Genomic DNA, 144,179 nt, shown 5'->3' with positions numbered 1-144,179 from the left:
GCACTATATAACAGATAGATAGATAGATAGATAGATAGATAGATAGATAGATAGATAGATAGATAGATAGATAGATAGATAGATAGAGTGAAAGGCATGATAGATAGATAGATAGATAGATAGATAGATAGATAGATAGATAGATAGATAGATGAAAGGCACTATATAACAGATAGATAGATAGATAGATAGATAGATAGATAGATAGATAGATAGATAGATAGATAGATAGATAGATAGATGAAAGGCACTATATAACAGATAGATAGATAGATAGATAGATAGATAGATAGATAGATAGATAGATAGATAGATAGATAGATAGATAGATAGATAGATAGGACAGACTGAAAGGCACTATATAACAGATAGATAGATAGATAGATAGATAGATAGATAGATAGATAGATAGATAGATAGATAGATAGATGAAAGGCACTATATAACAGATAGATAGATAGATAGATAGATAGATAGATAGATAGATAGATAGATAGATAGATAGATAGATAGATAGATAGATAGATAGATGAAAGGCACTATATAACAGATAGATAGATAGATAGATAGATAGATAGATAGATAGATAGATAGATAGATAGATAGATAGATAGATAGATAGACTGAAAGGCACTATATAACAGATAGATAGATAGATAGATAGATAGATAGATAGATAGATAGATAGATAGATAGATAGATAGATAGATGAAAGGCACTATATAACAGATAGATAGATAGATAGATAGATAGATAGATAGATAGATAGATAGATAGATAGATAGATGAAAGGCACTATATAACAGATAGATAGATAGATAGATAGATAGATAGATAGATAGATAGATAGATAGATAGATAGATAGATAGATAGATGAAAGGCACTATATAACAGATAGATAGATAGATAGATAGATAGATAGATAGATAGATAGATAGATAGATGAAAGGCACTATATAACAGATAGATAGATAGATAGATAGATAGATAGATAGATAGATAGATAGAAGGCACTATATAACAGATAGATAGATAGATAGATAGATAGATAGATAGATAGATAGATAGATGGATAGATAGATGAAAGGCACTATATAACAGATAGATAGATAGATAGATAGATAGATAGATAGATAGATAGATAGATAGATAGACAGACTGAAAGGCACTATATAACAGATAGATAGATAGATAGATAGATAGATAGATAGATAGATAGATAGATAGATAGATAGATAGATGAAAGGCACTATATAACAGATAGATAGATAGATAGATAGATAGATAGATAGATAGATAGATAGATAGATAGATAGATAGAAGATGAAAGGCACTATATAACAGATAGATAGATAGATAGATAGATAGCTAGATAGATAGATAGATAGATAGATAGATAGATAGATAGATAGATAGATAGATAGATAGATGAAAGGCACTATATAACAGATAGATAGATAGATAGATAGATAGATAGATAGATAGATAGATAGATAGATAGATAGATAGATAGATAGATAGCCTTGTAGTTGTTAAACAGGAACTCCCCTGAAGACCCCAACACATCATCCCGGTTGGCCCCTTTAGCCCTCACACTGCGCCCGGCCGGGTTGCCCACCTCACTTTTAACTTCTCGATCGATTTGAATGAACAAAGAGCCCTCCACTGGTCACATGAAAGCCAACTGCTGCCCGCCCACCCGCCTGGCAGTTCCCCTCTACCTGAGACGGTCGTCCCTGTGGCACACAGTGTATGTATTAAGGTTACGCAGCATATCAGTACTGGAAAAATACAGAAAAAGTCAAATGTATTAACGTGTGGGACGACAAAGTAGGGAGGTGCTGGGAAATGAAGCAGCTGTGAGTCGGGGGCTGCGGGGGGGGCATCAGCTATTTGCTCAAAAGCCAGTAAGGGTACCAAAGTCTAAAGTGTAGTTATGTGTTGATCATATAACAGATGCCCACTCACACACACACACACACCCCCCCATATCCCCCCAAACGCACACACAGCTATCCCCCCCCCCCCCCCCAGAACTGCAGCTCTCTGAAAACTTGAATCAAATCAGCAGGTGATGCCAGCCAGACCAGAGAAAGTCCCCTCTACACCTCAAGTGTGACCTTTAGGTAGTGACAGGACCCTCGTCTTCGACACAAACAGGGGATGGTGCCCACATGCCAGTGCTCAACGGGCTTTAAAAGACCTGCAACTCTGTGCTTCATTTTGAAACTACGCGCACATCCTCATGGAGTGCAAAGGCCCACCAAACCTGTAGGCTCAAGTTCTACTCTGCTGTCTCACATCTCCACAAAGTCAAGACCGCCACGAATGCCGAGGTTCAAGACCCTCAACAGTACACCACTGACTCCCCCTCAGACCACTTTGGCCCCATCCATCCCCTCCTCTGTCCGATGTCCTTTAGATGATGGAGGACAAGTGACCACGATTGGCCACCTCAGGTCAGCTGTTGTTTGGAGGCCCAAAGTCAGGTTTGACAGGAAGCCTCAAGATCAGGTCACATGTCCAGGGATTGGTGGCTACACGTAAGACACGCCCACACGGTTGCACATGAACCAATCTGGCGGCTGAACAGCTCCATTAGATCTTACTGGACACCCCCACACGTCATGTCGTGCCCTGCCTTGTGCCCGGGGTGGCCCAGAGAGGCCTTAACGCTCTGAAGTGGACAAGAGTGTCAGAAGGTGGGCATTCATTTACAAAGCATCAGGTAATTGTATGGACGATGAAGCAAGGGAGCGACTCTGCAGCCCCATCAGCGAGAAGACCTCCGAGAATGGCTACCACCGGACATGGCTGCACACTGTCCCCCCCCCCTTCACAAGCCATAGCATCTCATGGAAAATGAGCTCCTGGCATACGTGTGCAGATGCCTGCTGCTTGGGGTGCCCACGACGCAAGTCCTCTGCGGTAAACTAACAACAGCGGTCAACCAGAACACCTCACCGACCTCCGAGTTAAGGGGCTTTCCTGTGACCGCCAGGATTATCGATCCCTGAACTCGGGATTTTTCCAGGCGTAGGCACTTTTAACCCAGGAATGTCCAAGTGTGTGTGAACAAATCACAGGCAGTTCCTGGGAATGTCCCTGGCTGTCCTGTTAAAAAGGCCACCGACCAGCAGAACAGGGGGCATCTCGTAAACCGTAGTGTCCCACCGGATGGCCGCCCCTGCTGCCTTTCCTGCTTACGTCAAGGGCTCCTCGGGGAACGTGTGGGCTTTTCTGATACTCAAATCGGCAGCTGAGTCACTGCAAATTACAAGGCGAGCAGCATGAGAAGAGCCCCAGGAGGACCACCCGGTGGGAGTTTGTGAAGACAAAACTGTTCATCCAGACAGCCAGAGGGGGCACAAGTGCACACACTCACCAAGGGACAGTTCACCTCACGAAGAAAGTAAAGGAGGGGCGAGGACCACCACACCAACGACACGCTCGACATCACGGGACGCACTCACAGAGGACCACCATGGAGACGCCAGTTGAAGGGATGGCAGTGAAGATCAGAAGCACACTGACACAGAGACAACACGCAAAAAAGTGAACCCGCTGCGGCCCGGGCACCACCGTGGAGCACTTACAGGACATGGGCTGGGGGGGCTGTTAGAGACACAAGATAACCAGTTGGCACACATAATGGGGGGGTGGGAGAAAAACCAGGAACACCTGGACAAACAGCCACACTGACACGGAGACAACATACAAACTCCAGAGAACTTGAAGCTAGGAGTCACGAGGTGGGCTCAAGTTCACATTAGGGGGTCCCGCACTTCAGCTGACGGCAGCAATGAAGCAAGAAGGTCACCAAGTATGAGTGCCAAATGAGAGGTGTCCTCAAAACACAAAGTGGACACACATTTCTCACCAACTTCTCTCCATGGCACTCAGAGGTGACGCACACATGTGAATGGCACACGACTCGACTATGCCACCCCACACCGGGCCACCAAGTGGCAGAACGTGCAAGCTGGGCCAGGACTGAAACCCAGGACTGAGGAGCGCTAGGACAGCACTGCCACGATGCCCCGGAGACTGACAAGCAGCCGAAAGGTCACTCACGTAAGCCAGCTTCTGTTTCAAGGCGTCGTTCTCGTCCTGTAGTCGCTGGACCGCCACCTGCAGCTGTCGGGAGTCACACATCTCGGAGCTGGGAAGCTGTGGGAGAAGAGAACAAGTGTGAGCGGTATGGTGACCACCCTATTTGAGAACTGAGACCCCAATGCGTGTCCTCCGGCAGGGGGAAGTCCGTCAGAGCCGAGTTACGTGGGAATGACTTAAGGGTTAAAACAATGGAGTTGACTCAGAGTTTCCGGCTCCTCATAATCCAACCATCCAGGGAGTTTCCTTGGTTTTTCTTTCGGTTTTACTCTCAACATCACAGTCTGAGTTGTGCGAGATGCCCCTTGAATGACCTCGCCACAGCCACAGCCCACCCACCACACTGCCCGCTTCTCTCCCAATGACCCATCAAGGAGACCCATCTCCTTTCTGACACTGGACTAGAATCACCAGCCGCCATCCTGCTGTGCCCGGAGGAGCAGACGGACATTGGCCATCACTTCACACCCAACTCACACCTCAGCAACCAAAGTCGGTGAAAAGCCAAAACAGAATGTGGAGTGACGAGGATCTGAAGACCCCAAAAATAGAAATGAAATGAAAACAGCAGCTGACAAGTGAGGCTGAACTACAAGCATCTGGGCTGCTCAGCAGAACATCCATAACGTTGTTGTCTGTCATCTCTTCTGTGAAATTTCCAGCACAGGATTGAGAGAGAAAGGCACTGGACTAAGACGTCACATCAATGGGGAAACCAGGATGACAACGTGAGGAGACCTCTTACAGGGCAGATGGCTGCCGTAGGCTGCTGCCCCCAAGCCAAATGGGTTCAAATCCCACGCCTGGCCACTCCTGGGGTGAAGCTTGCAGGTTTGCCCTCCTGTCACGGTCCCAGCACCAGCTGTTATGTGAAAGTGTGACGGACTGGTGCCCCCCGTCTACGGTGGAGTCCTACCACGTGCCCGGTGACAATGCGGGATGGAGACTTTTACGTCATATAATGTTCTATTGGAAAAGACAGCAGAATGTCCTCCTCCTTCTTTAATCTTCTTCATCTGCTCATCTGATAAAGAGGGGACAATAACAAAGATGTCCTACAGACGAGGATGCCAACGATAGACCACAAGAGTTTATGGAACAGAGACCCAGCCGTAGTGACCGGGGTCCCTGCCACCCCCCCAAGACGTACCTTCTTACATGGCTCCATGTCATCCTCTCGTGGCGCACAGTAATTCCGGTTCTTCCCCTCCAACTTGTGGGCAAGCTGCTGGCACACTTGCACGGTGGCTGCCAGCTGAGTCCTTAGCTGCTCCTTCTCCTCAGTGAGGGAATGGCAGAGCACCTCGCGGGTGGCCTGAACGCGGTCCTTCTCCAGGAGTATCTTCTGCAGTTCGCTGATCTGCAGATCTTTCTCATGCTGGGGTCTTCTGATCATCTTCTGGATCTCGTGCTCCTTCTCTTCGACTTGCTTTTGCAGGGTCTGAAGCTCCTAAAATGAGACACAAAAGCAAAGCCACGTGTGAAACCTTCAGTAGCGCCTCTCCAATGAAGCACCTTACACGATCACTCATGGAGATGGTGCTGGCGCCTCCCCCACCAAGCCCACCCAACTGTCCCATTTCCCCAGTCACTATTTCTGGCTGCCCACAAGTCCCGAGGGGATATTCTCTGTGACAGCCTATCGATGAAAGTGAAAGAAAACCTCGGAAAACATCTCAACGCCAAAACCCTCCACAGATGATTCACAAATGGCTGGAAAGTTCAAAAGTTCACCATAAAAGGTTTCATTGACGCCTCAGAAGGTCCCACAGTCTGCTTGGAAGACACAAAATTATCTCACACTTTGGTGACTCAAACCAGATACGGTCCATTAGCTGGCCAATGCCATCCTGCACTGGGCAGTGGACAAGGCCTGGTAGACACAGTCATGCCATGGAGTTACCAACCTGAAGAGCAGAAGGTCACAGCGGCTCTTGGATGACGCGTCTAACGGACCACCTACATTCAGTGTCACGCTCTATGAAATGACCCAAAGGCCATCTGTCACTGATGAGCCAGCGGAGCTGTAAAGCAGCAGACCCGTCCAGGGGTCACAAACCTCCGTCATTTATGTCCACTTCATATATTGGAGTGCAGGATAATCAAACAGTCAGGCCTCATCTTATATAGCACCTTACACCGAGGGCACAAGTAGACAAAGACTTAAACACACTGGTCAGTCTGAGGGTCTGAACTTGGGAACCCTCTTCAGTAGCTGACTTTACAACATGCTGGCCAGCTGATGAAGTCCTGTGAAGGAGTGAAGTGATGTGCCCGCTCTTGAAGTGAAGCGACAAAGACGTCCAGCTAAGCAAAAAACACCTGAAAAGACCCTCAGCCTGGCATCTCAATAGAGTGGCTGTGTGACAACAGGGTGTGACAAGTGACACCAAGTACAGAGCCCCCCATCAGCGACACCACGGTCACTCATCGCTAATGAGGAGAACTGACCAGGAGCAAGCGACTCGGCGAGAACGTGGAAATGTCGAGAGACACGTGGCACAAACGGGGCACCGGCTTAAAATGCTTCAAAGCAAATCCGACCCTACAACATTACAAAGTGGGGGTCTTGGGGGGGGAGTGGGGGGGGGGGGTTTATCATATAACACCGTTGAAATGACTCTGGAGTCTCTACTTGGACAATGGCAGGGAGCTTGTGAGCCTCACCTCAGCTTGACACACAGCACAGTTACTCATGAAGGACAGCAGAGCAACGGACGACTTGGTCAGCATGGAGGGTCTTGTGGAGCGAATTGGAATTCTGGAGATTATGGAGGCCTGAAAAGGCATTTTAAATTTACATAAAAATGATAGATACATACTGAAGAAAGGCACTATATAATGGATAGATATTAATTTTAGTATAGTCGGCAGGATCATAAAATGAAAAGATAGATGGATATGAAAGGCACTATATAATGGATAGATAGACTGAAAGGCACTATATGATAGATTGAAAGGCGCTATATAATAGATAGATAGATAGATAGATAGATAGATAGATAGATAGATAGAAAGGCACTATATGATAGATAGATAGAAAGGTGCTATATAATGGATAGATAGATAGATAGATAGATAGATAGATAGATAGATAGATAGATAGATAGATAGACTGAAAGGCACTATATGATAGATAGATAGAAAGGCGCTATATAGCTCACATCTAGATAAGACAGTCATGTGTGGGATTCTTTTTGTATTTCAGGTCTTAACTGCTGATATCTGCGGGTATTCAAAGCACCACAAAGTATTGAATGACATTTGTTTTGTATTCTGAGTTATTATTATTATTATTATGAGTTATTATTGTGTGTATTATTGTGTATGTTTGACTACTGTATATATTTTCTAGGTTTGAGCTGCCATTTTATATATGTATATTACTGACATTAATAAGCATCCCAGGGTATTCGATGCAGGAGTGGCACAGATGGCAGCCTTTACCAGAAGCTGTGCCCTTCTTGAGGGTCTCCCCTCGGTGCACAGCCTGCCTTACAGGTTTTATAGTTCATGTGTTATTGTCAGTATTAATATATGCTGTAGATCGCGCAGTATTACACTATTATTTCTTATTTATTTTGTATTACAGATGTTTAAGGAGGGCGGCACGGTGGCGCAGTGGGTAGTGCTGCTGCCTCGCAGTTGGGAGACCTGGGGACCTGGGTTCGATTCCCGGGTCCTCCCTGCGTGGAGTTTGCATGTTCTCCCCGTGTCTGCGTGGGTTTCCTCCCACATTCCAAAGACATGCAGGTTAGGTTGATTGGCGATTCTAAATTGGCCCTAGTGTGTGCTTGGTGAGTGGGTGTGTTTGTGTGTGTCCTGCGGTGGGTTGGCACCCTGCCCGGGATTGTTTCCTGCCTTGTGCCCTGTGTTGGCTGGGATTGGCTCCGGCAGACCCCCGTGACGCTGTGTTCGGATTCAGCGGGTTGGAAAATGGATGAATGGATGGATGTTTAAGGAATGCCATGTATTATACTAGTGGCAGCTGGCACTTTATGTGCCATTGATTTTACTAAATATTACCTGCAGTTCCAGTATCAATAGTATTCTATTTATTATACAGCAGGTTTTGTATGATACTGCAGGTGTAATTATCAAGTAGTAATTATCATTGTGTGTTCCGAATGAACAGAAATGTTAAAGTATGAACGAGTATTTAAAGCATCCCATTTGTGTCGTTGGCATTAGCAGGTATGCCGAGTGCCACGCTGTATGTTTTCTAGGTGTGAACTGGCATCACGTTTATCACTGTTTTATAAACTGTTGGCACTATGGTGGGCTCATTCGGCTTGCACTTTAGTTCACGTATTACAGGTACTAACGAGTATTGCATGTTTTTGATTCTGCTTTTTGACTATTTCATGTACTCTCAGTAGTAACTGGCATTTTGCTTGGCACATATTATATAATAAGAGCACGTGTGCCGATTACGATATGCAGTGACAGATTTGAGCAGGCCGGGCCTTAGCTGACCTTATCGATGTGTTTTGTATTTTAGGTGTCAACTGCTATTAGTGTGATGGGACTTTCAGGTCTGAACTGGCATTGGCGCTCATCGAGTATCACACGTGCCAACATTACAAGGCCTACAATAAACAGCACACTCGGCTTACCAGACCCACATTAGATTTCACACTTCAGACGTAGTAATTGTCTTTTTTTATTGGGAATTGATTTTACCAGACGCGTATTACTGAACGGAGCACTAAGTGCGGTTCAGAGGCAGTGCTGCTGTACATTTTTGTATTCCACGTCATTTATTGTGGGCGCCCCACGTATGACAGCCATTGAGGCTCATTACGTTTGTTCTCCGGTTTGTGTTTCACGGCTGATCGGAGGTCACATTTGAATGTTCTGTGCGTCGTCGGCAGTAATTTGTCCTCCGGCACCTTACAGGTTTGTCTCAGGTGCTGCACAGTTACGGGTGTCGGTGTTTATTTTGTGCGTTAGAGGCGTTAACTGGCATCCTCACATATCCCGTAGATTATGGGCTGTTGGCATTAATGGCTGCTTCTCAGCCCACCGGAGCACAGACCTGTTATTTGTTTTATAGGTTTGCTTCTTTAACTGTCACCTGTGTAAAAACTCTGCAGCCATTGTGACATATGGGACACAAGTGACACCCCCCCCCCCAAACTAACCAGTCAGTGGCACCCAACACCATTTTCAGGTGTTTTTTTCCACGATGTGCCCCTGCATCATCCCAGCACCTAGAGTGTGACAGTGGAGTGTGACACTGTGGTCACTCAGGTTGTGTCACAAACTTTAAACAGACATATACAGTACATATATATATATATATATATATATAAAATAAAAACAAACACTAAAGTTTCAAGTGCTGCAGCAAAACGGAAAAACACAAGGAGACAGAAGAGCGAATTCCCAGTCATCCGAACGCATGGCAGTGCCAACAGTGCAGGTGTGGCGGCTCCGGGCAGGAGGCCAGTCCTTCACAGGACACCCTGCTGCCCTTACTGTGTGCCCAGCGGTAAATGTGGTCTGCAGTGAAAGCCCACCCAGCCAGGACTCCAAGCGGAGGAGGCCACGTTCTCCATGGCGGCTACAGACCGAGAATGGACCCCCTAGTCAGGCGTTTCTTTCAAGCTGACCCTCAAGTAAAGGCTGCACTTGGGTTTCCATTTCAGAAACCTGAGACCACGAAGGTTCCCCCGGGTGCCAGTCTGAGGGAAACTCCATAATGACCCGGGGGTCGAAGGCCACGGCGCTACCCCGCCAACCCCAAAGGAGTAAAAGGAATAATCGAAAATCAGGTGGGCATCTGCGCGCACCCCCCCGAGCCCCCAAAGAAGCATCGGAGACACAACGTTAGAAACGCGGCACCTACCGGCTGGACCCCCGGGATCGGGACGGCTTCTTGTCGAGGCGGGCGCGCCGAAATGCCACTACGCAAGCTGTCTGCAAGGCGCTATAGCCGCGTGTCGTAATTCCCCCACTCGCGGGATGACTGGTGCGTGCGTCACTACAAAACTCCGGCGACATCTGCCTCTCCGAGTGACATGTCGGCTTCCTTTTCTTTCACTGCTTTACGACTCCGGCCGCTCGTCTCACAAGTTTCCACCGGGGAAGGGAGGGACAGGATACGCCATTTGTCGAACCGACGGCGCAGCATTTCGCGAGCAACGCCAAACCCGAACCCCCCCCCATGCCCGGACGGGACGCCCCACACCCCGAGAGCTCACCCGCTTCAGGGTCTCGACGAGCTGCTCCGACTGCCTGTCGTTGTCCTTGAGCTGCTGCTTCAGCCGGCTGATCTCCTTGCACAGCCCCTCCAGCAGACTCTGCGAGGGGCCGAACAGCAGCGGCGGCTCGTCGTGCGCGCCCAGGTGGACGGCGGTGCTCTCGTGTCGGGCCAGCCGCGCCTTCAGCTCGCCGATCACGTTGTCTTTCAGGCGGCTCTGATGGGCCATCGCGGCCAGCTCGCGCCGGGCTTCGTGGTAGAAGGTGGCCACCGTCGCGTAGCTCTGCACTTTGCTCTGAAGTTTCTCATTTTCCAGCCTGAGCTTGTCTGTGTCGTCCGGTGGTGGCGGTGGCGGCGGCGGCTCTGCGCCCCCGAGGCTGCTCTGCGCGGCGGACATGGCACACCGGGCAGCACGGCTCGCCTTCGCCGCGCTCGCTAAAATGCCGTCATGTTTTGGCTTTGCTTTTGTTTTTTCGACTTTGCCACTAAAGTCCACGCAACGCGCGCCTCATGTCTCCCGTCCAAATGATCAGTGCTGTGAAAGAGAGACGCGCATTACGAAATTTGGTAATATTCCAGTGATGGGGGGATTTCCTCTCGGGACTTCCCCGCCGTTCCGCCGGACTTTTCTTGTACTTTTCGAGCTCACGGTGCCGCGATGCGCTTGTGACTGCTGCTTTCCGTACGGGTCTGATTAAGCCCTGTTGGGAAGAGGACAATGGGAGCCCCGCTGACGACAAGACAAGGACTTTTTTTTTTCTTTCTGTTTATCCCTTAAAGTTAACTTAACAGTTTACGGGAGCCGCGAAGACTCCGCCTCGGACTACGCATGCGCGCGACGGCTTCCTGCACTTACTGGCTGCGCGCTGCCGCCTGTCGGCGATTGAGATGCTCGAGGCTCCCGCGACACGCCAAACGAGAAGTGTTTACCACTGTGGAGTGCCATCGGAAATGCCAGTCGTTCCTTATCGTATATAGTGCCTTTACAAGAAAAAAGTTCAGCTCACTGCACACCCTGCTGTTTTGCGCGGCTTACCGAGTTTCTCCGTTATTTCTACACACGTTTAAGTGTTACAGTAATTAAGAGCTGGTGCTGACCCCCCTCTACTCGGACTGTCACTTGGTGCCACCGTGGGAAAGACACCAGGGATACTGGGAGCAGTGGAATCCATGGATGAAAGGATTCTGTTAACTCATCAGATGTGGCAGTGCTTGCAACAAGGAGACCAGGGTTCAAGTCCAGCGTGGAGTTTGCGTGTTCTCCCAGTGTGCGTGCGTTCGTGTTTGTGTGTGTGTGTGTGTGGACTGCCGCCGGGTGCTCCAGCTTAAGTGGAAATGCTAAGTTGACCCCTGATTTGTGTGTGCGTGTGTTCAGCCTGTCATGGACTGGCATCCCGTCCAGTAATTGTTCCTGCCTTGCCATTGATAACCTCCTTGCAACTCTGGAATGGATATGTGGGTTTAGAAAATGGATGGGTGGACCAGAGTGCTCCGCACAAACATATGTAATACTGCAAAATGGCCAGCGGGGGTGGGGGGCAAGTGGCCAGGACTCTGAGTGTGTCCTAACTAAGCAAGGACCCCCAGGGGGTCTTTGTTCGCCTGACTGCTGACGGCTACTGGCCGTACACTGTAGAGAGGCCGTTTGATGTTGCGCAGTCATTCCCGCTGGCTGTTGATGGCACACTCAGTTGTGTCATGTAGTGGGGAGAGTGTGTGTGTGTGTGTTGGGGGGGGGGGTCCCCTATTTGATGATTTCAGCTTGAAACGATGCATAAAAGTTTCAAAGACAATCATCCGTGTATCATGCCCTCTGATGGTGTTACCCGGTGCCACACGCTGGACCCTCTACTGAATGCCAGGTGAAACCCCAACACCATCAATTAAACAATGAGGTCCACTGCTCTGCCTCTGAAGGTCACTGCAGTTCTTGCATTTCACCGTCCATTCTGGAATTTTGTGGAGTTTTCTTCTGCTGAGAAGCCCCCTTGCTGATGCCCCTGATCAGACACCACCTTAAGCTGCCCTGCGCCATTCAGACTTTACTTGTGCCCTGTTGGCCCACATCCTTATGGTACTAAGCCTGGCTTGCACTGGCAGAGCCCACCCACCTCCATGGACTCCTGCATATCCCAGTCCTTCTTTGTTCCTTCCGTGTGAATTGCCAGGAATCGGGACTCGCTCTGTCGCCACTCACTGTGGGTGGGCTAAGCAACATCTTTCCAACCATCTGCTGGCACCTTCAGACCTCAGCTCCCTACCTGCAGTGACAATATGGAGGCTTTGTGTGTTGTGATGGCCATCTGGAACTCGGAGAAGTTGTGTCAGCTGCTGCTGTCCGCCGACCACTTTCATGAACGGTCACTTTTTGGCCCGATGCCCCATCACATTGTCCTACTTATGTCTGCCGGGTTACACTCCATGTTGAAAGGCTGGCAAAGTCCAGAAAGCTTCAAGGAGCACAACAATGGAATGAAACTCCTGGATACCCCCCTGCATCAGGACATCGCAGGCCAAGGTGACGGCCTTTGGGTGTCATTGGAGCCATCAGCTGGGTGGCCTGCTCACCACCGGCCAGGTGGACTTGCTGAAGTGGACACTCAGAAGGTCACCTTTAATAAACAAGTGAGTGCCCCACAGTGACCAGGCATCCCATCCAGGGCTGGTCCCCATCTTGTCCCCAGTGCTGCTCGGAGTCTCTGGCTCCCTGGGACCTTGAAGAGAATGAGTGGAGTGAGAAGAACGGCAGACAGAAGGAAAGTCAAATCTTTAATATCTAGACAGCACGTGAAAGGACACGGCTGTGGCCCTCGGTCTGATGGCAGTCTGCTCGTTATCAAGGGTGACATCAATAAAACCTTTCACTGAGCACACCACTGCTGCCACAGGTACATCTGAACACTGACTTCTCACTGCGCTGCGCTGTCTTAGGCTATATAGCGCCTCTCTGTGAGCACATCATTAGAATGGAACGTCCAACATGGAGTCCTGCTTTCTCTTACTTTATATAGCGCCTTTCATTGAGCGCACTACCCTAAGATGAACTGCCACCCTAGGGCTTTGTCTTTTCTTCCCGGTGTCTTTATGCCTTTCTGTTCTGTTGCATTGTGGGTGACACACAATGCCACAAGACAGGCCTCACCTGCCTCAGGTGTGGCAAGAAAAAGGCGGCATCTGCCAGGCCAAAGTAAGGCCCGCCCTGACATTCCTGGGTGGCATTCCCTGAAGCGGGTGGCGACCTGAGCAAGAAATGAGAGCAGCGTGAGTGTGACAGGTGGCTTCTAAGAAAATCCTGAGCTGAACACGCCATTGAAGAAGCCCTTGAACTAAACCAGGAGAAGCGACACGCAGCTCATCGGCAGCTCGGTAGTCGAAGTGAAGGGCCTGAAAGAGAAAGCGACAGGGCAGGCTGCCAGCCAGCCAGGCAGGCTCCTTTTTATACAGTGCCAGTCACGGAAGGCGCCATCACAGGCCACCTACACGGGCAAAAGGGGCACACAGGGAGGGAGGACGTGTGACATTTCAAATTGGACTCTGATATGGGGGGGGTGTCACTTGGGGGTCATTTCTGAGCTGAGGACTCACAGTGGTCAGCAGGGGGCGCCAGCTGGTTTTACACCATGTAGGTCTGAACTGTGGCCTGTCACCTTTGGGGGGCTCCTCCTGACCATTTTCGTGGTGGTGGTGCTGGTGAGCCGTTCAGTTCGATTCCATTCAGGTTTGTTTTTGTATAGCGCCTTTCAGTGAGTGCGGGCACAGAGTGATTCTCTGGTGAAACACAAATACAAACTTTGAAAATGTCTCGTTAGATGAGGAGCGCACGGCACGACACCGATTTGTCTGCGGAGACGTGAAGTAAAGCACTTTGAGACCGATTAACACCAAAGGAGCCCAGCAATGCCCGTCAGTCCTGGACGGTCACATCGAAGCAGAGTTTTTTCCCGTTTATTTATACCCGGGCACCGTGCTGCGCTTTGCCCGTTTATCTATCTAAATAAAACCATAAGCCGCTTCTCAGGGAAAAACAACTCAACTGATGGTCCTGAAATTGTGCATGCGCTAAGCCATTGGTCCAACTTAAAATTTAGAGGATATGTTGATGAAGACCCTGCAAAGGCCCCTGGCTGACTTAATGAACAGCGCTGGACGCACTTTTAACAATGCAGCACCCCCTCGACACTCACTGGGTGAGGGATGGTGACAAGACCCCTGGCCATCACAGACCCACAGCCTCGCACCCAGAACGTCCTGATGGTAGATTCAGAACAATAGGAAGGGGGCAACCCAAAAAGCAGCACCAATACAGAGGACTACAATTCCCATCAGGCAGCAGGAGCGCACTATGGCTGCTGTGAGTGGGCATTGAGTTTTCTGCCGGCCAGAGGACGATCTTAAAGATCACAGGGACTTCGGCCATCGGGGCTCACAGGCTCTCTGTCTCGCTGGACTTCAGGTTTGGTCCAGCAGTTTGTCTTTTTTGTGTTTTCGCTGTTTATTTTTACAGATGCCAGCAGTGACGGGTACTTCAGGCAGTTTCTTGATTCATGATCTGAGGTCAGGCTCATATTCACAGATCCCTCTCTGCCTGCACCTCTGAGGAGGATTTCAAATGTTATGGAAAGTCAGATGGAAGGCTTTAGCCTCCACTCCCGATGTTCAAATACCGACGTCACCACCATTTACCGATTTCATGAGGTTTCTCAGTTCACCGTCCTTCTTTCCATTGTCTGGTTGGCTTTACGATTTTGACAAGTTTCTCGATGGAAAAACCCAAATGCTGGAACTTTATTGGCACTGCAAGCCTTCATTTTAGACCAGAATCTTAGGGTTGTGTGTGTGTGTGTGTGTGGTGAGGGGGGCTCACACTGTAGCCCACTGATGGGGAGCATTTGTACAGAATGGAAAAGACAACAAGAATTCTGAGAATTGAAAAGTTTCAAAAACAACAACAAGAATAAGAAAAGAACAGGAAACTGAAAAACTCGGTAAATACGAGGACCTGGAAACCAAAATCAGGAAGACGTGGAGCTGGGAAACGAGAAGTGGCTTCAGGTACACTGAAGAGAGGATTTGATCAGAGCCCACCTGCTGCACTCGGGTACCAGTGGTCCATTGTGTGGTGGGTGTGGTGGCACAGGCTGTCCATCAGCTAACAAAGTGCAGAAGATCACACTTATGGACTCAGCACACGGCCTACAGAAGGGGTTTGGGTGAATTGCTTGTTGAGATCTGGACATACCAGCCAATTGCCAAAAGGCAAGAAGAAAGAGAATAACAAGAAGAAGAAAGAGAATAACAAGAAGAAAAAGAAAGAAAAGAAGAAGAAGAAAGAGAATAACAATAATATTATTATTATTATTATTATTATTAAGTATGTAAGGGAAATCCCAGACGGCCATAAAGACCTGAGGTGCCCACATAACACAGGAGACCAAACGCAGCTTATCAGCGCATCAAAAATGTAAAGAAACGTCTGATTCAAGATGGCGGTGCTTCAGGTGATGAGGTCTTCTGACATGAAGAAGGGGGTCCAGGTGGGTGACGTCGAGGGTGTCCTGTGTTCCATCGGGACATTTCCCTAAGGTGTCCCCAACACAGAGGACTGTGACACACGGGAGACGCTGACCCAGGATTAACCAGTTGGGCACTTGAAGTCGACGCTTTGAACGCACTGCCGAAGTCTGCCGTTTACATCAAGAATGAGAATCTGAGCCGACATTAAAACCTGAGTAAGAGCCTGATGAAGGTCACTACCATCTGGGTGGGCTCCTCGTTTTGACAGACCCCTCGATGTCACGTGATGTCGTGTTTCCCGCAGGAGGCTGCAGTGGAGTCCCATAGTCAGCGTTTCCAGACGACTGTCAGATTTCGATGGCACCGAGTGCTGTGATTCTATAAGACAGGTGGGGGTCTTATAGTTTAAGGGGCTGCTGTGACAACATTCCATTCTTGAACATTCGCGGACCGGAGCTGACAGTTGGATGAGCCCCCCCACAACCCAAAGGGTAACCGGGTGGCGCTCTGGGGGGGGGCTGCAGCTGGAGGGTGGAGTCGGATTTTGCTGCCACCTCCTCAATTGGTCACCTGCAGTGACTCACAAACTCAAACGCCCAACTTTCATCTATCAGTGTGCCCGGTTTGGGGTTGTCCACCCCACAGCACCCCGTAAGGATTCTCTCATTTAGAAGGGAGACATGCAGGTGGGCTTAAAGGGGGCTCCTCAAAACTGGCTCTGTATGTGCGTGAGAGCCTCCTGCCTTGAAGTCAGTGCTGCTGGGACATGCTGTGCCCACTCTGTGACTTCATAATCAGACAATGAGTGGAGGGATGGCCGGTCAGTTCAGGGTGTCTTTAGGACTAAAGAGTCCAGCGGGCTTTACGGTATTTACAAATCTGAACAACAAATAAAAGTGCAACTTAAATACAAATCCAGCAATAGAGAGACACCACGGGATAAAGACACAAATATCCTGGAGAGCAGGGGTCTGGGGGGCTTTGCTTGAAGTTGAGAGTGCCATACCAACCCACCACCCGCACTCTGTGGGCAGATGATGACAAAATCAGGAGGGAAAAAAAGACGTCTGAAAATGGTGCCATGATAGGCTTTGTGACTCGCGCCCCCTACAGGACTGGTTCAGGGCTGCCAGATCTCACTCGGTGGTCCTCAATGATGGATTTATAGGGTCACTCTTGTCATGTATTCCTGCCTTAGAAAACTGATGGATGGACTGACAGATGGATGAGGGTCAAACGTCGGACCAGCACCCCCTACAGGACTCATTGTGCATTGTGCCCCGAGCCTGTCAGAGTAGACTTTGCAGTCTCCCCCAAGATGGCCGGATGAATGGACAGGTGGGTTAGGACTTGTGCCCTCTTATAGCACTTGTTCATAACTTGTGCCCGAGTGAGCCAGAGGAGGCTCTGTGCTTCTGCTGTCCCTGTTTTGGAATACGAGTCCAATGAAAACAAATACACGAAGGTGAGGGTCTTGTGCCCCCCCCCCCCGACCCCCATAGGGGCTACTTCTTGGCAGGTGTCCTCTGCAGCCCCTGTGGTCCTGTAATAGCCTAAGTGGTCTCGGGTAACGGATGACTGAATGGCATGGTAGGTGGTTGGACTGGCGCCTCCTACAGGGCTGATGCTGCTCTTGGGTCCTGTTAGAAAGGGGACGGGCACACAGTCGAGATGACGTGCCTCGCTCGGTCACTCCTGCCAGCCCTCAGGTAGCATGAGGAGGTGACAGGTCAGCACTAGCAGGTTTGTGCCCACCACATCAGACACGTTAAGGTTTTTGGACTCTTCTCATCAGAACTTTCCCAGATGTTCTCCGTTTCTGTCTGCGTCACCCTGAGCGGACTTGATGGCCGCTGTCCGTAAGTGATAAGGAAGTGCAGAGAGTTGCAGTGACATTTCTGGAAGCTCCACTAACAACAAAACAAAGGTTTTACATTAAGGAAGTGTGGAGTGATAAAAAAAACGTGCGATTCCTGTCAGTGAGCACAGAGGCGGCGCGGGGCGGAGGGCACCACAGTGACTAAGCGGTTAGGTGACAGGCCACTCGCTCATCACCAGGACTCTGCTGGCCTTCCAATTCCTCATTTGGAACTCAATTCTGAAAATGACATTTCTTGGGAAGTTGGAGTAAAGGAGGTCCCAGCAGGGACAGTAAACCGCAGGACAAGTCGGGCTCAACACTGGACGGGACACTCGTCTATGAGAGCGTGCAAACATGGCAGGCCAATTTAGGGTAACCAATTAATGCGGACAATGGGACGCGGATAGGGGTCTGAGCCCGTATTCCTCAAATGTCTCAGAAAAGTCACACAAGGATTTGTCCTTCCTCAGAGCAGGACGTGACAAGTGGCCATGAAGTGAGGAGTACAAGGCCACGTCACCCTGAGCTGCAAAATGGCACTCATGAAGGCGCAGTGCAGTTTCAATGGAAATCAGGATGGCACTTTGGAATTTTCTGATTCTAACGCTAAGGCTAAAAATAATAATTATAATCAAAGTAGTAGCAGGAGAAGAAATCCATAATAACGCAGGATGTCACACTGAGCTGCATGTAATGTCACTTTGTGACACCATCAGGCACACTGGAGTGACGAGCACCGCGATGGGAAGACCGAGCCGCACTCCCCGCTTCGGAACAATGGATGGTCCAGAGGAGTCACCTACCCGCTGTTATGGCCACCGGAACTCACCATGGCACTGTTTCTGAAGTCACATTCACTCTTCCAGTACCTCGTGTGCCATGTCCCACTCCATGAGCCCCCCTTACCTTCTACAATGCCCTGAGAGTCGACGCCTGCCTTCTCGGGCCTGTAAGGTGTAAAGCGAATGGTGAGGAGTTTGGGGAACGCAGAGCTCAGTGTACCCAGGGGGTGCTTTAGGCGTGTGCCCAGAGGTCCATGCTGGCAGGGAGGCTTTTTCACAGAATCTGAAATGATTTCGTTGAAATCCAAAGTGAGAGGTGCTGCATGAAATGACCAACTCTCGGTTAAGGAGCAAAGTCTCCCATGGGCCTGTGGATGGGGGGTCAGGGGTCTTTCACCGTCAATCATCCATCTGGCCCCGCCTACTTCCAGGTAATCTGCTGGCCAATACAGGACAGTTTGTGTGCTGACCAGGGTGGTCCTCCACACTCTTCATGCGGATGCCATCAACCACAGCGACAAGTCCTTGCAGTTTGTCTCTAATGACCCCATGTGGAGTGGCGGGGAGGCGTAGAGATCTGCGTGTTACCTCACATGTCGTACGGACGTTTAAAATTCGGTTCAAAATCTGTGAAACTCCAAATCAATTGTACTGCAAAGCTGCTAATGTAACGTTACTAACATTTTCATCTCGGGTGACAGTGTGTGGCCCCTTGACATACCTGGCGTGAGAAGGTGACCATCCAAGATCAGATAGATAGATAGATAGATAGATAGATAGATAGATAGATAGATAGATAGATAAGTCACTATATGATAGATAGATAGATAGGAAGATAGATAGATACATAGATAGATAGATAGATAGATAGATAGATAGATAGATAGATAGATACTTTATTAATCCCAATGGGAAATTCACTTTCTCCAGCAGCAGCATACTGATACAATAAACAATATTTAAATTTGTGAATTTCCCATTGGGATTAATAAAGTATCTATCTATCTATCTATCTATCTATCTATCTATCTAAATTAAAGATTGATAATATTGCAGGTACAAAACAGACAATAACTTTGTATAATGTTAAATGTTAACGTTTACCCCCCCCCCCCCCCGGGTGGAATTGAAGAGTCGCATAGTTTGGGGGAGGAACGATCTTCTCAATCTGTCACTGAAGCTGCTCCTCTGTCTGGAGATGATCCTGTTCAGTGGATGCGGTGGATTCTCCATGATTGACAGGAGTCTGCTCAGCGCCCGTCACTCTGCCACAGATGTCAAACAGTCCAGCTCCGTGCCCACAATAGAGCCTGTTTTCCTCACCAGTTTGTCCAGGCGTGAAGCGTCCCTCTTCTTTATGCTGCCTCCCCAGCACACCACTGCGTAGAAGAGGGCACTCGTCACAACCATCTGATAGAACATCTGCAGCATCTTATTGCAGATGTTGAAGGATGCCAGCCTTCTAAGGAAGTATAACCGGCTCTGTCCTCTCTTGCACAGAGCATCAGTATTGGAGGTCCAGTCTAATTTATCATCCAGCTGCACTCCCAGGTATTTATAGGTCTGCACCCTCTGCACACAGTCACCTCTGATGATCACGGGGTCTATGAAGGGTCTGGTCCTCCTAAAATCCACCACCAGCTCCTTGGTTTTGCTGGTGTTCAGGTGTAGGTGGTTTGAGTCGCACCATTTAACAAAGTCCTTGATGAGGTCCCTATACTCCTCCTCCTGCCCACTCCTGATGCAGCCCACCATTGCAGTGTCATCAGCGAACTTTTGCACGTGGCAGGACTCCGAGTTGTATTGGAAGACCAATGGCTGAACAGGACCAGAGAAAGTCCAGTCCCCTGCGGCGCTCCTGTGTTGCTGACCACCATGTCAGACGTGCAGTTCCCAAGACGCACATACGGAGGTCTGTCTTTAAGATAGTCCATGATCCATGCCACTAGGTATGAGTCTACTCCCATCTCTGCCAGCTTGTCCCTAAGGAGCAGAGGTTGGATTGTGTTGAAGGCGCTAGAGATGTCCAGAAACATAATTCTTACAGCACCACTGCCTCTGTCCAAGTGAGAGAGGGATCGGTGTAGCATATAGATGATGGCATCCTCCGCTCCCACCTTCTCCTGATATGCAAACTACAGAGGGTCGAGGGCGTGATGGACCTGTGGACTCAGGTGGTGAAGCAGCAGCCTCTCCATGGTCTTCATCACATGTGACGTCAGGGCGACAGGCCGAAAGTCATTCAGCTCACTAGGATGTGATACCTTTGGGACTGGGGTGATGCAAGATGTTTTCCAAAGCCTCGGGACTCTCCCCTGTTCCAGGCTCAGGTTGAAGATGCGCTGTAGAGGACTCCCCGGCTCCAATGCACAGACCTTCAGCAGTCGTGGCGATACTCCATCTGGACCCGCTGCTTTGCTGGCACGAAGTCTACTCAGCTCTCTGCTTACCTGGGCTGCTGTAATTATGGGTGGGGATGTCTCTCCTATGCTGGTATCAGCAGAAGGATGTGTGGAGAGTGCAGTACTCTGAGGTGAAAGTGAGAGTGGATTAGGGTGGTCAAACCTGTTAAAGAAGTTGTTCATTTGGTTTGCTCTCTTCACGTCTCTCTCGATGGTGGTACCTCGCTTCGAGCTGCAGCCAGTGATGATCTTCATCCCATCCTACACTTCCTTCATGCTGTTATTCTGCAACTTCTGCTCCAGCTTTCTCCTGTACTGCTCCTTCGCCGCCCTGAGCTGGACTCGGAGTTCCTTCTGCACGCGCTTGAGCTCATGCTGATCACCGTCTTTAAAAGCCCTTTTCTTCTGGTTCAGACGGCCCTCGATGTCACTTGTAATCCATGGCTTGTTGTCAGCATAGCAGCGTACAGTTCGTACTGGAACTACAATGTCCATACAGAAGTTGATGGAGTCAGTAGTGCAGTCAACAACCTCCTCAATGTTCTCACTATGTGATCCCTGCAGGATATCCCAGTCTGTAGTTCCAGTCTCTCAGAGTATTCTCAGCCTCCGGGGTCCACTTCCTGAATGATCGTGTGGTTACAGGTAGGACCCTCACTCTTGGTGTGTAGTGAGGCTGAAGCAGAACCAGGTTATGATCTGCTTTCCCAAGCGCAGGCAGCGGGGTGGCGCTGTATGCGTCTTTAACGTTTGCATACAGTAAGTCAATAGTCTTATTTCCCCGGGTGTTACAGTCCACATACTGGGAGAAGGCAGGTAATGTTCTGTCCAGCGTCACATGGTTAAAGTCTCCAGCGATTAGCACAAGCGCCTCAGGGTGCTGCGTTTGATCTGTTATTCCATCCCGGTCTTCCTATGAGTTCCCAGGATGTGCACGTCGTCTCTGTCTGAACGCCATCTTCTGGCAGCTCCTAGCGGGTGAGGACAAGTCAGAAATCCTGCTGAGGTTAGGAGGAGACCCCTGATAAGTCCCAAGAGGAGGACCATGTTGGCGTCGCTTCTCAGCCACTTAAGACCCTTCTGCTACACGGAGACGCCTGACCAGGACTTGAACTCCGGTCAGTGGAGCGGTGAAGGAGCACCAACTGCTGTGCCATTCCACCCAGAAGGGGTGAACAATAAACCAGCTGAGCCAGTAGCTCAAATGAAACTCATAAGGGAGGGGGGCGGGGGCAGGGGGGGGAGGGTCGGTGGTTAGAATTTCATTATTATATAGCACCTTTCAGTGGGGACAGCTGTAAAATAAAAACGACAAACTTTAGAAAATGCATAATGGACACCCATTAAAACTGCAGACTTGGGTAAACCACGGCCCACCAAAGTAGTCAAAACCAATGCACCAGAAAGCCCCCCAGTCTGGCCAAGCAGCTGAGGCGCCAAACCTCAACCCACAAAGCCACCTCATAACGTCACAAGGCCACACGTCAGTCAGACATCTTGAGCACTTGGGGGACCACAGCCCACGAGGACGCAGGTTCAGTTCTCACCTCTGCTTTACTGGTGGGCACCGACGGTGAAAACAAAACTAAAAGAGTCGTCCTGTGGATCTGAGAAAGACGCCCTCTGGCAGGATGCGTGGGCGCGTTGCCTTATATAATAATAATTCATTACATTTCTATGGCGCTTTTCTCAGTACTCAAAGCGCTGTCCACACAGGGAGGAACCGAACCCACAATCTTCCACAGTCTCCTTAGTGCAAAGCAGCAGCTCTACCACCGCGCCACCTGTGCCTTTTATCCCAAGTCTCTGTAAAGTAACGAGTGCACACGACTATTACGATGCTCTGGTGGACCCTCACAACCGAAAAGGCGACTTGGAGTGTAAAACACCGTGAGCTCCAGCAGAAAACCAAAGGGCAGCCACGATCTCCTGATGCCATCGCTTGTTTCATTTTGGGACTCCACGACACTCCCACCACTTCAGAGGTGGTGCTGGCACTCGTGACACTTTGGTGGAGTCAGAAGCACCGCCTGGTCACTGAGACGTGGACTTCGGTGACCTGGCTGCCCACTGCACTCTCACGTCTGTCTGCTCCTCCTGGCGTCACCCTGCTCTGTTCTGGACTCCTAAGTCATTTATGAGTGCCCCTGGTGTCCTTTGTGGGGTCGGACTCATGGAATTCCTTTGGCTATGGAAAGTGGCATGGGGCAAGCACAGTTAGCAACAGAGTAACAAAAACAGGCACAGCCTAGTTCAGACTTGGGTAGGGGTATGGGTGGCATGTGGCACTAGGCCAAACAAAAAAAAAAAACCTTACATGGGCATGTGATAATTATGGACATGAGAAGAACTCTGTGCTAACTCTACATACTCAGTGGCCAGGCATTGAAATCAAACCCAGGATCTACGTGGCATCACTGCTAACTATGGGACCACCAAACTGTCCCTTATAGAGCGCATTTGATCGAGCCCAGCAGATAAGATGGCAGTTCTCAGGTGAGTGTGGAAACAGCACTGAGAGGGACCACAAGCACAGATCCCTGCCATCCTGCCCAACTGCCCACCTCAGCTCTATTCTTGTGGGCTCTGGCAGAAGACCCGTTTACCTCAAATTCACGTCTCTGGTCTCCAGCCTCTTGTCCTTTTCTTCACCACTTCCTGCATGGACCCCTGGTGCCATGATGGACTGGACAGTCCTGCCACCGCTGCCTGTGTGGCCTCCAGTGAGTCAGTTATATAAGAAAACATTGGCAAGGCTCTATATACATCTGTCATAGGTTCAATTCTTGCAGGTGGGACCCTTTTCTGGCCGGTACTCAAACTGTTAATATGCTGGGTGACATTGTGACAGTGTGTCAATGTTCAGATATGAGGTATTGGCAAGGCGCTATATAATTCTAGCCCAGGTTTAATTCTTGTGTGCCCTCAGGTGAGTCACCTTGCCTGCCACTACTGTGAATATGCAGCATGACACGATGACAAGGCACTACAAGAGTCTGCCCCAGTAAGGGTCACTTCAGTACTCCAACTGTTGAAATGTGACACTGAGCCAAGGCACTATATAAACTGTCCCTGTGTTGAATTCTTGTGTGACCTCAGACGAGTCCCTTTGCTGGCCGGTACTCAAACTCCAGGTATATGACGCTATGATGAGCCACCATAAAAACCTGCCCAGCAAGAGTCTGTGTGTGACCTCAAGCGGGTCACGTCACTGGTCAGCCATCAAAGTGGTGAAATGTGACACTGGGCCAAGGCACTATAAAGATCGGCCTCAGGTTTAACTCCTGAGTGGTCATGTAGCGGTCATGTGTCATGTAGCTGACCACTACTCAAACTCTGGATATCCGACACTAAGGGTCATGGGATCATCTGCCCAAACGCAGGTGTGCCAAACTTTAGAAGTTTACCAAGAAGACCTGAGGCTGGCATGGCTGCCAACGGGGCTTCTCCAGAGTGCTGAATGAAGGACCTGAAGGCTTCTAGGAGTGACAGACATTATGGGATGGTGAGTGGAGATTGATTGGCTTAAATGGCAAAGTGTAAAGTGTGCAGAAAGTGGGGGGTCTTAACACTGCAGAAAGTGGGGGTCTCAAGACTACAGAGTGTGGGGGTCTCAAGACTTTCTGAACACACTGCAGTTTCTTTTTTTTTCTTTTCAGCTGCCCCCTTTTTTATTTCACATTTTTGATTTAATAAAAAGTGAATCCCCAAACAAAACCAAATTGTATAACTAGTGAGTCCCATGTCCGTGTTCTGAGTCCACATAACTAGAGGCACTGAGACGCTGGCAGGCTGAATTAGGGATGGGGGGATTTTGGGGGGGGGTGCATCTGTGGACAGTTTTATTTGCTTTGTAAATGAAGGGTCCTCTCTGACAGACAGAGGGCGCTGCCCCTGCTTTTGTTCCTGTTATTTCTACCCGATGTTTCCCAGAGGTGGCACTCCAGGTGGGCTGCCAGTCTACAGGGCACACACACCCACTCAGTGCCACAATCGGCCCCCAGGTGCACACCTTCAGGATGTGATAGGAAACCCCCATGAATCTGGTGGGCACTGCCATACCATCTCCATATGGTCAGCGCCAGGGCTGGGATCTAAACACGTGACACCGTTTGGACACACCGTCTGCATTTGACTAAGGACTGACAGGGGGGCACTTCTAGGAGGTGTCAGACCTCAGCCCCCTCTGTGACTGTCACCTGTTGATCACCTTGCACACGTCTTATGGTGTAACATTCATCAGGGGGGCTTTGTTGTATGTAATGGAGATAAAGACCTGGGCACAATACATCAGGAATTTAAGCCTCTGAAGACCCCCCCCCCCCCAACAACAACAACAACAAGGGTGCCCAAAACCCAAGCCTAACGACCCACTTTACATAACATTATCTAGGATTGGCACAGATTGAGGGTCCCAGCACCCTCTTTAATTAAGTCATGTGGTTTTATAACATAAGAGGAGGGGTCCCTTTGGGGTTTCAAGCTTGGCATTACATTATTAGTGGGCTTAGCGCTTTTAAATATGTGCACCCAAGGTCTTAAGTGACCCCCAAACCCAAGGTCGCCACTGGACTGGCCTTATTATTATAAGTAACAATAAACAGCTGGACGGCGTCAAGACCTGGAGATGCCGCTGACCGGCAAGCCAGTGGGGGCGGAGCCACGGCGGGTTCGGGTGTGACGTCACCGCGGCGCTGGTCGCACACACTTGAGGGCTCAGAGGTTAACGCGGTGACCGCAGCAGCGCCGAGCGGAGCTCCGAATGACGCAGCGCTGACTCAACTCGCCGTCCTGCCCGTAAAGCGCACGACAATGGCGCGCAGTCAGCAGCTCGGCGGTGGGCTTCACAGTTCACACGCCGCCAGGAAGGACACTGAGGTAACACGCAACTGGTGAATGAATACGCACGACTGCCAGGACAAACGCCCACCGGACAGGAAGGGCAGCCCGGTGGCGTCCGGCCGCTCATTCCCCGCCCACCGGGTCGACTTTACCGGCAGCGACTTCTCACTCGGCCGCTTCCGGGACGTGCGCGCGGTGCGGGGGGGGGGGGGGGGTGTGTTGGTGGGATCGGTGATTGAAATCAGAGGCGTAGAGGGGCGTGGCGCGGCGCGGCTTACGTAACGCCTACCGTGGGAAAAAAAAAGCTGACGTCAGACCTCGGACTTTACCAAAGAATTCAAAAGCCATCAGAGACCCGGGAAGCGGCGGCCTTCGGGGGTCTCAGTGTGGCGGAGCGCTTCGGTTTGCACCGTTCAGTAATTCGTGAAGTCATCAGTGTTGGAGCGACGTATCGTACAATGCAGGGGCTCTCACACTCGGTCCTGGGGGTCCACTGTGGCTTCAGGCTTTTGTTCCAAACAGTTTCATAATCGGTGACAACAGCTGATAACTTGGCGGGTATTTTTTTCCATTCTCTTATTGTACATTCAGAAAAGCACAGCAGCAGGACTTTGACATTTTTAAGAAACATTTCTCTTTTTGCTGTGGATGTAAGTGCTTGTCTCTCCCTTCGTTCTGTTTTGTCCTTTATCTGTGCGGTTTGCGCCCTTCATTGTATCTCAATAATGACATTAAAAACGAGCAGACAGACAGACACTGATGGGGGGGTGACGCATGGCAACATTAAGATGGCACGCCTCACCCCTTATAGGTCAGCCAAGCAAACAACACTGAATCACGAAAGGCTGCAACTACTTTAGCGTCAGACCCACTAATTGGAAAATAACGGAGTCGTTAAACAATAGAATTGTTAAAAAGGAAAAAAAAAAACACTACCCCCTATAAAGTGCTTAGTACATTAATATATATATATATATATACTAGACAAAGAGCCCGTTTCGACAACGTAAGATGAAACGGGCACGAGTGGAATAGTAATAAGTATAAGCACCACAAACCTGATGTCGGTGTATTGAATGAATGCGTAATTAGGCCTCGAGCTGCAGTCGAAATCGCCTTTCAGGCCTCTAGAGCTTTAATCGAAGTCGCCTTTCTCTTTGAATTTTCGCAGCCGTAAATCCGCCGCCTGCCACGATGTCGGTCTCGTAAGGTTTCTCAGGCAGCTGCGCAGAAGGCGACTGCGCATTCGGCTTCAGACAGACCTGAGTGACTGAGTGAGTAGGCTGGCGAATTATGTATTAAGATTGTTTTTTTTTTAACCAGCTAGTTTTCTAATTTCTAGATTGTTCCCAAAACACACAACTTGGGAAATAACAATTCACTTAATTAGCCCAGGGGTCCAATTAAACACAGAAGCTGATTGCCGCCGCAGGGGGTCCCCAGGACTGAGTTTGAGACCTCAGAGCACAGGCATTGAACTCCAGTCCTGGAGGGCCGCAGTGGCTGCAGGTTTTCATTCTAACCATCTTCTTCATTAGGGACCAATTTGTGTTGCTAATTAACTTCATTTGCCTTCATTTTAATTCACTTGACTCGGGCTCCTTAGTTGTCTCTTTTTCCTTAATGAGCAGCCAAACAATAACGAGACACAAAACAAGCCGCCACATGACCAGCTCACCTGTGCCCATCACACAATATCTGAAAATAAAGAAAAGTGAAGGCCTCACTAAGGTTGATCTTCTCAGGTCACCAAAACATCTTGACGGTGTTGTTAGGAAAAGCAGAGAAAAACGGACAGATTTGGAAATGTCTGCTGTGGCAGAACGAGAGCAGCAACAAGCCATGGAATTAAATAACGGGTTTAATTAACAGCAAGAATTAACTTCTCATTAAGAGATTGGTTGGAATGAAATTGGTTGGAGTTTGAAATCCCAGTTTAGCTGCTCATCTGTTGGCTCGTTTCATGTCTCATTTCTGTTTGGCTGCCATTTAATGAAGAAACAAATCAATTCAGAGGACTGAATCCTTAAAAACAGGGCTATGAAAATGAATGGAAAAGAAGTTAATTAGCAGCGAAAACTAATCACTGATTAATTAGGAAAAGGGTCCGAATGAAAACCTGCAGCCACTGCGGCCCACCAGGCCTGGAGTTCGACACCCCTGCCTTAGAGTCTGTCGGCCTTCTGTTTACGTTTTAATAAAGCGCCTTTGTCATCGTTCAGTAATCGACGTATACAGCGCCTTTTATCCAAATGCCTTCCCTATCCATTCCCATTATACAATACTCTTTATTTTAGTCACTTAGTAGTAGGGTGTTGTGCCGTGTTTGCCATTATGGCTGCGATAAGAAGCCAAGCAAAGTGACCCCCTTTTGTTGGCTAACTGGACCTGATTACAATCTGCAAGCCTTCTTCAGGCCAGACTGGAATTGCCAGTGTTTATACAGGGACACCAGGACAGATACAGCATTGGAAAAGTGGGCCAACTTAAAGACCCTCGTTCTTTCAGCACCCTGTTATCTATTCCCATCATATAGCGCCTTATCATCCGTGTAACAATCCGCCATGCAGTGCCTTTCATTGTAATGCCTTCCCCGTCCGTTCCTGTTAATGTGGTGTCTTTTCTCTTTCTCAGTCTTTCACAGACAGCGTTTTAAGGTATCTATTTCTAATTTAAATATATAGCGCCTCTTCTGATTTGTGAACCACTCTGCCTGGATGTGCCTCTTCCTTTAATATAGCGCCTTAACCATCCACCAGTCTGTCAGGCAGTGCCCTTCATCCCAATGCCTGTCTCACGTCTTCCTCTTGTTTAGTTCCCTCAGTCAGTGACTTCCATCCATCTTCTCCTCTTATACGGCGCCTTTTCTGTTTATCAGGACGTCCTGAATCAGCCTTCCATGCTGTGCCTCTTTCACTGTGTCTGTCTCTATTATATGATGCCTTTTCCATCCATTATCTAACCCGCTATATCCCAATGACAGGGTCACAGGGGTCTGCTGGAGCCAATCCCAGCCAGCACAGGGTGCCAGGCAGGAAACAAACCCCGGGCAGGGCGCCAGTCCACCGCAGGGCACACACACACTAGGGCCAATTTAGAATGGCCAATGCACCTCACCTGCATGTTTTTGGACTGTGGGAGGAAACCCACGCAGACACGGGGAGAACATGCAAACTCCACACAGGGAGGACCTGGGAAGTGAACCCAGGTATCCTAAATGTGAGGCAGCAACGCTACCCACGGCGCCACTGTGCCGCCCTAGTGCCTTTTCCAACTATTAATTTTTAAAGCACAGTGTCTTTCATCTGTCCTGACTGTGTGTCTGTTCCTTTAACGGAGGGCCATCAATTTGTGAATCCTTCTGTCAGTGACGTTCGTCACAATGCCTTGCCTGTGCCTTATCCATCAACAGTCTGTCATAGAGGGGCTTCCATCACCAGGCCTCCTTTGATATAGCGCCTCCTTCAGCCCCAAGTAACTTGTGAGGCAGTCTGTCATAAAGCGACTTTCATCCACCTTAATGTCTCGTGTCTTGTGCTGGTTAAGCCCTGAGGTTGTGGGTTCGAATCCTGACACTGACACTGTGTGACCCTGAGCGAGTCACCTCACCTGCCGGGGCTCCAATTGGACAGAAACAAAAAAGAAAGAAAGAAAGAAAGAAAGAAAGAAAGAAAGAAAGAAAGAAATGTGCCCAGTTGTATGTCAAATTGCACAAAAGTCAGTCAGTCAGTCAGTCAGTCTTTGTCTATCCTGCTATATCCTAACACAGGGTCACGGGGGTCTGCTGGAGCCAATCCCAGCCAACACAGGGCACAAGGCAGGAAACAAAACTGTGCAGGGCGCCAGCCCACCATATTTGGACAAAAGTGTCAGCCAAATCCATAAACAAAGGTAAATGTCTTCCATCTCTTCCTACTTTTCTGTCTATCAGTACGTTTCCAGTCGCTGTTTCTTGCAGCATCATTCCATTGTGCCTTTTTGTACTGTATAGATAAAGGCACTATAGATAGATAGATAGAGTGAAAGGCACTATATAATAGATAGATAGAGTGAAAGGCACTATATAATAGATAGATAGATATGTGAAAGGCACTATATAATAGATAGATATGTGAAAGGCACTATATGATAGATAGATAGATAGATAGATAGATAGATATGTGAAAGGCACTATATAATAGATAGATAGATATGTGAAAGGCACTATATGATAGATAGAGAGATAGATAGATATGTGAAAGGCACTATATAATAGATAGATATGCAAAAGGCACTATATAATAGATAGATAGATAGATAGATATGTGAAAGGCACTATAGATAGATAGATAGAGTGAAAGGCACTATATAATAGATAGATAGATATGCAAAAGGCACTATATAATAGATAGATAGATAGATATGTGAAAGGCACTATAGATAGATAGATAGAGTGAAAGGCACTATATAATAGATAGATAGATAGATACTTTATTAATCTCAAGGGGAAATTCACACATATAGCGCCTTTTTGGAATGTGAGTCCCTCTACCGTAAGGCGCCTTTCACCTCTCGTAATCTTTTTGCTCTTCCTATTTTCCAGGTCTCTCACTCTCTCATACAGCATTTTCCGTCATAATGCCTTTGGTGTCAAGTCCTATCATATAGCGACTTCACTTGCTGGTAAAGGCGCTATATAAATTAAATGTATTATTATTATTATCAACACTTGGAGAACACATCGGTGCCGTGTGTCCATTGCAATGCGTTTCTTGTCCGTTTTACAGTTTCTGTCCCAGTGAGTGTCGTTTGGTGCTCAGGTGACAAGGCACATCACGTTTTTCTCCCCACTTTATTTTCAAATGTCCCCAATCTCAGCACTGTCCTCGTCCAAACAAAGGCCACAACTCTCTGGCCAGTTGACCCCACACCATGACAGTCCTGTGTGCTCTTTGTACCTCCGCGGACCACCTCAAAGGAAGGGGGTGTGTGTACATTGTGGAGGTGGTAAGTGAAGGACCAAAGAAATTTTGGGGTATCATCTGGGCCACCTTGTTTAGTGCAGTCATCCATAAAATTGAACAGAAATGAGAGAGCGTTGTCGCCATCGGTCTGCTCTTCCTCAGTGGTCTTTCTCGAGGGGGTCTGCTTTATGAAGCTCATGCATGTCGGATTAGGCTCCATCTCACATGATGTCCTCCATGATACCGTCCCGGCCGTGAGGGGTGTGGCCTGCGTGGGTGAGGGCGTGGCCGAGTTGGGTGGGTTCTTTGAGCGAGGGAGGGAAGAGAAAAGAGGAGATACGGTTAGCTCTGGCGCCCCCTCCTGTCCCCACAGGTTATTGCTCACCTTATCTGAGCCTAGAAGGTGGTCGTCAGGCGTCCGCACGTGATTGTCATCGACTGAAGGAACACACTGGTCACAAAGGAAATGCTGGGGCGCCCAAAAATAAACAGGCGCTCAATGGGGCAAACAGAAAGCAGCGTGAACTACAGAAGAAAGACGAGGACCGCGACATCCTCTGAGGGGCGTCATGTTCAGGTGGGGGCTCCGCTCTTCGGCCTGCTCTCTCTGGATTGAGGCAAGCCACTTCACTTGTGCCAACGCCATTTTGATTTGCGTCACTCATCAAATGACACGCCGTACCCCAGAATGACAACTGGAGAACTCAATGAGGTTTAGAATTTGTTTTGTTTCAAATGTATAAAAATGGAAACAAGTGACACAACTTTTCAGACCCTTCACTCCACAAACGGCCATTCCAGTCTTCTGGGGTCTCACCAGCCCACCTTTGTAATCCTGGATTGGGGCATTTTCTGCTCTCCTTGTCTGCAGACCCTCTCAAGCTCTGCCAGCCTGGATGAATTGAGCTGAACGTCTTTGTGGAGGCCATCCTGTCAGTGCAAACCAGCAAGAGGCTGTGACTTTACAAAAACATACAAATGTGAAGACTTCTGAAAGTGGAGAAGCAGAACAAACCTCAGACGTCCCGCCGAGACCCTTCTCACGTTCTGCTGGCATTCATGGCATCATTTGAAAGTTGCACCGTGTGAGCACAGATTTCAAAAATCACAGAACTTCTGTGTGGTGTTCAGAGTGTGTGTGAGGAGCTCATCGGAGCATCGTGTGTCACACTGTGACCTGCGGATTGACACCAATCGAGCTTCATGGTGACCACGTTGAAAAGTCATAAATTCATGAGCTTTTGGTGTCTGAAAAACTTCAGGACTTTCTGAATACGCCTCCTAAACACACACACACCACTCAATACACTGTATATATACTTTATAGCAAGTCTGTCTGTTTCAATGACGATGCATCTTCTTCTCTTTGTTCATCGGACATTGTAGCCCTCTTGTGGATGCCAGACATGTTGTTGTTTTATATCCACGCTGGCTGTGCTACTCGTCCAAGACAGGCTGAAATCTAACATTGAAATCAACATTCTACTGGAATGTACATGGCAATGCATGTCGCAATAAAATGCTTTGCATTTCCCATTCCAACAGATGGCGCATCACAAACATCTGTATAATAAATTGCATTACTAGACATGTTTGTGATGCGCCATCTGTTGGAATGAGAAATGCAATGCATTTTATTATTTTAAATGTTTGTGGTTCATCATCTTTTGGAATGACAGAGACATAGAAAACCAGATGGGCACACAGAGAGACACACAGACACATATCCTTTTATTTAGGTGGACTAAGACAGGTAGACATCGAAGTAATCAACATACACTTCAGTGCTAACATTTGCAGTGCACCATCTATTGGAATGTGCTCTGTAATGCATGTAGTAATAAAACACATTGCATTTTTCATTCCAACAGGCATATAACAGAGACATGTGCATTGCATTTGTTATTCCAACAGATGGCGCATCACAAACATTTGCAGTGGTAAAATGCATTCCATTTGCCATTCCAACAGATGATGCAATACAAACATTTTGCTACTACAAATGTTTGTGATGCTCCATCTGTTGGAAAAACAAATGCAATGCACATGTCTCTGTTATATGCCATTTGGTATGGGATTTGTGAAAGTGGATATGACACACCATCTGTTGGAATGACAGAAATAGAGCAAAAACTCAACAATTCCACAGCAAAATATTTGCAAATATTAAACGTTAAAATATTAGTATAATTATCATATACTGTATATAATAAATATGTACATTTGTCTAACAACTACATGCATACAAATATGTCACAATAATGTAAAACAATGTCTTTAAATTACAAAGACAGGACGCTATTATTAAGTTAAACTGTACTTACATAGCAGCAGGTTTTCTAGATAATCCAAATAAAATGAATTTTACAATAAATGTGACACATAAAATATCTGTTTATAATTGTATATTTAATTATCTCGTGGATCTTTTGTTAGGTCACAGTTGTGTATGTATGTAGTTGTTATAAAGTTAAACACGTTTATGGTAATACTGTCTTTATATAATGACACATTTCAAACCTAACCATGTGAGGCGTCATTTTAAACTCTCTGACGGTCTGTGATTAAGACTAGGATGTGATTTGGGATTTCTGATCCTTTACTGTCCCACTATCAGAGGGTGACAAGTGACACATTTCTGTAACAACTGAAAATATTTCAAGTTTTCAATTGAAACAAACTTTTAGCAATTTCAATATCTGACACAAGTACTCTTGGCTATCGTGTACTTCTACCTCACATTTCTTATGGGAACGCCTTGAATTCGAGCCGCTTACACCAATTCAGACTTTTTTAACACATAAATTAAAAGCCGTATTCTATTGGATTAAAAATTAGAAAATAAATAAAACGAGTAAGGCAAAAGGCAGCAACGGAGGATTGTTCTGAATTTGGTGGGTTTACATATCAAACTAAGTAAATAAATACGTAACAAATAATCTGGAAAATGTACACATTGGTCTGTCGCTGATTCGCAGAGAGACGGGCTGTGATTGGCCTAAACGTTCAATTCTTAGGGATGCGAGCTGTGATTGGCCTGCTGTTTCATTTCCCGGTGGAAGGCGGGTAACGGGATGTGATTTGATTGGCTCTCACTCCCACATACTGTATTACCTGGGCAGCCTGGCAGGGTGTTTTTTATTAGTTGTAGTACAGCAGATGATAATTTACCAGGCGCTGTGACGATGATATGCCATTTCGAATCCCGCCATGGGCGTTGTGACGTTTTTGGTGAAATACTGTTGCATCAAAACAAACAACATTTGGGAAAATAACCCACATAAATGTTGATCAGAAACAGTGCCGCTACGAGCGGACATCCCACAATGTGGAACTAAAGACAACGGAGCAGAAGTTTACGTTAAGAAGCTGCGCGCGACTTAAAAATCCTCTGCTTGGCTAACACTGCCCTCTAGTGGCTGAGCGGTATAAAATATCTTTCACTCTGTTGGGACTCGTGCAGGTCTCCCTTCCACGCGACCCTGCTCAGGGTAAAAGCGGCTCCAGAAGATGGCAGGGTGGCTGCCCACCTCCACGTTAGAAGGTTCATTTCTGTTGCGGAGGGGTCTGATCATTACGCACAAACCCGTGGCCGACTGATACCTTAGCTGAAGTTCTTTATTGCCCTTGCGAACAGCCGGGACTCCCCGAGATAAATCAAGACATAGGAGATCACATTTGTTTGTTGTTTTTCTGGATTCTGCCGCTGGACTGGCCGATCCATTCCTCCTGGACCCTTCAACGGCTGTCATCTCTCGAGAGCTGGGGGGCTGTATATCGTGACGGGAGAGCGCAAAGCGCGTGAAGGAATGGCGGCTTGTCGTGTTCTAGTAGTGACAGCTCTTCAGCGATGACCACTGATCCATCCATTCCATATTACTAAACGAAAATGGTAAACCAGATATGGACGCAGGGACCTGCCCGTGGACGCAAAAGACACAAAAAGCCCCCCTACACTAACAGAAATAAGAAATGAGGCAACGCGCCCATAGCACACAAAAAAGAGGAGTCAGACCCACGCCCCAGAGTGAAACGGGACAGACTACGGAGTCCACAAAGGGTCACACATCAACCCCGAGATATTACGGAAAGCGAATTGTGGAACGGAAAACGACAGATACTACGATAGGAGCATTCGCCTACAACGCGCATCTGAAATCAACGTACAGACTACACAGCAGAATCCACGCACTTCTAAAAAACCGCACGCGGACACCCGACGTCATACATATGATGCTAGACCATCAATTATGTTGTCTGTTTTTTTCTCAGAATTTACTGTCTTAATCTTCTTTATTTATTTATCTGGTTTGTACAATGCTATATACTGTATATTCTGCCGTTCTTTATTTATTCTGTAAGTGCCTTGAGCATGGGAAAGGCGCTATATAAATAAAATGTATTATTATTATTATTATTATTATAAACAACAAGAATCCGGACTACAGTACATATTGGAATCACATTACAGTGATGCAATATTAACAGGACAACCGCAGATAACACAGGCGCAACACCTGATGGGTAATAATAAGAAGAAACGAACGGACGTATTAAACATACGTCATCTGAACACGTACAAACTATACAGCAAGGGTGAATCTCATTACAGTGATGCACTATTAACCGTACAACCACAGAAAACGCTCCCTATTAACAGTAAGTGTGATCATCCTTATTACTTATTACTTACCCATTTTACTAACGATAAAGAACAGACAAGTCATGAATTCACGATCACGGGTGCAAAACGATACGGCTCGAGTAACGGGACCACAAAGACGAGCCCGCATGAAAAAAAAACAATAAAGGTGGGCGCCTACAACGCACTTCTGAAACCGCGGAGGAAAAACTGTCTCGGCTCCAAAAACGAAAAGCTTGACTAACACAGGTACAGAAACGAGCCCAAATGGACAGATACAATGAACGTAGACGCATGCAGCGCGCATCTCAAACTGCGGAAGCGAAGCAAGCACGGGTTCAAAAGGAAAGAGCTCGAGTGACAGACATACAACAACGGGACCGACGGTAAAAAACCAATGAACGCAAACGTCTACAACGCGCATCTGAAAACATATGAACTGCATTAGATCCTACAATAGTTCATTTGCTTTTGCATCTACTTGAGTAAATATCAGGCCACCAGTTGGCACTGGCCCATACTGCTTTCGCATATGTGGACAAATATTACATCGCATTGGAACAGTGCACCCTGAAACAAATCACAAACGCAAATTTGCAGAAATAGACATCTTAGATCCAGATGACGCAATCTATCAACGAATGAACCTTCCTGAAAACAAACAATGCACGGAGCTTATAATGAGAAACGTCACTAAGGTCATAAACAATCACCCATTAGCTAAGTCTATAAACATGCTACATTAGGTTGAAAGAGAGGCCAATACAAAAGCAACCTACGGCTGCCCGGCGGGCACGGGTTCAAAACGCTGGGGGTAGGCGAGCGAAGTGAGCAGGGGGCGAAGCCCCCTTGTGGGTTTATAGATTGGACTTGTAGTCCCAGTGAAGCACACCAAGACGGCTGTTTCGAATAGACGATGACACCCCTTCTGGATGGTGCCAGCAGATCTTCAGGTGGCTCTCAAAGCTGCTGACGTCCAGGACTCGAGGCGGATTCTCCCTGGCAGGACTTCAGTGTGTTCATCTGTGAGGACACCTTAGCTGTCACTGCACTGAGAACCGCAGTGACGGGGGGGCTCAAGCCCGTGTGACGAGCCGCTGGCGTTCTTCGCCCATACTGTGAAAATTGAAAGGTCCGCCCAGTGACACTTTTATTTGAACCACCGTCCTCTGCGCGGACATTTTGTATTCACTGAGGAGAACAACAGTAAATATTGGGGGGTGTCTTCTCACAATGATGACATAGAATCTCATAAGTAGAAAATAAGACTACAATTCCCAGCCTACCCTGTGGTCTGGAAAGTGAGAGCAGCTACCCTCTAGTGTACTGGGGGGCACACGCAGACTCCCCCCGGTCCTTCCATTTCTCCGGTCTCCCATCCTGGCAAGGGTCCAATTCCCAATCTGGTCATCCTTTCCTGGTTAAGGGGTCACAAACAACAAGCCCCCCCAAACACAGAAAACCTTCTGGCTGGGATACCAACGGGCAGCTGCTGTCTATGCCAGCCTTGGAGGTGACACTCAGTGCTGCCCAGATGACCTGCAGGCTTACATTTCAGGTCGTCAACATTTGAGGCTGGCAGTGCCAGCTTGCGTGGTCCACAATAAAACTTTCCGTTAGACCCAAAGTGAAGACTCCAGCGTGCAGAACGACTCACCACCAGAACGGTTTTACACCCGAGTGAATCATTCCTGTTACCGAGTTTAGAAAGAGAGCAGAAGAGAGTGTTGTACAGCAGTTCATGGGGCACACGACTAGAAGTGACCGGGACTTGATGAACACCAGACTCGCCCTTTAAGACGAGAGCCCACCGTGTTCATCTTACCCAGCACGGTGGGGTCCGTCTGTGGAGCGAGATCACGGTCTGAAATCCATCCATCCATTGTCTCCCGCTTATCCGAGGTCGGGTCGCGGGGGCAGCAGCTTGAGCAGAGATGCCCAGACTTCCCTCTCCCCGGCCACTTCTTCTAGCTCTTCCGGGAGAATCCCAAGGCGTTCCCAGGCCAGTCGAGAGACATAGTCCCTCCAGCGTGTCCTGGGTCTTCCCCGGGGCCTCCTCCCGGTTGGACGCCCGGAACACCTCACCAGGGAGGCGTCCAGGAGGCATCCTGATCAGATGCCCGAGCCACCTCATCTGACTCCTCTCGATGCGGAGGAGCAGCGGCTCTACTCTCTCCCGGATGACTGAGCTCTCACCCTCTCTTTAAGGGAAAGCCCAGACACCCTGCGGAAACTCATTTCAGCCGCTTGTATTCGCGATCTCGTTCTTTCGGTCACTACCCATAGCTCATGACCATAGGTGAGGGTAGGAACATAGATCGACTGGTAAATTGAGAGCTTCGCCTTGCGGCTCAGCTCCTTTTTCACCACGACAGACCGATGCAGCGCCCGCATTACTGCGGATGCCGCACCGATCCGCCTGTCAATCTCACGCTCCATTCTTCCCTCACTCGTGAACAAGACCCCCGAGATACTTGACCTCCTCCACTTGGGGCAGGATCTCGCTACCAACCCTGAGAGGGCACTCCACCCTTTTCCGGTTGAGGACCATGGTCTCGGATTTGGAGGTGCTGATTCTCATCCCAGCCGCTTCACACTCAGCTGTGAACCGATCCAGAGAGAGCTGAAGATCACGGCCTGATGAAGCAAAACAGGACAACATCATCTGCAAAAAAGCAGTGACCCAATCCTGAGCCCACCAAACCGGACCCCCTCAACGCCCCTGGCTGCGCCTAGAAAATTCTGTCCATAAAAGTTATGAACAGAATCGGTGACAAAGGGCAGCCCTGGCGGAGTCCAACTCTCACTTGGAAACGGGTTCGACTTACTGCCGGCAATGCGGACCAAGCTCTGGCAACGGTTGTACAGGGACTGCACAGCCCTTCGCAGGGGGGCCGGTACCCCCATACTCTCGGAGTACCCCCCCACAGGATTCCCCGAGGGACACGGTCGAATGCCTTTTCTAAGTCCACAAAACACATGTAGACTGGTTGGGCAAACTCCCCATGCACCCTCCAGGACCCCGCTAAGGGTATAGAGCTGGTCCACTGTTCCGCGACCAGGACGAACACCACACTGTCCTCCTGAATCCGAGGCTCGACTATCCGACGGACCCTCCTCTCCAGGACCCCTGAATAGACTTTTCCAGGGAGGCTGAGGAGTGTGATCCCTCTGTAGTTGGAACACACCCTCCGATCCCCCTTCTTAAGAGGGGGACCACCACCCCAGTCTGCCAATCCAGAGGCACTGTCCCTGATGTCCATGCGATGTTGCAGAGGCGTGTCAGCCAAGACAGTCCTACAACATCCAGAGCCTTGAGGAACTTCCGGGCGTATCTCATCCACCCCTGGGGCCCTACCACCAAGGAGTTTTTTGACCACCTCGGTGACCTCAGTCCCAGAGATGGGGGAGCCCACCTCTGAGTCCCCAGGCTCTGCTTCCTCATTGGAAGGCATGTTAGTGGGATTGAGGAGGTCTTCGAAGTACTCCCCCCACCAACCCACAACGTCCCGAGTCGAGGTCAGCAGCGCAACATCCCCACCATATACAGTGTTGACACTGCACTGCTTCCCCTTCCTGAGACGCCGGATGGTGGACCAGAATCTCCTCGAAGCCGTCCGAAAGTCATTCTCCATGGCCTCCCCAAACTCCTCCCACGCCCGAGTTTTTGCCTCAGCAACCACCAAAGCCGCATTCCGCTTGGCCTGCCGGTACCTATCAGCTGCCTCCGGGGTCCCACAGGACAAAAGGGTCCTGTAGGACTCCTTCTTCAGCTTGACGGCATCCTTCACCGCCGGTGTCCACCAACGGGTTCGGGGATTGCCGCCACGACAGGCACCGACCACCTTACGGCCACAGCTCCGGTCAGCTGCCTCAACAATAGAGGCACGGAACATGGCCCATTCGGACTCAATGTCCCCCACCTCCCTCGGGATGTGGTCGAAGTTCTGCCGGAGGTGGGAGTTGAAGCTACTTCTGACAGGGGGCTCTGCCAGACGTTCCCAGCAGACCCTCACAACACGTTTGGGCCTACCAGGCCTGACCGGCATCCTCCCTCACCATCGAAGCCAACTCACCACCAGGTGGTGATCAGTTGACAGCTCCGCCCCTCTCTTCACCCGAGTGTTCAAGACATGTGGCCGCAAGTCCGACGACACGACCACAAAGTCGATCATCGAACTGAGGCCTAGGGTGTCCTGGTGCCAAGTTCACATATGAACACCCCTATGCTTGAACATGGTGTTCGTTATGGACAATCAGTGACGGGCACAGAAGTCCAATAACAAAACACCACTCGGGTTCAGATCAGGGGGGCCATTCCTCCCAATCACGCCCCTTCCAGGTCTCACTGTCATTGCCCACGTGAGCATTGAAGTCTCCCAGCAGAACGAGGGAGTCCCCAGAAGGTATGCCCTCTAGCACCCCCCTCCAGGGACTCCAAAAAAGGGTGGGTACTCCAAACTGCTGTTCGGTGCATACGCACAAACAACAGTTAGGACCCGTCCCCCCACCCAAAGGCGAAGGGAGGCTACCCTCTCGTCCACCGGGGTAAACCCCAATGTACAGGCTCCAAGTTGGGGGGCAATAAGTATACCCACACCTGCTCGGCGCCTCTCACCCGGGGGCAACTCCAGAGTGGTAGAGAGTCCAGCCCCTCTCAAGGAGATTGGTTCCAGAGTCCAAGCTGTGCGTCGAGGTGAGTCCGACTATATCTAGCTGGAACCTCTCAACTTCGTGCACAAGCTCAGGCTCCTTCCCCTTCAGAGAGGTGACATTCCACGTCCCAAGAGCCAGCTTCTGTAGCCGAGGATCGGACCGCCAAGGTCCCCGCCTTCGGCCACCACCCAACTCACACTGCACCCGACCTCCTTGGCCCCTCCCATAGGTGGTGAGCCCATGGGAAGCGGTCTGAAATAACTCGCAATAATTTACATTTCACACGTGTGAATTACACTTGCATGTCTGACAATTACGAGTACGATTCTCAAGTGTCAGAAGTGCAAAGCACGAGGTGTTGTCTGTTAATCGGTTTGTTTCTTCACGTGTGCCACGAAGGTGCAAAGATGGAGAACCAGCCCAACGCCCAAATTCACTGGTCTTTCTAGTTGAGTTCACTGGTTGTTGCGCAGCATTGTGTTACACTTTATTCATACTAATTAGAGTCGGTTATTATGCCAAGGTGTGTCATGGCGGCTACCTCGTAACGTGTCAGGTCAAGTGTGACATACGCAAGACGGCCATTGAAGTACACGCTGTTATCATCGGACTGTACTGCAGTTTCTCCTAACGGCCGAGTTTGTTTTCAGAAGAATACGATTTTAACAAACGAGCACAAACCACAGGAGGGGCATTGTGTATCTGAACAGACACCGGGGGGTCGGAAAATCCAGAGTCCATCATCTGAGAAGGACTTGGGAGTCACAGTGGACTCTAAGCTATCGACTGCCAGACAGTGTGCAGGTTATATAGCGCCTTGATGTGTGGAGTACAAGTCCCCAGAGGGTCTGCTCAGGCTTTATAACACACTGGTGAGGCCTCATCTGGAGTTCTGGGTGTAGTGAGGGTCTCCATAAAGACATAACAGCACTAGAGAAGGTCCTGAGAAGAGCAACTGGGCTGATTCAGGGCTACAGGGGATGAGTGATGAGGAAAAATTAAAAGAGCTGAGTCTTTATAGGAGATGAAGAGGAGACCTGACCTGACCTGTGGTAAATTCAGTTGACTGGACCTGATTTGGAAAGGCACACACCTGTCTATATAAGGTCCCACAGTTGACAGTTCATGTCAGAGCACAAACCAAGCATGAAGTCAAAGGAATTGTCTGTAGACCTCCGAGACAGGATTGTCTCGAGGCACAAATCTGGGGAAGGTTACAGAAACATTTCTGCTGCTTTGAAGGTCCCAATGAGCACAGAGGCCTCCATCATCCGTAAGTGGAAGAAGTTCGAAACCACCAGGACTCTTCCTAGAGCTGGCCGGCCATCTAAACTGAGCGATCGGGGGAGAAGGGCCTTAGTCAGGGAGGTGACCAAGAACCCCATGGTCACTCTGTCAGAGCTCCATAGGTCCTCTGTGGAGAAGGGAGAACCTTCCAGTAGGACAACCATCTCTACAGCAATCCACCAATCAGGCCTGTATGGTAGAGTGGCCAGTAAAAGGCACATGGCAGCCCGCCTGGAGTTTGCCAAAAGGCATCTGAAGGACTCTCAGACCATGAGAAAGAAAATTCTCTGGTCTGATGAGACAAAGATTGAACTCTTTGGTGGGAATGCCAGGCGTCACGTTTGGAGGAAACCAGGCACCATCCCTACAGTGAAGCATGGTGGTGGCAGCATCATGCTGTAGGGACTGGCAGACTAGTCAGGATAAAGGGAAAGATGACTGCAGCAATGTACAGAGACATCCTGGATGAAAACCTGCTCCAGAGCGCTCTTGACCTCAGACTGGGGCGACGGTTCATCTTTCAGCAAGACAACGACCCTAGCACACAGCCAAGATATCAAAGAGTGGCTTCAGGACAACTCTGTGAATGTCCTTGAGTGGCCCAGCCAGAGCCCAGACTTGAATCTGATTGAACATCTCTGGAGAGATCTTAAAATGGCTGTGCACCGACGCTTCCCATCCAACCTGATGGAGCTTGAGAGGTGCTGCAAAGAGGAATGGGCCAAACTGGCCAAGGATAGGTGTGCCAAGCTTGTGGCATCATATTCAACAAGACTTGAGGCTAGAATTGCTGCCAAAGGGGCATCGACAAAGTATTGAGCAAAGGCTGTGAATACTTATGGACATGGGATTTCTCAGTTTTTTTACTTTTAATAAATTTGCAAAAACCTCAAGTAAACTTTTTTCACGTTGTCATTATGGGGTGTTGTGTGTAGAATTCCGAGGAAAAAATGAATTGAATCCATTTTGGAATAAGGCTGTAAGATAACAAAATGTGGAAAAAGTGATGAAGTGCTGGGAATACTTTCTGGATGCCCTGTAAGTCTGCTGAACGATCTCTCGGCCTCAGAAGACCTCGCTGGTATTGTATACGTGACTTGCAGTAGTCGTTTTGATTCACAGAAAGCATCTTCATATTTTTCAACAAATTGCAACGTGTCCAGCAAAGAACAAATTCACAATTCTCCTTCTTTCGTGCAACTAAACGCTGTAGTCGCTTCATTTCAATGTCTAAATCGCTGGTGTTTGTCTTGTTTGGCTCAAATTCTGAACGTCTACGAACTTCTCACTGTGAGGTACGAAAGAATCCATTGCTGAGATGAGGCGATTCACTCCATGTCTGTGAGAAGCTGATGGCACTCGTTGACTTAATGCCAGCCTCTTGGCTACTGCTGGGCTACTGAGTGACCGAGGAAGGAGCGGCAGCTCGGAGTAGTCGATATGTACGTGTGGCACATTGTTCACCGTTTTTGATTGTTATAAATCTAGAAAGTGAAAGAGCAGTAACAAGAAATCTCATCAAATGTTTCACTCAGTCACCAAATTTTTTACCAGGTCCTTTAACAGGTCCCTAGAATTTTTACCAGGTCCTGGGACTTTGCTGGAGCTGGTGTGGTGCCACCAGTGGTACCAAGGGAGATAAAAATGGGCATCGGCTGATGTTAGTGATTGCATACAATGACAAAATACATATTGTGTGCAATATCTATGAACTCAGCACTCCATGGAGAGAAGATTGAGGATGTCATGAAAGATTTCATACATGTATAGCCATCAGCAAACATTACAATTGGAGGTGATCTGAATGAAGTTATGGATAATCCTATGGACGGGTATCCACCAAGACCTCATGTTACCAGTCAGAAGTCAACAACAACATTTATTTCTATAGCACATTTTCATACAAAAAGTAGCTCAAAGTGCTTTACATAATGAAGAGAAGAAAAATAAAAGACAAAATAAGTAATTAAAATAAGACAACATTAGTTAACAAGTCTGGAGTTAATTGACATTTGGGGACATTGCAGCCCATAAAACAAAACTGTGCCTAATCTCCAGGGACCCTGATGTCTCCTGCTAGGGAGGTCCAAGTTTTCCCAGCTCCTTGAACAGACCACACAATGATTACAATCAAATGAAACCAAAGGAACAAACACGAGAGATCTGGAAAGATCTAAAGAACACGATTGGTAAGCTTATCGAAAAGTACTAGGAATTGACTAACAGTGATGGGGGCTTCTAAAATATAATATCCGCTGCTCAATTGTCACTTTTGGAAAGGCTTCAGAATAAAAAGCTCGGGCGCTAAAACTAAGACAGAAAATTCCAGAATTAACTGACAATGAGAGCAAAATCACAGAAAACAAAATGAAATGAAATGTCCTGCAAAACCAGTTTGATAAAATTCATGAGGCAAAGACAAAGGGGGCTTTTGTGAGATGAAGAAGACAAAAAAAAACCAAAACAGTGAATTAAAAAAAGGGGGGGGGGGGGGGGGTCCACACGCTTCAAAGACTCGGTGTCCTTTGTGAGAGTCCTAACTTAACAGATTTAAGAACGTTATACATGAGATACCAGTCTTGATGAAGCCATTGAGATATTTGGGGTTACTACAAAGAGGAAAAAAGCTCCAGATGACCTAAAACAGAAGATAAGCCTAAAGGGAATAGAAGAGGCCATCAGAAGAGTACAAGACCTGGGAATGACGGCCTCCAATTTCAGGTTTTTTGCTTTGCTTGAAAAGGCCGAATGACCAAATTCAGTGAAACAAGGCGCCATCACCTTAATTCCTCAGCCTAATAAAGATGGTGTCCTGTAGCGCTCTTGAACAATGATTACAAGACTGAATTCACTACAAGCCTGAAATGAGGGCTCAGTGAGTGTCCGTCAGTCATTGGTGCGTATCTAATAACATTTTAGACTTGACTGAATGTAATGAATGGCTTTCTAAAGACCCAGTGATTCCATTTCTGGATTTTCAAAAGGCGTTTGACACAATAAGACACAAATGTATCTGGAAAACCCTAAAATTCTCAACATTTAATTATTATTTTGTTTTTTGTAAAAGCAGTGATGACACTTGACAAGGGAAGTAACTGCTCAGTTCAACTTTCTCATGGACCTTCTCCACGATTTGAAATTCCCAGAGGAATTTGTTGAGGTTGCCCCTTATCATTATTATTATTATTAGCACGGGGGCTCTTTCTCCTTACCTCTCAAATTCTTAACTGGTTGGTCACTCAAAGTCAGCTTAAAGGAACTAAACTCAATAAAAAAGAAATAAAGATCTCACAGCCAGCAGATGGCACTCCTGATTTTTGGAAAAGGCCGGTGATGTGCACAAAGCACTTGATGTTATTAACAAAAAGGGATGAAATGAAATATCAGCAAATGTGACACAACAAAGTCTTCCGTCTAAAATCGGTGCCATTCCTGATGAAAACACGGTGACTCACCTGGGAATTAAACTGAACTTCAGGCCAAGTGAGGACAGCGCGCTAAACCTCAGGGCAATGGCCGGAGAGCTGACCGCTCAACAAGAGCCAACGAGGCTCAGCCCGGGTTTCCACTTGTGCACCACGCACAACTCCATAAAAGGTGTCATTTTGCTTGGCTTTTCTCTATTATTATTATTATTTAATGTATTCAGGCACCACAGAAACCATTAGGTAGTGTGACACACAGACGAATATTTAAAGCCGCAGCACGAAAACAGAGCTGTCAGGAGTGGGATTTGAACCCACGCCTCCATTCGGAGACCAGAAGACCCGCCTTGCAGCGAAGGAGTGCAGTCCTTGAGTCTGGCGCCTTAGACCACTCGGCCATCCTGACACGGGGAACGATGTCATGTGAGTGACACAAACAGGCGGAACGCCATCAGCAGTGACACGTCAGGTGCGCTTCTGTGCATATTGAGCCTCCGCTCGCCATTCTCGGTCGCGGGACGCGGTTTCTATAGCAACTCCACTACCCGAATGAGGACGCCGGTCTCATATTGTCCCCCGCCCCCCCATCGCTACCACAATCACACACTTAGACCCCCGTCTTAAGATGCAAGTAGATGTTGCTGCAGTAAAATGGATGGGCGTGACAAATGCTTTCCGACTTCGGCCGATCGTATATTACATTTGTGTACGTCAGGCACTTATCGGCCCTTAAGATGGGACGTCTACGTTAAGTGCAGGCGCAGGCTGCCCGCGTCACCAGCGGCCGTGACTGTAAGCAGTAGGCCGATGGCAGCATTCGCGGAAAATTCAACCCGGAAAATGGACGTCACTGGCCGAAAGTAAAGCAGCAGCGCGTAAGACGTGGAGCGAAAGAAATGAATGTAACAGCAACGTTCACGTTCGAAATCGACACGAAATGAAAACTACAGACGACATAAACGGCACCTCCGTGAACGACTACGCCAGGACTCGTAGATAGAAAGACACGGAAACTTTACTGAGCCCGAGAAGTCCTAGAGTGTTGGACCGTGTTAGCCATTATGAATGTAATGAAAAGCCAAGCAAAATGACACCTTTTATGGGCTAACTAAAAAGATTACACTATGCAAGCCTCGAAAGCTTATTATTATTATTATTATTATTAGCCAATAAAAGGTGTCATTTTGTTTGGCTTTTCTGATCCCGAGAAAAATTCGTGTCATTTCTGTGTGACCTTTTTCTACTGTTATTGTTTTCATGGCCTCTCCAGCATGTATGTATGTGACTTATTTAAGTACAATAAATGTTTTATTAAAATACGTATAATATACCACATAGTCTAATCATAATCTTTAATGGAAATAAAAATTAAAAGCGTAAAGATAGGTAAAATCTGAACTGTTTACAGGATTTTCGCGGCGGCCGGTTAGCTCAGTTGGTTAGAGCGTGGTGCTAATAACGCCAAGGTCGCGGGTTCGATCCCCGTACGGGCCACATGGTTATTTTTTATATTTTCTTACTTTACTTTTATATTTTCACATAAATTCTTTTTTATGACACGTTTACTTGCCCTCCCCACCTCACAGTACCGGACTGCAACAAATGTGATATTCAGCCTTGGCTCCTACCTTGCGTAGTCACAGGCAGGGTAGCTCCAAAACACTTTGCCATCTTACTCAATAAAGTGCAGTGGATCGATCATAGATTATTTAAACACACCGTCGTCCATCATAATGTTAACTGACTTTAATTTTGGAAAAAGCCGAATTAAAAAAAATCCTATTGTCAGGAGTGGGATTTGAACCCACGCCTCCATTCGGAGACCAGAACACCCCGCACAGAGTGAAAGACTGCAGTCCTTGAGTCTGGCGCCTTAGACCACTCGGCCATCCTGACTTGTGAATTCCGCAGCTTTAAATCGTTTGTCATGACATTCACAACTTATTAAGTTAAAGAAGATTAAGGTGGTGTTCAATTTTCTTCATCATTCTCTCGTCTGCCTGAGTTTCCTCGTGTCACCCATTCTTCGCATTTTTTAGAATTTCATATTTTCTTCAGGTACTAAAAACATTAAAATCGCCTGGTCAAAAGAAGTCAGGTTAAAGAAATACCCCGAAATAAATGACAGCTTAGCGCTCCTCTGGCTCACTCGGTGCGCAGTTTAGCACGAATGAAGTTTAAAAGAATCCCAGCAGCCATATTTATAAATGGCGATCAACGGCCTCACTGCAGTGGAAACTGGGAACACACGCTCGGTGCGGCCATCTTTGATTTGGGAAAATTGCGACGACCGTCCTTTCTTTTTCATTTCGCCGCACATGTTGAACATGCACAGTGTAAGGGTTATCTGGTGAATTGTCTTTAAAACAGACTGCTTCATGTTCTCTAAAATCGCCATCCGTATGCATTCACGCCCGCTCACTACGGTTCAAATGTCTTTGTTGTCTGCGTTTCAAGTAAGCATGTGGAAAAGTTTGAGAAATATTCATCATAGCAAAATAGACACACGTGTTCTAAAGTTGACCTAAAAATCGACTGCATTTCCAGAGTATTAAAATATTTTACATTCAAATGCACCCGACCTCCTTGGCCCCTCCCATAGGTGGTGAGTTGGGTGGTGGCCGAAGGCGGGGACCTTGGCGGTCCGATCCTCGGCTACAGAAACTGGCTCTTGGGACGTGGAATGTCACCTCTCTGAAGGGGAAGGAGCCTGAGCTAGTGCGCGAAGTTGAGAGGTTCCGGCTAGATATAGTCGGGCTCACCTCGACGCACAGCTTGGACTCTGGAACCAATCTCCTTGAGAGGGGCTGGACTCTCTACCACTCTGGAGTTGCCCCCGGTGAGAGGCGCCGAGCAGGTGTGGGTATACTTATTGCCCCCCAACTTGGAGCCTGTACATTGGGGTTTACCCCGGTGGACGAGAGGGTAGCCTCCCTTCGCCTTCGGGTGGGGGGACGGGTCCTAACTGTTGTTTGTGCGTATGCGCTGAACAGCAGTTTGGAGTACCCACCCTTTTTGGAGTCCCTGGAGGGGGGTGCTAGAGGGCATTACCTTCTGGGGACTCCCTCGTACTGCTGGGAGACTTCAATGCTCACGTGGGCAATGACAGTGAGACCTGGAAGGGCGTGATTGGGAGGAATGGCCCCCCTGATCTGAACCCGAGTGATGTTTTGTTATTGGACTTCTGTGCCCGTCACTGATTGTCCATAACGAACACCATGTTCAAGCATAGGGGTGTTCATATGTGCACTTGGCACCAGGACACCCTAGGCCTCAGTTCGATGATCGACTTTGTGGTCGTGTCGTCGGACTTGCGGCCACATGTCTTGGACACTCGGGTGAAGAGAGGGGCGGAGCTGTCAACTGATCACCACCTGGTGGTGAGTTGGCTTCGATGGTGGGGGAGGATGCCGGTCAGGCGTGGTAGGCCCAAACGTGTTGTGAGGGTCTGCTGGGAACGTCTGGCAGAGCCCCCTGTCAGAAGTAGCTTCAACTCCCACCTCCGGCAGAACTTCGACCACATCCTGAGGGAGGTGGGGGACATTGAGTCCGAATGGGCCATGTTCCGTGCCTCTATTGTTGAGGCAGCTGACCGGAGCTGTGGCCGCAAGGTGGTCGGTGCCTGTCGTGGCGGCAATCCCCAAACCCGTTGGTGGACACCGGCGGTGAAGGATGCCATCAAGCTGAAGAAGGAGTCCTACAGGACCCTTTTGTCCTGTGGGACCCTGGAGGCAGCTGATAGGTACCGGCAGGCCAAGCGGAATGCGGCTTTGGTGGTTGCTGAGGCAAAAACTCGGGCGTGGGAGGAGTTTGGGGAGGCCATGGAGAATGACTTTCGGATGGCTTCGAGGAGATTCTGGTCCACCATCCGGCGTCTCAGGAAGGGAAGCAGTGCAGTGTCAACACTGTATATGGTGGGGATGGTGCGCTGCTGACCTCGACTCGGGACGTTGTGGGTCGGTGGGGGGAGTACTTCGAAGACCTCCTCAATCCCATTAACATGCCTTCCAATGAGGAAGCAGAGCCTGGGGACTCAGAGGTGGGCTCCCCCATCTCTGAGACTGAGGTCACCGAGGTGGTCAAAAAACTCCTTGGTGGCAGGGCCCCGGGGGTGGATGAGATACGCCCGGAGTTCCTCAAGGCTCTGGATGTTGTAGGACTGTCTTGGTTGACACACCTCTGCAACATCGCATGGACATCAGGGACAGTGCCTCTGGATTGGCAGACCGGGGTGGTGGTCCCCCTCTTTAAGAAAGGGGATCGGAGGGTGTGTTCCAACTACAGAGGGATCACACTCCTCAGCCTCCCTGGAAAAGTCTATTCGGGGGTCCTGGAGAGGAGGGTCCGTCGGATAGTCGAGCCTCGGATTCAGGAGGAACAGTGTGGTTTTCGTCCTGGTCGTGGAACAGTGGACCAGCTCTATACCCTTAGCAGGGTCCTGGAGGGTGCATGGGAGTTTGCCCAACCAGTCTACATGTGTTTTGTGGACTTGGAAAAGGCATTCGACTGTGTCCCTCGGGGAATCCTGTGGGGGGTACTCCGAGAGTATGGGGTACCGGCCCCCCTGATAAGGGCTGTTCAGTCCCTGTACGATCGGTGCCAGAGCTTGGTCCGCATTGCCGGCAGTAAGTCGAACCCGTTTCCAGTGAGAGTTGGACTCCGCCAGGGCTGCCCTTTGTCACCGATTCTGTTCATAACTTTTATGGACAGAATTTCTAGGCGCAGCCAGGGTGTTGAGGGGGTCCGGTTTGGTGGGCTCAGGATTGGGTCACTGCTGTTTGCAGATGATGTTGTCCTGTTTGCTTCATCAGGCCGTGATCTTCAGCTCTCTCTGGATCGGTTCGCAGCCGAGTGTGAAGCGGCTGGGATGAGAATCAGTACCTCCAAATCCGAGACCATGGTCCTCAGCCGGAAAAGGGTGGAGTGCCCTCTTAGGGTTGGGAGCGAGATCCTGCCCCAAGTGGAGGAGTTCAAGTATCTCGGGGTCTTGTTCACGAGTGAGGGAAGAATGGAGCGTGAGATCGACAGGCGGATTGGTGCGGCATCCGCAGTAATGTGGGCGCTGCATCGGTCTGCCGTGGTGAAAAAGGAGCTGAGCCGCAAGGCGAAGCTCTCAATTTACCAGTCGATCTATGTTCCTACCCTCACCTATGGTCATGAGCTATGGGTAGTGACCGAAAGAACGAGATCGCGAATACAAGCGGCTGAAATGAGTTTCCTCCGCAGGGTGTCTGGGCGTTCCCTTAAAGATAGGGTGAGAAGCTCAGAGTAGAGCCGCTGCTCCTCCGCATCGAGAGGAGTCAGATGAGGTGGCTCGGGCATCTGATCAGGATGCCTCCTGGACGCCTCCCTGGTGAGGTGTTCCGGGCACGTCTAACCGGGAGGAGGCCCCGGGGAAGACCCAGGACACGCTGGAGGGACTATGTCTCTCGACTGGCCTGGGAACGCCTTGGGATTCTCCCGGAAGAGCTAGAAGAAGTGGCCGGGGAGAGGGAAGTCTGGGCATCTCTGCTCAAGCTGCTGCCCCCGCGACCCGACCTCGGATAAGCGGGAGACAATGGATGGATGGATGGATGGATGGACATTCAAATGCTAAATCCAATCCATATTCTAAATGTGCTAATCCAGTTTCAGAGTCGCAAAGCCCTCTTGGGGGCACCGGGGAACAACGGAGTCAGCCTCGGATGGCACAAACCGAACCCGCCGAGTTTTCGTAAACGCCGCTCTCGACCAATCAGGTCGTGGCGTCTTGCAATCCCCCCCAAACCCCCATACACACTTTTAGTTTCGTCCATTTCGTTAACTCGAAAGTTTGTCATTTTTTTGTTTCCTTATTTTATTATTATTATTATTTTATTATTATTAATTGATTACATCTCGCCTGAAGAAGTGGCCTGACTTGCCTGGAAAGCTTGCATATTGTAATCTTTTCAGTTAGCCAATAAAAGGTGTAATTTCGCTTGGCTTTTCTCTATTATTATTATTTAATGTATTCAGGCACCACAGAAACCATTAGGTAGTGTGACGCACAGACGAATATTTAAAGTCGCAGCACGAAAACAGATTTGTCAGGAGTGGGATTTGAACCCACGCCTCCATTCGGAGACCAGAAGACCCGCCTTTTAGCGAAGGAGTGCAGTCCTTGAGTCTGGCGCCTTAGACCACTCGGCCATCCTGACATGCTGAGTGATGTCATGTGAGTGACACAAACAGGCGGAACGCCATCAGCGGCCATTCGCTTGTGTTAGCAGTGACACGTCAGGTGCGCTTCTGTGCATATTGAGATACGGAGTGACTGCGGAAAACGATCTGATTTGCAGACGAGTTTCTCATTCTGTGATGCTATTGGGCACTTTTCGCACCTTTAGTTTGAACCATTTGAACCGAAAAAAGCGGATGGGGTTCACACGCGACTTTCTGTTTGTTGTACGTGACGGGCACCGCTGGGTAAGACCAGGGCCGCTGCTGGCCAAATGGGTGCCCTAAGCAGAAATTTACTTTTGTGCCCCCCCCCCAAATATTAGTTAGGCAGCCGTAACAGAGGTGAGGGTGCGCGCGTCATCACGTGTGTTTAGCCTACTCTGCGTTCACCGTAAAATGCAATATATACGTTTATATTTTTGTTTATTTGTATATGTATATTATTAATATTAATTTATTATTATAATATATAAAAACGATTTTTTTGAGCAGCTGGGATGGTGCCCCCCTGGGAGTTGGTGCCCTACGCAGACTGCGTACTCTGCGTATAGGGAGCGGCGGTACTGGGTAAGACCACCCTGAGGACGGTGCTAACGGGATGAAACTCACCTGAGCAGGCATGGGCTCAAACGGCCAGCCATATCGGGGCCGGCGATGGGGGGGTGGAGGGGGCGGGGAACGAAGAGTCGCTTGAAGTGAATTCCAAAACGACCACCACTAAAGCGACACACCGAATATGCCGGGGCTTCCCAGCTTGTGTCTGCCTGTTCTTGTTCCGACCAACTTGTGCCTCTAGTTGGACCCCCAGCCTGATTAAGTGAGCCGCTCTTTTCAAGTTTCTTTGTAGAAATGACAAAACCAAACTGTTAATAAAATGTTCTTAGCAGCTAGTAAGGGGGAATGGCGTTTGGTTTCTTGTTTTAGTTTTTAACATTATTTTCGGACTGATTTTCATTTTGCTTCTCCAAGTGATCCGAGGGGGTCTGACGCTGACAGGTCTATTGGAGGAAGCTACAGCCCTTCATCCTTCAGCGTGTTGAGCCCCCCGGGGTCTGCTCTGCTTGCTGTCAATTGTCATTATAGGATAGCAGGGAGGGAGCAAACTGTACAGGAAAGGGCAAAATAACAGGACAGCAGCAAAGTGAGGTAAGCATTTCAAACTCTGGCAATAATGGAAATAATTCTGAATGTCAAATACATTTGATAAACCAGACAAAAGACGAGAGCAGCTCATTGAATGAGATCGTAGTTCTTATCGTAGGTCCATTCTTCTGATTTCCTGAAGTTCTGCAGCTCATGGGATTCAGAGAATGAATGCGACTCGTCGACGCGTGTGCATGAAGATAAATGCACAGTTCAAGCGTCTGTGTTTTCAGAGTGCAATGAGAAGTCCAGCAAAATGAACCATTTAATTAGCTAATTACAAAGATTACAATCGGCAAGTTCTCAAGTCAACTCAGGCGCCTTCTTCAGGGAGTTTGGAAAAAAACAAGTTTTAGTGAAAATTCAAAGTAAAACACTTTACTCAAAAATAAAGCAAAACATACGAATCCAGAAGAAAAGTTCTTGTAGAAGATGATTCTGTTCAAGGTGTGTCCACCTTGTTATGTTTCTTTGAATGTCTGAAAGACGTTCTCTACATTAGAACATGAGAACAATGTGGACGAGAACAGGCAGCCATTCAGCCCACCAAATAGCCACAGTCCAGTCTGGTCTACTTAAGTCAGAATGGCCAAGTGGTCTAAACCACCAGACTCAAGGACTTCAGATCTTTCCCCAGCCTCTGGGTCTTCTGGTCTCCCTATGGAGATGTGGGTTCCAATCCCACTCCTGACACCATTTTTCTTTCTCCATGAAGCATTTTCAGTAAGTTCTTCAGAAGGAAGAAAAGAAACTTCTGGAATGAGGTTGTTGATCATTTTATACTGGATGATCCCCTAAAACAGTTCGTTTTTCGATAACTTGAATACTTTTCTCCACGTGTCTGATCTGCACACTATTTGGATGTACCAATTTCACCGAACATGCAGTCAAATTTTCCAATTCACGTGTCTACAAATTGCTGGCGTTTCTCGAAAGTACCTACATAGGACTGTTTTTCGGTCAGCTGTTTGTCATTTCATGATGGAGGAGTTTTCAGCGGTGCGACAGTCAAAGAGTTTAGGTTTTTCGCCAACTGCCAGATGTTCTGGTCTCCCGATGGAAGTGTGGTTTCAATTCCCAGTCCTGACACCATCTTTCTCTACCCATGGAGCATTTTCAGTACGTTCCTCAGAAGGAGCAATGAAATTTCTGCAGTGGTGTTGTATTTTATTCCGTAACTGGCATTGTCCAAAAACGGTTCAGTTTATAAAGGACTCAATAAATTTTCTTCTTGAATCTGATGTGCACGATCCCCCGTAGTTCCAAGTTTTTTGAACATGTAGAATAAGTTACCTATCAATGTGTGTTACCCAAAAGTATCATAAAAGGGTCTTTTTTGTGGGAAGTGATGGACAAGTCAGGATGGCTGAGTGGTCTAAGGTGCCAGACTCAAGGACTTCAGGTCTTTCCCCATTCTCTGGGTCTTCTGGTCTCCCTATGGAGCCATGGGTTCAAATCCCACTTCTGACAGTTTCATTCTCACCCCATCAAGTCAGTTCACTAGATGCAAACAATGAAGGTGGTTGATCATCTGGTACTGCATGACCTCCAGAAATTATTTTATTTCTCTGTGACTCAAAAATTTTTCTCCTTGAATCTGATTTACATAATCCTTAGATATTTAATGAATTGATTGAACATGATGTATCATTTTACTTTCCATTTGTCTGAGAATTCCTGGTGTTTCCTGAGATGACCTTAATACACCCTTCCTTTGTCAGCTCATATTTATCTCAGGATGGAGAAGTGGTCTGAGGTGCCAGACTTTAGGTGTTTAAAAACATTCACTGAAACTGAAAAAGTGAGAAACGTCTGACTTGGAATTGAAAGAAGTTCATTCAAATTAAAACGAAGCCCTCATGGAGACATTGATATTTTTAACAAAAACACGTGTGCCCTAGTTGTTGGCCCCCCTGCATTTAAGACTTTGCCAATATAACAACACGGAGTCTTCTCTTGTATCCTTTGATAAGGCTGGTGGATACCGAGCCTGTCATCTGAGCCCATTCTTCTTTCCAGAGTCTCTCCAGTTCATCCAGGGGGTCCTCGGCCCTCTCCTGTGTCCTCTCCCCTTCAGCTCACTCCACAAGTTTTCAGTTGGGTTCAGGTCAGAGGACTGAGATGGCCCTGGCAGAACGTTGATTTTGTGGTCAGTTGACCATTGTAGGCTTGATTTGGACCTGTGTTTCTGATCATTGTCCTGCTAGAAGATTCAACGATGACCCAGTTTTAGTTTCCAATCTCCTGATATTTCCTGGAATCCATGATGCCGTGTACTCTAACAATGTTTCCAGGGCCCTTGGAGGAAATACAGCCCCAGAACATCACAGAACCGCCGCCATATTTCACACTTGGGATGAGGTTCTTTTCATTATAGCCACCCTTCTTTTTACAGTAAACCCACTTTGCTTGTTTCTTGCCCAAAAGTTCCATTTTTGTTTCATCAGACCATAGAAGACAGATCCAGTCGAAGTTGTAGTAACGTTCTACCAACTCCAGGAGCTGATGTCTGTGGATAACTGACAGGAAAGGCTTCCAAATCAGCTGTTGGCATGGAGATGCCATCTCATGGTGGCTCCAGGATTTGACTTTTTCTCGCAGTTCCCCACCCATGATCCTTGCAGATATGATTGCCTCTGTGAAACTCCACGGGTGAGCTGATCATGGCATGTGCCCAATCACATTGTCATTTGCGTTTTCATTAGCATTAAACCTTTTCTCAGCCATCACTACAAACTGCATGGTGACCTTTACTGTAAGAAATATCATCTCTAGATGGAGTATTTCTTTAAGATGATGTTGTTTGCGCCAATAAGCCAGTCTGTGGGACCTTTGCTGCCCTTCTTATGCTAATAGTAGTGGGGTGTTGTACCATGTCAGCCATAATGGACACAATGAGAAGTCAAGCCAAATAACTGAACCGACTGCAGTGTGCAGCCTGGGAACAACGAACCTTATCAACTGTGAACCACCAGGGGGCGCACGCTGACTGACGTGGGACACAAGTGCAAACAGACGCTTTTATTTTTTTTCTTTCTCTCACCTTCCCCCTTTTCTCACATGTGCAGCACAGTCACAACCACGGAGTGCATCTTCTCTTCCTTCTCTCTTTTCCTCCACTCCTCCTGGCCAGCTTACCACGAGAGGGCAGCAAATGAAGAGTCAGAGGGCAGCTTGTGTCATGCAGTTTATTTCATGAACCCCCCCACACTTTCAGGAGGGTGTGTGAAGTGTGCTAATTTGGCTTGCAGATTAGGGACGTAGAGGGGACATTCACCTTCTTTGACACCCCTTCACCTGGAGTCGTAGCGAAACCCAAAACTTAACAAGATCTGAGCTTCAATCAACCCAAACCTCCAAAGGAGGCCATGGAGCAACAGGCCCACCTTGTAGGTGGTGGGTGCTAATGGGGGACGTTCTCTAAAAGTGCATCAATAAGGAAAAGAAACTGTCAATTTACAACTGACAATGTCCACCAGCTGGGGCGTCCATCGTGAGTGACAAACTCCTCTGGTCTGCTCCTTATTTCCGTCTTCGCAGACTGACAGCTAAAAGTGGCTGTGATGTCATGCAGAGGTGACAGACCTGCAGCCAAAGTGACTTGGCAAACATTCACTAAAATAAGCTGAAGTGATACTTTAAGAAAGTGACGTCACTTTAAAGACATTCAAACAAAGGAAAAGTGAAACAATCAACACAAAGAAAACGAAAAACGGAATGGAGGGTTAAAACGAATCCCGATTATGAGTCCGTGCCTTAAGAAGAGCCAACGTCGCTGTGCTCATGAAATGTCTTGGAAATCATCTGCTTCTGCAAAACCTCTGCTGCTTCTTATCGACCGGCAACATCGTCGGAGTTTACATCGCTGGGTCGTTGATCGTCAAACTCGGCCTTCACTTCTCCATCTGCAGTGTCACCAAACATAGGGACATAACCTCCATTAATCTAAGGAGTCAAGAGAAATGACAACAGTGATCACCGGAGAGACCACTCTGTCTGTCTGTCTGTTATATAGCGCCTTTCACTCACTCTATCTATCTATCTATCTATCTATCTATCTATCTATCTATCTATCTATCTATCTATCTATCTATCTATCTATCTATCTATCTATCTATCTATCTATCTATCTATCTGTTATCTGTCTATCTATCTATCTATCTATCTATCTATCTATCTATCTATCTATCTATCTATCTATCTATCTATCTATCTGTTATATAGCGCTATCTATCTATCTATCTCACTATCTATCTATCTATCTATCTATCTATCTACTTTTCTACTCTATCTATCTATCTATCTATCTATCTATCTATCTGTCTATCTATCTAGCTATCTATCTATCTATCTATCTATCTATCTATCTATCTATCTATCTATCTATCTATCTATCTATCTATCTATCTATCTATCTATCTATCTATCTATCTATCTATCTATTGATGTTCGCACACTGCAGCGTGTTGTCCGTCTGTGACGTGCTGTGAATTTCCATAAAGCTGAATACTCACCTGAAATGTCGGGTAGTGTCCTGGCGGGTAGACGTAGACGTATTTGTACACATAATGGCCGTTTTGGAAAATCCGTCCCTTGTAGAACATCTGGAGGAGTGAAATGAAAGCAAATGAGATTCGGCCCTGAACTCAGTCATTGTAGCGTCTGTTGATTTTCGTGTCCCCCTTGAACGTTACGTAGATAAGCTGCCTCTTTAAAAGCTTCATCCTTGAAAGGACTTTCTGGTGACACACTACATGGACTTTCTGGCGATTTTCACTTGTAATTGTCACTCATATCACTTCACAGCCTCTTAATTCACTGTGGGCCCCCCGTCATGCAGTGTGACATCCCCAGCAGCTCAGTCTCCATCTATCCGTCAGTTATATAGTGCCTTTCAAATTGAACTCTCTTTTTTAACAAGCATTAATTACGAGCAGTAAGATTAGGTGTGACATGGCGTCTGGCTTGTCACCGTCTGGTGCAGCTGGCTGTGAAACTGAGGGAGATCACAGCATCTGAAGGCCACCTTACATCTACAACATCTGAGAATGTAGGAGACTCTGAGGAACGTGAAGTGGGATGTGCTCACCTGGCACCACTGCCACCCTCACCACCTAAGGAGGTCCATTCCATCCCACCGGAGGGGCAGCTCATGTGAGGGAGGGAGGGGCCAAAGGACGGCCATCAGACTGGTAAAGATTTACAACGGGTCTGCCTCATCCTGTATATCGATGAATGTTCAGCGGCTTTGAAATAATTTGGACAAAGCGTCACATCTCGTGGCGGGTCACAGCCAGTCCGGGTACAGTGGCATTTTGGGTACTTTGGACAAACAAATTCAATATATAACTTCAAATGCTATTTTGATGCTGGACAACTTTCTTCTGATTCACACCATCAGACAGAGTGGAAGAGACTGGACATCATTGGTGTGAATGAGCAAAGTTACAAAAATCGAGTGCATCACAAGAAAAACAAAAATGTTTAATCCAGATATTAAAATACCAACTGAATCAGAATTCGTTGTTCACGAGGGTGATGCTGGCGAATGTTTATTAGCTCAGTGGCAGAAATGATTCAGTCTGTACCAACAGTCTAATGATAAATCATTCTGACCAGAGGAACTTTGGAAGGAACAAACGTCTACCAGCCTGGTCCATTTGTGTTAAATGCTTTAAATGTTAACCTGTGGCATAGCTGGGCAGATGATAATAATCATAATAATCATAAGAATCATAATTCTTTACATTTATACTACGCTTTTCTCACCACTCAAATCGCTTTACACAGTGAGTGGGGAGCCACTTCACCCACCATTGATGTGCAGTGTGCACCTGGATGATCTGATGGCAGCCATTTTTGTGCCAGTCTGCTCACCACACACTAGCTGTTAGGTAGTGAGATATCCAGTTAGGCACAGGGGGTGATTAGGGGGCCAAAAAGATGAGGCTGAGGTGGGCAATTTAGTCAAGACATCGAGATAAACTCTACTCTTTACAAAGGAATGCACCGTGATCTTTTATGACCACAGACAGTCAGAGCCTCAGTTTTATGTCCCATCCACAGGACAGCGCCATCTTTACAGCACAGTGTGCCCATCACTTCACTGGGGCATTGAGACCCACGTTCAGACCACAGGCTAAGAGCCCCCTGCTGGCCTCACCAACATGTCCTCCAGCACCAACCGACCTTTTCTTAGGTGGTCCCCCATCCAAGTGGTGGCTGAGACTGAACATCCACCTACCAGCCTGTCATGAGAGGGCAGCTGATCTCTTACTGTCCATGCCAGACGTCCACATGTGTATTTGGGGGGGTTAGGGTTTGTTAAAATACTGTACTGCATACCTTCTGTATGGTCGGAATTTCTTGTTGAGGACAAATACATTGTATTTTTATATTTTTTTTTAGCTGATCCTTCTATCCAAAGTGACTTACAAAGGAGGACAATATAATCAAGTAACATCACTCGTTCTGAACAAGTGTAGCAGGATAGGATGCAAAAGATGATCACCACAAGTGAAGAGCTATAAAGCTAGCATAACAAAGAAAAGCAAAAACAGATATTTAACAGTTTGACAGATTTGAACAGAAGAGCTGGGTTTTCAGTTGCCTCTTAATAATAATAATAATAATACATTTTATTTATATAGCGCCTTTCCCATGCTCAAGGCACTTAAACAATGTCACATGAACACACGCTTGGGGACCACCTTCTGGACTCACCTAAGGTATGTGGTGCCACCCCAGGACAAGATGGCACTCGGGGGCTAAATGTCGTCTCGTCTGCCCTCACAGCCTCTAGGAACCGCCCCCTGAGGGCAAGGAAGACCCGCCCAGTCTGGTCCATGCAGTATAAAAGGCAGACACTGTCTCATTTATATAGCGCCTTTGACGTCTATCTATCTATCTATCTATCTATCTATCTATCTATCTATCTATCTATCTATCTATCTATCTATCTATCTATCTATCCATTACCCAACCTGCTATATCCTAACTACAGGGTCACAGGGGTCTGCTGGAGCCAATCCCAGCCAACACAGGGCGCAAGGCAGGAAACAAACCCTGGGCAGGGTGCCAGCCCAACGCAGATCTATCTATCTATCTATCTATCTATCATATAACGCCTTTCACATTATCTATCTATCTATCTATCTATCTATCTATCTATCTATCTATCTATCTATCTATCTATCTATCTATCTATCTATCTATCTATCTATCTAATCCTGCTAACTACGCTATCTATCTTTCTATCTATCTATCTATCTATCTATCTATCTATCCATCTATCTATCTATCTATCTATCTATCTATCTATCTATCTATCTATCTATCTATCTCTATCTATCTATCTGTTATATAGTGCCTTCACATCTATCTATCTATCTATCTATCTATCTATCTATCTATCTATCTATCTATCTATCTATCTATCTATCTATCTATCTATCTATTGTCTAGTGCCTTTCTTTATCTATCTATCTATCTATCTATCTAGCTATCTATCTATCTATCTATCTATCTATCTATCTATCTATATATCTTTCTATCTATCTATCTATCTATCTATCTATCTATCTATCTATCTATCTATCTATCTATCTATATATCTATCTTTATCTATCTTTCTATCTATCTATCTATCTATCTATCTATCTATCTATCTATCTATCTATCTATCTATCTATCTATCTATCATATAGCGCCTTTCACATTATCTATCTATCTCTCACTTGCTCGCTAGTCGTGTCAGATGATATGAAAGTTTGTTTTTCACCCCAATGGATCCCCAGGGCTGTGTAGAGTGGAGATTAAAGACGGGTGGGCAGCTGACTGACTGGCACAGTGTCTCATTTGCCGCAGTGAGATGACCCTGAGGAATCCCAAATTCAAGTGATGATGTGACTTTGTCTTTTTATTAAATATTTATATTTTTACCCCTGTTTCATCAAAGCATCTGGATCCAGTAGTTTGGAAAGGATGCCGGAACACCTAAAAAAATAAAGAAAGAAGACAAAATCAAATGTGAGGCGGCGTTTATTTTTCATTTCTTCTACAAAGAAGCCAACAGTAAGATGCGCTCGTCGGTTCTTCTTCTCCCATCTCGTTTTTGTGTTGTTAACTCTGCTGATGTCATTGCAGCTCAAGTTTCTTGTCACCTGTCCACCGCAGACTGAGAGTCTCCCAGCGACTTTGGGACAACAACAAACACTCGACTATGACCCGCGCCATTAAACAGAAGTAAACAGCGGGCAGAGTCGTGGCAGCCTCAGTCCTTGTGGCAGCCTCAATACCAAAGTGTCACAGCGTGACGGCTAATGGTGACATCACGTGTCAGTCTGTCACCCCCTGGATGTCCCGAGTTAAAGTCAGCCGAGTGCCAGTAATGCTCTGATGCCCCCTTGCCAGCCTGTGTGGTGCCCTGTGGCCCTGGGCTGAGCTGGTGCCATTTCACAACGTGCGGCCATCTCGCGGGTGAATCATCGTGAGCGCCTCCTGTTGTGATCTGTTTGCGTTTTCATTTCTGTTGTTCCACCTGCTGACTTTGTTTTTGACTCTGAGGGCATTGACGTTTTTTTGTGTCTTCCTGTGTCGACGTTTTGTGGGCCTGCTGCAGTGCCAAGCGGTGTGGCATCAGAGATCGTCTCACGTGACATTGTCAGCAGGACACCATGAAGGCTGGTGTTGGGTGCAGCACTTGGCCTGTGACTGAGGGTCCTTTCATGCTCTCCTGAGCTCCTTCCTTGTTATTTTGCAGGTTGTGTTCTCAGTTCTGCCGAGGCCCGGTCACAGTTTATATGTTTGTTTATCGCCCGCATTTCGTCTCCTGCTCCCAACTAACTGGCATCTACTGTGACTGAGGTACAATTAGGTTTAATGCTCAAAAAGGGGGCCAAAATCTAAAAAAGGGCCTACAGTCTCATTAGGGAGAGGGGAGCCTCTAAAGCACCAGGCCCATATAGAGAACGACGTAGTTAATAAATAACTCAGTTATTACATAAATCAATAATGCAAAACAGCCAAACTGATTCTGTGACCCGGGCCTCTAACTGTGATGGCAGGCGGCACACACGGCGGCCCACCGGGACAGGAGTTTGCTCGGACCGCTCTCTCTGTAATTCTGGGCACTGCTCTCGTATCCAAGATGTCTGAGTTGTGCTGATTGATGTTGGCGTCCCGTCCAGTGCCACTTCCTGCCTCATCCTGGTGCTGTCAGGGTGGGCTCCAGCTCCAGAGAACCCGAATTAGACCAAGTGGGTACTGATAATGGAGGCCCGAATCGTTAAACTGCTGTGGGCTGCCAAACAGACAAAGCCCTGAGATGGAAGTTCACTCTTTGTCTTTTTTTAAGGTAACACAAAAGGCGTTTTTGAAATTGTTTTTTTCTCGTGTTTTCCTATTAAATTTTTCTTCTTCATTGATACATGTGGTTTGCTGCTATGATTTTTGCCAGTTTTCATTTGAAAGTGAGCTAAGTGGGCACGGGTGGTGCTGAGGTCACTGCTGCTGCACTCTGCCCCTCCGTCCCGTCCCTGCATGGACAATGTGTGTTCTCTTCATCTCTCAGGTCCACCAAAGATGGGCAGCTCAGGCGGTTCTGGGGGCTCATGATGGACAGAACGTCACAGGACACTTCCTGCTTTGTGCCCAGTGCTGTCAGAATACGCCCTGGACCCCCGTGACCCTGAATTGGATTAATAAGGTTTGATAAAATTCTGATTTGGCATTAAGTGAATGAAGCCAACTTACCATCATCGCTGAAGCTGTGCTTACAAGAAAGACGCATACGATTATAGTCTTCATCATGCCACCCTGCAAAAAGAAGAGTCACTCAGTAAATTCAGACCCAAAAATCAAAACAGGCCAACCAATCAGAGCCTAAAACACCGAGACCCTCCACAGCAAAGCTGAACACACCAGCTGGTCATCTCTGTGTAGTTAGGAGACTTCATTAACAACTGAATGTGGGCACAATACTGTCACAGACTGGCACCCCGCCTCATCCTCATGCTGGCTCCTGTTGACGCAGAGTCAGGTCTGCAGAATCCGAGTGAAAGTGACAAATGTACAGAGGACAGGGTCCAGCCAACAGATCTATGTGGGAGTGATGGTGCCCACCACAGACTGGCACCCACTTCAGTGTCGGCCCCTGCTCTGCATTCACTGCGACTGAGATGGACAGAAAACAAAGTCCTGAATATGCAGCACCCCATGGCACATGCCCGCTGTATGGGACATCAAGATGAAGGAGTCTGAGGGAATCTTCAAAGAAAAAAACAAAAAAAGAAACCTGCGTTATGTGATGTGGACGGCCATTTAATAAACTGCTGAGACGAGAGCTGGGGAAACGGGCATCAAGTCTGCCAGGCGACCAACTCACTTGTAGACTTGAGAAATGGATTAACAGATTAAAAGATGACGTGCGATTGAATGTCAGTCACATTATGTAGAGAAAAATAATCAAAAGGAGCCACACCTGCCATTGAGGTCACGTTATATACAGCAGATCTTTAATAACCGTCTGTAAAAAAGGACCTCAGACGTCCACCTCACCGCTAACGACCGCATATAGCGCCTTACAGACGAGTCGTGCATTCAGTGCCTTTAGTGTCCATCTCTTAAAGTAGGGGATTGTATTTCTATCTATCTATCTATCTATCTATCTATCTATCTATCTATCTATCTATCTATCTATCTATCTATCTATCTATCTATCTATCATATAGTGCCTTCACTCTATCTATCTATCTATCTATCTATCTATCTATCTATCTATCTATCTATCTATCTATCTATCTATCTATCTATCATATAGTGCCTTCACTCTATCTATCTATCTATCTATCTATCTATCTATCTATCTATCTATCTATCTATCTATCTATCTATCTATCTATCTATCGTGCCTTTCATTTCTATTTATCTATCTATTATATAGTGCCTTTCACTCTATCTATCTATCTATTATATAGTGCCTTTCACTCTATCTATCTATCTATCTATCTATCTATCTATCTATCTATCTATCTATCTATCTATCTATCTATCTATCTATCTAATCCTGCCAACTACGCTATCTATCTATCTATCTATCTATCTATCTATCTATCTATCTATCTATCTATCTATCTATCTATCTATCTATTGTGCCTTTCATTTCTATCTATCTATCTATCTATCTATCTATCTATCTAATCCTGCCAACTACGCTATCTATCTATCTATCTATCTATCTATCTATCTATCTATCTATCTATCTATCTATCTATCTATCTATCTATTGTGCCTTTCATTTCTATCTATCTATCTATCTATCTATCTATCTATCTATCTATCTATCTATCTATCTATCTATCTATCTATCTATTATATAGTGCCTTTCACTCTATCTATCTATCTATCTATCTATCTATCTATCTATCTATCTATCTATCTATCTATCTATCTATCTATCTAATCCTGCCAACTACGCTATCTATCTATCTATCTATCTATCTATCTATCTATCTATCTATCTATCTATCTATCTATCTATCTATCTATCTATCTATCTATCGTGCCTTTCATTTCTATCTATTATATAGTGCCTTTCACTCTATCTATCTATCTATCTATCTATCTATCTATCTATCTATCTATCTATCTATCTATCTATCTATCTAATCCTGCCAACTACGCTATCTATCTATCTATCTATCTATCTATCTATCTATCTATCTATCTATCTATCTATCTATCTATCTATCTATCTATCTATCATATAGTGCCTTCACTCTATCTATCTATCTATCTATCTATCTATCTATCTATCTATCTATCTATCTATCTATCTATCTATCTATCTATCTATCTATCGTGCCTTTCATTTCTATTTATCTATCTATTATATAGTGCCTTTCACTCTATCTATCTATCTATCTATTATATAGTGCCTTTCACTCTATCTATCTATCTATCTATCTATCTATCTATCTATCTATCTATCTATCTATCTATCTATCTATCTATCTATCTATCTAATCCTGCCAACTATGCTATCTATCTATCTATCTATCTATCTATCTATCTATCTATCTATCTATCTATCTATCTATCTATCTATCTATCTATCTATCTATCTATCTATCTATCTAATCCTGCCAACTACGCTATCTATCTATCTATCTATCTATCTATCTATCTATCTATCTATCTATCTATCTATCTATCTATCTATCTATCTATCTATCTATCTATCTATCTATTTTTTAGTGCCTTTCACCTCCAGCCCGCCAGTATGTGGAAGTTTTTACTTTCATTTCTCAAAGTGCCATTTAAAGTTTTCCTACCTTTAGATTTTTCTTTCTGTAAATTCAGATGAAGTTGCTCAGAGTTTTTCCCAGCATGTCCTGCCCCACTCGTGACCACCCTGGCACTTATATAGTGCCCGTTACCCCCCGACTGGGAGGCCAATTAAACGTGTGGTCTTTGCATGCTGTAAATATTTTTGCTCTTTGGCAGTCAGACGCCTACTCACAGCTGGCGCCAGCGACGTCCTCATTTATTGTGGAGGATGCTCAGCTATTTCTGACCTCGCTCTGTCCGAGCCACACTGGTCACTTTCTGCTGCTGCCCCCTAAAATGACACATAATGAGGGTGTTTTGTATTATTTTTGTGTTTCTGCTGACTGCTGAAGGTCTACTTATTAATGATTATTGCAGACGTTGGCTGACTTCCTGTAGGTGATGCTGATGGACTTGGATTCTGATTTGTGGAATTTGTCCTAATTTCACTGGCCTCTTCCTCCTCCTCCTCCTCCTCAGTCCCTGACATTTTTCTTCTTCTTGTTTATTTGTGTCATTTCTCAGTCATTGCTCTTTGTCATCTCCTTCTTTGTAATTATGAAGTTGATGTACGTTATGCTCTACAGCCCCTGTGGCTCAGTAGTTAGTGCTGTGGCCGCACACTTGTAAGATCCTGAGTTTGACCCCCGATGGTCTCAGCTTTTGTCCGACCACAGAACGTTTCTCTCATATCATTGACTGAAGCCTTTTAGGCCATTTGGTGACCGGACTCTGAGTGGCCAGCGTGTTAGAAACAGCGCGTCACCCCCCAGGCCACCCTTTAGGTAATGTCATCCAGTGCTGTGAAAAAATATTTGCCCCCTTTGTGTTGTCCTCTGTTTTTGTATTTTTGTCACAATGAATGGTGTCACACGTTTTACAAAGATAACCTGAGTAAACATCTGATGCCCCCTTGTAAATCACGATGTCTTCTGTGCAGTAAAACTTTCACTTGTGAACTGCTGGGTAAGAAGAGCTGAACAAAGGCTGCTGTTGGGCTTCATAACACAAAGCACCAGTAAAGTGAAAGACAACTGGTGACTGTGAAGGACTTCATGGAATGTCGAGTGACCCGTGTCACCTTTAAGAGACCTCTGGCCATTCCCGCGTGAAGTTACTGTCACACGCCACAGCACAGGGGTGAATGAAGCTGTGTAAGGGGGATGAAGAATTAAAGAAGCCTTTGTGAAGGTCTACTTACAGTACATGGCAGCACACATGGAACCGGTGAATGTTTGTGATATCGAAACAAAAGTGTCACCTTACAGTTACATCCCAAAGTTACACCACCCCTGCACTGCCTGAGTGAAAACGTAATGGACCCCTGAGTGCCCAAGGTCATTGATAATCTGACTTGGCCCACTGACCACAGACAGCCCTGTTGAATCTGAAGCCCCCTCACATACTGACCTGCACCATATCAGTGAAGGTGTCACCTTAAGGTGTCTACAATAACCGAGGGTCTCGATCAAATCCACAAGGAATTAGTTCATAAAAACAAAAAAAGTGGCCATCAAAAAGACCCCAAAGGCACAGTGATGGAGGATTCCAGAAGTCAGAAGTCTAAGAAGGCTTAGAAAGAGTCGTCCCACAGCATGGAGCTTCAGCATTCAGGGGGGCTCCTCCACTTAAACATCAATTGTTCACTCATTCCCTGCTCTTGGTGGTCAAATTTACAACAGAAATGGAGGATAAAGATGGCAGGAGAACTGAAATGAAGACATCAGCAAGATAAAGAGTCATATTGAGAGGTATATTGTGATTCGAAACACTTGAAGGGGCGCTGGGGGGTCCAACAGAGGGAGGGCACACTCACTACATCTATCTATCTATCTATTATTGTATAGTGCCTTTCACATCTATCTATCTATCTATCTATCTATCTATCTATCTATCTATCTATCTATCTATCTATCTATCTATCTATCTATCTATCTATCTATCTATCTATCTATCTATCTATCTATTATTGTATAGTGCCTTTCACATCTATCTATCTATCTATCTATCTATCTATCTATCTATCTATCTATCTATCTATCTATCTATCTATCTATCTATCTATCTATCTATCTATCTATCTATCTCTATTATATTGTATAGTGCCTTTAAAAGCCATGTGAGTATTTTATTTACTTTGAATCATCTAGTCCTTATATAGTGCCTTTCATTCCTGCCTATCCATCCATCCATTATCCAACCCACTATATCCTAACTGCTGGAGCCAATCCCAGCCAACACAGGGCGCAAGGCAGGAAACAAACCCCAGCCGGGTTGCCAGCCCACCGCAGGGCAGACATCAAGGATACTTTACAATCGCCAATACACCTAACCTGCAAGTCTTTGAACTGTGGGAGGAAACCCACGCAGACATGGGGAGAACATGCAAACTCCACACAGGGAGGACCCGGGTCTCCTAACTGCGAGGCAGCAGCGCTACCCACTGCACCACCGTGCCGCCCTTGTTATTTTATTAATCCTTGGACTCCTAAGCAGACCACCATCTTGAGATCTTAATGTGCGCTCAGGTTTGTAAATCATGATAAGTTCAGCCCAGTAAGCCGGACCTCCGCCATTTAAGGCTTTAGATGTTAAAAGCAGGATGTTGAAATCTGCCCTAAACTTCACTGGGCGCAGGTGTAAGGACGTGAGGACTGGAGTTATGTTTTCATATTTTCTTGTTCTTGTAATAATTCTTGCAGATTAACTGGCGGCTGTATAAAGAACAGTTTGAATATCCAGTGATTACCACATTGCAGTCGTCAGTCCTACTAGAATTAATTTCTCACAATCCTCTTTATTTAGAAGGCGCCTTAATTTCCCAGCATTTTTAAGATGGAAGAAACCTGATTTGGAGAACTTTGTGATGTGCTCTTTAAATGACCTGCTGGAGTCACAGAGCAGACTGAGATTGTGTGCTGATTCAGTAAAATGAATGGAGACTCCAAGTGAGTTACGTGATGACAGATATTGTTGTGATCAGCGTCACTCCCTCCAGTGTTTAAAGACGAGTCGTTGTCAGCCATCCACTCCTTTTAATTCACTAACACAACTAATTAAAGACGACATCAGAGAAGATTCATTTGATCTAACGGTAAAGTAGAACTGGGTGTCCTCTGCGTACCCCTGATGTTATCTACTGAGAGATCCCAGTGGAAGACTGTGAGGTGAAACAGTAAAGGGGTCTGAGTCCTGAGTGCTGCGGGACACCATATTGAACTTCAGTGTGTGATGATGGAGTCCCGTCAGCACATCTCTGTACGTTTTGGAGTCGATTTGATAAATAAGAACTAAACCAAGCGAGCGCAGTCACTGCCTGTGAGCCCAACGTCATCTTCTAGCCTGTGCAATAAAATCGAACAGTCGATGGAGTCAATCGCTGAGCTGAAGTCTAACAACATCATCACAGAGGAGTTTCCTTCATCAGAGGATATCAGAATGTCGTTTACACCACATGTTAGTGCCATTTCTGAACTGTGACCAGTGCGCAAACCAGACTGGAATTTCTCAAATAAATTGTGATGCGTAAGGTGGGACTGAAGATGACTGGTGACTACTTTTTCTGGTGTTTTAGGGAGAAACAGTCAATTTGAAATAGGCCGATAATTATTAATAATTAAGTATGTGGGAGTCTGGGTCTGACATTTTAAGTGATGGTTTAATGACTGGCACTTTTAGGGCATCAGGTACTGTGCCATCCAACAATGAACTATTGATTATGTTTAGAATTGGCGCTGCAAGAACATCCATTGCACTTTATATTAGTTTTGTTGGACCAGGGAAGTAGTGGGCTTCATTTTAGAGATTAAAGTTCAGACGTCCTGCTCAGTTACAGGATTAAAATGACTAAAGTGCTGAATGCGATGTGAGGGTCTGCCAAGCGAGTGTGCGGTTTGTAGTGTGATGCTGAGATCAGGGGGTCTTATATTTTTAATTTTCTCATTGAAGAAGTTCCTAAAGTCTGTACTGCTAATATCTGTTGGTATTTTGCACTGTTGATCTGAATTTTCATTTGTTAGTGTCTGTTCTAAACAGTACCCAAGGATTTTTATTATTGCTATCTATTATTGTAGAATAGTATTCTGTGCGAGCTTTAAAGAGAGCTTTTTTATATTTATTAACACTCTCTGTCCATGCAATTTGAAAGACATGTAGCTTTGTTGTTCTCCATCTGCGCTCCAGTTTTCGACACTCTAATTTAAGAGCTCGAGTGTTTTCATTAAACCAGGGAGAGTTTCTATGTGCTTTGATCACTTTTGTTATAAGGGGAGCCACTGTGTCCAGAGCATCTCTCAAGGTCACATTATAATGTCATGTCAGCTGATCTCAATAGTTTTCCACGTTTACATTCAACTTACTCAAAGTATCTATGAATTTTGAAACAGAATTACAATCTTTGATGTCGCACTGTCTTTGATTTAATCTGTAAGTGCGTTGATAAAGGAAGGGCTAAATCAAATGTAATTAAGTAGTGATCGGAAAAAACTTCATTTAATGGAGTAATATATACATTTTGAAATTCAACTTTGTAAGTTATAATTAAATCTAATCTTCTAATGATTATGAGTTGGACCTTTGACAATCTGACAAAATCCTACTGAATTTAACAAGTAAAACATTTCCTAAAACTGTGAGTTTCCACATCAATTGACCTATAAAGGGCTTCACTAAGAGGAGCTGCAGGCAAACAGCGTAGACACAGTGGGACGGGCAGGTGTCCTGTGACCTTTAGGACCAGCACAGCCATCATGTTTGTCAGCTCAGTGACTGCAGCCTTTAATGAGAACTCGGATATTTAAAATGTGTTTGTCACTGTCAGCTCCGCCCACTCACTGAACTGAAAGTGGGAGGTCAGTTCCAGCCTGCCTGCTGATTGGCTGCTGACTTCAGTGAGCTGCACATATGAAGTGTGCAGAAAAGAAAACTCACAGGCCAGTCAGCTTGAGGTCATCTGCTGTCCACCTGCATAACGTCTCCCATCGGAGGGAAGGTAAATCTGGGAAAGAAAGCCGAGCTACAGCCACGGGAATGACAGGAACAGCAGGCAGCACCTCACACCTCTTTATTTATGTCTCTGTGCTTCAGGGTGCAACGATGAGGGCCGTCGTGTTTGCTTTGTGTCTTACAACAGCGTGTGGATTGTCAGTAAGTATGGAATGAGGAGCAAACCAAATGAAATCATAGCAGGCATCCATGGGCTTCACTCAGTCATGAAGGAGGCGTTAACTTTGGGATAAAACGCAGAAAGTTTACAGTATTGGTAAAAATGTAACGTTGTGCACAATTTGTTTAAAGAAAACTTCCCTGATATGTAATGTGTAGCGAATACCTTTATATCTATCTACTATATAGTGCCTTTCACTATCTATCTATCTATCTATCTATCTATCTATCTATCTATCTATCTATCTATCTATCTATCTATCTATCTATCTATCTATCTATCTATCTATCTATCTATCATTTCATTATATAGTGCCTTTCATCTATCTATCTATCTATCTATCTATCTATCTATCTATCTATCTATCTATCTATCTATCTATCTATCTATCTATCTATCTATCTATCTATCTATCTATCTATCTATCTATCTATCTAGGGTGTAGTGTTTTTCATATCTATCTTTTGTTTAGTTACTTTAACATTCCTCTCTCTGTTTTTCTGCTGTATTTCATATTAGTTTCATTTCTAGTGCCTTTCTTATCTATCTGTCTGTCATTGGCGACTGTAATTCATTTCTTTCAACTCAAATCACACAACACACAAGTTCCTGGAGCTGAGACTTGCATTCCCAACCACCTTAGTGCCACCCACCTGTCCCCACCTGAGGGGGTCTTTGGCACTTCTGCGCAGGCACACTGAGGAGGCCCTGAAGCCCCCAGTTGTTGTTGTTTTGCATGAGATGGCCGTCCAGGTTTCGCTTGCCCACCTTTCAAAGTCTCCCTTTTGTCTTCTGTGAGGCTCAATGCCGAAGTTCCACGTCTGCTGGCAGTGTTTGCTGTCATTTGCTGCCCGTCTTGAAGGCTCCTGTGTTCTTCTGTCTCCACTCTCTTAGGTGTTTCACCATCCTTACCTCGACTCTCCGTCTGACTGCATTGAAGACAGTGGGGTAAGCCCGCCGTTCCTTTCTCAGAGGCTTGTATTAAACTGACGATTGTGTTTTCTGTTTTTCCATTTTCTATCTCATTCTGGGGCGGCACGGTGGCGCAGTGGGTAGCGCTGCTGCCTCGCAGTTAGGAGACCTGGGTTCGCTTCCCGGGTCCTCCCTGCGTGGAGTTTGCATGTTCTCCCCGTGTCTGTGTGGGTTTCCTCCGGGCGCTCCGGTTTCCTCCCACAGTCCAAAGACATGCAGGTTAGGTGCATTGGCGATTCTAAATTGGCCCTAGTGTGTGCTTGGTGTGTGGGTGGGTGTCCTGCGGTGGGTTGGCACCCTGCCTGGGATTGGTTCCTGCCTTGTGCCCTGTGTTGGCTGGGATTGGCTCCAGCAGACCCCGTGACCCTGTGTTCGGATTCAGCGGGTTGGAAAATGGATGGATATCTCATTCTGTGTAATTGAATGTCAACGCTGCGCCTTTGTGGCACCACAGCTGCCTTAAACCTGCTTCATCAGTGGTCCGTGACAAGGCTGACACGCACAGTGGGCCAGTTCGGGGGTCTGTAGGAGTCTTCAGCCTGTCTGTGTAGCCCTGGGTTCGAGGCAGGAGCGGGACACACACATACACACACACACACACACACATACACGCACTCCATGCCATAAGCAGACCCTTAGTGACGCTCAGTTTGGATGTTGATGGCCCAGTGGCTGGCACTGCCTCCTCTTCTAAAAGCAGGGGGCACCGTTGGTTTGTTCTTCTCCGTCACCTTTTGCTGTCCGCCTCTTGTGCTTCAGCTGGGGTTCAAATGTCATATTTTTGCTCATCTTTTTGAAGTTTTTAGTGTGTTTTCTTTACTTTTCTGCTGTCAGTTTGAATTCTGCTTTGTTCCTTTAATCTAGTGGGCGGAGCCACCTGCCCATCACAGCCAGGGACCGCCCACTCCCATATAAACCCACAATGCCTTGCAGTGGTGGCGAGTTCTTCTTCTTCTTTGATTAATTTGATTTTCTGCCCTTTTTATTATTAATTTTTTGTCGGCCTCACCTCTGTGAATTCGTAACTGGACTTGCTTTGTCGAACGCTCCATCTTTTTTTTTCATTTTTAAAGATTCCCTCTATGTGACCAGCCAGGTTTTTCTGGTGCCCCCACCCTCTGATGAGCATTTTGTGCTTTGGGACCCTCAAGTTCAGAACAGCACTTCAGTGTCACTCTAATGGTCTGCTTGCCTAAATTCTCCTGAGGCTCGTTTTCGAACGTTCCAACAGTTGTCGTGAGATTGAGAGCGGCCTGCTGCGTTCTTTCACTGTGATGGACACCATAACATGCTGTGGAAGTCCATCTTCAGAGACAGCCAGTGTTCAGTGGTCCGGGAGGTTCAATCCGAGGTGCCCAGATCACCTGAGACCCCACATCTTGATCCTCAGACATCTGCAGCTCAATGAATGTTCATCGTCTCCCAGTATGGTGGCTCTAACGCTTGGTTTTATTTTGCAGATGTTTTACCAGAAGCAGGTCTTCCAGAATGGCTTCTACATTTACAAGTTTGTCCACGTGTACCCGCCTGGCCGTTACTTCATAACGAAGGTAAACGGAGCACGTCTTCTCTGCTGGCTTTTTCATTTCTGTTGTGCCACCCACCTCAACGGCCCTCAGTTTCTGACTATAAAGTTCAATGAGGGGTGTAAATGCTGGACGGGCGGAGCCCCCGGTTTCGTTTCGGTGACGTCCCCATCCTTTGGAGTCTCAGACTTTGATTTTCGGAGAGCACTGGGGTCGACGTGATTGTCGACATTCCCTTTTGGTTTCCACCTTGGCTTGAATGCTTGTGCTCGTCTCGTTGCTCCCAACATAAAACGTTTCGTTTGCGTCTTTGACACGAGAACACTAACAAGTACAGACACCCATTCTGTAATGACGAGTGTGCAGAGAGCAGGCCAGCGCCACATGCCAGTGTCAGCTTCAGCCCCTGTGTTTCTGCAGCCATACTTGTAAAGACTGGCGCTCAGGTCCCGCACTTCAGAGAACAAATCGCGTCGACTACGCCACTGGAAAATAAGGGTTTGGCGATCCACCCCGCATACTTGTAATCAGTAAGACAAAATGGCTGCTGCAGAGATGTGACAGACAGGAAATGATGTAATAGATGGGTGTAGTGACATCACGAGGAGGTGGGGTCTGGAGACACGGAAGAGAGTAAGAGTAAGAAAGATGGGGGCCGCAGGGGAAAAGTAGAAAGAGTTAGAGGGCAGCGCCCACCCCTGGTCCGTATTGGGGCCCATGAATTGTGTCCCATGAGCACATGTGTGACAACGGCAAAAATTACAACCACAGGAAGTTCTGCTTTGTTCCGATCTGACGTATATTTGTTTTAGTTATTTGCAGTCGGCCAATAAAAAACATCATTTGGAGGTTTGGGAGGCCAAGGAATTCATTTATTTTTTAATTAATTAAATGACTGAGCGAATGTTAAAAGCAAAACTCATTCTCCGGTGTTTGTGCCATGGACTCTGGCATTTTGTGTGGCCCCCACACTCTTGCATGTCAGGTCTTCACTACGACGGTATAAAGGTCAGCTGCTTGTCCGAGTTTACAGATCTTCACTACGAACTCATCACGTGAAGTCGTCGTGGCCTTTCTGGATTTTCAAGTGACAGTCCCCTCCGTTGTGTCATTCATCTTTGATTACGTGACACGTCTTCTCACTTTCTTATCTGCTGTCCTTGGCTTTCGTGAAAAAGATTTCTTTTGCTCTCCACTTACAACTCTTCTGATAAATACAATTAAACCGCTGTCATTCTGTGCAGCCATGACCTGCTGGAGCAGAGCTTACTGATAAGATAATCAAATATCAGGAATCAGACTCATTGGTAAAACCAGACGATGGTAGAGCTGCTCATTTCAGTGCTGACGGACACCAAATGGGTCAGTAGAGTTGGCACAGGTCTGATCTAATGCCCACATTCTCACTGCCCAGCCAGACTATGGAGGCCATGTTGACCTTAAGGCTCACCCTGCAGTTCTGGCGCCTGCTGAGAGGGTCTCTAGCAGGTTTGGTTACCCCTTGTAGGCCTGAAGCTCCCGTCATCCCACCTTTGACTCTCCAATGAAACCCCAAGGTGGACGCCCCCACACTTCTAAAACCAGAAAAACGTTAGAATGCCAACCACCATAACATTAGAAGGTTTAATCTTATTTAGGAAATCACAAAGCCAAGTAGAGAAATGAGAACTGAATGAGAATAATGGGATTGTCACCCCCGTAATACACACTTGAAATGTGAGCCACAAGTCTTTGTGCCGGCCGCCTCACTCAATGTCCTGCTAGGCAATCCAGCCATCGTCTTCAAAATCTCACTAAATAAAGAGGGAGAGCAGAGCAGAGCAGAGCCATACATTCTCCAGCACTCAGACCAACCAATAAAACGCCATCTCTGATATTTTAGAGACCTTAAGAGGAGGCTTTAGGAGTCTCAGAGGACACGACGCTACGACTTCCCGACAGTGTTAGCAGAATGTCAGGTTATATAGCGCCTTGACGTGTGGAATACAAGTCACAGGAGGTTCTGCTCAGGCTTTATAAACACACTGGTGAGGCCTCATTGGGAGTCCTGGGTGCAGTGAGGGTCTCCATAAAGACATAGCAGCACTAGAGAAGGTCCAGAGAACAGCAACTAGGCTGATTCAGGGCTACAGGGGGTGAGTGATGAGGAAAGATGAAAACAGCTGAGCCTTTACAGAGATGAAGAGGAGACCTGTCAGGTTATATAGCGCCTTGATGTGTGGAGCACAAGTCACAGGAGGTTCTGCTCAAGCTTTATAACACACTGGTGAGGCTTCACCTGGAGTAGTAGGTGGAGTTTGGGTCTTCAGGCTACAAAAAGGACATAGCAGCACTAGAGAAGGTCCAGAGAAGAGCAACTGGGCTGATTCAGGGCTACAGGGGGTGAGTGATGAGGAAAGATGAAAACAGCTGAGTCTTTACAGAGATGAAGAGGAGACCTTAGTGAAGAGTTTAAAATGATGAAGGGTATTAGTGCAGTGGATTGAGACGGAGACTTTAAAATGAGTCCATCAAGAACACGGGGACACAGCTGGAAACTTGTGAAGGGCAAACTTCGCACAAACATTAGGAAGTTTTTGAAGTTGTTAAACAACGACTTGAATTAACGACAAGACTTGTTGCCAAATTAAGCAACTGGCTGGAGTTTGAGTTAGGTGGTCTATCTATCTATCTATCTATCTATCTATCTATCTATCTATCTATCTATCTATCTATCTATCTATCTATCTATCTATCTATCTATCTATCTATCTATCTATCTATCTATCTATCTATCATATAGTGCCTTTCATATCTATCTATCTATCTATCTATCTATCTATCTATCTATCTATCTATCTATCTATCTATCTATCTATCTATCTATCTATCTATCTATTATATAGTGCCTTTCATATCTATCTATCTATCAGGGCTGACACTTGGAGTCTTCCACAAGCCTCAGACTCGTGACACTTGGCTCACAATCCTCCTCCTGCTGTTCATCTGCTCCCCTAGGCGGTGGCAGCAGACGTGGCCATTTAGCCTGAGATGTCACTTTGTCCCTCACCGCCGTTCTGCAGGTGCCTAATAAAGTGGACACTTGAGTGCATGCCTGCCATTGAGTATTTGGACGAGATGTATTGTGTAACTGAAAATGTCACACTGTCACGCAGGGACACGATTCTGACCACGAGGCGGAGACCTCCAGGACCGAGAACGGCTCCGAGGGAAAGGAGGAAGAACAAAGCTCCGAGACTGCAAGTGGGGACTTTGAAAACACTTCATCAAAGTGAACGTCAGGAACGATGAAACGTAAAAGTAATAAACGTCTTCTCCTCCAAAGCAGGTGCATTTATTCTTCTTTGAGATGTGTTTGGGCCTTTCTGTCTGTCTGTCTGTCTGTCGGTTTTTTATTTCGGCGACTGCTGCCCCCTGCTGGACAGGTCCATCTTGAACCGGATGTCATTATATCATTGTCACATGCTGTCTCCGGTCACAGGCCTGACCTCCCTCTGTGTGCCCAGCCTGGCTTTATTTCTCCATGTCTCACCATTTTGTAATATCTGCCATAAATAAAGTCCTGTCATTTTCAGTCCCAAGCAGGGTCACGAGGGGTGCTGGAGCAAAGGACTCAAGGCAGGGACGATCCCAGGACGTGGTGCCAACCCCATCACACCCCGGCATGTGTGAAATCTCCACAGACATGAAAAGAACATGCAGACTCCGTTTTAAAAGATAAGAGTGGCAGGTTTGCCCATCGATCCACACTCAATAATCCATAATGATAAAGTGACACTTGTCATTCGTAGAAGTGCTCAGACCCCCCGCTGGCGGCCATTCTTCCAGTGTTCTGGCTGAGTCTCTACAAGTTTTGCACACCTGGAGTTGGGCAGCTTATCCCCCTGAGTCGTGTCCTCGGTCCGCCACCTTCAGATCTCTCCACACGTATTCTAAGTTCCCAAACTCGGCCCTGGGGACCCCCAAATGGTGCGATCTGTGGCTCAGCACACTTCTATCATGGAGGTCTACGGAGAGCTCTCTAGACTTTTGTTGTGATATACGGAGTGAACGCTGGACCACCGACACACTAAAAGGCGTCCAAGGAGCTCAGCTGGCCACAGGAGGAACTCCAATCAGAAAGATAAAGCAAACTGGGGGACCCGGAGCACAAGCTGGACATCCCCGGAGTTAGCCCACTTGGAGTCACTCGGCTGGAGCTGCCATCCTGCACTGCGGGTGATTGGTGGCCATATACCCCAACACCCGTTTTTTTTTTACATTTTGATGGCTTTCATTTCAGGTCTTCTAATGACACCAATTCCTTGGCTGGACAAGTCCCGTGACGCTTCATTTCTCCACTAATGAGGCGTGTGGGACATTAAGGTGAGCGGACAGACGTAGAAGCTGCTGTGACCACAGGCGTAGTTAGGGTTTTCAGCACCCGGGGACAACTGAAGATTTCACACCCCCTCCTGTTTGCCAAAATGCAATGGGGAACATCAATTCAGCGGCCCCTGGATGCTGCGCCCGGGGACAGGCAGCCACTGGCTGTGACACACGTGAGGACAAAATGTGCTTCATTGGCATAAAGGTGAGGAGACGCGCTGATGGCGAAGCTTCTTGTACAACTTGATGAAAATCAGAAATGAAATGAAGCGATGCAATGTGAAGCGGGTTGTCTCTGTGAAAGGCGCTATATAAATACACTGGGGTCCAGGACAAAATGAAGTAGCGCTAACATGGCGTCATTAACAGCAACCACGTTTACATCGGCAATAATAATAACGATAATTAGCAAAATGAGCGGGGACAGCGGGGTAAACTGGCATCAACAAGGGGCAGCGATCAAAAGAAGCAAAGGCGGGCACTTCGGGTCCACCGTGACTGGGAGTCTTCGGTTTGCATTTGATTACCGAGCCCCCCAAACAGACCAAGTAAGGCGAGCCATGACATGAGGGGGTGATGTGTGTGTGTGGGGTGGTGGGGACAGTTGTGTGCCAAAGGAGAGGGCAGGCTGGCAGCGTTGGGTTTGAACCATATGGGCAGCCAAGGGGGGTCCAGGGTGGGAGGGAATGTGAATGTGGGCATTAAGGACGGGCTGCCTGTGCTCCGCCTGCTGGACCCTCGCTGTCGTAGCGCCAGTCAAATCTTTTTTATCTGACGAGAAATGCAGTTGCGTTTATTGGAAATCACAAAGATAGATAGATAGATAGATAGTGTGAAAGGCACTATATAAATGACAGATAGATAGATAGATAGATAGATAGATAGATAGATAGATAGATAGATAGATAGTGTGAAAGGCAATATATAAATGATAGATAGATAGATAGATAGATAGATAGATAGATAGATAGATAGATAGATAGATAGATAGATAGATAGATAGTGTGAAAGGCACTATATAAATGACAGATAGATAGATAGATAGATAGATAGATAGATAGATAGATAGATAGATAGATAGATAGATAGATAGATAGTGTGAAAGGCACTATATAAATGATAGATAGATAGATAGATAGATAGATAGATAGATAGATAGATAGATAGATAGATAGTGTGAAAGGCACTATATAAATGATAGATAGATAGATAGATAGATAGATAGATAGATAGATAGATAGATAGATAGATAGATAGATAGTGTGAAAGGCACTATATAAATGATAGATAGATAGATAGATAGATAGATAGATAGATAGATAGATAGATAGATAGATAGATAGATAGTGTGAAAGGCACTATATAAATGATAGATAGATAGATAGATAGATAGATAGATAGATAGATAGATAGATAGATAGTGTGAAAGGCACTATATAAATGATAGATAGATAGATAGATAGATAGATAGATAGATAGATAGATAGATAGATAGATAGTGTGAAAGGCACTATATAAATGACAGATAGATAGATAGATAGATAGATAGATAGATAGATAGATAGATAGATAGATAGATAGATAGATAGATAGTGTGAAAGGCACTATATAAATGATAGATAGATAGATAGATAGATAGATAGATAGATAGATAGATAGATAGATAGATAGATAGATAGTGTGAAAGGCACTATATAAATGATAGATAGATAGATAGATAGATAGATAGATAGATAGATAGATAGATAGATAGTGTGAAAGGCACTATATAAATGACAGATAGATAGATAGATAGATAGATAGATAGATAGATAGATAGATAGATAGATAGATAGATAGATAGATAGTGTGAAAGGCAATATATAAATGATAGATAGATAGATAGATAGATAGATAGATAGATAGATAGATAGATAGATAGATAGTGTGAAAGGCACTATATAAATGACAGATAGATAGATAGATAGATAGATAGATAGATAGATAGATAGATAGATAGATAGATAGATAGTGTGAAAGGCACTATATAAATGATAGATAGATAGATAGATAGATAGATAGATAGATAGATAGATAGATAGTGTGAAAGGCACTATATAAATGATAGATAGATAGATAGATAGATAGATAGATAGATAGATAGATAGATAGATAGATAGATAGATAGATAGATAGATAGTGTGAAAGGCACTATATAAATGATAGATAGATAGATAGATAGATAGATAGATAGATAGATAGATAGATAGATAGATAGTGTGAAAGGCACTATATAAATGATAGATAGATAGATAGATAGATAGATAGATAGATAGATAGATAGATAGATAGATAGTGTGAAAGGCACTATATAAATGATAGATAGATAGATAGATAGATAGATAGATAGATAGATAGATAGATAGATAGATAGATAGTGTGAAAGGCACTATATAAATGATAGATAGATAGATAGATAGATAGATAGATAGATAGATAGATAGATAGATAGATAGATAGATAGATAGTGTGAAAGGCACTATATAAATGATAGATAGATAGATAGATAGATAGATAGATAGATAGATAGATAGATAGATAGATAGATAGATAGATAGATAGATAGATAGTGTGAAAGGCAATATATAAATGATAGATAGATAGATAGATAGATAGATAGATAGATAGATAGATAGATAGATAGATAGATAGTGTGAAAGGCACTATATAAATGACAGATAGATAGATAGATAGATAGATAGATAGATAGATAGTGTGAAAGGCACTATATAAATGATAGATAGATAGATAGATAGATAGATAGATAGATAGATAGATAGATAGATAGATAGATAGTGTGAAAGGCACTATATAAATGATAGATAGATAGATAGATAGATAGATAGATAGATAGATAGATAGATAGATAGATAGATAGATAGATAGATAGATAGTGTGAAAGGCACTATATAAATGATAGATAGATAGATAGATAGATAGATAGATAGATAGTGTGAAAGGCACTATATAAATGATAGATAGATAGATAGATAGATAGATAGATAGATAGATAGATAGATAGATAGATAGTGTGAAAGGCACTATATAAATGATAGATAGATAGATAGATAGATAGATAGATAGATAGATAGATAGATAGATAGATAGATAGATAGTGTGAAAGGCACTATATAAATGATAGATAGATAGATAGATAGATAGATAGATAGATAGATAGATAGATAGTGTGAAAGGCACTATATAAATGATAGATAGATAGATAGATAGATAGATAGATAGATAGATAGATAGATAGATAGATAGATAGATAGATAGATAGATAGATAGATAGTGTGAAAGGCACTATATAAATGATAGATAGATAGATAGATAGATAGATAGATAGATAGATAGATAGATAGATAGATAGATAGTGTGAAAGGCACTATATAAATGATAGATAGATAGATAGATAGATAGATAGATAGATAGATAGATAGATAGATAGATAGATAGATAGATAGATAGATAGTGTGAAAGGCACTATATAAATGACAGATAGATAGATAGATAGATAGATAGATAGATAGATAGATAGATAGATAGATAGTGTGAAAGGCAATATATAAATGATAGATAGATAGATAGATAGATAGATAGATAGATAGATAGATAGATAGATAGATAGATAGATAGATAGATAGATAGATAGATAGTGTGAAAGGCACTATATAAATGACAGATAGATAGATAGATAGATAGATAGATAGATAGATAGATAGATAGATAGATAGATAGATAGTGTGAAAGGCACTATATAAATGATAGATAGATAGATAGATAGATAGATAGATAGATAGATAGATAGATAGATAGATAGATAGATAGATAGATAGTGTGAAAGGCACTATATAAATGATAGATAGATAGATAGATAGATAGATAGATAGATAGATAGTGTGAAAGGCACTATATAAATGATAGATAGATAGATAGATAGATAGATAGATAGATAGATAGATAGATAGATAGTGTGAAAGGCACTATATAAATGATAGATAGATAGATAGATAGATAGATAGATAGATAGATAGATAGATAGATAGTGTGAAAGGCACTATATAAATGATAGATAGATAGATAGATAGATAGATAGATAGATAGATAGTGTGAAAGGCACTATATAAATGATAGATAGATAGATAGATAGATAGATAGATAGATAGATAGATAGATAGATAGATAGATAGATAGTGTGAAAGGCACTATATAAATGATAGATAGATAGATAGATAGATAGATAGATAGATAGATAGATAGATAGATAGATAGTGTGAAAGGCACTATATAAATGATAGATAGATAGATAGATAGATAGATAGATAGATAGATAGATATATAGATAGATAGATAGTGTGAAAGGCACTATATAAATGATAGATAGATAGATAGATAGATAGATAGATAGATAGATAGATAGATAGATAGATAGATAGATAGATAGATAGTGTGAAAGGCACTATATAAATGATAGATAGATAGATAGATAGATAGATAGATAGATAGATAGATAGATAGATAGATAGATAGATAGATAGTGTGAAAGGCACTATATAAATGATAGATAGATAGATAGATAGATAGATAGATAGATAGATAGATAGATAGATAGATAGATAGTGTGAAAGGCACTATATAGATAGATAGATAGATAGATAGATAGATAGATAGATAGATAGATAGATAGATAGATAGATAGTGTGAAAGGCACTATATAAATGATAGATAGATAGATAGATAGATAGATAGATAGATAGATAGATAGATAGATAGATAGTGTGAAAGGCACTATATAAATGATAGATAGATAGATAGATAGATAGATAGATAGATAGATAGATAGATAGATAGATAGATAGATAGATAGTGTGAAAGGCACTATATAAATGATAGATAGATAGATAGATAGATAGATAGATAGATAGATAGATAGATAGATAGATAGATAGATAGATAGATAGATAGATAGATAGATAGATAGATAGATAGATAGATAGATACTTTATTAATCCCAAGGGGAAATTCACAAGTTCGCCAGCTTTCCGTTTGCTCCCGATTCAAGCACCAGCGTGAGGCACGATCAAATAATCCACCCATCCATTAGCCAACCCGCTATATCCTAACTACAGGGTCACGGGGTCTGCTGGAGCCAATCCCAGCCAACACAGGGCGCAAGGCAGGAAACAAACCCCGGGCAGGGCGCCAGGCCACCGCAGGATCAAATAATTCCACAGACAAATATCTCCCTTTTAAAAGATTTAATAAAAATTCAAAGCAAAACAGTTCACCCTATAAAACAGAGAAAACAATGACACAGCAAAGACGAGAACTTCAAATGTAAGAAGCGCTCCGTTTGTCGATCTCATTTCATTTCTCTGCGTTCGCTCACATAGGCGTAGGTGGGCGCGTTAGGCACGTAAAACACGTCACGCCGCTCAGTAAACGTGCAGACGTAGCTAACGGGGACCTGCACTGGCAATCGGAAGGTTTCCGGTTCGAATCCCGTAAAATGCCAAAAGGGACTACAGTATACTCTGTTGGACCCTTTGAGCAAGACCCTTAACCTGCAATTGCTAAGCGCTTTGAGTAGTGAGAAAAGCGCTATATAAATACAAAGAATTATTATTATTATTATTATTATTATTAACGGCCCGCGCCAGCACTTCCCGACTCTCTTAATGAGCCCTCGGTGTTACAGGAGCCGCCGAGAAAGTTCAACTTCACGTTAACTAAAGGGGGCTGAAAGGCTCCACCATAATCTACAGCTATGAGAGAAAATGACATTCAAGATCACCAAACACTTAAAGCTTTAACTTTCGAAGACTGGCAACGTGAAGCATACTGCGGTCTGTCTCTGTGAAAGGCGCTATATAAATACACTGGGGTCCAGGACACTAACATGGCGTCATTAATAGCAAACCCACCATGAACCTCACAAGGCGATCACTACAAAAATGAGTGGGGACGGCGGGGTAACCTGGCATTGAAATGAGCGTCACAAAGGGCAGCGATCAAAACAAGCAGGGCGTGCACTTGGGGTCATCAACAGGCGAGCCCCCCCCCAAAGAGACCAAGGAGGTGAGCCGTGACACAATGGGGGTGTTAGGTGGAGTTGCGTGCCAAAGGGACATCTTGTGGGTTTGGACCATATGGCCAGCTGGGAGAGGCTGGGGGTTTTGTCAAGAGAGTCGGGCATTAAGGATGGGCTGCCAGTGGTAAACCTGCTAGCCCCCCTCACTGCCAAGCCTTTATAGAGGGTCCCTGGTGCTTCAGGCCAAGCAAAGCGTCTGGGAAGGCCGTGCCTTGTGGCAGTAGATGTGCCATGTGGGCAACTCGTGTTCTCCTGCGATGGTCTTGATGCTTCATAAGCCTCATTAAGGCTAAGCTAAACGTTTGTTAACAGCTTCAAACACAGCAGGACGTGACTAACGGACACCTTGTAGGTAGCCCACCACTGTAGGGTGACGTTGGCACTTCATAAGTCTTACCAAACCAATCAAAGACTCTGTAAAGGCTTCTAGCAATACGTCGTCAATGGGCACCTCGTGGTCATTGAGGTCCCTGTTAAGTTTCTTAAGTGGCTAATGGACGCTCTTAGAGGTAGCCCTCCATCCTAAAGTGACATTGAGGCTTCCTGAAAACTCAGCCTTTGCTATGAAGGAGTAGGAGGCTAATGAATGAATTAAAGAGGAAGCTCATGTCCACTGTGGTCCTCCATACGTCCCCAGTGTCCTTAGGACTAAGCAGGTGTTGGCGAACATCTTACAGCAGGACAGTCGGGGACTGACAGACACCTAACACGTAGGCCTCCATTGTAGGGTGGCACTGGGACTTCATGCAGTCAGTCAGTCAGTTTGAGATCCACGAGACTCTGAGCTGCGGACCACCGGAGCCCCACTCCCACTTTCTATTATACATCAGTGAAGACGCCAGGTTAAGATGAGGAGCCATCTGACTCGGGTCAGGTAAACCATGTGACAAAAACCTGCAATCCAATTGGCTGTCCTGCAGCTGGACCCCTCTCTTAAGACCAATAGCTGCACTGCTGGTAGACCCCCGTTTTTAGAAGGGGCTTCAGTACTCTTCTTAGGACCCAACAAAGAATCTGTGAAGGCCTTGAAATGGAGCAGAAGTGGCAGCTCGTACCACCAAAGACCACACTAAGCCTTTGCTGATGCCATCTTACACAGCGGTAACTGGCAAAAACAGCATCAATTTTGTGTGTGGGGGGCTCTTCAACTCCGGACCCCGTGTGCTGCTGTGGCTTTTCATTCTCACCCTTTTCTCAATCAGTGACCCGTTGCTGCTGCTAATGAACTCTTTTGCCTTAGTTGTCATTGACTTGCTACTTTAGGACGCGGACCCCTTAATTGTTTCTGTTTTGTCCTTAATTAGCCACCAGACAATAATGAGCCACAAAACGGGCCAATAGACAGCCAATCCGTCATAGAATATCTGACAATAAAGAGAATGTGGTGGTCTTGGTCATGTTGATATGCTCAGGTCACCAAAACATTCTGACGGTGGTCTTAGAAAATTAAAAGACAATCAATCAATCTGCCAACAAGCCTTGGCATGAAATGACGAGTTTAGTTGACACGATTAAGGAGCAGGTCGGAGTCTGAGGGCCGCGACTTGGCTGGTGGGCTCACTAACTTCACACCTCACTTCTTTCTGGAAGGGGACAGAAGTGAATTAGCAGCACAAACGGGTCACAAATGAAGAAGAGCATTAGAATGAACAGCCACAGCCACTGTAGCCCCCCAGGACTGGAGCTGGAGACCCTGCAGTAGATGATATTTATAAGCGTGATGTTACACGAGGAACGCCTTAGTGAGGGGCTTGAGTTCTGGCCTCGTTGCTTGTTGGAGTCTCGTATGACAGTCAGCGATTGTGAAGTTCCAATGGGCGACACGGCACAGCCTTTGTCATAGATGAAGAAGAGGCTAACAATATGTAGGTGTGTAGGGTCCCTAGCCGTGCTACCCACCTAAGTCAGGTGCCAATCTAAGCAATCAACGTTAGCAATTCACGTTTGCAGTGCACCACCTGTAGGAATGTATTTTTGTAAAACATGTAGTAGTTAAAAGCATTGCACTTGTCATTCCAACAGATGGCGCACCACAAACATTCACACTGCTTTTACGAATCCCCTACCAAATGACATATAACAGAGAGACAGCCCCAGACGGACGCCCAGACAGACACGTGTTTTTTTATTAAGGCAGACGGCTGTCACGAGCGCCACACAAGCAGATCACATTCTACTGTTGAGTGTTGTCACCAACGCTTTAGATGTCTTATTAAGGCCAAACAAAGAGCTGAAGGTCTTATAAGACATCAGCCAGCGACTAATGGAGACACAGCAGGTAGCCCTCCATTGTAAAGTGGCAGCGATGCTCTATAAGCCCCTTAAAGACCCCACAATGTGCTTCTCATGGGCGCAGTAAGTTCCTAATTAACTTAATTTGATTAAACAGCAATAAAGGCAAACAACAATAATGAGGGTCCGCCTGTATGTCCTGCACAGGGGGTCACATTGGCACTCAGCGAGTTTAGTGAGGCCGTCCGTCAGACATGCAGGGAAGATGCCACTCCTTCGACCACCCACTCAACCCAAGTCAGGGGCTCAGCGGGGTAGGACCTAGCATGGCAGCACTGGGCACAAGGCGGGAACAAACCCTGGATGGAGTGCCAAGGCCAATTTGGAATATGCAGGTCACTTAACCTGTGTGACTTTGGTGATGTGGGAGGAAACCCATGTGGACATGAGGAGAACATGCAGACTCTACATGGATGGTGACTGGTGCAAGACTTAAAGCCACCGTGCCACCATTTTAAGATAAGCCGCCTTCTACCCCCCACGCCAGCTAGCTGGTCTTCCTTTACCACACTGTCTTACGGTTGGGTTTGTAGTGCGCCACCTACTGGCTGGGTGTGTAGCATAACCAGAAATGAATTTCATGGGGGCAAAGAGAAAGTGCAAGAAACATAATTAGGCTAATGAGCAATCAGCAGGATCTGACATAAATTAGATTTGAGGAGAGTGGGGGGTTTAAATCCTGGGGGTACACCCGACAGCACAATGGGGTGTGTGTCTGTGTGTCGGGGGGGGGGGGGGGGTAATTGGGTTGTTATGACAAATTGCAGCCCCCTTTTGATTCTTCTTCCTTGACCTCAAAGTGTTGTTGAGTTGAACTGGCGCCCCCTCCTGGCTGGTCTAATTCACTCCATAGTGGTGCTGGGTTTTTGGGATGAATCGTTGCCCCCCCCCCCCCCTTTCTGGCTGAGCTTCCTTGATGCTGTAGTATTATGGGTGGGCTCATTGGTTTGAGCTGGCGCCCCCTCCTGGCTGTGATTGGTTTGTTTGTGTGAATTGCTGCCCCCTAATGGATGGGCTGCCAGGGGTGTAGCTAGGGATTAATTTTGGGGAATGAGAAAGTACATAACTTACAATTAATTATAATTACTCATATAAACCAATTAAATAAATACATTAAGGGTTACATTATTTTTATTTTATTTTATTAATGAATGAATTCATGGTAATTAATAATAAATAATGTTCAATTAGTTGAAAGTGTCATAAAATGTACTTTCAGGGGGCTTCAAACCCCAAATCTCCCCCTGGCTACGCCCCCACGCTTGACAGCATGGTGGTGTGGGTGGGTTTTTTGGGAAGAACTGGCGTCCCCTCCTGGCCAAGCTCCCTGGATGAGCGCCCTGTAGTGTTGTGGGTGGGTTTGCTTTTTAAAGTCATGCCATGGGTGGGCTCTCATGGGGCGCCAACACATCATTTCGCTGTTCAGGTTTGATTGGGGTGAAGATTTCTTGACGCTCTGCAGCTTCATTGACCTGCCTGTGGACTCTTCATCGCAGTGGTGTGTCCGTTGTTTGGATTTCCTGTTCATAGAGCTGCTATTCATTATCATCATCATCATCATCATCATCAGTTTCATGGCTGTCATATTCCCCAGGTTCAGCCCCTTCTTCTGAGTCTTCTTCATTGTTTCTACTCTCATCTTCCTCATCTGCTCCAGCATCGCTATCTTCATCATTCTGAATGCCATTATCCTCTTCGTTTTCATTTGCCTCTCCTTCCTCTTCTTCATTCTCTCCATTGTCATCCTCTTCTTCTACGCCGTTTTGCTCCTGTTCTTCTCCATTGTTATTCTCCTCACCACCATTGTCCACCTCTCCTTCCTCCTCTGCATTTTCACCGCCATCTTCTTCTTCTGCATTGTTCCCATTTTCTTCCTCGTTGTTCACATTGTCATAATCACCGTCTCCCACATTGTCCTCTTCTCCCATCTCCTGCTCGTTGTTGCCAGCATCATAGTCCCCTTCCACTTCATTGTCCGCCTCTTCCTCTTCATTCTCCTCATCTCCTGCTCCACCATCACCTTCCTCACTGTCTTCTTCTTCATCACTGTCATCTTCCCCCTCATTGTCTCCCGTTTCATCTTCAACCTCTTCCTCATTATTTTCTTCAATGCCCCCCTCTTGATCTTCTTCATTATCATTATCATTGCCGGCTTCATAATCTCCTCCATTGTCTTCAGATTCTTCATTGTTACCATTGTCTTCATTATTGTCTGTAGTGTCTAATTCTTCTTCATTGTCTCCTCCTTCTTCAGCCCCTTCTTCCCCTTCAGGTCCTCCCTCCTCTTCCTCGTGATCTTCATACCCTCCAGTCTCAGTGTCATAGCCTACAGTGACCCCCTCTTCATTATCAACATCTCCACCATTGCCCTCTGCATTTCCATCTCCATTGGTGGCGTCATTGTCATCTGTGTTGGTGTCTCCATTGTCACCTTCACGCTCAGTGCCCTGTTGAGAAAAAACAAAAAACAAAAAAACAAAAGCAATTTAAATGTCAAAAAACTGAACAAACCTAAGAGGGCTGGGGAGCTGGGCAGGGAGTGGCAGGCTGGTGATCACCTTAGGGTTATAAGGCGTGCCAACACTCAGGGGCATGAGGATAGATAGGAGCTCATGGATGAGCATAAAGCATGATGGGAAACAGGAAACAATAAAGGCACAACATTTAAACAACAATAGATAGATAGATAGATAGATAGATAGATAGATAGATAGATAGATAGATAGATAGATAGATAGATAGATAGATAGATAGATAGATAGATAGATAGATAGTGTGAAGGACAGCCAGGTCCCATGCCCAGCAGGGACGCCCCTACTGCATCTGTTCTGGGGGAGCTACCATGGACAGCTCAATACCTCCCCCGGGACGCTTGGTGGCAGCCTCCCTGGCAGACGATGATTCCCCAACCGGGTGCATGGCTCCATGGGAGATGGAGTCCTCCACAGCCTGGTTGGGGGCTCGGATGGCCACCAGGGGGAGCTGCATGGACTTTGCAGCCCGGCTGGTCAGTTCCGCAGCCCCACCCGGAAACACAATTAGGCCCAGGTAATCAAGCACCTGGATTACCTCCGGGTGGGGTATAAAAAAGGCCAGCCACCATCACTCGAGAGCCAGAGTCGGGAGGAGGAGGACTAAGCCTGAGGAGGAGTGGTGGTGCCTGAAGGAGTATTTGTGAATGTTTTGGGACTGTGTTGGGCCTGTGGGACACGGGGAAGGCGTGCCCCACGGCTGAAGAGAAATAAAAAAGTGTTTATTGAAGTAAGTGCCTCTGTCTCAGTCTGTGCCGGGTCGGGTGCTATATAGCGCTTTTCACAATAGATAGATAGACAGAGAGAGTGAAAGACACTATATAATAGATAGATAGATAGATGATGAAGAAGTTATACTGTATACACTTGAAGAATATGTTTGAATGTGTTTATCTGTATTTATTATGAAGCCCAGGTACATTCAGCCACCTTAACCCTCGACACAGACTGGCAGGGCGCAGGTTCAACACAACACCCAGGTTTATATCGTCCTCTTCCTCCTGACTATGGCCATCGAACGGTGGGGAGTTGCCCCTTTTTTTAGGGCCCCCAGAAGGACTACTGGTGCCCAATGAGCTCTTCCCGGTCACATTTCCAGGTGTGGTGGAAGTGTGACCAAATAAGGCCCTGACAATGTCCAAGTGCCCCCTGGCGGTGGCCATGGGTTCCATACAAGGTTGAACTCCCATGCTCTTGACCCACTGGAAACCAAGGGGACTGCCCTCTGTCAACCCGGGGGGAACTGTCCTGCAAACGCTGTCTCTCCCGGTCCTTCCACACTTTGGGCGTCCTGGTCATGTAAGGATTTCGGCCGCCCACCTTAATATCTTTAGATATATAAGCCAGTTTCATATATACTGTATACATGGTCTTATATTGCTATACACTCAGTATATATTGCTGTATATAAGTGTCAGTATATTTTGAGATTCATGCCCAGCTGACAACACGTTGCCGATTGCCAGTGCTCCTCCTCATCCTCGATGTCCCACATGTAAGTGACAAACAGCAAATTATGGACGTGTGTGGGCTGAGGAGCCCATAAAATAGCTGCGGCCATCCTGTGTGTGCAGGCCGGAGTTTCCGTGATTCCTTTATTTTCCGTGACAGAGCTGCACTTAGTGTTGGGCGTAATGATCTCCATTTGCACTTCCTGGCCGCCCTTCCTATGGCTTCTGCTTCTGTTTCTTCTTCTTCACTGCCAATGTGAATGTTGCAGGGACTCTTGGTCTGGAGTGACTCTCCTGATTATTTAAATAGGAATACAGAAGGACTACTTCCTCATGAGAGTCTCTGTTGCCCTGTCCAGCTCATGTCATTTCAATCATCCATCCATCCATCTGTTTGACCTTCCATTTTCTTGTCCACTTACTCAGATCCGATGTGGAGGCCATCTAAAGTTTATCTGTGGATGTGTCATCTACAGAATTATGTGTACGTCGTCTGTGAAATTTATATTTCCATCAATTGAATAAGTTGGTTTTCTTATAATTGTAATGAGCTTTGAGAACCTGACTGAAAACATCCAGGGTGGCACTGCCACCTCACAGGCTCAGCCTGACCTGGCCATTGTCCAGGTGGAGTCTTCATGTTCTCCCAGTGGCTCTGTGGGTTTTTCTTCAGGTATTCCGGTTTTGTTCCACATCCCCACTGAGAGGCACGTCAGGTCGGTTGGCCGTTTGTGAGAAGGCCTTGCCACGTCCTGGCATCCCGTCCACAGTTTTTTCTTTGCCAGGATGGGCTCCTGCACCAGATGGTGCCTCTTAGAATGTGTTGTGATGTCTTATTGATTATCACAGACTCTGATATGGTGAAGTACCCAACTAATGAGCAGTAGAAGGCTTTAAGATGACGGACCACTCTGTTACACTTCTTACTTGTTTGGGTGCCCTTTGTGCTGGCACTCCAGAAGGTGCTGCATATTCAACAATGGACCAGCAGAATAGAGAGAATTGAGCAAACAAGGCAGGAACAGCTCGGGAGATGCCATTCAGTGTGGGCAGCTTTCATCCTGGTGTTCCAGACCTCCATTCCAAATCCTGAAAACTTTTATCCAAAAAGATATCAAGTCTAAGCTCAGTTTTGCTGTCACATTTAACTCTCATGGACTTGTAGTGGTGGTGTGTGTCACATAAGGGGATCAGGTGACACACGACAGGCCAGTCCTACCCTTAATTCAGGTCTGACACCCTCCATTAGGCCTCTCCCAGGGGCATAAACCCACTCACAAGGCAGGCTTCGGCCTGCACAAGGCCCACAAATAGGTCTGAGGCTCTTAAGATGTCAATAATAACCAGAAGGTCACGCAAAATGGAGAAGAGGGAAACGGTGGCACCAGAAATCCAAATGACTAAGCAAAGTATTTTATAAAGGCAGGACAGCAAAAGCAGAGCAGAGATAAAGCAAAAGGTAAACAAATCCAGAGAACATCCAAAGACGGGACCTCATCCAGAAACCAGGGTTCAAAAACCAGAAAATCCAGATGAGTGCAAAAGACAATGAGGAACGTGAAGGAACCGCAATCAGCTCTGAAGCTGTTGGACCCTCCTCAGTGTAACAATTAACACGATCGATAAAAGTGGAGAAGGTCATAATGGGTGGACTGGCATCCCAGCTGGGATGGAGGATCAGTTACCTGGCCAGATGCTCCTCATATTGGACAGAGAACTTCAATAGATGGGCATCCCAGATGGAATGACTGAAGTTTCCATTTCCTGGTAGGACAATATTACAGAAGGGGGGGCAGGGGGGGGTGGTGACCAACTCCCAGAGCCACGTGTCCCCCCCCAGTACACCGGGTGGCAGTATTTCTCTGACACAAATCCCATCTACACCCCCGAAGCCCTGCACGAGAGACGGGCGCTAGGCGGCCACTAGGGGGTGCTTTTGGGAGGGGGCTCCCCAATCAGATGGAGGTCCCACCTGACCTGGAAGTGCTTTCTGACTACAGTGCTGACAAAGCAGAAGGGCTGCTGGATTTGGGTGAAGAGGAACCCCCCCCGTGTCACCCAGGTGAGTCAGGAATGGACTTTAGTGACACCTAGCAGGGGGGGTTTGGAGGAAGGAAGAAAAAGAATAAAGTTGGCATTGTGCTGGCTTGGGGGGTAAAAGCCTAATGTGAGGTCTTTAGTTAAATAAATACAGTGGGCATAGAAAAGCCCCCCCCCCTTTGAAATATTCCCATTGTTTTTCACTTTAGACCCTTTAATGTAAACACACACTGAGATTTCTTGCCAGCTTTACTTACTCAGTGCCACCTCTAACATCCAAGTGACAGACGTCACAGCTACAGTTCAGAAGAATTATAAAAAAATCAAAAACAAGAAATCCTGAGATGAATAAAGGACCCCCCCCCCCAATGTCCATGTCATTTTGTTGACCCCTCTAGTCTTTTAATGACAGCATTGAGTCTGGTGATTCTTGTCTATCAGCTTGGCACACCTAGATTGAGCCCACTCAGTATTTGCCCCCCACTCTTCTTTACAGTTTAACTGTTCGAGTTCGGTCACATTAGATGGTGAGCCTTGGTGGTCTGCTATCTTCAGATCAGATTTTCACTGTGATTTAGCTTTGGACTCTGACTGACCACACCAGGACATTCACTTTTTTCTCCTTCAGCCACTGGGTGGTCCATTTTGCTGTGTACTTCGGGTCGTTGGTGCGTTGAGAGGTGAACATTCTGCCCATCTTCACGTTTCTGGTAGAGGGTAGCAGGTTTTCCTCCATTATCTGATGGTATTTTGCCCCCTCCATTTCTCCTTCTACCCTAACGAGAGCCCCAGGCCCCCCATGACAGGAGGCTCTCCCCTCCATGCTTTACTGCAGGTATGGTGTGTTATGGATGGTGAGCTGCATTGGTGGACCGTTTGGTGTTGAAGCCAAATAGTTTGATTTTGGTCTCCTCTGACCATAAGACCTTTTTCCACTTGGCATCAGAATCTTCAAGGTGGCAAAGCTCAAGTGAGCCACAATGTGGCCTTTCTTGAGAAGTGCAACCCTCCTGAACAAGCCACAATGGTGGAGCACTTGTGAAATTGTTGTCACACACACACCATTAATGACCAGTCTGTGCCATCAAATCCTGTAACTCCTTCAAAGTGGTCATTGGCCTCTTGGTGGCCTCTCTTACTTTTCTCCTCGTTGCTCTTCCATCCAGTTTGGAGGGTCCTAGTCGTACCAAACACTTCTTTATGATGGACTTTACTGAGCTCCTTGGGATTGATAAAGCCTTTGAGATGTTTTGGTCTCCATCTCCTGCCTTATGTCCATCCACAACTCTGTCCCTTAGATCTTCTGAAAGTGGCCTGTCACCTGTAGTCAGTTGTGTGCTGTCAGTGGCACTGCCAAGGAAGGGAATGAATGAGACAGGAACAGCTTCACTAATCCCACTCATTACAACTGAGCACAGCCAGGAACCACAATGGGCATGGTGGGTGGGCACTGACACCTGATGGAGTTTGGGGGGGGGGGGTCCTTTATTCGTCTGAGGATTTCTTGTTTTTGATCTTTTTTAATTCTTCTGAACTGTAGTTGTGATGTCTGTCACTTGGATGTTAGAGGTGGCATTGAGTAAGTAAAGCTGGAAAGAAATCTTAGTGTGTGTTTACATTGAAGGGGCTGTAAAGCAAACACAATAGGAATATTTCAAAGGGGGGGGGGGTCTTTTCTAAGCCCACTGTAAATGTTTTATATATTTCAACTTGGGCCTTGTGTGGTCTGATTGTGTCTGCTCGACCCCTGCAGGTCATCTTTACATATGAAGGTCCCAAGGTGCCAAGCTGACAGTCGCGATATCCTGCCGACTACGCCACATAAACATTCCTTTATTTCCTTCACAATGTATTTTGGTTTATTTTATGTTTTATTTTTTGTATATTGAATTGGTTTTTGGGAATTGTTTATCATTTGGATTGATTTTGACCAAATTTTATTTTGTTCAAGCGAACATAACTAAAGAAAATGGAACTTTACAAATCAAAATAGCAGGCATGAAAGTGAACGTAAGATTAAAAACGAATGAAGGATCTAGAGTCTCCATCAACAGAAGGCATCTCAGAATGTCAACAATGTAACAAAGAAATGAAGTCCTTCAGTTGTCACAACTAGCAATGCCAGGCGCAGGGAGAGTTAAGAGAGTGCCATCGGTGGCACGAGGAGACGCGAGGGGGTCGCCTTTCTTACCTCGTCAGATTCCTCGGAGCTGCTGGAGTCGCTCTGAAAAAAAAAAACAAAATGAACTTCAGCCAAAGACTAAAAGACGAGACTAACATGAAAGCACTCGCCGCTGGGACATTTCCTCGTATCTGCTCCCTGTGAAAAAGGCGCTATATAGGCGCCTGACCCAATGCAGATTCACATGGAGGCACGTTTAAAATTAACAAACTATTTATTTTTGTCTTCCCCATGTCCCCCAGGCAGTAATAGGTCCCCAAGCACCAACACCAAGTAAAACACACAAATATGCCCACTTTCTCTCTCTGGCACCACCACTCCTCCCTGGCAACCTCGAGTGGTGGCTGCTGGCCCCTTTTCTAGCTGACCCGGAAGTCCTCCAGGTGCTTGATTGCCGTGATTCAGCTGCACCTCCAGGTGTGGTGAATATGCTGCCCAGACTGGCTCAGGAGTCCCAAACACAGCACCCCCTGGCAGCGCCTGCAGGACCCAACAGGGCTGCACCCAACTCCAATTCCTATGGAGCCCTCCGGGAAACCGAGGCACCGCCTCAACCCAGGGGGGTGGCCATCTAGCGTCCAGGGGGAGGTATTGCACCGTCCAGGGCTGCTTCCCCAGCATACAGAGTGCAGGGGCATCCTGGGTGGGCATGGACTCTGGCCGCCTGCCACTCCCCCCCCCCCCCCCCCCCCCCGAGTGGCACTTCTCAATGAGCTTGTCAAGCGGTGACTCATCTCAAATGATTTGGTCTTTCAAGATGGATATAAAGTGACTTTGACTTGTGGAGGTTTGTTTCTCTTTTATGTTCTTCAGAATCAAAAAGAAAAGCTACAAATAAATCCACTGGGATTCAGGGCTGTAATTCCACAGGGACGTCTCCACTCCCTGTTGTCATCACATGATGGCTGGCTAGAGCCACCAGCGCGTCACATGTCCTCATCTTGCTACGTGTCACCACCGCCTTCATCACGGTCAGACCCTCCTTGCCACCCTAAAGTGGTCCGTCCTATGTCTCGGGCAGATCGTACCCTATGTCCTGGCGTGGAGTGATGTCGAGGGTACACCAGGTGAGAATGGGGGGGGGGGGGGGGCCAAGGATGGGTGCTGGGTCCTCTCCTCTTCTCCTCACGAGACCCTATCACCCTGTTCCTGTTGCTGCTATGATGATGATGATGATGATGCTACATGTCTATATCTGTCATTCTCTCCAGAGGACCACATGGTATCACCTGGGATCTCTGCAGGTCTCACTGATACTGCAACCAGGATGAAGGAACGCCATCTCCTGGTCATCCTGGCATCTTGCTATCCCAGTTCATCTGTCTGTTTGGCACTCCGTTCCCATCCTGCTTGGCTCAAAATCACCTGCCAGGTCAGTACGCCACCTTGAGGTGGTGATTAATGACTTTCCGTCCTCTTATTATCCATCTTGCAGATGGACTCCATACAGCGAGATCAGACGAGATCAGACGAGATCTGACGGCTCAACCCCTGGCTCAGGATCTGCTCTTGAGCTCTCTGCTTCCAGGGGTACCAGTGGGTTTCATCAAACCACTGCTGATGACTCAATATATGACAGAGCAGGTGGGCATGTGCCCCTCCTCCTCACAGATCACTACACTGGCTCCACTTGAACTTCACATCGGTGATGCCCACCTACCAAGTAGTCGATAGGTCAGCAGCTTTGCACGTGGAGACACTGGTGAGGTCCCTGTCTCCTTCTCGACCACTCAAGTCAGCTGATGCCACCTCTACCCAGACTCTCTTCATGTGGAACGAGATGCCCACCGCCATGCTGAATGTGACCCTCTGTTTTGGTGGCATTCTGTCTTTCTGATATTAGTGGATTGTTTTTTTTTTGTAGTCTTAGAATCGCAATGCACTGGCATTTCATCCTGAGCCCTTCATTTGGGACGATCAATTCTGTGACGCTTGATGTTCCCAAGCAGTCCTGTTTACTTTGTATGTCACTTTGGAAAAATACAGTCGCTTAGCAAAAAAAAATGGAAACAATAAAAGCAGAAAGGTGCCAGCTGGTGGACACTTGTGATGGGCACTGTATGTCACCTAGCTGAGTGTAATCAGAAGCCATGACAGAAAACAGAGCAAAGATTGAAATCTGAAATCAGCTCACCTCCGACTCTTCTGATCCTCCTCCTCCATTCCCATCACTTTCAATGTTTGCCTATGAAGTAAAAATCAGAGAGACCTGTGAATGTCAGGCCACAGTCCCATAATACAAGAACACGGCGTTCAGACAAAGAGCTGCCACCATGTGCACCCTGACCACCCGCAGCGCTGCAGCCATCTGGGACTCCGTCTTATCTCCCAAACTCAGACTCACATCATTACACGTAAGCTCAGGCCGGCTTGGCAGAGCACAAAAGTACGAATATCCAGAAAATGACCTGCAAGAATCGCGCTGTGTGTTTGAGTTTGGGGACGAACCAAAGATGGCTGAAGGCCAGAACACGATATTCAAAACTCGACATCCAAATGACAAGAAAAGCCAAAGGAGAGGCAAGCGGGGACTGCTAATTCATCAGAACTCAGCGTCTGATACCACGACGGCGGAACTCAAGAAAAGACATCAAAGCAGCAAGTCGACCAAAGGTATAAAACTCAAAAGGGAGAGGAGAGCTGGGAAAACCCCTGGCCCATTGAACAGGTGAGTTTTGAATAATTAGGTGCTATAGGGACACAAGGCATTATTATTAATATTATTATTAACAACAACAACAACAACAATAATAATAATAATAATAAAAACAACAACAATAATAAAAATAATAATAATAAATTATTATTAACAACAACACCAATCTTAATAATAATAATAACAACAATATTAATAATAATTCTGATAAATTATTAACAACAACAACACCGATCTTAATAAAAACAACAACAATAATAAAAATAATAATAATAAATTATTAACAACAACAACACCAATCTTAATAATAATAATAATAATAACAACAATAGTAATAATAATGATAAACTATTAACAATAATATAGGCGCTTTCTGGAATAGCCAGCCCTGTGACCCTGATCAGGGTTAAGCAGGCTTAGAAAATAAGGTGGTATGGTATCTACTTAAGGAAAGAAAGAAAGAAAGAAAGAAAGAAAGAAAGAAAGAAAGAAAGAAAGAAAGAAAGAAAGAAAGAAAGAAAGAAAGAAAGAAAGCTTAAACTAGAGGGAAAACCCAAGCAAATCCATCTGCCCAGGAGCCTGATGTGCTTGGCATTCAGTTCAGTGCCTACTCGTCTGGCATAGGCGGGCACCATTGTCAGCTGTGCTTTGCCACACTTCACACTGAAGACCCCTAAATGTCAGAGGAGAGGGTCATCTCACCTGGCGTTCTTCAGAACTGTCAGACTGAATTGTCCACCGTCTGTGTGCCTGAAATAAAAAACAAACAAGAAAAGGCCATTATCACTTTCTATAGCGCCTTAACACCATGAAAGCCATGCCAAGGAGTTGCATAAGAATTGGGCCAATCAGCATTGTGCAGTGCCAGTGGCATAACCCTTAGCACCCCCCCAAATCCCCCCTTATTTAAAAAATGTCCATCCATCCATCCATTTTCCTACCCGCTGAATCCGAACACAGGGTCATGGGGGTCTGCTGGAGCCAATCCCAGCCAACACAGGGCACAAGGCAGGAACCAATCCTGGGCAGGGTGCCAACCCACCGCAGGACACACACAAACACACCAAGCACACACTAGGGCCAATTTAGAATCGCCAATCCACCTAACCTGCATGTCTTTGGACTGTGGGAGGAAACCCACGCAGACACGGGGAGAACATGCAAACTCCACGCAGGGAGGACCCGGGAAGTGAACCCAGGTCTCCTAACTGCGAGGCAGCAGCGCTACCACTGCGCTATTTAAAAAATGTATTAAAAATAAATGAAAGGTGATCGCTAAGCAATCCTTAAAGCTTTAGTGTAATCATTTCAGATCCGGGCTCCTTGATTGCACCCTTAGAATAAAATCTTTTCAGAAACGCCACAAGTTTTTCTTTACGACGTTTGTTGTTTTCTTGTGAAGTTTTGCTCTTTTCTGTTCTTTTTGTTTTAATCCTTTTTCTCGTTTTGTTTCTTATTGGCTGCCACCATTTTTGAGATTTGCTTGTCAAGACGCTGAGGTGCTGCTGCTCACCTGAAAGGTCCTCAATGAAGACTCCATGATTGCTCTTCTTGGAACTCCAGACGTCACCGGTAGCCAGGACTGTTTCTCGTTTCTTCAGTTTGGAGTGGAGTGACGTCGGTGGCACATCACACGACTACCAACCCGAGGAAATGTCAAACCTTGAGGACCGCTGTTGACGATCTTGTCACCTGAGATTACGTAACTGAAGATCGCAGGGCGTAACAAACTCGACTTCCATGTTTTCTGAAGTTCACCCCTTTGTCTGACACCCAGGACGGTGACGCCGCACAAAAACGTTGACAAGTTCAGCCTTGTGGCTCGGGTGACAGTTCTTGGGAGTCACAACATGTGACATCATCAGCGTGACGAGGTTTGTGAAGACGGATCAAACCCTTTGACAATGACTTGTGATGTCCCATCTTTTCTAAATCCCATTTGAGTCTCTTTGGGACGTTGAGTCCACTTCTTTTATTCGTTTTTCATTTGCCGTACTTAAAGGCGCTGAAATATTTTGGCATCTTCCCGTGATGCCATTTGAATTCTGTAGGTGTTGCCCGTTTATCTTGATTACCGCCCAGGGTTACCTGACGCACGACATCACAGGTCACTCACAGTACTCAGGTCGTCCGAGATGGTGGATCACGAGTGCATCTAAAGGTGACGTCATGTTCATCGACTTTTTGGTATTGACTTTGGCTTGATGATTATGACATGTCTGCTGTGGGGGGAAACTGAGACTTGGGGGGTCACAGAGTCATTTAGCGGTGATATTGTCACTGGGCAACTTGATCAAGTGTATCAGGACTCCAGAATAAGGTGAAGAGAACAACGAAAGACAAGAGGGTCCTGGGTGGGGGGCTCAAGACGTTGGGGTGACCATCAAGTAGGACGTCACACACAAACACAGGAAGTCGACAAGCGTTGGAAGGACTGAGACTGAAGTGGAATGAGACTTTTACTTTGGGGAGGCAGGAGCCAATCAGAATGAGTGAAGGTTAGTGAGCCAATCAGAGTAAGGCATTACGTCAGCCCTGCTATGTAAGCTCAGATATCTATCAATGTGGCTCTCAGCTGTCACTCAGGCTGCTGTGATGACTCATGATGGACGGGCTTCCTCCTGCCTGGCTCTTTGGGTTGACTATTAATGGACACACATACACTGGACAGGATTTAAGGTGACGACTTCTTCCACACTCTCTCCTGGTCCTTTCTGCTTCTCTCTCTGTGGTGTAATCTTCTTCATCTTCTCGACGCAGCACGTCTTGCTCTGAACTTTCTGGTCTTCTGGCCTTTGTCATATTTAGTGCGTCTTCCAGCCTGTGAGCCACACTCCATTCTTGTTGGTCTTCACCTCCTTCTCCTCTCATTTGCCATTTGGCCTGCTAATGTTTGGCAGAGCAGCCATTTGGTGTGCGACCTGAACGCTTACGGCACAGGAGACCCTGGAGTTGGTTCAGCCACACGGGCGCCCATGGATGTTAGTGAAAGGACTGAACTCCAGGGGCGGCTATAAGGGGCTTGTGAAAGCACACTGCAGGTGACCCTCAGGGGCGGGTTGGTGAACTTCCTAACGTAATAACAATTTTAAAAACTAGCAAAGTACAGAAGAAGAAAGTGCAGTTTAAAGTCAAAGTCAGCACTTCGTGAAGGTCGTCCCGTGTGTCTTTAAAACATGGCTGTCAAAGGTCAGCGTGCCTGCTGTGTGGCGCCATCTTATGTTGAAAAGGGGAAACTGGACAAGCATTTGAAGGAAATGAGGTGCTGTGATTGGTCCGTTTAGTCATTATTTAAATAATAATAAGACATTTTACTTATATAGTGCCTTTATTGTCCTTTTAAACCTCTCCAGAGGGGTGTTTGTAGCCCAGGTTTTTAATTTTGATTGATTGTGTTATTCTTGCTAGGAATATTGATTTTTGAAGCATCTTGGGTGCCATTTTTGCTTAAAAAGGGAGTCGCCATGTTTGTCCAACCGTTGCTAGGTAGTTTTGGGCCTTGTTAGGGGCGGAGTCACACAGGTCACCACCCCAGTGTTAAGCACCAGAGCACTTCCTTGTCCGAGTGTGCGGATTTCAAAGTCCCAATTTGTACGCTGGCTTTGCCTCCTTCATTCTCTCCCATTACAATTTCTGGTTTTGATCTGAAGTTCTGATTCACAACTTGGTCATTTCGCTAACGATTTGGTGATATCCAAGATTTGACTTTTAATGTACGTCTGCTAATCATGAGGGAGCTGCAGGGTCAGTGAGCCCCCTGTGAATGAGCCTCACGCTGCTCTTCTAACAACACCGCAACTACAAAATAACAGCAGCATCAGGTAAAGAGAGCGGAGATACTCACTGGAAACGCCAACGTCGCTGCCAAGAAGCACAGCAAGAGGAGCCCAAGCTTCATTGTGCAGAAGGTTCTGGAAAAGGAAAGAAAAGGACAAGAAGATCACAAAATGTTCTCAGACATCAAAAAGACGCCTCCACGTCTGTCTGTGAGCAGAGCAGGATCAGTCCATCATGTCGTAGTCTTCATGTCTGAGTCTCTGGTATCGAGAAGCTTTAATTAACTGGCAGTCATTGACGGTGATATTAGGAAGAGTCCGGAAAGATTAAGAAGACTACAAATAAAAAGAAACATATCTATCTATCAATTATATAGTGCCTTTCATATCCATCTATCTATTCATTTTAAGATTCTGCCGACTATACTAAAATTAATATCTATCTATCTAACTATCTTTCTATCTATCTATCTATCTATCTATCTATCTATCTATCTATCTATCTATCTATCTATCTATCTATCTATCTATCTATCTATCTATCTATCTATCTATCCTGCCGACTATACTAAAATTAATATCTATCTATCTATCTATCTATCTATCTATCTATCTATCTATCTATCTATCTATCTATCTATCTATCTATCTATCTATCTATGAGGTTGCTTGAAACATTTTAATCTCAATGTAAATAACTGATGGAGGTTTATGACTTAACTATCAGAATATTGGGTGGTCCTTCATGAAGAAATGCCAGTGGTTAGGATGTTCTCATTTTTGTTAGTCAGCCCTGCTGACGATGTCCCAGGTGGCCTCCATGTTCCTCCCTAATTCTGTGGCAGATACTCAGATCCCACGGGTTTGTTTTCCTTATAACTGTCCCAGAGTAAGACTTCAGTTTGTAGCTTTCATTGGAGCACAGGCGGGACCCCCGATTACCACCCACTGTTAAAGTGCGACATCAGCATAAAAAGTCAGAAAAAAATAAACCTAAGAGGACTCGAACTCCACGCTGTCCAACTTTAATAACCGGAACAACAAGAGACCTCCTGCGGCTTCGTAAACTTGAATTTTAAACGAGAGCACCGAAGTACCAAGCTCCCTACACTAACGGGCGGGGATCACGGGGGGCTGTTTGACAAATGGAACTCATCGTCTCAAGCGGACGGGCGGAGGACTTTTGGACGCTTTACAGGGGCACCGCCACGGAAATCCGACAGGGAGACGCCCGGTGAAGAAGATCGGAGGAACACGAGCGCAGAAATGGAAGGAGAACCGAATGAGTGGAACTCAGTTCGGGGCCTCGGGACTTTAAATCGATGAGATTGATCGGTTTGGAAATGGCCAGAAACGGGAAAAAGCAGAGAGGCACGGGATTTACACGCTAATTAAAAGAAGAGCCACGCGACCACCCGCTGATCCCATAGTCTGTCTGCTGTCTGTCTGGACGGTGGGAGGCTTGGAGACTCAGGCGGGAACAACGCGAAAAGGCAAATGAGCTGCTGAGGGGCTGACTGTAAAAATCAAAGATGGTGGCCTTTTGTTCATCATAAGGCGCTATATGATAACTTCGAGAATGATAAAACCTCACAGACTAAAAAATGAAGATTTAACGATACGAGCACACCGGCCAATACGCGGATCTGAAGGCTTCGACATCTACTCATATTATATATAAGTGCCGCTGACATCTGCTTATCTTATACGCTGTTACTCTGAATAGCACCTTCAATACCGAGACACTTGTTTACGTGCTTGTTGTGTTTAGTTACCTCACCCGCACAGCACGCATATTGTTATTTACATTGTTCTGTATATAGTGCCTTTCACATCTATCTACTGTACATATAAATTATATCGTGCCTTTCATAGCTCTTTATTATGTAGCAATTTTATGATCTTATGTTTATCAAATAGTGTCTGTCTTTGGCACTGTGACAGTCATTATCTGTATTATATAGTGCCTTTCACATCTATCTATCTATCTATCTATCTATCTATCTATCTATCTATCTATCTATCTATCTATCTATCTATCTATCTATCTATCTATCATATAGTGCCTTTCAAATTCTATTTGTTTATATAATGCTTTTCCTATCTATCAGTCTGTGAATTATATAGCGCCTTTCACTTCTATCTATCTATCTATCTATCTATCTATCTATCTATCTATCTATCTATCTATCTATCTATCTATCTATCGTGCCTTTCAAATCTATCTATCTATCTATCTATCTATCTATCTATCTATCTATCTATCTATCTATCTATCTATCTATCTATCTATCTATCTATCTATCTATCGTGCCTTTCAAATTCTATTTGTTTATATAATGCTTTTCCTATCTATCAGTCTGTATATTATATAGTGCCTTTCACATTTAGCCATCTACTATATAGCACCTTTCACCTTTATCTATCTATCTAATGCCTTTCATATCAATTATACAGCACCTTTTATTTCTATTTTTGTATTTATTATAGTCAATTAATGTTCTAACCCACTCAATCCAGACCATCGAGAAGCTTTAATTAACTGGCAGTCATTGACGGTGATATTAGGAAGAGTCCGGAAAGATTAAGAAAACTACAAATAAAAAGAAACATATCTATCTATCAATTATATAGTGCCTTTCATATCCATCTATGTATTCATTTTAAGATCCTGCCGACTATACTAAAATTAATATCTATCTATCTATCTATCTATCTATCTATCTATCTATCTATCTATCTATCTATCTATCTATCTATCTATCTATTCATTTTATGATCCTGCCGACCATACTAAAATTAATATCTATCTATCTATCTATCTATCTATCTATCTATCTATCTATCTATCTATCTATCTATCTATCTATCTATCTATCTATTATACAGTATAGCACCTTTATGTTACTCCCTTTGTCTCATCACACACAAGGCAGGACTCACGTTCTTTACTTCTCTATTGTCTTTGACCGTTTGCCTTTCTCCGTTGGTTCACCTGCAGTCTATCCTATATGGTGCCTTTCTTCTCTATCTTCTATAAAGCACAGAAATGTTCTCCTCATGTAGCGCCCCGCCTGCATCCCAAGCTCAGAGCTGTGACCCTTTCTCTCTCTCCCTTATGTGTTACTGAGCTCGGCCTGGTGGTCTTCATTCGAGGCTCTCATGTCCCGACTCTAAGCTGACCACAGAGGTGTGCGGCCCACTTGCTTCACATTTTCTTTCAGGTAGTGAGGATTCCGGCTCTTTTCCTTTTAATCGTGGAGGTGGTCTCGTGTCGGCCCCCCATACTGACTTCAGCGTGCAGTCCTTACCTTCAGGTCCTTGTTCGCTGTTCCCGGGGTGTTAAATGTTGAAGTTGTTGAGGTGATTTTGCCCAACTTCTGACCTCTCAGGTCTCATGTCTTCTCTCTTTTGATACTCAATTTAAAGAGTCCTCCGGAAATTGCTGAGCCAATCAGAAATCAGTCACGGGGCACAGCAGGCACGGCGGGCACTCATAATTATAAACGGATCCAAACGCCTATGATTTAGGAAATGCACGTAAAGGTTTATTTAAAATGCCAGCGTTGTTGTGGTTAGAAGATGGCTAGATGACCGTCTGCCTAATTAAATGTCTTGAGAAAAGCGCCGATCTCACTTTCTAAATTTAATCTTTATTTAGAAAAATAGAATTCTTGTTTTCAGCACCCGGCACAGTCAGGTGAATGATGGCAGCATGTGCCCTCCGTTATTTAGAAGATGTCTCCGTTCTCACAACAACTGCGCCAACGCTCTGCCCACCACAACACGCCCGAGTGTCTTCAGTGTGATTAGAGCTTCTAAGTTGGTGCTTCAGCGGGGGGCCTCAGGAGGATCATGGGAAATGTCATTGAAAGGGGCGTGGCCTCGCGATAAAAACGTACACAGAGAATTAGGCAAAAAATCACATTGGAGCCCCTGGTCACTCAGGTCACCTCAGGCCAGTGAGGATGGACGCCCACCACCTGTGGTGTTAACTGGAGGTCACTTGGAGGAGGACGTCCTCGTATTCACTGCGGTGCTGCCATGTCCTGACACTGAGCCCACCGTAGAGGTGAGCGGTTGTATCGGCCCCCTTGCTTCACATTTTCTAACAGACGAGGGGGTCCTGCCAGTCCAAGGAGGCAGCCAGACTTCTGTGGAGGGCTTCTAGAACCTTCTCCAAGTAATTTTAACAAGTGAAAGCCGTGCTGGGGACTCACACGTGTGTGCCGCTCACTCCCGATGTGTTGGTGGGTAGCCGTTGAGAATCTCCATGGCGTGACCACCGGTCAGACCCCTGATTCATGCTGCATTGATCCTGCCGTCTTCTTCTTTGCTCCTTGTTGCATTTTTTTGGTCTCCATTTGTTGTTCTTCATGTTGCTGCTGTGATCTGCTGAGGCTGACAGGCTGGAGGGAGACCACCGATGGACGGCTACCTTCAGGTCTCTCCAGAGATCTTTGATTGGATTCAAGTCAATGCCGTGGCTGGGCCAACTTAAGGACATTCACAAAGTTGACCATTAGCCCCCAGAATGTGGTCTTTCCTTTGCGTCCAGTTGAAGCTGACCCTTCGTCCCAGTCTGAGGTCTGTTGGGTCGGCAGCAGGTCTTCATGATGGGTATCGCCATCTCTTTGCTCCGTTCCACTTTCTTTCAGCTCTTGACTGGTAGTCTCCCGGGCTCTGATGCCTCCTCCATCACCAGCAGGTTTCTGATGAGAGCTGCTTGGCTTCCTCCAGACGTAATGCCAGTCTCGGTGTCTTCAAATCAGATGAGTCTGAGAGGCCTTGAGGTGGGCATCCATGTGTCTTAGAGCCCGGATTAGCAGAGTGTTGTTGTGCTGGTTGACCTTCTGGATGTTCCTCTATGTTCACATGTGTACTGTGGAGCTCAGTCAGCGTGACCACCAGGCTCTTGGTCACCTTTCTTACCAGGCCCTTATTCTCTTGTTGCTCAGCCTGGCAAAATGGCCGCCTAGGAAGAGTTCTGCTTGGTCCAAACGTCGTTCATTGAACAGGGGATGAAGGCTGCTGTGCTCTTGGGAACCCTTGATGTCACAGACTTGTCCAGATGTGGGCCTCACTAGGCATTGCCTAGGACCTCCTGGCCCGTGGACCTCCTCTGGACAGGCGGCTGACTTTCCAGTTGACCACAGATGGAGTCCAAACATCTCAGTGATGGCCAACAGAGTGGGATTTGCCTGCGTTCAGGTGTCACGGCAGGGGCTTTGAGTATTTGTGTCACTGTGAGATCTCAGCTTTCCTCGTTTTGCTTTGTCATTTTAGGGTCTTGCTGAAGTGAAACAATTTTAGTAGAAGGCTGGGATGTGACAAAATGTGACAAAAGTGAAAGGTCTGGAGACTTTGTGAATGGCCACTTCATAGTCTGCTGCAAGAGATACCTTACAAGGCAAGGGGGTGTCAGGTGATGTCAGTCACAACGATGGAAACTCAAACACATGCAGGGTCTTAAGTCGGGGTCACAATGGACATGCCAGTGTCACAGAGGACTGGCACCACCAAGGATCTCCCTGAGGAGGATGGCATTTGATCCAAGGAGGGTCTGCAGTTTGAAGGACACCTACGTCAGTGTCTGAAGGATATCTGGGGTCACCACAGATGGCACTCAGATGGTACTCTGTCCTGGCAGTGCACAGGTGAGATGCCAATGAAGATAATGGCTCTACTGAACTGCACCACAATGGGCCAAAGAAGATGGATTTCATTTTCTGTCAGCCAGCATGTTCTCTGCTGTGCCATCCCTGTAGTGACCACAGTACCCACTTAAGGCCTTGTGGCGTGGCCTTCTCATGGCCTGGCTGGTGCCTACGTTGCTAATCACCATAGAAATTTGGTTCAAGATGAGAGTTGGCACTCCTTAAAGGTAGGCAGTTTACCAGTCACCTGCAGTCGACAGAGTCACCCACTGACTCGAGTAGCCCGATGGACAGGTCACTACAGGGGTGGTCACCAGTGTACAAGGAGTCTGAGGGTGAGGAGCGGGATGAGCCCCAGGTGGGCAGCCGGGCACCATGAAGGTTATAAAGGCTGAACGGGCATCCATAGACATGGCATGTGCCATGGGAATCAGCTGATTGTTTGGAGCCCAAGTGTCCTCCTCTTCCTGCTTCACGTCCACCGGACATTTGGTATAAATGGAGGGGGTCTGTGGGCAAGTTGAGGCAGGAGGTCATTAGGTGTTGAGAAGAGCCAACTGAAGGAATTGCAATACCAGGAGGGGGACTGGGGGTGGCGCTGAGGTGCCATGGAGCCAATTGGCTGAGTGCAACCGGCAGAAAACCCTGATGCCTGCCATGCTGTGTAATGATGAGATGGGTTCAAGGCTGGCATACAACACACACACACACGCACTGATGCTCTCACACACTCACACTCACACTCACAAGCACAAAGCCCTGCACACACGTTTACGCACCGCTGTGTGTGTTGACATATACACGTTCATTGAGTAGACACGTTCACAATCGCGCATTGACACTCTTACACCAACCCCTGTGCCACCCTTGTGTATTTCCTATTAAACCCAAGTGACTAACTGGCTGGCGTCCTTTACACAGGTGGCACCTGCTTTGCGCTCGATGGCCCCTGTAGCCCTGAAGCAGGCCTGGTAATGGATGGATGGACAGATAAGTCCTTTGTCCCTAACTGGTCACACTTACCTGGAGATGGCCGTGTCACTGGGTGACGCTCTTCTCACAAAGTCAACTTCTGTCAGTCATCTTGCTTGTGCAGATGTCGCTGAGGTCCAACAAAGTCCCCAGAAAGTGCCATGAGTGTGTGTGTGTGTGTGTGTGTCCAGTGTGAGTCGCAACTCCAGACTGCTGACTTATAGCACAGATGGCCCCGCCCCTCATTACTCGGCCCCGCCCCCACGGTGAGCTGCAGCAGGGGGACGCTCAGAGTTTTAACTCTTTGTGACATCAAGCAGGGCAGGGCAGATGCCACCAAATACACACACAGCGGGAGGACATCCCTGACGAGCCGTGGAGTCCTAGGAGGGAATCACAGAAACTACGAAGAGGGGGCGCCAGGGGTCTGCTGACACGTTTAACACGACACACACGTGTCCTTTCTGGTGATTCTGGGATTCTTATGAAAAATAGCAGATGAAAATCTTCCTGAACATTCCCAGCTTATTCCATCACAGGATCACAGGGTGAAAGGCAGAAACCACCGAGCCACCAAGAGACCACCCACAGGGGGTCAGTTCACCTGCTACTTGGCTTTAACCTTTGACCTCTTGTGTGGGGTGGCATTGTGCTGAAGCGCCCACCACAGCCCTAACACACCAACATGTCAAAGTGTAAGGGAGATGCCAGCCTTTCAAAGTTTCAGTATATGGCGTCTTTCAGAGTGACCCGCCCTAAGCCTTCTGGGGTGGCCATTCATCAGTCATCAGCCGCAGTCCTATTGTCACGTGCGCTTGATTGTTAATATTCTAGAAGTGCCAAATGGACACCAGCCAGTAAAGTGCCCAGCTGGTCGCTGCAGGCACCTCCAGGCCAGGAGTGGTGTCCCGTGTTGGCGTATCTTCTACACCTCAGCCCCTGTAATTAGTCACCCCCTGTGATAAGTGGCACCTCAGCTGCTGATGTCATCGTCATTTGTCTAGTGCCGTAACGGCCGCTCATTTTCAAATGTTTGTTTGGCTTATGTTTTTAAAGGCATCACTGGGCACCTCCTCGGAGGGACCGTCAAACGAAAGGCTGACGGCGAAGCTAAATGAACACCTCCTGACAGCCAGCCAGCCATGTCACCTCATACAGGACATCACGTCGACAGGTGAAGGCGAATTACAGGAGCTTAGCGTGTGGAACTGGCATTAACACTTGGGGTGCCAGTCAGCCAGCGGGCCAAAAACAACACACTGCAATGGCACAGCTTGGATCTGTTGGCATGGACTGGCGTCCCGGCCGGGTTGGTTCAAGGCTCCTTATCCGGCCTGGAGGTCAGAGAGAGACCACTCACCTGGACTATACAACAGGTGGCAGTCACCATGGGATACGGTGCCTACTTGGATACCCACAGGTGAGGCTGGGAACTGCAGCCCCATTAGACAGCCCTGTATGGTTCTGTGGGTGCCACCAGGGGGAGCTGCAGGGACAGACAACCTCACTTTAAGGTACTTAAGCCTAACTTGGAAGCGTTTCCAACATATGGTGCTGTGACGCTGGAAGTACTCGCAGGTCTGGCATTAAATAAGGGGATGGAGAGTCGGGTGGATGAGGGTGACGCCCACCTGGAGGAGATGATGGTGAAGGGAAGAGGAAGGACAAAGAGAGGGAAGAAGATTAGTGCTGGTATTTGTGCTTGTGTGACCTTTGAGAGAAGCCTGTGAGAGGCACTTATGAAAAATAAAATCTTAATTTGAACCCGGGACCAGTGTTTGTGCTGGTGGGCTTGGGGGCTCAGTGCGGCCCCCCTACTGGTCACGCTCCCTATTCGTGTATTGTAGAGTGTCTTTCACATCTGTTTTTTGAAGTAGTTCTGTAGCAGGGCTGTAATGGGACGCGTATTCCTACCGAACTCTCGTGATGCGGGCGCACAGTTTGGCACAAGCAGTCGTGCGAAGGCCGATTAGCGTAACACAGAACCAAATTTACAAGCGTGAGCTCCATGCCACTTCACATCTGTTGGTGAAGAGAGACTCACCGATCTCGACTTTGCCAATGATGCTTAATGGAGGCTCTGATCGGGGGTCTCGGGAGGCTGAGTGAGGGGTCCGAGTGTCTGGACTTGTGAGGGTCCTGATAAAAACCAAGCAGCCAGGTCTTTAATGACCTTGTGGGCACGGCCATCAGCAGAGAGGGTGTCCACCTCGTCATCGAGAGGTTTACTGACCTCGGCAGTGACATTCATGGGACTCTGGTGACTCTTCCTATGAGGTCACATGGGGGGGGGGGGTCGTGAGGTGTCACTGCAAAGGGGTGTGTGGCGCAAAAGGATGAAGGTCCAAGTCCTCAGAGTCCTGCTGCTTCCTGTTTGTGAGACATGGACGAATATCCAGTGACCTGAGATGAAGACTCGACTCCTTCAAGTGTGTCTCTTCAGAGGGTCCTTGGGGGCCGCTGGTTTGACTTTGTGTTGAGGCACATGACCTGCATTGTCACTTACGGCACTATGGCCATGTGGCGTGATTACCCGAGGATGATCCGGCTCATTGTTGGGGACCCGAGCGGCTGGACCAAGCCAAGGGGACGCCCACGTAACACCTGGCAGATAGAGGGTGGGACTGGCTCAACCGCATGTCTGCCTTTGGGGGGCTGCCACTCAGGATCCCGAGGTGTCTTGTTGTGTGATACCATGGTCTGCTCCCCAACATGGCCACGTGGAAACCTCAAACCGTAAGCAATTAGCAAGCTGAGCCACACGCTGACTGGCATCTCTCTGACTATGGTGGGCGAGTGTAAACACCAGAGAGGAGCTGAAGACCCCCCTGCTGTGTGGGAACATTTTAGGCTCCCCGTGAATTACGATAGCAATGGAGAGCGAGCGATAGATCAGACGATGACGACGGTGTGCTGCTTGGTGGCATCATCCAGATGTTCAAGTCACCAGAGTTCAGCAAAATAAACAAACAAACAAACACGAGTCCCACCACCAGCCCTCAGGGTCTTTACAGTAAGCGGCCTCTACATGTGACTGCGGGCAGAGCCCGGAGAGTGACAGCAGCAACTGGCATTACCAGTTCATCGGCTCTGTGGCCATATGCAGTGGTAGGAGACTCCGGGTTCGAGGATTTCTTAAAAGTGCTTGAGTCTTGTGACATCACTGAGCCCCATGGGCATGTATGCCTATAGGTGGTCCCTGCATTTCACGGGCGTACACGAGTGGCGATCGAGCACAAGTCATAGCGCTGACCACTGGCCGACAGACCCCTCGTGCTACTGAAGCTCACTGTGGCCGCCCAGTTTATTAGCACTGAGTGGGACATGAAAAGTCCAGTTCTGCAGACGCCGGAGTTTGTTTGCTGTTTACACTGCGCGACACGTGGAGACGTTTGAGGGTCGTATTTTTAGAAACACGAGACGATGCCCGAGGGTCCCTGCTGTGTCACCCACTCGCTGCTGCTCAAGGGGTTTGCTTTTAATAACACGGGAGACGTCTCAGTTTGGGACCCACCACCTTTGGGTTTTTATCAGCCACACGTCAACACACGCAGGAGTGTCGGTCACTCGTTTACTACGTCACACACTCAAGGCCACCGACTGGGCTGCCGGATGGTAACGTCTACTGCTGAATGCTCAGAATGAATGAAAGGAGGAACCCAACCTTGGACTTTGGACTTCTTATGTTTGCTAAAATCTTATTGTACTGAACTGTGAGGTCCAAACCAGAGTGTGAACTGAGCTGGGACCTTCTGTACTGTGACACCCCGAATCTACACTGGCATCGTGTCTTCACACCTGGGGGCTTGCTATGGATCATTTATTGCCTTTTACTTCTATACTAGACTATACTACACTATAATATACTACACTATACTACGAAGTGCCCTTTACAGGAATCTGTCTATGGCTTAGTGCTTTTCTTATCAACATAACTACTACAGCGCCTCTCATATCCATCTAACTATCTCTTGTGGCCACCAGGGGGCACACCAGCTCCCTAAACCTGACACAGGCAGTCACCAGGCACGAGTGCGCAAAACACAATGGTCAGTGGGCAAAGCTTCTTCATTTAGTCTCCAATAAGCACAGCAATCAGAACAGCACGGCACTTACTTTAATTCTGTGTCTCTGTCACTCCTACTGCCTCCATCTGGCATTGTCCTCTGTATACCTGCTCTCCCAGTCCTTCAAAAAAGAAGGCATCCCTGCCAGGTAAGGGCACCAGTGGTCCATCACACTATCGATTTATTTATCAATGTATCTGTTAAATATTCTGCCTTTAACATCTATTTATCATATAGTGCCTTTCACATCTATCAATCTATCTATTATATAGTGCCTTTCACATCAATCTATCAATCTATTTATTATATAGCACCTTTCACATCTATTTATTATATAGCGACTTTCACATCAATCAATCTATTATATAGTGCCTTTCACATCTATCTGTCTATTTATTATATAGCGCCTTTCACATCTATTTATCTATTTATTATATAGCGCCTTTCACATCAATCTATCAATCTATTTATTATATAGCGCCTTTTACATCTATTTATTATACACTATAGCACCTTTCACATCAATCTATCTATCTGTCTATTTATTATATAGCGCCTTTCACATCAATCTATCTATCTATTTATTATATAGCGCCTTTTACATCTATTTATTATATAGCACCTTTCACATCAATCTATCTATTTATTATATAGCGCCTTTCACATCTATCTATCTATTATGTAGTGCCTTTCACATCTATTTATTATATATTACCTTTCACATCTATTTATTATATATCACCTTTCACATCTATTTCTTATATAGCGCCTTTCACATCTATTTATTTTATAGTTCCTTTCACATCAATCTATCAATCTATCTATTTATTATATAGCGCCTTTCACATCTATCTATTTATTTTATAGTTCCTTTCACATCAATCTATTTATTATATAGCGCCTTTTACATCAATCTATTTATCTATTTATTATATATTGTCTTTCACATCTATTTATTATATATCACCTTTCACTTCTATTTATTTATTATATATCACCTTTCACATCTATTTATTATATAGCGCCTTTCACATATATTTATTATATAACGCCTTTCACATCAATCTATCTTTTCTATAGTGCCTTTCATGTCTACTTTTTGTATCTTTTACTGGATCTTTTCTAGCCCTCCACATCTATTTCTTTATTATGTCATACCTTTGATGTTTATCCATCCATCCATTTTCCAACCCGCTGAATCCAAACACAGGGTCACGGGGGTCTGCTGGAGCCAATCCCAGCCAACACAGGGCACAAGGCAGGAACCAATCCCGGGCAGGGTGCCAACCCACCGCAGGACACACACAAACACACCCACACACCAATCACACACTAGGGACAATTTAGAATCGCCAATCCACCTAACCTGCATGTCTTTGGAATGTGGGAGGAAACCGGAGCGCCCGGAGGAAACCCACGCAGACACGGGGAGAACATGCAAACTCCACACAGGGAGGACCCGGGAATCGAACCTGGGTCTCCTAACTGCAAGGCAGCAGCGCTACCCACTGCGCCACCGTGCCGCCCTTGATGTTTATCTGTTTGTTTAATTATTCATCTGACTTCTTACTTAAGGTCAATAAATACACAACAACAGCCCCCCCTCTCCCCCCCTTTCAATACACACCAGAATAGGTGGCGCAGTGGGTAGCGCTGCTGCCTCGCAGTTGGGAGACCTGGGGACCTGGGTTCACTTCCCAGGTCCTCCCTGCGTGGAGTTTGCATGTTCTCCCCGTGTCTGTGTGGGTTTCCTCCGGGCGCTCCGGTTTCCTCCCACAGTCCAAAGACATGCAGGTTAGGTGGATTGGCGATTCTAAATTGGCCCTAGTGTGTGTGTGGGTGTGTTTGTGTGTGTCCTGCAGTGGGTTGGCACCCTGCCCGGGATTGGTTCCTGCCTTGTGCCCTGTGTTGGCTGGGATTGGCTCCAGCAGACCCCCATGACCCTGTGTTCGGATTCAGCGGGTTGGAAAATGGATGGATAGATATCTAACAAGAAAGAAAGAAGCCTTCCGACTTGGCTAAGATTAAGAAGAGCAGTCCCAGTAAGGCGCTATAAAGACATATTGCTGTTGACATGAAGGAGGCCCAGTAGTTTCTTCAAACCCTTTTTGCTGATTAATTCCTTCACTACATTCTGTCTTCTCGATTTCATCACTTTTTATTTCAGCCATATCACATTTAAAGCCAATGATATTCACACTTTAAACTTCGCTATCCGTTTTTGAACTGCTGACATCAAACGACGGGCCATCCCATTTCAGAATTCCGCTTTAGACATTAAGAGATGAACTCTGCGCCACCGTCCGGTCACTCGGCTTTTCGTTTCCTACTTCATGTCACTTTAATAAAGTGACGATGCCTTCCTGTACAAAGTCTATGTAGATTAATATCAGATTTAAAATGTCCATATTAATTTCAGTTAGATGTCAGCCTCGAACCTTTCGATGTCACTTAATCGATGCACGAAGTTAATTTTAGAACCCACAATATCACATCTCTGCACGGTGACATCATTTAGCTTGATGTCGACTCCTGGTCAACCAACACTTACATTCTGTCATTTCTGCCCCCCGGCACTTCTTTCCTCCTCTTTAATTAGCGGCGACTTTTATATTTACTTAGATGTGCGGCGTTTAGGCCAATTAAAGCTTGTTAGAAAACAAAATGTCGACTAGACGGGGCGTCTTAGTAAATATGACACAACCGCGAGAAAAATCCAGCAACTTAAAACAAGTGCAGCGACAACTAGATAGATATGAATGAAACGTAGAGGAGCAGACGAGCGGCGTCACCGGGAGACTCTGAAGACTGAAGAGCAAAGGCGGCGACAGGAACCCAGGAGTGGGCGTGGCCTGGGAATGCTTTGCGCGTGCGCTGTGTATCCGTGATACGCGCAGGTGGTCACATCCAAAAGGAACGCTTTTCAGTTCTGAATGCCATCGGAGCAGGAATGACTCTTCTGTTCTGCCGCATCCCAAAGGTACTCTGATGGATTCAGATCTGGTGACTGGAAAGGCCACTGAAGAACACAGAACTCTTCGTCACGATCATGAGCCCAGTTTGCTTGGTGACCTGGTGCATTAATAATACTGGAAGGAGCCATTAGAAGATGGCTTATCGGTGACATTGAAGAGATGTGCGTGGACAGTAAACAAAACTCAAACAGGCCATGGCATTCGGGTGGTGATTGATTGGCATAATTGCCAGTTCATGACCACCAGCATCCTGGACTGTTGACACCAGGAAGGTTGGGTGCATGAAGTCATAGTACTGTTGGTGCCCACCATCTGTGTGCATCATCAGAAATGGAGATTCATCAGAGCAGGTTATGTCTTTCTGGTCTTCAGCTGTCCAGTTTTAGTGACCCGGTGCCCATTGCAGCCTCCGCTTTTAATTCCTGACTGACAGGAATGGACCCTGACCTGGTCTGCTGTTGTTTCCCACCCGCCTCAGGGTTCAACATGTTGTGCATTCTGAGATGCTTTTCTGCTCACCACAGTTGGTCATCTGAGTCGCCGTAGCCTTCCTGCCACCATGCACCAGTCATTCTCCTCTGTCCCCTGTCATCCACAGAACTGCTGCTTACTGGACATTTTTTCTGTTGTTCTCCCCACTCTGATGAAACTCCAGAGCCTGTTGTGCGTGGAAATCCCAGCAGCTACAGAAATCCTCAAACCAGCCTGTCTATGTCACGGTCGAAGTCACCGAGGTCATTCTGGTGTTTGATGTCAACATGAACTGAAGCTCCTGACCTGCAGCTGTGGGGTGATTTGATACATCGCACTGCTGCCGCCTGATTGGCTGATCAGGTCACTGCCCGGATGAGCAGGTGTACAGGCGCGCCTGATTGGCTCAGTGATGTGTTACTCTGCGCTTTAACCGTCACCTCGTACATCGATACGACACGACCATCAACGCCATTCATATCTAAAAGTGATTTATTGAAAGCGTTTTTCAAATAATTTACATAATAAAAAAGGAGAAGGTCTTTACAGGACAGACCGACAAGGCACTTCACACTAAATACTCTTAGAGCGCGATGGCTGTTTGGCCAACGCTGCGGTAATAAATACGTGGCTTTACTTTACAATAATCTACAGACGTGCCGGACATTTGCAGCTTCTCTTTGCCGTTTATCTCTTCTCCTCGCTGCTCCTGTTTCTCTTTGCCCGTTTGCCTGAATTGGCAGAGCTGCTTGTGTCACTGGTGTTACAACTGTCACTGGAGTCACTGGAGTCGCTTGAGCCGCACGCGTCACTGGAGTCGCTGGAGTCGGATGAGTCGCCTGGGCTGCAGGAATCGCTTGAGTCGCTCGAGTCGCTCGTGCCGCACGCGTCACTGGAATCACTGGAGTCACTGGAGTCACTGGAGCCATTGGGACTGCACGAGACACCGGAGTCAGAAGAATCGCTCGAGTCGCTGGAACCGCAGGCGTTAGTAGAGTGAGAAGAGTCGCTGGAGTCGCTGGAGTCACACTGGCCACCGGAATCGGAAGAATCGCTGGAGTCGCTTGTGCCGCACGCGTCACTGGAGTCGCTGGAGTCACTGGAGTCGCACGTGTAGTCGGAGGAGTCCGATGAGTCGCTGGAGTCGCACGCGGTCCCAGAGTCGCTGGAGTCGGAGGAATCGCTGGAGCCGCACGTAGTACTGGAGTCGCTGGAGTCACTGGATTTGCAAGCGCCACCCGAGTCACTCGAGTCACTGGAGCTGCACGTGTCGCTGGAGTCACTCGAGTCGCTGCCTTTGCACGCCTTACCAGACTCATCGGAGCTACTGCTGTCCCCTCCCTTGGGCGCGTCGCCTTGCATGCCTTCGTCGTCAAACTCGAAGACGTCCGATGCTCTAATCAAACCGTGAAACTGGGACTTTTTGCTTTTGGCGTCGCCGTCATAACGTAAAATTTCATCCGCCTTAAAGTCGATCTCATCGTCCTTGTTCTTGCTGGACAACATCTGCTCGTCCTTAATGTCCTTCTCCCCCGGTTTGCCGTAGTAAGATTTCATCGTGTCCCCCTCATATGTAGGCGCTGGGGTCGCGTCTTCATCGATGTCGCCGTTTGTTGTGTCTCCGTTTTCGGGTGCTGCCACCGCCGCCATCTCCTTCTTCTCCTGCAGCAGCTTCTCATTTATCGTCCCAACTTGAGCTTCTCCGTTTCCACTGGTGCCTTCATCCACAGAGAAAACGGTGTGAATCTGTTAAAAGACCACAAAGAAAAAAAACAGCCCAGTAAGACTCAGGGGGGCTTCATTGAGAACTGCGCCTTTCCAAAATGTCCTGCCCAACCCCAGACTCTCTTCTGTATCAAAGCTGCGCCTCCTTCCTAACCTCCTTAGACCCTGCAGTGACTTTGCTGTCATTCACCTTCAGTCCACACTGAGCAGAATCGTCCTTCACCCTCACTTGATGCCACAGCTTGGCATCGTCAGGATTGTGTCGACGGGAGACAAGGAGAGAAGACGCAGCGGCGCTCCTGCACATCTCCACCAAGAAATAAGTTAGCAGCGTCCCTCCCTCATTTAACGTCTTATTAAAATGTTTCGAACAAACCCTCAGGCCAATTCTTCATCTGATCTCCTGTCGTCACACATGTGACTCCTTCATTTGCGGTGTAATAACCTGCTGTGGACAGAGGGGGCGCTGTTGCCAGCACTTTCTTCTCTTCCATCCAGTACAGTCCCAGTGAGGACAAGTAACTCCACCCCTTTCCAGTCCTGCCCACACAAAACCCGGGCATCCCAGAAGGAGGTGCCCAAGCAAGTCTCAGGATGGCAGAGTTGCTAAACTCCCATACGGGATTTCTGCGAGGACGCATGCTTCACGTTTCACTTACAATTCTTCTTTATCTCGTGATCGAGCTGGTTGGGGTCACAAAAGTTCTTCAAGTCTGAGTCTGTCACAACCACACCTGACCACACTGTCCTGTATACCTGATGCCATTTCTCAGTGATTCAGTTTCCAGCTGATGGCTGCACCAATTGGCCCTGCAGTGTCCTCTGCATCATTGTCTGTGACCAGTTTAGCGAGGAGACCTGAAGGTCATGGCCTGTACTAACATGAGGACCACCTCTTGTTTAATTTAACTGCCCGTTTGAACATCTGGTTCTAGTGCCCCCCCCCCCCCCCCCGAATTGGGTGAAGACCATGCAGTGTACGCCAGCCAAGAAGCACGAAAGGAACATCTACTGCCATAAAGGTGGCCACAGTCATTTGAAGAAGAACATGAAGAACGGGCCCAGATAACATAAGAAGTGGTGAAGGGTGGAGGAGCCGAGTTTCATTTGTTTGCATGCAGTTGTGCAGGAGTTCGTTTGGCATGAGAAATGAATAAAAACGCAAAGGAGCACAACATCATGCCAACTATGCCAGCTCAGGGGGCACGTCCATGGCTGAAAATGTAGCAAGTGTCTCGTCCGCTGACCACTGTTCTACTTCCTTAAAAATGGAGGCGGGCCCACCTGAAGGACTGATGATGTCACTTCCTCTTCTGCTCTCATTGGCCCCGCCCTTTCCACTTCTGTCTCTATAAAGACTCCACCCCCTTCAGAAGAAGACACAACTCTTCATAAAGAGCGCACAGTGGACAGCTGTGATCCTCCATCATTCTATTAATTCCACCAGGACCCTTAATGGACTATCCACTGGAACCCACTCTGCTTTTTTTTGTACCTCACATTTTATTCCACAACTACTTGTGATACCCGTCTAAGATGGGTTGAAATTTAAAGAATCAAGGCAGACCTCAGCATTAATGTATGCAGTGCGCCATCTGTTGGAAATGCATATAGTAAAAAAATATATTGCATTTAGATTGGATAAAGTTTATTAATCCCATGGGGGGAATTGTCACTCCAACAGATGGCACCTCACCAGCATTAGCAGTAATTAGAGTGGCACATTTAGAGTTGCAAGTGTAGCTTCACAGCAGAAGAAGAAGAAGAAGAAGAATCGATTCATTTTGGCTGTGGGGGGGGGGGGGGGGATGGAACAGGGTGGCCGGGGGGGCACCACTGATAAGAAGTTAAACCTTCCACTGTCTATAAACTGCAGTGAATTCACTGAGTGCCCTGCTAGGACTGAGGAGCCGTCCAGAGCTGCGTGTTAAGGATCTTCATGTGGCCAAATGAAGGACAGGAACTGGAGAGGCCCGCTTGTCTCAGGTCTGTTGTCAGTTTGTTAAAGCAAAAAATTAAATGATCTGAACGTTTAACCACAACTCCTGCCTCTAAGTGTATGGACCAGACTGAAATGGAGAGGAGGCCACCCAAAATATTAGGGGGGCACAAAGGGTCCAAATAGCCAACAAGTAACAGGATAGAGGACAGTGTAGGGGCTTAGCCCGGCTAAATGACCCCCTGCAGCCGAGCCTGGTGAGGACTCAGAGCAGCAACTCCTGTCAGAATCATCTTATCTAATTTTAGTAAAGTGTTGTGTGTGTCTGGTGAGGCTCTCAGTGGTCTCTGACTGGACAGTGGGACCCCCTCTCGTCTGGACCCTGCACTTCACTCTCACTTTTATTGCTGTCATGTTTACAACCTCACACAGGAGTCGTGTCATCAAAAGCAGGCCTGTCACGTGTGGCTCTTTAACTTTAAATGACAAACTGCTCCTGTTTGTATAAATTTGCAGAAAAACAAAAAATAAGAACAAGCAAAGTGAGTCGTTTAACTGAAGTCACCCAGCAGCCCCACAATCACGTCAGGATAATGACTCAGACTTACCGGACTCTTGTCATATCTCGTCTCCTTCAAGACTCTCAGCAGAATCTGGGAATATCAACAAATATTTAGAGTCAGCAAGAAGCTCAACTGAGAGGACAAAGAAGCAGCTCACCTCTAGGACGGGACCCCCCACACGACATGGAGCGAGCCCCCATATTATAAACACAAAAGACTCTCATTGCACAGAAATGTCCATCCACCTCACCCACAGTCTGGACCACGGGAGGCCACAGCCCATCCGGAAAGCATCAGCAATAAGGCAGGAGCAAAACCTGGATGGGACAAAAGGCCACCTCATCACCGTCGGTCAGTTCAGAGCGGCCATTGAGACAACGCAGATCACCTTGGATGGGAGAAACAAAAAAAAAAAAAAAAGGGGAGCCAGTGGTCTGTCTTACAGCTGAACATGGCAGGGGTGAGACGGCAGTGCCAACTGTGCCACCTTCTACTGAGAGAAATCAACGTCATAGTAAATTCGGGGACACTCACCAGGGAGACTCCAAGGTACAGCAAGGTAGAGAGATAGAGAAAGTGAAAGGCACTATAAAATAGATAGATAGATAGATAGATAGATAGATAGATAGATAGATAGATAGATAGATAGATAGATAGATAGATAGATAGAGTAGATAGATAGATAGAGATGAAAGGCACTAGATAGATAGATAGATAGATAGATAGATAGATAGATAGATAGATAGATAGATAGATAGATAGATAGATAGATAGATAGATAGATAGATAGATAGATAGATAGATAGATAGATAGATAGATAGATAGATAAACTTTATTAATCCCAAGGGGAATTCCAGCAGCAGCATACTGATAATAACAATATTAAATTACAGATTGATAACAATGCAGGTATACAGACAGACAATAACTTTGTATAATGTTAACGTTTACCCCCCCGGGTGGAACTGAAGAGTCGCATAGTGTGGCAGAGGAACGATCTCCTCAGTCTGTCAGTGGAGCAGGACGGTGACAGCAGTCTGTCGTTGAAGCTGCTCCTCTGTCTGGAGATGATCCTGTTCAGTGGATGCAGTGGATTCTCCATAATTGATAGGAGTCTGCTCAGCGCCCATCGCTCTGCCATAGATGTCAAACTGTCCAGCTCCGTGCCCACAATAGAGCCTGCCTTCCTCACCAGTTTGCCCAGGCGTGAGGCGTCCATCTTCTTAATGCTGCCTCCCCAGCACACCACTGCGTAGAAGAGGGCACTCGCCACAACCGTCTGATAGAACATCTGCAGCATCTTATTGCAGATGTTGAAGGACACCAGCCTTCTAAGGAAGTATAGTCGGCTCTGTCCTTTCTTGCACAGATCATCAGTATTGGCAGTCCAGTCCAGTTTATCATCCAGCTGCACTCCCAGGTATTTATAGGTCTGCACCCTCTGCACACAGTCACCTCTGATGATCACGGGGTCCATGAGGGTCCTGGACATCCTAAAATCCACCACCAGCTCCTTGGTTTTGCTGGTGTTCAGGTGTAGGTGGTTTGAGTCGCACCATTTAACAAAGTCCTTGATGAGGTTCCTATACTCCACCTCCTGCCCACTCCTGATGCAGCCCACCATAGCAGTGTCGTCAGTGAACTTTTGCACGTGGCAGGACTCCGAGTTTCATTGGAAGTCCGATGGCTGAACAGGACCGGAGAAAGTCCAGTCCCCTGCGGCGCTCCTGTGCTGCTGACCACAATGTCAGACCTGCAGTTCCTGAGATGCACATACGGAGGTCTGTCTGTAAGATAGTCCACTATCCATGCCACCAGGTATGAATCTACTCCCATCTCTGCCAGCTTGTCCCTAAGGAGCAGAGGTTGGATGGTGTTGAAGGTGCTAGAGAAGTCCAGAAACATACTTCTTATAGCACCACTGCCTCTGTCCAAGTGGGAGAGGGATCGGTGTAGCATATAGATGATGGCCTCCTCCACTCCCACCTTTTCCTGGTATGCAGACTGCAGAGGGTCGAGGGCGAGACAGACCTGTGGCCTCAGGTGGTGAAGCAGCAGCTGCTCCATGGTCTTCATCACATGTGACATCAGAGCGACAGGCCAGAAGTCATTCAGCTCACTAGGACGTGATATCTTTGGGACTGGGGTGATGTAAGATGTTTCCCAAAGCCTTGGGACTCTCCCCTGTTCCAGGCTCAGGTTGAAGATGTGCTGTAGAGGACTCCCCAGCTCCGATGCACAGACCTTCAGCAGTCGTGGCGATACTCCATCTGGACCCGCTGCTTTACTGGAACGAAGTCTCCTCAGCTCTCTGCTTACCTGCGCTGCTGTAATTGTGGGTAGGAGGAAACTCTCAGCAGAGGGATGTGTGGAGGGTGCAGTACTCTGAGGTGAGAGTGAGAGTGGGTTAGGGTGGTCAAACCTGTTAAAGAAGTCATCTGGTTTGCTCTCTCCACATCTCTCTTGATGGTGGCACCCCGCTTCGAGCTGCAGCCAGTGATGATCTTCATCCCATCCCACACTTCCTTCATGCTGTGATTCTGCAACTTCTGCTCCAGCTTTCTCCTGTACTGCTCCTTCGCTGCCCTGAGCTGGACTCGGAGTTCCTTCTGCACACGCTTGAGCTCATGCTGATCACCGTCTTTAAAAGCCCTTTTCTTCTGGTTCAGACGGCCCTTGATGTCACTTGTAATCCATGGCTTGTTGTTAGCATAGCAGCGTACAGTTCTTACTGGAACTACAATGTCCATACAGAAGTTGATGGAGTCAGTAGTGCAGTCAACAACCTCCTCAATGTTCTCACTCTGTGACCCCTGCAGGATATCCCAGTCTGTAGTTCCATTCTCTCAGAGCCTGCTCTGCCTCAGGGGACCACTTCCTGAATGAGCGTGTGGTTGCAGGTAGGACCCTCACTCTTGGTGTGTAGTGAGGCTGAAGCAGAACAAGGTTATTATCTGCTCTCCCAAGTGCAGGCAGTGTCTTTAATGTTTGCATACAGAATGTCAATAGTCCTATTTCACCAGGTGTTACAGTCCACATACTGGGAGAAGGCAGGTAAAGTTTTGTCCAGCATCACATGGTTGAAGTTTCCAGCAATTAGCAGAAGCACCTCGGGGTAATGCATTTGTAGTTTAGCAACAGCAGAATGGATGATGTCACCCGCTATCTCCACGTTTGCCCAAGGAGGAATGTACACAATGACAACAATGACATGTCCAAACTCTCTGGGCAAGTAACAGGGGCGCAGACTTACGGCCAACAGTTCAATGTCCCTGCAGCAAGTGGAGATTTTAATGTTAACATGTCCAGAGTTACACCACCGTGTATTAACATAGAGAGCGAGTCCTCCTCCTTTCTGCTTTCCGCAGGTATTTGTGTCTCTGTCTTCTCTAATGTGCTAAACCCGGGTAGCTCCACGCTAGCATCTGGGATGGTGGTAGTTAGCCATATTTCACAAAAACACAACAAACTGCATTCTCTGACATTTTTCACCAGTGCAGCCAGTTCATCGATCTTATTTGAGATTGAGTTCACATTTCCAAAGGATCACAGAAGGCACCGAAGGTTTGTAATGGCACTTTCTCGCTAGCCGCTTAGCCTTTAGCTTAGCGCTGGCTCTGCTGCCACGATACGACCTTCTTACCTCGTCAGGTAAATAGGGGACCACACCGGCGCGGGCATTTGTTCTCAGCGCTTGAAGGGGACTACCTGAATAGACGAGTCTCAGCGTGTAAACATCCATGTCCAAGTATAGTAAAAAGTGTCCAGGGAACAAGTCTACATAGATAGATAGATAGATAGATAGATAGATAGATAGATAGATAGATAGATAGATAGATAGATAGATAGATAGATAGATAGATGTGAAAGGCACTATATAATAGATAGATAGATAGATAGATAGATAGATAGATAGATAGATATGAAAGGCACTATATAATAGATAGATAGATAGATAGATAGATAGATAGATAGATAGATAGATAGATAGATAGATAGATAGATGTGAAAGGCACTATATAATAGATAGATAGATAGATAGATAGATAGATAGATAGATAGATAGATAGATAGATAGATAGATGTGAAAGGCACTAGATAGATAGATAGATAGATAGATAGATAGATAGATAGATAGATAGATAGATAGATAGATAGATAGATAGATAGATAGATAGATAGATAGATAGATATGAAAGGCACTATATAATAGATAGACAGATAGATAGATAGATAGATAGATAGATAGATAGATAGATAGATAGATAGATAGATAGATGTGAAAGGTACTAGATAGATAGATAGATAGATAGATAGATAGATAGATAGATATTTTTTTATTTTTAAAAAACAACTTTATTAAATTCAGTATGAAATACATTAAAAACACAAAATCTAACCACGGGTACAAAAACTATAATAAAATCACATTTTGAACTTCTAAATACTCCCAGTCCATCCCTTTATTTCATAAATACCCACCCAAACCCTCGCCCCTTCATTCATCCCTTCCATTCCCACAATTCCACTCATTTATTACAATACTCTATAGATTTCTGCTCATACATATTCTATTAATAAATCAAATTATAACTAGAATACAAAGTGCAGTTCATCATTGTCATAATTACACAATACATTATTTACACACCACTTTTCCTTAAACTGTGAAAGATTTCTAGTAGATTTATAAAAATTCAGATCTACTTCTATTCTACTTTTACAAATCATTTTAAATAATACTGTGGGGTCTGTGCTGCCTGCTCCCTTAACTTTATTTTTCCGGGTTTTCCATATTCCCAGTTTCGCCTGTCCTAAAATAAAGTTAACCAGGTTAACATTCGTATTTGTTTTTTTTGAGCTCTTTACCCCAAACACAAACACCATCCTATTATAACAGACCCCCAGACCCTCAATCAGCTGCTTTATCATTTTAAAAAAAGTCCCCAATCTTTCACAAAACATAAAACAGTGACATACAGTCTCCCTTAACCCACAGAAAGGGCAGGTATCTAAAACCCCTGGACAAATAACTGATAAAAAGGAGTTCACAGCAACTATACAATGCAATATCCTCCACTGTAAATCCCCTACCCTACTGGTCAATGGTGGTCTATATAGCGCTCTCCAGGCTGGCAGTGTTCCTTCAGGAATGGCAATCTTCGTCCTCCAGGGTGTGTCGGCCTTCACTGCTTTCAGTTGATCCTGATTCTTTATTTTTACGCAGATCCTGTAGAGCTGTTTTCCTCTGATGGTGTGTAAGGGCAAGTCTCTCAGATCTTTTGTCGAAAGTAATCTGTTGGTGTTACTATTGTCCCAATCTCCTCCTGGAGACACCATAAGTGTATTGAAAGTCTGATCCTCGGGTGGTTTCAGCTTGTCTTTAAAGGTGGTCTGCAGGAGTGTCCTTACTTCACTTCCTAGAGATGCTTTAACTTGTTTTAGGAAATTCCCCACAAGCCGCACTGAGTGCACTTCTGTTTCTGCTGCTACCGTTTCTGGACTTTTCCAATTAAAATCATCCCAGTTGATTAAATGTTTTAATTGTGTAATGTTATTTCTACAGAGACTATGAATAAAGCTTGCAGACTGTCCTATTGTGGTGCAGATATTTGGATTAAATACAATGGGCTCTTCTAGAATCCAAAACAATGATAGGTCATCACAGTCTCTTTGAATTGATAAAAATTGCCAAGCTTTAAAAAGACTCTTGTAAAAGTCTGGTACTTGTAAGGTCTCAGGTTTCTCAAGATGACACCATATTAAGCTTTTGCCCAATCCCATTTGTCCCACATGGTTAAAAAAGAGCAGTGCTAGATTCATCCAGGGCTCGGGCGTTATGGAGTATAACAGTTTTTGTACTGTCTGAAGGCGGAAGGCAATAATTCTACTTTCAATGTCCATAATCCCCTGCCCACCTTCATCAAGTGGCAAGTATAACAAGCCCCTCCTCAACCAGTGAAGACCATCCCAAAAAAAATTAACAACAGTTTTTTGAATCTCTTGAATAATCTGTGGTGGAGGCTCCAGACAGATACACCGGTGCCACAGACTTGAAGTCACCAGATTGTTAATTACTAACATCCGACCTCTGTACGACATTTGGGATCGTATCCATTTCCATCTGGCCAACCGAGCTACCACTTTCTCCAAGAGTCCATCCCAGTTCTTCTGGACATAGTAATCATCTCCTAGATGTACTCCCAGGTAGAGAATCCCTCCTGTGCTCCATTGCATCTCTCCTTGTAAACTCGGTGTCTTATATCCAGCCCAGTCTCCAACTAACAAAGCACTGCTTTTACTCCAGTTTACTTTAGCATTGGAAATCAGTTCATATTTCCTTTGACAGTCAGTAAGATTATCAAAGTCTTCTTGATTTGCGATAAAAACAACAATGTCGTCTGCGTAGGCCGTGACCTTTACAGGATTCCCAGTACAGTGAGGAATGGAGAGACCAGTCAGCACTTTTCTCAGGTTCACTAAGAATGGCTCTAAGGTGAGGGCGTACAGCATCCCTGATAACGAACAGCCTTGTCGGACTCCTCTTTGGACGCTGAAAGGCGCACACAAACCACCATTGACCTTAACTATACCAGAAATGTCACAATACAACAGCCGAATGTACTTTATAAATTGTTCCCCAAATCCAAAGGCCTTGAGAGTGTTCCATAGATATGAGTGTCTGACTCTATCAAAGGCTTTTTCTTGGTCAATTGAAATAAATCCTGTTCTAAAATTGAACAGTTTTGCTGCAGCAATAATATCTCTAACTAAAAAAATGTTATTAAAAATGGACCTATCAGGGATGCAGTAGCTCTGGTCAGGATGCACCAGTTTCACTAACACTGTGCGCATTCTATTAGCCAAGGCTTTAGACAGGATTTTATAATCTGCACAAAGTAAAGACACAGGCCTCCAGTTCTTAATATGGCACAAATCACCTTTTTTAGGCAGAAGTGTGATCACTGCCCTTCTACAGCTCTGAGGTAGCACACCTGATTTAACACTGTGTTCGAACACTTCTAACAAATCCTGGCCAATGACATCCCAAAATTCTTTATAAAATTCAATTGGAATGCCATCAATCCCAGGGACTTTTCCATTATGAAGTTCGTTCACTGCTGCCGAGATTTCTGCCATAGTGAGCTCTTTGTTCAGCTCGGTGGCATCTGTTTCAGAAAGCTGAGGTAAGTCCTCTAAAAAGGACTGCAAGTCTTCGTCACTACCACCTCCTTCAGCAGAAAACAGATTTTCATAAAACACTCGGACCTCAGTTCTTATCTCACCCAAGTCCTGTGTCTTTTCACCATTAGCTTTACACACACAGTGTAGAATTTTACTTTGAGAATTCTTTTTTTCCAAACTAAAAAAATATTGTGTTGGTGCATCCATTTGAGTTAACTGCTGGAAGCGAGCCCTTACTAGAGCCCCCTGAGCTTTTGTATCTAGTAAATGTGAGAGCCCCCTCTTTGTTGCTTTGAGACTCTCCGTAAGTGTTTCATCTGAGCCATTCCCTAAGAGCTGTTCAATCTGAGATATTCTGCCTTCCAGTTGTGTCATTTCTGACTGTAACAACCGTGTGACATTTCTGGTATATTGCTGACACAAGGATCGAATGTGGTTCTTCCCCAATTCCCACCACTGCTGTAAGCTGTTGAACTCCTTCTTTGAATCCCTCCAACCTCTCCAAAAATAATTAAAAATATCTTTAAATCTCTGATCCTGTAGTAGGAGTACATTAAAATGCCAATATGCGCTGCGGGGCCTGTAGGTGCTTGATAGAACTGTACAGACCACTAGGCTGTGATCTGAGAAACCAGTGGGGACAATGGAGCATTCCTTAAATAGACCCAAAAAGTGTTTAAGGGTGTAAAATCTATCAAGTCTTGCCATAGAAAGGATCTCACTAGTTATCTTTCCCCATGTGTACTGCCTGCTGCTGTCTCCATGCTTACTCCTCCACACATCCACCAGCCCCGTCTCCCCCACTATCCTCCCCAATTCCCGTGCAGATAGGGGGTGTGGCTCCAAGCTGTTATTTCTGTCCCTCTGAGGGTCGAGGGTACAATTAAAATCCCCACCCAATATCAGCACTTCCTCAGGGTCACACTGACTTAAAACATCTGCTAATACTTTAAAAAAATCAAGTTTTTCATTCCCATTATTTGGAGCATATACATTAAGAAAAGTGAACCAACAGCCATTTACTTTCGTTTTTACTTTCAGTAGCCTTCCTTTCACTACCTCATGCACATTATGATCCTCTGTTCGAAAACTGCTGCAAAACAAGACCACCACCCCCGCACTGACATTTGTCCCATTACTAAAGAAGCAGTCCCCCTTCCAGTCCCTGCTCCACTCCCACTGGTTTGTCTCATCTATGTGGGTTTCCTGTAAAAAGGTGACTGTCAGATTTTTCTGATTTAGAAACTCAAAAAGCGTCAGTCTCTTACTTGGATTCCTCCCACCATTAATATTTAAACTTCCCAATTTCAAGTTCGCCATACTGATTAAATGTAAACAGCAACTTAGCACCAAACCAAGTGACCACCACAGATACAGCGGCGGAAAATTCCTAAAAATGTTATCCATTACAGTTTTCATTTTTTAGCCTGTTTCCTCAACCTATTCGTGATATTCTTTAATCTCACGAGCTCTTTGATGTTAAACGTCGTGGCCATGGTCTTGTCTTTTCTCAAACTACTCACTGATGATATAAAAAGATTCACATCAGGAAAAAAATCCGCCACATTCACCCTTCTCCTGCCCTCCGTCGCCTGTAAAAACTGTTTAACACTCTGGGCGCTGTAACCGCCCCTGCCACTTAAATCTTGGGAGTCCGAGATGGTTGAACAGTCTGACATTTCTCCATCACCCTCCTCCCCTGCGCTCACCACGGCAGGACCGTCATCGACCGTCTCTGCGAGAACTGCAAAAGCCCCCTTAGCATTAAACAGAGGATCAGCAGCATCTCCGCCCTCTACGCCCGATCCCCGACTCGTGTTCATCCGCTTTTTAGTTGTACCACCGTCTTCTATTCCATGCCTTTTCCGCCCTGGGCGTCTAAACTCGCCGTCTTTCTCAATATCAATATTTCCATCCTCCTCTTCCACATCCACATCTCCCCATGATCTGCCCGGTACTGTTACGGAAATCTCCGTATTCAAACCACTTTCATTCTCATCTGGATTACCTTTTGGGATGTCTTCCTCATCCCCCTGAGGCATTGCCTCCCTCTCGTCTGCAATCTCTCGGCTCCCAGCTACTACAGGACGGCTTTGAACTTCACCTTCCGACCTTTCCTGAACTTCATGTTCATTGCCTCGTTTTTCTTTCTCTTTTTCGGGACAATGTTTAATCAGATGGAGTTCACTCCCGCACCGTAAACATTTCATTTCATCAGAAGACACAAAGATCACATAATCAAATCCATCAACTTTAAACTTCATTGCAATATTGAGATTCTCGTTAATTCTATTCAAAACCATGTAAACCTGCCTTCGAAAGGACAGAACATGTTTTAATGCTGGGGATTTACACCCCAATGGAATAAAACGAATTTTAGAAACAAGTCTGCCATGGCGCTCCAGCTCTTTTTCAATTGTTTCATTCTTTATAAACGGCGGCACATTTGAAATAATTACTTTGCGTGCTGGGGTGCCCAGCGGAGTTACCTGAACAAAAGATCCATCAACAACTACACCTCTTTCCACCACTATTGAGACCAGATCTACTGAACTTAAGAATAAAACAATCGAGCCGCTCATTCTGGAAGCCGATTTAATATTTTCACAACCGACCACCTGACCGACTGCTAAAACTGCCGTCTCCAACGGGACAAACTCCTCTAACAGAAGTTTTATTCCGTGGCGGCGGCTCAGGGTTTCTAAATTCGCAGCCATACCGGCTGCAGTGGCCAAAACGCCACTCAGTACAAACAACGCTCAAAACCTTTCAATAACAGTTCAAAAGCATGATAGAAATGAAAAAAGTATGAAAAAAGAGATAAAGTTTAGGGAAAAAAAACACTCACCGCACTCAACGTCCACCACAGCCACTCGCACCAGAGCAAACACCCAGCATGCACAGCGAAAGCAGGAAGGAAGTGGATAGATAGATAGATAGATAGATAGATAGATATGAAAGGCACTATATAATAGATAGATAGATAGATAGATAGATAGATAGATAGATAGATAGATAGATAGATGTGAAAGGCACTAGATAGATAGATAGATAGATAGATAGATAGATAGATAGATAGATATGAAAGGCACTATATAATAGATAGATAGATAGATAGATAGATATTAAAGGCACTATATAATAGATAGATAGATAGATAGATAGATAGATAGATAGATAGATAGATAGATAGATAGATAGATAGATGTGAAAGGCACTAGATAGATAGATAGATAGATAGATAGATAGATAGATAGATAGATAGATAGATAGATAGATATGAAAGGCACTAATATGATAGATAGATAGATAGATAGATAGATAGATAGATAGATAGATAGATAGATATGAAAGGCACTATATAATAGATAGATAGATATATAGATAGATAGATAGATAGATAGATAGATAGATAGATAGATAGATAGATAGATAGATAGATAGATAGATATGAAAGGCACTATATAATAGATAGATAGATAGATAGATAGATAGATAGATAGATAGATAGATAGATAGTGAGATAGATAGATAGATAGATAGATAGACTAGATAGATAGATAGATAGATAGATAGATAGATAGATAGATAGAAAGATAGATAGATAGATAGATAGATAGATAGATAGATAGATAGATAGATAGATAGATAGATAGATAGATAGATAGATAGATAGATATGAAAGGCACTATATAATAGATAGATAGATAGATAGATAGATAGATAGATAGATAGATAGATAGATAGATAGATAGACAGAAAGATAGATAGAAAGATAGATAGATAGATAGATAGATAGATAGATAGATAGATAGATAGATAGATAGATAGATAGATAGATAGATGTGAAAGGCACTAGATAGATAGATAGATAGATAGATAGATAGATAGATAGATAGATAGATAGATAGATAGATAGATAGATAGATAGATAGAAAGATAGATATGAAAGATATATAGATAGATAGATAGATAGATAGATAGATAGATAGATAGATAGATAGATAGATAGATAGATAGATAGATAGATAGATAGATAGATAGATAGTGTCTTTCACATCTATCTATCTAACTACTAGATAGATATATGTGAAAGGCACTATATGATAGATAATAATATAAATAATAAACAGAAGTCAGATTACATAACCACAATGAGGAAGCCATGCGTATTACTGAAGGTCACAGAATGCAAGTGAATTGAAATGAGTCTTTAATCTCGTTTTGAATTGTCGAAGACTCCTTGATGTGACGAGGTAGAGAGTCCCACAGGTGAGGTCACCAAAGCCCCGTCTGTCCCCCTGAGTACCCCACTTGGCACAAGGGACAACAAGAGACAACTAACCAGAAGATCGAAGCACTTGATATGGCTGCTGTAAAGCACACAATTCAGATAAATAGCCAGGAGCGAGCCCATGTCAAGATTTGAAAACTGACAGGCAGCCCGTGTCAAGAAGCTAATATTTGGAGAAACAGAATTCGAGTTTCTTGGCCCAAGCAGACAGCGAGCGGCAGCATTCTGGACCAACTGTAACCTGCGGATCAGAGATTTGCTAATCCCAGAATACAGCGAGTTGCAGTAATCGAGGCGAGAAAAGATAAAAGCAGGAGTAGCTTTCTCCAGATCTCTAGAAGATACAAAAGGCCTGATGATACCTAAAAGACGAAGCTCTTGACTACACAGTTAACTTGTTTCTCAATAGAGAGGTTACTGTCAAAGATAACACTGAGATTGCGGACTTGAGGTTTGCTAAAGACAGAAAGAGCCGAGAAGTCCAAGACTAATTTGGGCTTTAGCTGATGGGCCCACTATAAGGACCTCCGTTTTATTTTGGTTCAGAAGAAGAAAGCTTTTAGCCATCCAGGATCTTAGTTCAGACAGACAGTTGTGCAGTTGACTTATTTCAGAGTTGCAGACGAGAATATAAACCTGAGTGTCGTCAGCATAGCAGTGGAAAGAAATGTTAAAATTTCTTAAAAATAACTCCAATAGGGTGAAGGTATACAGAGAATAAAATAGGAGCCAAAATGAATCCCTGAGGAACACCACATTTAAGAGGAGCAGGAGACGGAAAAGAGGAATTTAAAGTCACTGTCCACCAGTTAGATGTGACCTGAACCACTTAAGAGCGGCCCCTTTAAGCCCAGCAGCAATGTCTCCTGGTCAGTCGTGTCAAAGGCTGCGGAGAAGGACTGCAGCGCCACCCGAGTCAGTGATGATGGAGATGTCGTTGAATACTTTCAGGAGGGCCGTCTCAACACCATATAACACCTAAAGCCTGATTGGTAGATCTCAGATAAATTATTGGAGTTAAGATGATCAACCGATTGATTGTAAATAATTCTTTCTAATATTTTAGCAAGAAATGGCAATTGGGAAATCGGGCGAAAATTGTCTAAAACTCCAGGATCTAATTCTGCCTTTTTTAAGACAGGGACGCCCCGCAGCACATTTAAAGAATGAGGGCACAGCCCACTCAGTAATAGAACCGTTGATAACGGCCAGTAAAGATGGACCCGAAACACTGTGAGGCGAGGTGGTACAACAGCAAGAGGACTGAGAGCTGGTTTAAGGGTGTCGATGGTACTCTTTAACTGTGAAAGTGAGACAAGTATGTTATGTTATTCATTCTGTTTTTGATTTTGCGCTGTATATATTTGATATATTTCATTTATTTAATATGATAATAGTTCCTTCTCAATTTTGTTACTACTGTGAACTTGGAGTTCCCAAGAATGTACAACCCCAAAGTTTTAAGCGCACTTCCAATAATGCCCACTAGGGGGTGAAACAATGAAAATCCCCAGCGAGACACAGAAAGTCTTTAAATTTTCAGAAACTTCACTTTGTCCTTTGGGTCAGAATTTGTTTTAAACTCCTTTCATTTTTGGGCTGGCCTTTGAGTTGGGGTTCTGCTGTGTTCCATTTCAACTGGTAAGTCAAACCTTGCAAGTTTAAGGTTGAATTTGTTTGGTGTTTGAATGCACATAATGCACAAATGTAATCAACTGGTAGTTATTTCAAAAAGCCAGGCACACCAAAAGATTTCTTAGAGGCGTCCATTTTGGTTTTCTGAATGTTTTACTGGCCTCCAGTCAACTCAGGCCAATGCACTCGGCCCAGATGAGGAATTAGGGCGCCTCTGGCTTTGTGGGGGGTTTTAAGGTCTGCTGCCACTTTCATAAATCAAACATAATGTCCTACAGCACATGCAATATGAAGGACTGACGAAGCTGTTGCTGCCTAAGGCGGTTACTCGATGTCAGCCCTCCAGCAGATTGGCTTTGACGTTGCACAGGACAGCCTTCATTATAAAGGAGCTTCGCTTCTCTCACTTGTTTTTGTACATTTAAATGAAATGCAAAACCGAAAGCCAAAGAAGAGCAGATCAGCGCAGAGCCAAAGCCGCCATTTTGTGCACTGCTGGCTCTTAAATAACACAGGGGGTGGAGCTTACAGCAGCAGCATCACATGGCCCCGCCCCTTGGCTCAGTATAATGAACACAGGGAAGGAAATTTAAAGAACTACTAAATATAATATGATAATAGGGAAATAATATGAAATGAATAAACAGAGCAAGATTCCTAACAAAATGCGTCAAAGCAAAAAAAAAAGAAAAAGAGACGACACCAGAGTCTTTCTGAGTCTTTTTTACTCTTTTTGTTGTTTCTTAAGAATTTTGTTGTAAATTTTGTGATTTTGTTGTCCTTTGTTTATTGTATGATTTTATGAATTCTTTATTTATTAAATATGTCGTGTTCTGTATGTTAGCCAAGACTGGGCGTGGTCACCTGATGCTGGCCCCGCCCCCAGCTCCATTTAAATGGCCGCCTCAGCATCGACGTTGTTCTCCTGCTCTTTGGCTTTTCATTCTTGCAGGTTGTTATTTTATTTTCTGATTTTAATTATTCACAGCGTTCTGTTCTTTACACTCCGTTATGAGGGTTTGGATTGGGAGGATTCCAAATAATTTGATTGATTGAATGGCTTTATTGCTGTTGAAAATAAGTTGTGGCATTCTGATGCCATTTTGTTTAGTTATGGGCGCCCTTTTGTGGGCCCGTCCTTTAGAAGGTGAACACTGGCCGCCATTTCCTGTCTATTGACTTCTTCAAAGACTCGGGAGATTCTTTCTGTTTTTTATTATTTTATTATTTTTTTCTCAGGGATACGACTTTTTGGCAAACGTTTTCTTGATCTTCATTTTTAGGTTTTGTTTTTTGCCGTTTTTAAATGTGGACCTGTGTAGGCCAAAGCCTGCAGGTAGTAGTTGGGCCCAGCAGACAGTGGTAAGGCCATATCTGGGAAGGTCCCTGCCTTCTTTTTGGGAACTTTAGAGGGCTTAACCCCCCCCTTCATTATACTGTACCCCCTAATGACAACATGTCGTGACTTCGATCTGTGCTTTCATTCTCTGTCACTGCGTCTCGTTTTGTGTTCCTCGTCTTTCAGGATCAACTTTTGGATCTTGTTATCAGGAGCCATTGTTGGATTTTGTGAGGCAGACCTTTCTGTTTTTATTTATTTCTATTTTTGTATATTTTTACATTCTTAATAAAGCTTTAAATAGTAAAGAAAGGCGACTCTGCTTTTGTGGACCTAAAATCTTTGTACACATTTTTGTTTCCCCGTCTCCTCTTGTGAATGTCTTTGAGTTTGAAGCCTTTGCTGCACTGCTGGGCCTGTGCAGGCCGTGAGCCTGGGACTTGAGTTTGAGCTCCGGGCTGAGCTGAGGTGCCTTTAACTTTGGGCCTCTTTTGGGAGTTGTGAGGTCCCAGTTAGTGCACTTTCTGCTTTATTGTTGTTTTTGAATGATTACCATACATACTGATGTTTAAGTTCTCCATTTTACCGTCTAACTTCTGGTATTTTATAATGTCGGTTGTATAAGTTGAATGCGATGAACTCCCGCTATTGGCCCAAGAGATTACGATATGCTAATGCCGCCCACCTGAGAGAGTCGCCATGGAGCACACGGCCTTTTTTTTCCTATATGTGTTGTGCCTACATGACCACCCAGTAATACCCGCGCTATTCTGAAGCGACATTTGCACGTTTTTGTGTTTTTTGTATCTCACACTCTCATACTCCTTTATCGTAACAGCATCTCTTATCTACGATGGAACATTCGATCATAAGAAAATACGAAGCTGGTTTTAAATTAAAAGTTGTTGAAGTAGCAAAAGAAATTAGTAACGGCGCTGCTACAAAAAAATTTGACATATCTGAGAAACTGATGAGAGACTGGAGGAAGAAAGAAGATGGAAAAAAAAAATTAAGTGTCGTATTATTGAACGGGCGTATAAGTCGGGGTCTGATTTATTCAGGTTTCAAGACCCGCCTCATACGCGAGTACATACGGTACTTCATGTCATGTCTTTATGAATGTCGGCTTTTGGTTTAGTGTTTCTGTTTCTCAGTCCTGAAGTTTCTATGAGTTCCTTGTGTTCTGTGGGTGGAGCCCCAAGAGGCGGGGCCACCATGATGTCACACCCGAGGCACCGCCCTCCACCTTCATATGCTGCCTGTCCAGTGGTTTGCACTTTGTAAGTCTTTTCTTTTCTTTTCTGTTGTTCTCTTTTCTTGACTGCTTCTTGCATTTCAATGATTAGATTGTGTGTTTGGATGTGTTTGCCTTTAAAGAAAATCCTTAAATCCTTTTCATTTCCTATTGGCTATTTTTTGTTAATAAATTCTTCATTTACAAAGATACTTTTCTTTTGGTATGTCTCAACATGTCAGGGGTTTACGGTGATCTTCTCTCTTGTTGGTATATTTTAGAACAGTTCAAACTTTTAAAAAGACTCATTTTTGGGCCTGTGTAGGCCGAAGCCTGCAGGTAGTAGTTGGGCCCGGCTGCCATGGCTAAGGTCTTATATGGGCAGGACGGTGAAGGTCCTGGCCTGCTTTTTGGGAACTTTAGAGGGCTTAACCCCCTTTCATCATATTGTGCCCCCTAATGATAACATGTAGTTAGTTGTGAATTTCCCCTTGGGATTAATAAAGTATCTATCTATCTATCTATCTATCTATCTATCTATCTATCTATCTATCTATCTATCTATCTATCTATCTATCTATCTATCTATCTAGTGACTTATGACAGAGTACACCATCCTATTGTCAGATGTACTCCCAGTTAGTGGATGTTGAGGTCATGGTCATTGCCTGTGGTGACCTTTCGTCTTCCATGTTGATGGATAAATCTGTGTGAATCTGTGTGTGGCTGTGCTCTTTAGACACGTTTTTGGCTTTAAGTTTGATGTTTCAAGAGGATGGACCTTCCTTTTGCTAGTTTTCATCATTTTCTCCTCCCAGTCACCTCCACCATTACCAGGTTACTCCTTATGGTACACCACATCATGGCCGTCCTCCTCACTCACGTTGCTGGCCACAGTTCTTGCTGTCCTTGCTAACGTCTCCTCAGCTGACCGCTCCTTAGGTCTTCCTAGAGTATCCCTGCCATCACCGACCACCGCTAACCTCCTGAGAGACCCCCCCCACCCAAGTCCCATTCCCTTATCCACTCTCCTTCATTTCTATCCCACATGAACAAACACCAAGGATCTGATTGTCCCAGAGAAACGGCTGCTGTCTGTGAAGCCCTGATGGATTACAAAAGGACCCCGTCGTTTGGGACCGGAGGGTGGACGGACATCATGGGTGACGGTGACTTGCGGCCCATTTTGTGTTCATTTTGTGTCTCTTTTCTGCCATTTATTTTCTACTCTACTTCCTATCATTGCCATTTTGAATTTTCTATAATTTTCTAGAAACAAAGAGAGGACGACAGGCTTACCGGGACGGCACCCATCACTCCAAAAAGGCTGAAGAGAAGCAGCAGAGTCTTCATGTTGGCAGCGTCCTTCAGTATTTCTGTGGTGACAAAGAAGATGGAGTTGAGTGGCTGTAAACAGCGCTAATCACCAACCTCTGGAGCCCAAATGTGGTGTGCACTTCGGCCCCAGCCCCCTTATTATTACCCTTGATAATTATGAATATTTCACAAGGACATTCAGATGTCACTCCCATGAATCATTCGCAGCACAACACGGCGTGACAGGCCTATTTGTTCAGGTGTTTTCAGCACTCCGTCCCTCTTTATCTGCCATGTTGTGTGCAATTACAAGGGATAGTGAGATTAGACGGGCAGCTCAGAGCTGTCATCATGGGCTTCACGCCACTCGCGGGGCATTTCGTTTATAAGTGGCCACAACAAGGATTTACCGCCCATGGTCACTGCTCCATTCTCTCCTGATCTGCTGTTATGGGGCCGCTCATTTACTCACACGACTGTCTCAGAACGCCACGGAGAGCCAGCAGTTCTCTGAAGTCAGAAACAGACACGGGTTCAACGAGCCGCTTTACGGGCTCCGGCTCTGCTGTAGACGGGAGAAACCCTGTCCTGTCAAAAATGACATTGTGTGCGAGGGCAGGTGAGGACGCTGTCACCTCACTCTCAGTCTGTCTGTCATATAGCGCCTTTCATAGCCACCGTGCCATGCACATCTATCTACACAATCCATTGTGCCTGTCATATCTTATATAGTGCTCTTCGTATATTTTATCCATTTGCATGATGCACAGCATCTTTCACATCCATCTATCTATAGAATTATTTAGCACCGTTCATATGTATCTGTCATAGGTCAGTTATATAGCGTCTTTCATATCAATTTTATAATAATTCTCATTTATTGACTGTCAATCTCTGTATTGGATGGCATCATTCATACCCAATCCTCTGTTGAATTATCTATTATATATCATCTGTTATATCGCTGGTCTATTAAATGGTGCCTTTCAACTGTAACCATCTTTCAGTTTATCTGTTATATAGTGCCTTTCATATTATCCAACCCGCTATATCCTACTACAGGGTCACGGGGGTCTGCTGGAGCCAATCCCAGCCAGCACAGGGTGCAAGGCAGGAAACAAACCCCGGGCAGGGCTCATATTATCTATCAAGTATATATTGCATTTCATAACTGTCTGTTATATAATACTTTTCATATCTGTCTCTGTGTGATACAGTGCCTTTCATATCTCTAATGCTATGCATAAAACTCTATTAATCTGTCTATTTTATAGCATCTTTCATATCTCTCTTATTATAGATATATGTACAATAAACCAATTATATAGTGTCTTAAATGTCATATATGATGCTTCTCATTCACTGTATATCCCTTGATCCATCTATTGAACATCATCTTTAATGGCTATGTGTTAATCTAAATATTATGTGGTCTTTCATTTATTTCTATTTTATTATATAGTGTCTGTCACTTACTCTGTTTGTCATGTTGTGCCTTTTATATCTATCTATTAATCCATCGAGCTATGACATAATCTGTATCCATTATATAGTGCCTTTCACATCTGTCTATCTAGTAAAGCTTATGCCTATCAATTGCTCAATCTATCTATTATATAGTGCCTTTCACATCTCCCCATCTGTCTATTATTCAGTGCCTGTCACATCGCTCTATTTGTAATATAATGTACTTTTCATCTATCTACTTTATATAGCGCCTTTCATATTATTTTGTTCTCTCTAGCTCTTTGTTAATATTGTGACTTCCTCACATACTTATCTGTCCCTTTCGTTCGTTTTCTAGCTCATTAATTGTTTTACGTTCATGTTTATGTTTCTGTGACTTTTGTTCATTTGATGACAACTGCTACAGCAAGATGTCACCTTCAACTAATTCTGGAATCCACCGCTTGAGAACAAAGCGCCGCTTTGTGTTTCTGCTCACTCGTGTTCACGTCCTTGTGCCTCTAAGGGACCACCAGGCCAGGGGTCAGTTGAGCCCGTTTGAATGTGTGTGTTGTTAACGTTCACTCCACTCCACGTGTGCCGGTGTCATGGGCTCTGAGCTCCTCTAAACTCATTTAACGTGAAGCCCCCGCGCATCGGTGGTCCCCTCAAGTCCAGATGCACGCTCGCAAAAGTGAAGCCCGCGGCTTTCTGTGATTTCTTTCCCATCCGCTCACTCACCTCGCTGAAGGTGAATTCAAAGTCCGGCAGGTTTGTCCCGTGACGGAGATCCCGAGTGCGTCCCTTCGTCGGCGTGTCCCTGTGGCGCTGCGTCCGTCTGGGTGGCCGTCACGTTTTTAAACGCTGCATCGGAAACGAAGGAGCGAATCAGTTTGAGAGAGCGCGAAGGTGGGCCCGGTGTGCCCTGCCGGCTCGTGCCATCTCCTCACACCCTCTACTTACCTTAAGACTTCCCCGTAGAGTTGTAATGAATGGAGGAGTTTATCCTTAATTGCCCGTCTTATGACAGATTTATGTTTTGGAAACCAAATATATGTGATTAGCGGCCTGAGCGTATCGGGAGAATATCCATTAAAACAATTGGCAGCTGCACAACACGAGGAAGATGACGGGTCTCGGGAACGGTAAATATTTATACGGGCACAGCGAGACTCGGCCGCCATCAGCCTGGAGAGTGTGTGCCAGCCTGCCTGCCGTTTGTTGGCACTTGAACGACCTCTTCGGTCCCGCCCACATTTCGGCGTGGCTACGTTTTGAATGGCACTATATAACGGCTACATAGATAGAAGGCACTATATAATAGATAGATAGATAGATAGATAGATAGATAGATAGATAGATAGATAGATAGATAGATAGATAGATAGATAGATAGATAGATAGAAAGATAGATAGATAGATAAATAGATAGATAGATAGATAGATAGATAGATAGATAGATAGATAGATAGATAGATAGATAGATAGATAGATAGATAGATAGATAGATAGATAGAAGGATAGATAGATAGATAGATAGATAGATAGATAGATAGATAGATAGAAGGATAGATAGATAGATAGATAGATAGATAGATAGATAGATAGATAGATAGATAGATAGATAGATAGATATATAGATAGATAGATAAAAGGATAGATAGATAGATAGATAGATAGATAGATAGATAGATAGATAGATAGATAGATAGATAGATAGATAAAAGGCACTATACAGTGGTGTGAAAAACTATTTGCCCCCTTCCTGATTTCTTATTCTTTTGCATGTTTGTCACACAAAATGTTTCTGATCATCAAACACATTTAACCATTAGTCAAATATAACACAAGTAAACACAAAATACAGTTTTTAAATGATGGTGTTTATTATTTAGGGAGAAAAAAAATCCAAACCTACATGGCTCTGTGTGAAAAAGTAATTGCCCCCTTGTTAAAAAATAACCTAACTGTGGTGTATCACACCTGAGTTCAATTTCCGTAGCCACCCCCAGGCCTGATTACTGCCACACCTGTTTCAATCAAGAAATCACTTAAATAGGAGCTGCCTGACACAGAGAAGCAGACCAAAAGCACCTCAAAAGCTAGACATCATGCCAAGATCCAAAGAAATTCAGGAACAAATGAGAACAGAAGTAATTGAGATCTATCAGTCTGGTAAAGGTTATAAAGCCATTTCTAAAGCTTTAGGACTCCAGCGAACCACAGTGAGAGCCATTATCCACAAATGGCAAAAACATGGAACAGTGGTGAACCTTCCCAGGAGTGGCCGGCCAACCAAAATTACCCCAAGAGCGCAGAGACGACTCATCCGAGAGGTCACAAAAGACCCCAGGACAACGTCTAAAGAACTGCAGGCCTCACTTGCCTCAATTAAGGTCAGTGTTCACGACTCCACCATAAGAAAGAGACTGGGCAAAAACGGCCTGCATGGCAGATTTCCAAGACGCAAACCACTGTTAAGCAAAAAGAACATTAGGGCTCGTCTCAATTTTGCTAAGAAACATCTCAATGATTGCCAAGACTTTTGGGAAAATAGCTTGTGGACTGATGAGTCAAAAGTTGAACTTTTTGGAAGGCAAATGTTCCGTTACATCTGGCGTAAAAGGAACACAGCATTTCAGAAAAAGAACATCACACCACCTATGGGAGGGGCCAAGGAGGTCGGGTGCAGTGTGAGTTGGGTGGTGGCCGAAGGCGGGGACCTTGGCGGTCCGATCCTCGGCTACAGAAGCTGGCTCTTGGGATGTGGAATGTCACCTCTCTGAAGGGGAAGGAGCCTGAGCTAGTGCGCGAAGTTGAGAGGTTCCGGCTAGATATAGTCGGACTCACCTCGACGTACAGCTTGGACTCTGGAACCAATCTCCTTGAGAGGGGCTGGACTCTGTACCACTCTGGAGTTGCCCCCGGTGAGAGGCGCCGAGCAGGTGTGGGTATACTTATTGCCCCCCAACTTGGAGCCTGTACATTGGGGTTTACCCCGGTGGACGAGAGGGTAGCCTCCCTTCGCCTCGGGTGGGGGGACGGGTCCTAACTGTTGTTTGTGTGTATGCACCGAACAACAGTTCGGAGTACCCACCCTTTTTGGAGTCCCTGGAGGGGGTGCTAGAGGGCATACCTTCTGGGGACTCCCTCGTTCTGCTGGGAGACTTCAATGCTCACGTGGGCAATGACAGTGAGACCTGGAAGGGCGTGATTGGGAGGAATGGCCCCCCCGATCAGAACCCGAGTGATGTTCTGTTATTGGACTTCTGTGCCCGTCACTGATTGTCCATAACGAACACCATGTTCAAGCATAGGGGTGTTCATATGTGCACTTGGCACCAGGACACCCTAGGCCTCAGTTCGATGATCGACTTTGTGGTCGTGTCGTCGGACTTGTGGCCACATGTCTTGGACACTCGGGTGAAGAGAGGGGCGGAGCTGTCAACTGATCACCACCTGGTGGTGAGTTGGCTTCGATGGTGGGGGAGGATGCCGGTCAGGCGTGGTAGGCCCAAACGTGTTGTGAGGGTCTGCTGGGAACGTCTGGCAGAGCCCCCTGTCAGAAGTAGCTTCAACTCCCACCTCCGGCAGAACTTCGACCACATCCCGAGGGAGGTGGGGGACATTGAGTCCGAATGGGCCATGTTCCGTGCCTCTATTGTTGAGGCAGCTGACCGGAGCTGTGGCCGTAAGGTGGTCGGTGCCTGTCGTGGCGGCAATCCCCGAACCCGCTGGTGGACACCGGCGGTGAAGGATGCCGTCAAGCTGAAGAAGGAGTCCTACCGGTCCCTTTTGTCCTGTGGGCCCCCGGAGGCAGCTGATAGGTACCGGCAGGCCAAGCGGAATGCGGCTTTGGTGGTTGCTGAGGCAAAAACTCGGGCGTGGGAGGAGTTTGGGGAGGCCATGGAGAATGACTTTCAGACGGCTTCGAGGAGATTCTGGTCCACCATCCGGCGTCTCAGGAAGGGGAAGCAGTGCAGTGTCAACACTGTATATGGTGGGGATGGTGCGCTGCTGACCTCGACTCGGGACGTTGTGGGTCGGTGGGGGGAATACTTCGAAGACCTCCTCAATCCCATTAACATGCCTTCCAATGAGGAAGCAGAGCCTGGGGACTCAGAGGTGGGCTCCCCCATCTCTGGGACTGAGGTCACCGAGGTGGTCAAAAAACTCCTTGGTGGCAGGGCCCCAGGGGTGGATGAGATACACCTGGAGTTCCTCAAGGCTCTGGATGTTGTAGGACTGTCTTGGCTGACACGCCTCTGCAACATCGCATGGACATCAGGGACAGTGCCTCTGGATTGGCAGACCGGGGTGGTGGTCCCCCTCTTTAAGAAGGGGGATCGGAGGGTGTGTTCCAACTACAGAGGGATCACACTCCTCAGCCTCCCTGGAAAAGTCTATTCAGGGGTCCTGGAGAGGAGGGTCCGTCGGATAGTCGAGCCTCGGATTCAGGAGGAACAGTGTGGTTTTTGTCCTGGTCGCGGAACAGTGGACCAGCTCTACACCCTTAGCAGGGTCCTGGAGGGTGCATGGGAGTTTGCCCAACCAGTCTACATGTGTTTTGTGGACTTAGAAAAGGCATTCGACCGTGTCCCTCGGGGAATCCTGTGGGGGGTACTCCGAGAGTATGGGGTACCAGCCCCCTGATAAGGGCTGTTCAGTCCCTGTACGATCGGTGCCAGAGCTTGGTCCGCATTGCCGGCAGTAAGTCGAACCCGTTTCCAGTGAGAGTTGGACTCCGCCAGGGCTGCCCTTTGTCACCGATTCTGTTCATAACTTTTATGGACAGAATTTCTAGGCGCAGCCAGGGTGTTGAGGGGGTCCGGTTTGGTGGGCTCAGGATTGGGTCACTGCTTTTTGCAGATGATGTTGTCCTGTTTGCTTCATCAGGCCGTGATCTTCAGCTCTCTCTGGATCGGTTTGCAGCCGAGTGTGAAGCGGCTGGGATGAGAATCAGCACCTCCAAATCCGAGACCATGGTCCTCAGCCGGAAAAGGGTGGAATGCCCTCTCAGGGTTGGTAGCGAGATCCTGCCTCAAGTGGAGGAGTTCAAGTATCTCGGGGTCTTGTTCACGAGTGAGGGAAGAATGGAGTGTGAGATCGACAGGCGGATCGGTGCGGCATCTGCAGTAATGCGGGCTCTGCATCGGTCTGTCGTGGTGAAAAAGGAGCTGAGCCGCAAGGCGAAGCTCTCAATTTACCAGTCGATCTACGCTCCTATCGTCACCTATGGTCATGAGCTATGGGTAGTGACCGAAAGAACGAGATCGCGAATACAAGCGGCTGAAATGAGTTTCCTCCGCAGGGTGTCTGGGCTTTCCCTTAAAGATAGGGTGAGAAGCTCAGTCATCCGGGAGGGTGTCAGAGTAGAGCCGCTGCTCCTCCGCATCGAGAGGAGTCAGATGAGGTGGCTCGGGCATCTGATCAGGATGCCTCCTGGACGCCTCCCTGGTGAGGTGTTCCAGGCACGTCCAACCGGGAGGAGGCCCCGGGGAAGACCCAGGACACGCTGGAGGGACTATGTCTCTCGACTGGCCTGGGAACGCCTTGGGATTCTCCCGGAAGAGCTAGAAGAAGTGGCCGGGGAGAGGGAAGTCTGGGCATCTCTGCTCAAGCTGCTGCCCCCGCGACCCGACCTCGGATAAGCGGGAGACAATGGATGGATGGATGAATATCATACCAACAGTAAAATATGGTGGTGGTAGTGTGATGGTCTGGGGTTGTTTTGCTGCTTCAGGACCTGGAAGGCTTGCTGTGATAGATGGAACCATGAATTCTACTGTCTACCAAAAAATCCTGAAGGAGAATGTTCGGCCATCTGTTCGTCAACTCAAGCTGAAGCGATCTTGGGTGCTGCAACAGGACAATGACCCAAAACACACCAGCAAATCCACCTCTGAATGGCTGAAGAAAAACAAAATGAAGACTTTGGAGTGGCCTAGTCAAAGTCCTGACCTGAATCCAATTGAGATGCTATGGCATGACCTTAAAAAGGCGGTTCATGCTAGAAAACCCTCAAATAAAGCTGAATTACAACAATTTTGCAAAGATGAGTGGGCCAAAATTCGTCCAGAGCGCTGTAAAAGACTCATTGCAAGTTATCGCAAACGCTTGATTGCAGTTATTGCTGCTAAGGGTGGCCCAACCAGTTATTAGGTTCAGGGGGCAATTACTTTTTCACACAGGGCCATGTAGGTTTGGATTTTTTTTTCTCCCTAAATAATAAAAACCACCTTTTACAAACTGCATTTTGTGTTTACTTGTGTTATATTTTGACTAATGGTTAAATGTGTTTGATGATCAGAAACATTTTGTGTGACAAACATGCAAAAGAATAAGAAATCAGGAAGGGGGCAAATAGTTTTTCACACCACTGTATAATAGATAGATAGATAGATAGATAGATAGATAGATAGATAGATAGATAGATAGATGAAAGGCACTATATTGTAGATAGATAGATAAAAGGCACTATATAATAGATAGACTGATATCAGTGTATTTGTCCCCAGGTCCTTATATGTCACGTAGATGTGACTTATTTGTGTGTTGGCCTGAAGTTCAAACTTGTGTCCGTAGACCCAAACAGCGCGGCGCAGCTCTGCAATGCTGGAAGTTCACAGAAGCACACGAGACATCAAGAGGAAGGCGGAGAGCGGATGGCGGACTACAGGACTGCAGTGTCAGTGGGGTCAACTTGTCCATTTGCTTTCTGAGCTTCAGGTCACAGCAGCATCAAGTATAATAGCAGAGACGGACTCCGCTGTGAGGGGCGCACCTCATGACAGCGCTGGCTCATAGTGGAGTGTCACCAAGTAAGGTGCCCATGTGGTAAACTGGAGAAAAGGCGTGCAGGGCCCAGACAGACTGACTGGCTACAGGTATTCAAGTGCAAGTCTACAGAGTTGGGATCTTCACTTTAAACTGCGCCGTCCCGCTCCTCGAATGTGCCTGTCGTGACATGGCGGCTAAGTCACTGGGCTCAGGCTCTTAGTTCCATTTCCATTTCTACCAACGCATAAAGACATTCCTGCTCCAAAAGCCTTGAAATGACATTCAAAGTAGAAAAGTGCCGTAGGAAAGTTTTTTTTATTTTTTTTGGATGTGACCACCTGCGCGTACCACGGATACACGGCGCACGCGCAAAGCAGTCCCAAGGCCACGCCTACTCCTGGGTCCCTGTCGCCGCCTTTGCTCTTCAGTCTTCAGAGTCTCTCGGTGACGCCGCTCGTCTGCTTCTCTACGTTTCATTCAGTTGTCGCTGCACTTGTTTTAAGTTGCTGGATTTTTCTCGCGGCTGTGTCATATTTACTAAGACGCCCCGACATTTTGTTTTCTAACAAGCTCGATTTGACGTAAACGCCGCACATTTTCGCAAATGTAATAGTCGCCGCTAACTGAAGTGGATGAAATAAGTGCCGGGGGGCAGACATGACAGAATGTAAGTGTTGATTCACCAGGAGTCGACATCAAGCTAGAAGTGAGACGGTAAACGAGCCGACAGATGAACGTCAAACTCCAGCCAGTTTCACTCCAACCGATTTCTTAATGAGAAGCCGATTCTTGCTGTTAATTAAAGCCATTACTGAATATCAGGACTTTTTGCTGCTCTCGTTCTGGTTTTTTCTAAGACCACCGTCAAGATGTTTCCGTGAACTGAGCAGACCGTCATGACCGAGACCCTCACCTTTCTTTATTTTCAGGTGAGCTGCTTTTCTTTTGTGCCTCGTTATTGTTTGGCTGCTCATTAAGTAAAAGAAACAATGAAAACCTGCAGCCACTGCGGCCCACCATAACTGGAGTTGGACCCCCTGATTTGCGGGATACATTCAATGAGTTATGGCCTCCTGCTCAGTTTTGCTTTCGTTATTTTTCATAATTAACTCGCCTTCCAAATAAGATAAAGACATGCTCTCATGTG

The 144,179-nt window shown here is 45.9% G+C and overlaps 3 protein-coding genes, 1 long non-coding RNA gene and 5 other non-coding genes across 9 annotated transcripts in view; 2 read left to right on the top strand and 7 right to left on the bottom strand.

Annotated features, from left to right (window-relative positions):
- Positions 1-11,138, bottom strand: part of tnip2 (TNFAIP3 interacting protein 2) — an 18,364-nt gene extending 7,226 nt beyond the window's left edge. Inside the window, exons 1-3 of the mRNA XM_028791143.2 lie at positions 10,321-11,138; positions 5,265-5,564; positions 4,076-4,171 (exon numbers count right to left, since the gene is read on the bottom strand). Coding sequence (XP_028646976.2) covers positions 4,076-4,171; positions 5,265-5,564; positions 10,321-10,716 — 792 coding nt within the window. The 5' untranslated portion in view covers positions 10,717-11,138. The remainder of the gene's footprint in view (positions 1-4,075; positions 4,172-5,264; positions 5,565-10,320) is intronic.
- Positions 11,139-44,966: 33,828 nt separating this feature from the next.
- trnal-caa (transfer RNA leucine (anticodon CAA)) lies at positions 44,967-45,079 on the bottom strand. Its single transcript has 2 exons — positions 45,042-45,079; positions 44,967-45,012 (listed from the first exon to the last, which is right to left on the bottom strand). It is a non-coding gene; the product is annotated as a tRNA-Leu (tRNA).
- A 1,014-nt stretch (positions 45,080-46,093) lies between these two features.
- trnai-aau (transfer RNA isoleucine (anticodon AAU)) lies at positions 46,094-46,167 on the top strand. Its single transcript has one exon. It is a non-coding gene; the product is annotated as a tRNA-Ile (tRNA).
- A 289-nt stretch (positions 46,168-46,456) lies between these two features.
- trnal-caa (transfer RNA leucine (anticodon CAA)) lies at positions 46,457-46,569 on the bottom strand. Its single transcript has 2 exons — positions 46,532-46,569; positions 46,457-46,502 (listed from the first exon to the last, which is right to left on the bottom strand). It is a non-coding gene; the product is annotated as a tRNA-Leu (tRNA).
- A 4,170-nt stretch (positions 46,570-50,739) lies between these two features.
- trnal-caa (transfer RNA leucine (anticodon CAA)) lies at positions 50,740-50,852 on the bottom strand. Its single transcript has 2 exons — positions 50,815-50,852; positions 50,740-50,785 (listed from the first exon to the last, which is right to left on the bottom strand). It is a non-coding gene; the product is annotated as a tRNA-Leu (tRNA).
- Positions 50,853-53,373: 2,521 nt separating this feature from the next.
- trnal-caa (transfer RNA leucine (anticodon CAA)) lies at positions 53,374-53,487 on the top strand. The gene is made up of 2 exons: positions 53,374-53,411; positions 53,442-53,487. It is a non-coding gene; the product is annotated as a tRNA-Leu (tRNA).
- A 3,045-nt stretch (positions 53,488-56,532) lies between these two features.
- On the bottom strand, positions 56,533-64,418 carry LOC114642168 (uncharacterized). Its single transcript, XR_003714464.2, has 4 exons — positions 64,350-64,418; positions 61,771-61,833; positions 59,959-60,012; positions 56,533-56,621 (listed from the first exon to the last, which is right to left on the bottom strand). It is a non-coding gene; the product is annotated as an uncharacterized LOC114642168 (long non-coding RNA).
- Positions 64,419-85,981: 21,563 nt separating this feature from the next.
- On the bottom strand, positions 85,982-102,856 carry LOC114643089 (uncharacterized protein DDB_G0290685-like). The gene is made up of 6 exons (XM_051928628.1): positions 102,744-102,856; positions 99,501-99,567; positions 96,359-96,406; positions 95,135-95,185; positions 93,010-93,042; positions 85,982-87,243 (listed from the first exon to the last, which is right to left on the bottom strand). The coding sequence occupies exons 2-6, from the start codon at positions 99,552-99,554 to the stop codon at positions 86,332-86,334; spliced, it is 1,098 nt and encodes a 365-aa protein (XP_051784588.1). The 5' UTR covers positions 99,555-99,567; positions 102,744-102,856; the 3' UTR covers positions 85,982-86,331.
- Positions 102,857-114,048: 11,192 nt separating this feature from the next.
- Positions 114,049-137,139, bottom strand: LOC114643088 (dentin sialophosphoprotein-like). Its single transcript, XM_051928626.1, has 4 exons — positions 136,994-137,139; positions 134,789-134,865; positions 117,847-117,891; positions 114,049-115,320 (listed from the first exon to the last, which is right to left on the bottom strand). Exons 2-4 carry the CDS (start codon positions 134,840-134,842, stop codon positions 114,262-114,264), a joined length of 1,158 nt encoding a protein of 385 aa, XP_051784586.1. The 5' UTR covers positions 134,843-134,865; positions 136,994-137,139; the 3' UTR covers positions 114,049-114,261.
- Positions 137,140-144,179: the final 7,040 nt, after the last annotated feature.

Source organism: Erpetoichthys calabaricus, chromosome 5, assembly GCF_900747795.2.
Source record: "Erpetoichthys calabaricus chromosome 5, fErpCal1.3, whole genome shotgun sequence".
Taxonomy (NCBI): Eukaryota; Metazoa; Chordata; class Cladistia; order Polypteriformes; family Polypteridae; genus Erpetoichthys; species Erpetoichthys calabaricus.
This window is presented reverse-complemented; position numbering and strand designations above follow the sequence as displayed.

Excerpts from the sequence above, each read along its gene's own strand:
- LOC114643089 (XM_051928628.1), bottom strand. The coding sequence starts at position 99,554 with ATGAAGCTTGGGCTCCTCTTGCTGTGCTTCTTGGCAGCGACGTTGGCG. Across the intron at positions 95,186-96,358 it reads ACAGTTCTGAAGAACGCCAG|GCAAACATTGAAAGTGATGG; the intron begins GTGAGATGACCC and ends TTTACTTCATAG. Across the intron at positions 87,244-93,009 it reads GCTCCGAGGAATCTGACGAG|GGCACTGAGCGTGAAGGTGA; the intron begins GTAAGAAAGGCG and ends TTTTCTCAACAG.
- LOC114643088 (XM_051928626.1), bottom strand. The coding sequence starts at position 134,842 with ATGAAGACTCTGCTGCTTCTCTTCAGCCTTTTTGGAGTGATGGGTGCC. Across the intron at positions 117,892-134,788 it reads GAGTGATGGGTGCCGTCCCG|ATTCTGCTGAGAGTCTTGAA; the intron begins GTAAGCCTGTCG and ends TGATATTCCCAG. Across the intron at positions 115,321-117,846 it reads CGAGATATGACAAGAGTCCG|ATTCACACCGTTTTCTCTGT; the intron begins GTAAGTCTGAGT and ends GTCTTTTAACAG.